Genomic DNA, 142100 nt, shown 5'->3' on the forward strand with positions numbered 1-142100 from the left:
ATAAATACAGCGAGTGCAAGTTCACTTGAAAATGCACATTTGTACACCTTATGTAAGTTAAAGACAGCTACACTAGTATTTGTTGATAGCAAAAGCGTGATCTGAAGCTCCAGGACTGGACCACTCCTGTTTGGTTTAATAAAAAAAATGTACCCAATCATTAAAAATGGCCATTTGGGGAACGGGCCAGTATATAAAACGTTTGTCAGGTAAAATGTAACCATTTAGCTTTTTTAAAAAATGATTTTCAAAGTTTAAACCTTTCTATTGAATTGTTACATGGATATACACTATTATAGCAAGAAACAAATTTGCTATGGGCTATATTTTCAGCAACTTGGCTAACTTTTTAAAAATCTGTGAAGTGATAACATTTTTTAAAAAATAAAATGGTAGCTAAATGAAATCTCTTCTTTCCACATTTAATGTGTTCGGTTGCTTCCAAGTCATATCCCCGACTGCCAACAACAACAGAAACCAGAGACCCACTCGAGTGTTTAATTCAAACCTGTATTTGCAGTTTCTAAAATGCTGATCCACAGACCACTCTCTCGTTACACATGTGCACCAACGGAAAAGCAAAGAGAACCCCGGTCATCCCTACGAGAGGAACAGCTCCTCTTCCAACAGTCTTCAGAAGGCTACATGTGCAGTCCCTGTGCCCATCCAGGTGGCGATGCAATAAATACACGGCTCGCCCTGCTCACCTCGGTCCAGCCAGGCCCGCCACTACCTGTTGTAGGCCCGCTCCTTTTTGGACTTCTCCAGGGCCTTGTCCATGGTCTTCTCGTTCTCTCCTCGACATTTGGGGCAGTACCACTTGCCCTTGGGTTTATGGTTCAGCCCCACGCAGGAGAAGTGGAACCACTCGATGGGACACTCGTCATTGTCACAGCCGATCATCTCTCCATAGGAGACCTGATTGCACAGACAGTACGTGGGCTCGTTCGGGTCAATGGGAAGGTCTGCAGGGGACGCTTCCCTCTCGGCTTTGGCCTTGGAGCGTTTCTTCTTCTTGGAGGCCTTTGCCTTCTTCTCCTTAGGCGTTCCGGAGGTGATGTCATCATGGTCGTGATTATTAGCTGCGTTTTCCCGATTCTCGTTGTTGCGCTGTCGCCGGGACCGCTTGCTGTTAGGCTTTTCTGCCTGCGCGACTGTCTCAGTTTTTGACTTATCCTGGCCTGCTTTGCTGTGCCCAGTGGTGTCACTGACCTCTTGATGTGCCTCAAAGAGTTCCACGTGACTGTCCACCTGCCTGGCCCGGTTCTCCACCAGCTCCACCATCTGACTCACGATCTGGATCTTCTCGTCGCCCAGCTCCTGGCTCCGAATCAGGGCCCTCTGAATGCAGTGCAGCACTCTCCTCCTCTGGGTGCCGTCCGTCTCCCGCTTGAACTTCTCGTAATACTCATCCAGTTCCTTCAGGATTTCTGCACAGGAAAAAATAAGCGTTACACCCTCGCTGTAAACCCTACCAAGGCTTTCGGTTCTCTAATCTACAAAAAAAGTAACTGTTAAGGAACAAAAAGGATCAATACAAGGCTTCCTAGCATGAAACCTTGTAACCTGTAGGCCTCTCTGGCAGGCTTTTTTTTTTTTTTCCTAGTGAAAAAACCTCTAGCACTAAATACAAACATCAACACGGTTCCTATTTATCCAAGTGCCCCTCGAAGCTCCCCAAGGGACTCCGTGCATTCAGAGACTGGGTAATGAAAACTCCTTGGACAGGCAGCTACGGGGAAAGTTCAAGTGTAGGTGAAGTGCTGAGGTCCAAACCTTTATTTTCTGTAAAATTAATGATTATGTCCTATATTTCCACTGTTTTTATTTAAATATTTTTGTAATAATTTAAAGGCTGTTATTTTAATGTACCGATGTCTAGAATACCGGATTAATTTAGAGAACGTACATAAATACTACATAGTGACCCAGGGCCTCAGTTTATTGGTCACATCATTCCATCTCAGCAGGTACAGGAATTATCTCTGTATTACCCTGTATTACTGAAAACAAGAATGGTTTGTCACAATAAGCCAGGCAACCCAGCCTTGCTTTAAAACAAACGTTGCAGATTTTACGTTTCCATTTACGGCTTAAAACAGTAACATCTATATCTATAAAAGGCAACAGATTTTAGATAATCTGACTGAAATAAGGAAAGTAAATATTCTTCCCAAGAATTTACTTAAATACACAGATATAAATTACCAGTTATTTTCCCTAAACAGTAACCATTAAATTAAATAGTATCAGATTTTGTATTCTCTTAAAATAAGGCAATTCAACTCTCCAACTCAGAAGCTGTGGGAGGATACGGGTGGGGCGAGTATAAAATGTGACATAACCCCTTCCAGATCTTATATCCAATTAGTTATAGGGCATAAACCTCACACTGGAGTAAACATATGAACTTAGGCGAACACTACTTAAGCACATATTATTTTCCAGGCTACATTCTTCAACTGATGATAGAGCTGAAGATATTTCTTAGAGGAACAATGCAGACTGTCTGCCACCAGAAAGGAGGAATGCCATAGTCTCACGGGCTCTTGGAGTAATTATTCCTGAAAATAAATAGCTCTATTCAACTTATCCAAGTTCTATTTCACAGGTGCTAAAATATGAGTTTCTGCCATTTATTAAGTGGATTACACATTACAAAACTGTATCACTTGGTTTAATTAGTAACCAAATTTCTAAAGACAATGTTATCATTTCATAGAAAAGAGAACAATTCCATCATATTGCTAATTTAAAATTTAATAGCATACAGCTTCTTTTACATCACAAGCAAGCTTACAGCCACGTGAAGCCCCGCTGTGGGAAAGAAACAAACACCCCATTACAAAATTACCAAGAAATTCTTTTACCTACACAACAGCATACATTTCTCCGATGCCCCAAGCGAAGTACTCTTATCAACAAAGCCCCTGAAGTACAAACATCTGCAAACAGGAACCCCTGTGCTAACTAGGGTGGCATCCTGTCAGCACACCTGGCTTCTTCAGCTTCATCAGCTCCAACCGCTGCTGACCCTTTTTTCTAAAAATGCTCCATACCGACACTACAGGAAAGCAATGGTACCATGGAAAGAATCTAAGGATTAAGTGAGACTGCAGCCAGATTTAAACTGATCTGTCCAATTATTAGAAATGTCTTTTTTGTTTTACGCAGGGATTGCGCTGAAGTGCTTTATGAAGCCTTCTTCCTTGGTGCGTGGGCATTTAAAAAATAATACTTTAAAAATAGCTGAAAAATATTTTAAATTCAAAATAACCTCAAATATCATTGGTAAACTAATTATGATCCATCCTTATGAATTAATGTCCAGTTGATGTTTACTATGCAAACACTGTTAACCAAAGTTTGACTTGCAACCTAGGAGTTCTTTTAAAAATAAAGCCTTAATTCTTAGATTAGACTGTGCTGCATATCTCAACACTCAGTACTAAGTCCCAACCAAATGAGTTACGACTATTACCATGACGGATGTTAAGGCTCTGCAGCTCACTCAGGGCACTGGCTTCCACGTGAGCCGGGTAGGGTGCGGGTGGGACTGATTTTCTCCGAAGGAGCCAAGTACGCACTGAGCGTGTATTAACTCGACGGAAGACACTCCGGCTCTGAAGCAGTAAAACAGGCTGCCAGACAGTAAGGAAAGCTGTAAGAAAGCAACCTCAACGGTATACTGACGTGGACGCTCGAAAATTTTCAGGATGAACTTCTTGGTCTCCTTGAGATTTCCTAAAAATGCTAAGGAACAGTGCCGGTGACGACGAATTCCTCAAAGACTGGGAAACCCGTTAACTCTCCGCTTTAGTCATTCCACCACCCGAGCCGCCTCCGAGCTCAGAGCACACGGGAACCCCTCGGGGGCCGCCCGGCTCTCCCTGTCCTGGGCCACCGACCCACCAGGCCTGGGTCACTCACGCTTCCCCCGCTCCACGCGGCCGCATCCACGGGTCCTCGGGGCACGGGCGGGAGGCCCGACTGCGCCCTCGACAGCCCCGGCAGCAAGAATTGCCGGCCTCGCCCTGTCCCCCGGGCGCCGCCATTGCTCCGCGACTGAAGTGACCAGGCTCACGTCCATGTGGGCGGGGCCAAGCCGGTCCCCGCCAATGGGGAGGTGACCAGCCGGCGGCGCGCCCCGCCCCTGGAACCACTGCCTATGGGGGTCGCCGGGCCGGAGGGCGGAGGCCAGGTGGGGCACCAATCACAATGCAGGACCAGAGAACACAGCCCGCCCTAGCTACACCAATGGCCAATGCGACGGCGGAGGCCGAGAGACCCGAAGACATTCAAATCAACTCGACCTCCTCCCTCCTCCCCGCCCCTCTACCAAAGAGAAAAAAGAAAGCAGCGGAAACAGAGACCCTTGCCAGTCACTGCGCAAGGCCCGCCCTCATCCGGCCCAGCAACCAATGGTTCAGCAGCGGACTGATAAGGACATTCCATGGGAGATGCCACGGCCAATTACAGGAGGCCGAGGCGGAACATTCGCAATATGCTAATAAGGCTCCTATAAAAGTCGCTGCGAAGCCGAGCCTCCGGTAGAGCGCGCAGGGGCGCCTTCCCCCCAGGAGTTGTCGGTTTTCTGTGGGGTGCTTTCTGGCTTTCCACCTCCCCCCACTCTTCCGTTTGCCTGCTGCGCAGTCCTGTAAACATGGGTAAACTCCGAGTGACTATCCGCGTTCCAAATACAGACCCCAATGCCGTGCCTGACCAGGCAGGAAAGTTTCCCCAACAGCCAGCAATTCCCAGCGGACCCGAACCCTCCGTCTCTCTCCGGCAGTCTGGGCAGCCGGGGCTGCAGAGAACGACCCACAGGTCCTCTCCCCTGCCATGTTCCTCTCCAAGCCGACGATACTTGCCTGCGCCCCCCAAGCGCAGCACAGATGGGCGACTTCTTCGCCACATCCTCCCTTCCCTGCCCTCCCCTTCCCCACTGCACACACGGAATAAAGCCCTGGCCCTCCGCAAACTACACCCGGCCGCGTCGCCTCTCGCAAGTCGGCCCTCACTCCGTGTCCAGGGCCGTGGGCTGGGCGGGGGCGACTGAGGCTACACCACGCGGAGTACGGACCCCGGACTTTATGTAACACTCAGATTCGGGACTGGGTGAAGGTGGTTCCGGGGACAGCGAGCAGGGCCGGGGGACCCCTCGTCCGCAGCGCCCTCCCAGCAGCCCTGCGCGCAGCCCCGTCCCTGCGCCCCTCAGCCTAGCGACCGCGGCACATCCCTCCCTCGGCGCTGTAGCCTGCGCCCCCTGCGCCCCCTCCCCCGCAGCACCCCGCCTCGTCACTTCACTACAAAGAGCGCTTTGCTCGCGCAGCCTGGCGTTGAGACCTCTCGTTCCTCCTTCCTCCTCCGTGTCCGGGCTTCGCGCACAAGGACCTTGGCAAATCAAAGACGCTCCAGACCTTTTGTTTCTGCCGGCAAGGGCCCCGCCGCGGGCTCGCGGCTCTCCAGGAGGGGAGCAGGACGGCCCGCAGCCCCGCGGCGCGCCGCGACCGGTGGGGATGGAGCAGCCGCCCCCGCCCATCCATCCCGCCGTACCTTGGTATTTCGCGTCGATCTCCCGCATCAGAGAGACGTTTCTCTGCAGATCGAAAGGCAGAGACTCGATGGAGTCCAGGTAGTCCTCCACATAGTTCACCAGGTGGATCTGCTCCCCGTTGGCAGGGCTCAACATGGTTCACCGAGGTCCCCGGCGACTCCGCGCGGCTTTCCGCTTCCTCCGGCCCCCGCCCCCTCGGAGCCCAGCGCTGCAAAATGCAAGGCTCCCGCCCGCCGTCGCCCCCCCTCCGGCCGGCCCCGCGCCGCTACATCTGCGAGCCGCGCTGCCTGGGCCCGGGGACCGGCGCCTGGCGGGCCGGACCGGCGCTCGGCGGCCTCAGGCGCGGGGCGGGCGCAGGCGGGCGTGCGGGCGCGCACCCCGGCGCAGGGGCCGGGGCCGGGGCCGAGCGAGCGCGGGAAGGGGCGCGCGCCGCCCGCCGCGCCGCACTTGTCCAACGTGGAAAACCCAAATACCAGTTTCAAACACTTGGGAAACATTCGGCCCCCAGCACCGCGCATGCGCCCCGGCCCCTCCGCCCCCCCTTCTCCCGTGGGCCCCGCCCCCACCGCGTTCATGCCCCTCACCAGCCCCGCCGCCCGGGGGTGTGGGTTTGTCTGTCACTTTTGCCCGGGCGGGGGTCGCGGGGGCAAGGGGCGGCGGGTGAGGCGCAAACTTTACTAAGAGTTTCGCACTTGCAGGCGGAGCGCGTCGGGCGGCACTGCACGCCCACAGGGGGACGCGGGGCAGCAGATAGCCCCGCCCAAGACCTGGCCAGAACCGACCCGGCAGTGGCACCATCGCGAACCCAGGTCGCCACCTCCCTCCCCATGCTCAGCCCCTCACTCTCCGAAGCCCGCCTTGCAGTGGAAAATAAGTACGGCTCGGAACAGACTGGCAACCTCAACAGCCAATCGAGTTGCCGCTCTCACATCAGTAGTCCAATCAGGACGAAGAGAAGGCGGGGTGAGCACGGATACCTCCTCCCGGGCTCTTACTACTAGAAACCCGCGTCCTCCAGGGGGCGGAGGGACAGGGCTGGCCGAGCAGGCCGGAAGCGATGGCGCATGCGCACTGGTGCGGCCCAGGCAGCAGCCTGCCCGCGCGGGAGACCTACCATTCGGCAGTCGGACCACCACTCCCAGCAGCCTTGGCGGCTCTCGCGCTTGCGCAGTCCTCACCGCCCTCCCTTTGTGTTGTCGGCCGGAGCCCAGTGTTGAGCGGCTTGGGAACAAAGGGGTTCGAGAGGGGAGCAGTTCCCCACGCCGGGCCCCCGCAGAGGGCGGGCCACCCCGACTCCTTCCCGCCTGTGTCCTGGAATCCGTTCTTTAAGTCCGCGCCCCCATTTCGAAAGACCACCCAAAGCGGGGCGGGGCAGGCTTCCACTTGCCGGGGTCCTGGGGGTCTCTCCCTGTGCTGTCTCGGCCCCTCCCCTCCCCCCATGGCTCCTCTCCCCGCCCTAAACTCCTCGATTAGGACTTTCGGAAGAGCCCCGTTGCCTAGACGACGGGCCAGCGCTCAGACCCGCCCCTTCCGGCCGAGGACCCGCCCACGGGCGTGGCCACGCTCTGGCTTTTGTCCTCTGGGCCGAGGCCTGCATCACGGCTGGTGTTCCCGGATTGGCGCGCTCGGCTGTTTCGGCTGTGCTTTGCTGTTTGGCCGTCTCGTCTTCCGAGGGGCGGGTGTCCTGTCGCGGTCTCTAACCCTGTCAGGTAGCTCGGCCGCAGCCTCCGGACGCCCCTACCAGCTCCGCGCCTGGGCGGCGCCGCGTCCTTCGGCTCGTGGATGGGGCGTTTCGGCCTCGCTCCCGGGTGTCCTGCTGCCCCGCGGACGCTCCACTTGGTCGGGGAAGGATGCTCTGAGGTTCGGCACGTTCTCGTTGGAGCTCCGAGTCTCCGGAGAAGCAGTGTTGTGACAACCACGACCGCCGGGAAGTTTTAAGTTACTCTTTGTAACCCAATAGCATTGCACACCAATCCAGTGTTTATAAAATAGGTAATTATCTGCAGCGGTGCTCATTCCAGCGATCTGCGGGGCGCAGACGACACTAAATGGAGCTGTTTGTCTTTCGAAATGAGTTGTTCACATTGGATCGTTGATGCGGTGATAAATGACGAATAATACTTACACTTTCAAGTAAACGGGTTTGATCTTTACTCTCAGCCCCCTTAACCCACCCTCACATCAGGAGAACGTTCACTTCGATATTCAGGATAATGGTGGTTATTTTACTTAGCGATTCGCATTTTTCCAGTTTTGGCCCAGCTTAAAGCAAATGATGAGTTAAGTTTCATTTACTGGCCACTAGCCTGCACAAAAGACTTTAATACTATGACGTTATGTGGAAACGGAGACATTATACGGGATAGAGAGTAAACGTTGAATAAGAAAAAAGCAGATAAGTAATTTTAAAGTACAGTTGCAAGAAAGAGATAGGTTCTTTTAATCCTTGCCTTCATCGGCTCTAAAATGAGTAGTGTTTATCTTGATTTAAGAATAAAGGTGGGCTTCCCTGGTGGCGCAGTGGTTGGGAGTCCGCCTGCCGATGCAGGGGATGCGGGTTCGTGCCCCGGTCCGGGAAGATCCCACATGCCGCGGAGCGGCTGGGCCCGTGAGCCATGGCCGCTGAGCCTGCGTGTCCGGAGCCTGTGCTCTGCAACGGGAGAGGCCACAGCAGTGAGAGGCTCGCGTACTGCAAAAACAAAACAAAACAAAACAAAACAACAACAACAAAAAAAGAATAAAGGTGAGAAACAATTTACCCCTTCCAATGATAAGCAAGCTGGAGGTTTTTTTGTTTGTTTGTTTTTTAATCACGATGTCATCCCAATAATGATTATTCATGTTTTCATGGACTTCACAGACACGTGAAACAAAAAAAAACTTATTCATTCAACAAGAAATATTTAATGAACACCTAGCATGTGCTAGCTGCTGTTCTATGCAGTAGGGATGCAGTGGTGAAAAATGTCTGTATGACATTTAATTTACCCCTTGGGCTAAAAAGTCAGAAAATATTTGATTAGCTTTACAAAGTTCTTAAAGTGTATGCCAAAGATTTTACCGTTTTCTGGACAAGGTTAGAAGACCAATAGCTAAGGCATAACTGTGACCACGCATTTTAGATATGCCACTAAAGAAAAGTGTTTAATTTTGAGGATAGATTGAAGAATTTTGGTTGTTTCAATTTTGTTCTTTGGAGTGTGTTTCAAAAATAGTTATTAAATTCTCTTTTCTAAGGTTATATTTCTAGTTTAACTGGAGATGCTGAAACCTATGGGAGTAAAAGAGATGAACATACAATTCTTTATGTTTTGAGGTGCTTAAAGTATAAATCCTAACACATTCATCTCAAACTTGAATTGCCCTAAACAATATGTGCTATCTTATCTACTCTAGTTTCGATTTACAAATTTTGCTTTGAAAGAAAATGTAATGCTGAGAACTACATTTTTTTTGCTGTTGTCATGAAGGACTAAGAAATGGCATTCGTGATATTTTGGAATCGTTAATTTTAATATACTTTGTTCTGACCTAGACTGGGAGGGGTCACCTCAACGCTCACGCACTCTTTTGGTGTATGTGCTAATATATCTTCCCAGTCACTTTAATATTGAACCTGCAAGAGGAGTCATGCTTTTAAGCATCATTAAATAATGGGTATGTTTATCACTGTTTGAAGATTCCCAGAAGACTTAAGGTAGCATTGCTGCCTGCCAAGGGCTAAGCACCTTATGGGACCAATTTTCAGAGGACAAGATACCACTGTTAGTTTAAAAATCATGATGTCCTATGGCCAATTAAAACATGCCAGCTATCCAGATTCATGTGCGGGGTTTGGTGTTGTCTTACTAAATCTGTTTTCAAAACTTCTAGCTTTTTCCTTGGATTCCGCATATTCTCACAGATTGCAGTCAAGCCTTTTGTTCATTTTCTTATTTTACTGGCATATCTAATATCTGGGTCAGAGCTTTCTCTATCAGATGTTTTACTGCTCAAATGTTCTCCCACCTGCACAACAGGTGGATTTCATCAGAGATTGATTCTGCAGTCCTTTTCTGAATTTGTTTTTGAGTACAGTGAGAGTGTTCAAAAGAACTTGCAATCTAAAGTACTCAGGGATCGGGTAATGCACCAGCAGAACTGTGAGTATTTGGGGAGTGTGTGCTTAGCACTGATGTGGAGGTCTCCTAATTCTGAACGACAGATTCTAACATTTTAGCGTCATGCCTTAGAACACAATTCACGTTAGGCTACCGTTTAGCTGCAGAGCTGGACTCCAGGGATCTTGGGGAAAAGTTTAAGTGCTCTAGGAAGATAATTGTTTGTCTCTAGCTAAGCACTTGCCTTTCTATAGAACACCCAAAACAAGCCCAAGAAAGAACTGGGGAACTTATGTGCTGTTCTGAGGACTGCAAAAGCAAAGGGGATTTTTTTCTTTTTTCCTTTCCTTTCTTTTTCTCTTTCTTTTTCTTTCCTTTCCTTTCCTTCTTTCTTTTTCTTCCTTCCTTTCTCTCTCATTCTTTCATCCTTTCGTTCTTTTTCTTTTTTTGACACGGTTTTGAAAGATATCAATAGGGACACATTTGTCGAGATAATTTGAAAGTAACTTCGAGAGAATCCACCTTTAAAAAGTCCCGTTGAAACCGCAATTCAGAATGTTTTTGTTCTCAAGAGACGAGATGACATAACTTTTAATAGTAAAATGAATCCCAGGCAGACATTTCCTACTACGCGTACTTGATGAATGGGTGGTGTCCTAGCTTCGTTCTTTCATGCGCAGAGTGTGTGCGCTGGGGTGCAGACGTGCTCTGTGTGTGCTGAGTTGGGGTGCAGACGTGCTCTGTGTGTGCTGAGTTGGGGTGCAGACGTGCTTCGCCAGTAGGCGAGGAGCCGGCAGCTGGTGCCCGCCCTGTGAACCGGACCCGGCCGCGCGTGGGCCCGTCCCCAGGCCCGGGTCGCATCGGTTCTGCTCAGTCCCGCGCCGAGAAGGGCGGAGCGCCTCGGCCCGCGCGCGGCCCGGGGCTGGGACACTACCCGAGCCTGCCGCTCCCCTCCCCCACCCCGAGGCACTGCCCCTCCCGCCGCAGCGGGCTCCGGATAGCCCGAGGGAGGCGGGGCGGCCTCTTCCCGACCGCCTCTTCCGGGGTAGGCGGGGCGTGACAGGGCCTCTTCCGTGTGGGCGGGGCCTGGTGGCCCCTCCCGGAGTGGGTATGGCTGGCGAGTCTCTGCGCGCGGCTCGCGGAGCGGCCATGCTGCGGACGCGCAGGGTCCCCGTGGGTTCCTCACTTTTCCGGGCCCCGCTGGGCCTGGGGCCGGGGCCGCGGCCGGGGCGGGCGGCGTCGGGGGCGCGCGGGCAGGGCTGGCTGCAGCCTGCGGGCTACGACACGGGCGTCAAGGTGTACAACAGCCTCACTGGGAGGAAAGACCCCTTGATCGTGAGCGGCGCGGACACCGCCTCCTGGTAGCCCCCGGGGATTGGGGGGGCGGGGTGCTGCGGGAGATGGGGCGGGAAGGGCTGTGGACCCAGCGTATTCGGAGGCGGGGCCTCTGCATGGAAAGCGGGATTGGGATCTCAGGTGGAAGCATTTAATTAGTGATAAAAGCATGTTTAAAGTCAGTGATTCACAGGTTCGGCTGTGCATTTAGCGATTCAAGTGTAATACAGCCCCGGCTATGCATTCCCCCAAAGTGGTTACTTTTCAAAAAAGGCATGATTATATGATGATCATAACTGAGAGTGGGGTGCCGTTTCTTGCAAATATGTTTCACCTGGTGGATTTTAACTCTGTTCCTAGGTATAGCTGTGGACCAACTGTCTACGATCATGCACACCTGGGTCATGCTTGGTGAGTGTCCTGAGGTTGAATTTTCACACCTTAAGGGACCATTTATTTTGGAAAGAAAAAGCCTTTGCATGTTTTTGCCATCCCTCAAGTGGCAACTTGAGAATGCTGAATAATTACTGTATTGCAGGCATCGTGGGAAGCATACATGTCACAGTCTCGCTTGGTCCCATTTCACAGGTGAGGAAGGTCAGGGAGGCAGTGAGGAGCAGTGAAGAAGGAGGACCTGTTTTGGAATCGTTGGGTAGTGAGATGAAGCCTTTCCAAGGGGCCTTGAATCAGCTGGTCAGGAGTTATTTCTGACCCCCATCGCTTATTTCCCAGCTTTGGACAGGCCACTTTATTACTTTTTTTTTTTTTAATAGTTATTTATTTATTTATTATTTATTTATTTTGGCTGCGGCGGATCTTAGTTGTGGCATGTGAGATCTTTTTTAGTTGCAACATGCCGACTTCTTCGTTGCGGCATGCATGTGGGATCCAGTTCCCGGACCAGGGATCGAACCTGGGCCCCCTGCATTGAGAGTGCAGAGTCTTACCCACTGGACCACCAGGGAAGTCCCCCACTTTATTACTTTGAGTCCTGGTTTCTTCATCTTTGAGGTGGGGATAATAGTATCCATCTTTTTGAATCTTCACAATTTTATGAAATAACTCCCATAAAGTGCTGCTTAACCCAGTCCCTGAGGTGGGAAGTGTGGTGAAGGCTCACCAGTTCTTTTTTTTTTTTTTTTGCGGTACGCGGCCTCTCACTGCTGTGGCCTCTCCTGTTGCGGAGCACAGGCTCCGGACGTGCAGGCTCAGCGGCCACGGCTCACGGGCCCAGCCGCTCCGCGGCATGTGGGATCTTCCCGGACCAGAGGCATGCACCCGTGTCCCCTGCATCGGCAGGCGGACTCTGAACCACTGCGCCACCAGGGAAACCCTGATCTCTTTATTGGAGTATTGAATATGTTGGGGGAAATATTGAAAACAGTAGAGGTTATTGTATCTCCCACCCTGGAAAACCTCTCCACAAAGGCAAAAGAGAAAGAAAACCGTTTTACTATCGAATAAGAATTAAACCTTCGAATGGGACGCACAGGCAGCTCGCTGAAAGGATTGCAGAGACGAAGGGACTTGCAGTCTTGTGTAAGCTGAGTGGGCCCAGCTCTCTGGTTCAGGCAGGTCTGCAGTGTGGATTCGGGCACCGGTTAGGCCCCTCCCATGGGGTGGCGAACATTCTTGGTAACTTCATTTCAAAGTGAAGGCTCCCAGGTCCTTGAAACCGTCCTGAGTTATGAGACTGACGGAGGCTTGTTTAGCCATTAGAAGCATTTAGGTGCATTTTAAAAGGGCCGAGGAAGAGATTCTGAAAGAAAGGGGGACTGGGGCAGAGCCTCTCCCTTATCTCCAACCATAGCAGAACCAGGCCTTTCAGTTGTAACTTGGGTCTGTCCTTACAAATACGGAAAAGAGTACGGATCCTCAGTGTACGGCCAAGACAGTGTCCGTGGTTCTTCGGCTGAGAAACAGAACGCCATCAACACCCCAGAAGCCTCCTGTCCGACTCCCTCGCCCAGGCCCCCCTTGAGGATAACCACTCTGGGCATCTCGGCGGTGCGTCATCAGGGAGAGTCCTCAATTAGGCGTGTCCCTGCGAGGTAGAACCCTAAGTGCTACGAGATTTCTGAAGAGGTTGTTATCTTGGGGGCAGGGATGGTCAGGCACGGGCAGGCACGGGCCACTGCTCTTAAGTAAAGTTTAAAATCCCAAAGCCTGGGACCGTGTCCTTCCGCGGGTCTGTCCCCGCTCACTCTCCAGGTTCCTGTCTCCACACTGTCCTCCCGGCTCGCCCCGCCAGCCTCTGTGCTAAAGAGACAGACACTTAACAGACTCAGCTCTTGCTACGTGCCATTCTAAATGCTGCGCAAACCCCAGCCAGTGATATCCTCCGACCACACCAGGTGGTGGTGCTCTCATCCCCAGAGTGTAAATGGGGACAGGTCCCCTGGCTGGGAAGTGCTGAGCTGAGGGGGAGGCGGGTGTCTGCCGAGTTCGGGTTCCCCGCTAGGGGTGTGGCCTCAGCCAGGAGAGCTGGTCCTGCACCTGGGCTTTCAAGGTACCCACGGTGCTTGTGGAGGCCCCGGGGAGCAGCCCCATGCAGGTATCAGGGACCCGCAGCCCCCGAGCTCCTCTGGGCTGCGCGTGTGATTTGACTCTTTTCACTCTGTTTTAGGTTCCTGTTAGCTTTTTCTCTTAAATCTCATTTCTTGTAGAGTTTTCCTGACTTGACAAAGAGGGGTACACTGATGATAATTATAGTAAGAATTAGTTGGAATTCCTCCTGCACAGGCACCAAGATTATGTACAGCAACCCTATGACATAGTGGAATTTTGCCCAGTTCATAAATTAGCAGTCTGAGGCTTCAAAAGGATATTTAACCTTTTAGCTCCTTGAGAAGGAGTTTTGGAGATGCTTGTCCCTAGAATTTGGCCTCAGCTCTGTTTGGGGCGGGTGGGTGTTGGGAGTTCAAGGGGTACAATAATAAGGCTCATTTTCAAGGGAAAATGATTTTATGAGCTCAAATTTAGGCCGTGTGGATAGCAGAGATGAGCATGAGATTAGCTGACCCTGAGTTTTAAGGTGGTTTTTATGGGAAACTGTTTTCTTGAGATTTTAAATGGATCTTAGATTTTAAACCCTTTTGCTTTCACAAGTCTGAATTACCCCTGTGCAGTCTGTCCATAAGCTGGTGTTTCTATATTCCACAGTTGTGTGCATGTTTCTTAGGAATGATCTTATCCAGCTTTGATGGGATTGTCCCTGTCTTGATTTGTCATTATTTGCTTCTATCTCTTGTCACGGTGAAACATTAGTTATTCTAGAACACGAACAAGGATGGTAAAAGCTCTCAGTATCTTGACCACCTCCTGAACTTGCATCACGAGTGAATTTTTTATACAGTTGAATAGATGTAAACTCAACGTCTGTAAAGTTAAAAATGCTAATGCGGTGTCCTGAAATTGAGGCAGCACCTTTGTCAGTTTCTCGTGCAGACCCACATGGGCCAGTCAGTAAAAGGCTTTTCCTTTTCTCAGCTGTCCTTGGAGCTGTCCTTGATATCACACGCTCACAGTCAACGTGCGGCATCACGTTAAATGTACTGCACGCTTTTGAAGATCACAGTGATGACTTTCGGTTTTAAAGATGCCCTAACGTTTTTTTTCTTTCAGCTCATATGTTAGATTTGATATAATTCGAAGGATCCTTACCAGGGTTTTTGGGTGCAACATCATCATGGTGATGGGAATTACAGACGTGGATGATAAAATAATCAAAAGAGCCAATGAGGTAAGTGTGGATTATATTGATTAGTGCTTTGATTGATTAGTATTCTAACCCCTATTCGACACTTCTTATTTGCACTTCACAAGACTTTTCAGGCCTTACTGTCCACACGTGGCCCCCACGAGGATACTCTGACAGGTTATCTTCCTGAATCGTCTCATTCCTTGGAGGCTTCCTGGCCTGAATGCAGGCCCTTCCCTGCCCCCTCAGCCTCCAGGGTAAATACCTTACTCCCTGTTTACAGAGGAAAGTCAAAAGGCCATTTTGGGGCTCGGGAAATTTAGCTCATAGGAGGTTTAATTTTCTCATTTGTTAAGTGAACAGGGTGCTTCCCTTATATCTCATTCAGCATTTAGAGGAAGTCTTGGGGGGAAATCCTAACATAGGGATTAACTAAAATAGTTATATTTTTATTTTTTATTTTTAAAAATTTTATTTATTTTTTTGGCCGTGGCACGTGGCTTCTGGGATCTTAGTTCCCCGACCAGGGATTGAGCCTGGACCCTCGGCGGTGAGAACAAAGAGTCCTAACCACTGGACCACCAGGGAAGTCCCTGTAGTTCTATTGTTATTATTTATTTATTTATTTATTTTGGCTGCACTGGGTCTCAGTTGCGGCATGCATGCGGGATCTAGTTCCCTGACCAGGGATCGAACCTGGGCCCCCGGCATTGGGAGCGCGGAGTCCTAACCATGGGACTGCCAGGGAATTCCCTATAGTCTTATATATGTGTATATATATATATATATATGTATATATATATTTTTAAATAAATTTATTTCTTGTTTTCTTTTTTTTTTTTTTTTTTTTTGCGGTACGCGGGCCTCTCACTGTTGTGGTCTCTCCCATTGCGGAGCACAGGCTCCGGACACGCAGGCTCAGCGGCCATGGCTCACGGGCCCAGCCGCTCCGCGGCATGTGGGATCTTCCCGGACCGGGGCACGAACCCGTGTCCCCTGCATCGGCAGGCGGACTCTCAACCACTGTGCCACCAGGGAAGCCCTATTTTTTTATTTTATTTTATTTATTCTTGGCTGTGTTGGGTCTTCGTTGCTGCACGCGAGCTTTCTTTAGTTGCGGCGAGTGGGGGCTACTCTTCGTTGCGGTGCGTGGGTTTCCCATCGCGGTGGATTCTCTTGTTGCGGAGCAAGGGGTCTAGACATGCGGGCTCAGTAGTTGTGGCTCACGGGCTTAGTTGCTCCGTGGCATGTGGGATCTTCCTGGACCAGGGCTTGAACCCGTGTCCCCTGCATTAGCAGGTGGATTCTTAACCACTGTGCCACCAGGGAAACCCCCTATAGTTATATTTTTAAAAGTCTACTTTCAAAGGTTCACCTCTTCTGCTTTTTATGATTAGCAACTCTCTATAACAATTATGTATATCTATAACAGTTATCTCTAACGATCTGTAAAAAATTGTTAAATTATCTAATTTACAGAAAAACCTACATGGAGTGCCTTACATCCTGTAATTTTAAAAATGTATGAATATATGTATATATATAGTGTTTTTTTTAGAAAACGAGTTTATACTTTATATTGTTTCGTAACCTGCTTTTTCCACTTATTGCATTTTGAGTGTGTTTTCATGTTAAGTATTCTTAAACATTTTAAAATTGTCTTACAACCTTCCGTCACACAGACATTGTACTTACTACCATCCTTATATTTGGACTCTTGCATTCCTCATATTCTGTTATTTTCTCTCAGATTTATTTCCTAGAAACCCCATCTCCCTATTTCCTACCGATTTGCCTTTTTAATAACTAGACAGCATTCCGCCGTTGGGGGCTACTCAAGAGATTCCTCTGGACCTCCCCATCTTTGACTGTTTTTATTGTTTCTAGATGTTAAAAATAGTGCTGCAGTGAATTTCTTTTTCTCCCCCCGTTTTGTTTGCTTAAATATTTTTCCCAAGGTGGAATTACTAGGTCAAATGATGAGCAGTTTATCTGATACTATTTGTCACCCTTCTTGGAGCTGGATCATTTCAGAGAGAGGTTACCAGCAGTGCCGAAAATGGGTTCCAACTTTAAACGTATTGCCTCACGTCCTCAGCACGGCAGGGTTTCCCATTTTTACTTAGTCTGGATAGTTCAGTCAGTGTGTCGTGTCCCCTGACAGTGGACTCGACTTCCGTTTCCAGGACTGTCCCTGAACTTCATTGACCATCCGGGTCCTGGCTCAGGCCTGGGACAGAGGCTTTACGTGGACAGAGGTGAGACCGACAGTTCCTGGCCTCCGGACCTTGTGTCCGGTGAGGCAGACGGACCCTCAGACGGATGCTCTGTGTGTGACTTAGTTTATTTTGTAAGCCCAGATTGGGGGTGGGGTGCAAAGAGGGTCACTGCGCCTTTCTGGAATTCAGAGATGACTTACTGGAGGAGTTTCGCCCACGCGGGATGTTAGGAAGGGACTGGCACGTGAAGAGCGAGACATTCTGGGTGGAGGGGAGAGCGTGTCCCGCGTGGAAGCCAATCCTGCAGTATCCGTGGCACATGGGGCGGGCGGTGCCAGCTGGCGAAGCTGGAGAGGGAGGGGCATCCCGGCCTGGACGATGACCTGGGAGTTGGGCTTTGTTCCGTAGACCGTGGGACCTTCCAGCACGGGACCAGCTCAGTGCAGTGGGAATGGCCCGCTCTGGGGCGGAGGGATGCGACCAGGGACGAGGGCCTCAGGGAAGGCTCGGTGGGCGCCCTGCACTGGGGGAGGGTGCGCGCTTCGTGAGTGGAGAGAGAGGGAGTTTGAGGTATCGGAGGAAACCCAAACCAGTAGGAAGCTCAGCTCAGGGCTGTGTTGAAATAAAAATACGCATGTGGTCTTTGTCGTGGTTCCTGGTCCACAGCTGGAGTGATAGTGTCTTCTCTGAGCTAATGGGATGACCAGTGGCTGGGCCCCTAGATGGTGTTGGGATGGGGGCTGGTGCCAGAAAGAGCAGCCATGAGTCGAGCTGGAACTTTCACTGCCACCTGCGTCCCTCCTGGGCAGTGGGGGAGAGGGGCTGGAGGTTGAGCCGATCGCCGATGGCCAGGGATTTCATCAGCCTTCCCAAGGATGGAGCCTCCGTAAGACCCCCGACCACGGGGCTCTGGAGCTTCCCGGTTGCTGGACGTGGAGGTGCTGGGAGGTGGTGCCCAACGGCCCTCCGAGGGCATGCACGCCCCCGCTCCCCAACCTCGTCCCGCGTGTCTTGTCCACGGGGCGGCTGCTGAGTTGTGTCCTTTATATAAACTGGTAATGGGAAGTGGAGTGCTCTCCTGAGTTCCGTGACTCATTTCATCAAACCCCCAAATTTCTAGTTGGTGGACAAAAGTGCTGGTGGCCTGAGGACCCCACTGCTGCAGGTGTCTGAAGTGGGGCAGTCCCGTGGGACTGAGCCCTTAACTTGCGGGGTCTATGCTGACCCCGGGAGCTGGTGTCAGAATAGAATTGACGGGGCTTCCCTGGTGGCGCGGTGGTTAAGAATCCGCCTGCCAATGCAGGGGACAGGGGTTTAAGCCCTGGTCCGGGAAGATCCCACAAGCCGCGGAGCAGCTAAGCCCGTGCGCCACAACTACTGAGTCTGCGCTCTAGAGCACGTGAGCCACAACTACTGAAGCCTACGTGCCACAACTACTGAAGCCCGTGCGCCAGAGCCTGCGCTCCGCAACAAGAGAAGCCACCGTGATGAGAAGCCCGCGCACCGCAACGAAGAGTAGCCTCCGCTCGCCGCAACTAGAGAAAGCCTGTGCGCAGCAAAAAAGACCCAATGCAGCCAAAAATCAATAACAATAAAATAAATAAATTTATTAAAAAAAACAAATAGGATTGACTTCCAGCTGGAGTCAGAGGGTCGGAGAAGTGGTTGGCATTGGAAAAGACACACCACGTTTGGTACCAGAAAGGAGCCACTGCAGGGCTGGAGGTGAAGGTCAGGCGGTGCCAGCGCTGGCGGTTCCTCATCCCATCCCTGGTTCTCTCTGACGGTTTAGTTCGAGCCCTGGCCTGATTCTGTCTCTGCCTGGTCTCCAAATCCCCCACCTGTGTCCGGTGTCCCTGCGGTCAGGTGTCCACCCTGGTCCACCACCGGAGCCTAGAGGCGAGGTCACGAGGAGCTGCCCCTTCGTGGGGACCTGTGAGGGAGGGGGAGACGGGGGCGGGAAGGGGGCGGGCGGCTTGGGGCCGCAGGGGCGGGGCCCCTGCCCCCGACTGCCAGGGCCCGTGCGCTGCTGTCGCTGTCCCTCTGCCCTGGCACCGGAGCCGTTTGCCCAGGGCCGTCTGACTTCAGTTTGTGCTCAGCCACTTGCTGGGGTGGTTTTGAGCAAACACGATGCAGGAAGGAGTGTCCTGTCGTCCACGGTGAGGACAGACCAAGGGGAAGGCGGGGGGCAGGCATGCGACGTCCCTCTGGAATCTGCTGGGATCCAGGCGGGAGCGAACAGGGTCCGGGATGCGTGGTGGGAAGGTCCGTCCCGCGGCGCGGAGCAGGGTGGACGCTGGAGCGCCGCCTCGCTGGCCGGGGGTGGGACGGAAAGGACAGAAGCCTGTGACCTGGCGTGGCAGCTGGGTGAGTAGCCCGCAGGAAGCCCGCGGCAGGGCCGGCGTCTGGAAGTGCAAGGCTGCTCAGGAAGGAAGGCGCCCCGGTCGGCGTTTCACCTGTCCTCACGCCCAGCCGGGACGAGAGGCCGCGCAGCAGTGTCCCCGCTCTGGGCGCTTTGGGGTTGGCTGTGAGTCTTCGGAGTCGGAGGTGGAGCTGCCCAGCCGTGGCGGGGGCTTGGCGGGGTGGGCGCCGGAGGGGAAAGACGGGGTGCGTGGGGGGGTTAGGGGAGTGTCAGTCGCGGGGTGAAGGCCGGGAGCCTGGGGAGGGAGGGGCTGGGCATCCGCAAGCGCAGGAGGAGTGGGGCTTCAGAGGGGCCCCGCGGGAGGCGTCGCTTGCTACTTTATAAAGGACTGGCACGACTTAGGACGTGAGAGTCGGTAGGATTGGTTAAAGATCCTCAGCGTAGAGAGTGTTTTAATTTTTGACACCTGAGCGTTTCAGTACTTATTACAGAGCAGGATGCTAACCTGGCATCAAAGGGTCTCTTCTGTCCTCAAAATAGAGTCTTACTTCAAGATGATAAACCATTCATCTGAAACACAGAGTTACAAAGATACCTGTTTGTTTCTTGGGATCCAGCAGAGAGGCTGTTCCTTTGACTGAAGGCACGCGTCTTTGACGGTGGCCATACCCTTCATGTCATCGCTCCAGCACTTGCTCTTAAAATATTTTAACTTATAATATTTCACTTTTCTGAATCACTTCCTTGACTTTAATTTTTGGCACAGTTTTATAGTTCATCAGGGATAAAAACCGCAGGAGGACTTCTGGGGTAAGGATGAAAAGAAACGAGGTATATTCGCATGGTCGCATTTTGTGTTAAGAAAAACGATGACAGGGCTTCCCTGGTGGCGCAGTGGTTGAGAGTCCGCCTGCCGATTGAGGGAACGTGGGTTCGTGCCCCGGTCCGGGAAGATCCCACATGCAGCGGAGCGGCTGGGCCCGTGAGCCATGGCCGCTGAGCCTGCGCGTCCGGAGCCTGTGCTCCGCAACGGGAGAGGCCACAGCAGTGAGAGGCCCGTGTACCGCAAAAAAAAAAAAAAAAAAAAAAAAAAACGATGATAAATGTCTCAGCGACTCCAGCCGAGTTACCCTCTCTGTGCTTTGGAACCCTGGCCCGCGGGCTCTTCCCTCCGGGAGGAAGGCTGGACGCGCAGCTGAGGGCCAGGGCTCAACCGGCCGCGGGGTCCCCTGCCGGGGAGAGCTCAGCTGAGGTGAGCCGGCCGGGGTCTGAGATAACAGGGACCAGGACCCGGTGTCAGCAGCGCCTCCTGCAGGTTGTTCTGTGGAGAGAGCAGCGCGAGCCCCTTGTGGGTGGGTCCAGCTGCCTAGAGCGAAAATGTTAGTTCTGGAATAGGATTCCCTCTCCCCCAAGCCAGCAACGGCTCGTGCCCCCTTCCAGTTCACTGTCACCTGTGAGCGCTCGCAGCCGTCCTCACCACACGTGCCTGTTTGCGCAGAGGTGTCCCCGACGCGCCGTGTGTCCGTATTATCGGAGCCGGACACGCTGATCCTAGAGCTCCCACGAAAGGGCAGGAAGCAAGAGTAGCCAGGACGAGGGAGGGAGGAGCCCTACGAGATGCTAAAAGTTAAAAACCTATAGAAAGTGGTTGTTGTGTTTGTTTTTAATATAGTCTTTCCCCTTTTTTAGCACAGCTTTACTGAGGTGGAACAGACCTGGGGGAAGCTGCACGAAGTGCACACAGCGTGTGCAGCCCGATAAACCCCCCACACCTGTGACCATCACCGGTGTCGAGATGGTGACCGTCACCACCCTTCCCCCCAGAAACCCCGTCCTCCAGCCTCCCTGCGCCCTACCCCGAAGCAGCCCCGTCCACATTCTGCGTCTCTGGAGGCTGTAGAGATTAAACATTAATTTACAGTTGCACGAAGAGACAGACGATGGAACACACTAGAAAGTCTAGAAATAGACACAGTAAATCATGGAAATTTATTTTATGATAAAGATGGCATTTCAGATCATTGGGGAACAGATGAAATTACTCAGTAAAAAGTGTTGACAGTTGGGTAACCATCTGGGGAAGAAAATAAACCAAAGTTGGATATATGCCTCACAACCAAATCTGAAGCAGATCAGATTTCACAGAAGTGGAACCACAAATTACTGGAATAAACCTTGGGACACTTTTTATAGCCTCGTGTTGGGGAAGGCTTTCCTAAGTTTGTTTCCAAACCCAGAAAAGATGGAGAAATGTAAAAGATTGCTAAATATAAAAATGAAATTTTCTACCTGCCATAAAATAGCCATAAGGTTGAAAGACTGTGAAAAAAATGGAAATTCACACTGGGGATAAGAGGGTGATTTCTTTAAAAAATACTTCCTACATATCAATAAGAAAAGACCTACAACTCTGTAGAAAAAAGGTTAATTTCAGATGGTTTAGTGCAGATGGTCCCTAACCACGTGAGATGTTCAAGCTCCCTCAAAATATGAGAAATGCAGCTTAAAGATGCAACGAGATCGTGCTTTTCAGTATCGCGTTGACGCGGTCTAGCCGCCCCCCAGCACTGTGCCCGAGCCTGCCGGGTCACGTTCAAGCTCCTCCGGAGGCGCTGCCAGCAGCCTGCCAAGGGTGTGCGTGTGTCCTCGGCCAGGGCGTCACGTGCGGGTCTGTAGCTTAGGCTGCGCACTCGCGTGGGTGTCACGGCCGGAGACGGCGAGAACGCGGACCGGGTGGTGCGAGGTTCACGCCCGGCTGGGAGACGGACGCGGACGCAGGCCTGCGTGGGAAGGTGGCGCTCGGCGCACCGCGTGCCCGGGTCCTGGATACCGTGGGGCGTCGGCCGAGGAGACCAGGCGCAGGCGCGCGTGGGGCTCTTGAGAGGAGGTAAAAGCATGCAGCTGACCACGCTTGTGCTCCGGGGATGACTCTGACGGCGTTTGCCTTGTGGGAGGGGCGCCGGGCTTGGGCACATTGACCTTGCTCGCGTTCTCCGAGAGAGAATTGCCGCGCAGGAGACTGAAACCAGGTGAATACTGATCAGATAGATGCTGATCTTTGGGTCCCACATTGCGTTTTATTTGAAACAAACGGCACAATGACACCGAGTCTTTAGGCGTTGTTGTTCGGTTGGCCTTTTGTCCTCTGGGGAGATGTGCGGTGGCAGATTGCTTGTTTAGGAGGTCTGCTGTGCCACAAGGCCACGCTCAGGAGCAGGCCCAGTGGGTCTGGGGGCCCTGTCTGCGCGGGAGTGATGTGAACAAGGGTCCTGTGTCCGCAGAGCTGTCTCACCCGCGTGCACGGGAATCCCCGGAGCCGTCTACGGGGTGACTCAGTGGGGCTCTCCACCTTGCAGAGAAAGCTGAGGCAGAGAGGTCTGTTGTCTTGCCCCAGACCACGCAGCGAAAAAGACACTTCGTGCACCAGGTTTATTTCTTCAGTAAACGTTCCTGGCCTCGGTTTCCAGGACGATTCCCTTTTCGGGCCCTGGGCTGGGACGAAGGTGGCCTCAGGGTGACGGGGCTCGGGGTGGCCTTCCACTTGAGGAGGTTTCCTCGTCCTCCGGAGCGGGAGTGTCTTCCCCCTGACGCAGCTTCACGGGGTGGGGTTAGGGGAGCGGACGCAGGTGCCCGCGGAGTTGAGAGCTCACGGTCGTGGACCCACGTAGGCTTTCAGGACGTCAGGGTCGTGCCCTGTGCTGGGAGTGTTCCGCTGCTGGAAAGCAAGAAGCGCTCTAGGAAGGACTGTCGTGTGTGCCGCGCCCCCTCCCCGCCGAATCCAGAGCCCCTGCGTTCAGAACTCAGCGTCCTTCTCTGGGGGTCCTGCTTGCCCCCAGACGTCCAGCCCTGGCCCCTCCAGACTGAACGCCCGTCACAGTCCCCATTGACCGGGGCTGTTTCTGAGACATTTCCTCACACATGTACTTGTGACTTGTTTTCTCTTGCCCCCTGAGAGATAAAGGGATAAAAGTCGGGAACTCAAGTGGTTGTGTGTCGGACGGGGTGGCCCGGCTTGCCCTGGTCCTAGAAGAGCAGGGGCTACTTTGGAGGTCTTTGGGTTTTGTGTTGAATTATATCACGGAAATCATGGCACTGTTTATTCCCTTTTCTCTGACCAGAAAACAGGTCAGTAAACCTTTTTGACCAGCTAAGGGGCTAGGATGATCAAATGCCCCTTTGTGAGCAGGACCGCGTGGAGGCCGCGCCGTGCGGCCCGGGAGGGGTGGCCGTGCCTCTGGGGTTCCGTCGTGAGCCCCCCAGACTCGCATGCTCTCTTCATCTTCTTACAGATGAACGTGTCGCCCGCTTCCCTGGCCAATCTTTATGAAGAAGACTTTAAACAAGACATGGCAGCCTTGAAGGTAGGTGGGTGATGAGTAGCTTGGACGGTGGAGTCAGTGGGGCTGCCCCCCCTCCGCGTGGAGCTGGGGAAACCGCGTCTCTCCTCTGCTTTCTTACAGGTTCTCCCACCCACCGTGTACCTGAGGGTAACTGAAAACATTCCTCAGATAATTGCTTTTATCGAGAGAATAATTGCTAACGGGCACGCTTACTCCACCCCGAAAGGTAGCGGTTATGTTACTAACCTGCTCGCTGGGTGAGACCCCGTGGGATTCTGACGGGCGGGCTGCATGTTTGGGTGGCTCGGATGGGCTGAACGTCTTACTGTCTTTCTTGGTAGGATTCTTACGGCAAAAATGTGAGATTTTCTATGTTTGTGTCTCTTTGTGAAACTGCTGAATCAGTTCTCTTTCAAAATACCTCGCACCGTCAGAGGCGAGATGAGCATCGTAGAGTCCATCTTGACGAGGCAGACGTGGCCGGGTGCTAACGGCCCCGGGGTCCGGGTGGGAGTACAGTCTTCACTGGAACCTTTTTTCAACTTGGTTTATAACTTTTCATAACACAGCGGGGGACAGTGGCGGTCGCTCTGAAGACCCACTCCCTTGTTAAGGGCTCTCCTCCCTCTCTGCGTAGGGGAGGGTTGTTTTCGCTGGGCCAATGGCAGAAACGGCACATCTCCCGACACTGCCACTCGCATCTGTGAATAAAGGGCCTCGCCCTACGTAACCCCAGCGTCATCACCAGCCCCAGGCGCTGCACCGAGCCCTCCCGCATCCCGTGGCCTCTGCACGGGACTGTGTCCCCTCTTCCGTCTAAGACACACCCATAGTGTTCCCTCCACGAAGCTGAAGACACTGGCTGGGTCCCTTGTACAGAACACCCCGTCTTCGGGTGCTTTGCCTGATCCTCTTGGAGACAAAACCTGAATATAGCAAATACGTGAAGGAAAAACCGCAAGTCCTTGTGTGCACAGGCTGCACGCGGTTCCAGGCAGGGTCCCCGCGCCTCTCAAGCTCTCGGGCAGGACCACGAAGGAAAGGTGCTCCCTGTCCGGTCATCCCCTTAAACCGCATCTAGGGTCACACTTCTTCATTTGTCTTTTACTTGCTATGAGCATGGCAGCATCTGCAGAGCCCCAACCCGGGCTGGGCACTCTGGGCATTATTCACAGGGTCAGAGGCTTTTCTGGTCCAAGAACCGACAAGTTGTGCAAATAAGGCAGCATGGGATGGGCTGCCCAGTGGGACGCTGCAGATGTCAGAGCTGAGGAAGTTCACCGTCAGCCCCGGGGGTGGAGGAAGCTTGCTGGGAGGGAGGAGGCTTTGGCCAGGGCTTTGGGGATGGGCAGGATTCGGAAGGCACGGCTGGGGAGAAGCTGGTGCAGCTGCAGAAAGGCAGGATCCCAGAGGCAGCAAAACGCCAGGGCGCAGCCTTGTCCTGGGGCCCCAGACAAGAGCAGCAGCTCCTAAACCACAAAGCACCCTAAGACGGGCATTCTGTACGACAGGGGACCCGGTCAGTGTCTTTAGCTGTGGAGGGAACACAGTGGGTGTGTCTTAGAAGAGGGGACACAGCCCCGTGCAGAGGCCACGGGATGCGGGAGGGCTCGGTGCAGCGCCTGGGGCCGGTGATGACGCTGGGGTTGCGTAGGGTGAGGCTCTTTATGCACAGCTGCACGTCTGCTCCAGAAGATACAGGAGGCGTCTCCCCGCGGTCCTGGAACCAGAGGGGGAGGAGTGACCAGACCTGAGACCTGTGTCCTGAGGCACCAGGGGTTCACCCAGGCGCGGCACAGGATAAATGCTGCGTGTCGTCCTGTTTTGTTTTGGTTTTTTAATTTATTTATTTTTATTTTTGGCCGCATTGGGTCTTCGTTGCAGTGCATGGGCTTCTCATCGCGGTGGCTTCTCTTGTTGCAGAGCACGGGCTCTAGGCGCACGGGCTTCAGTAGTTGTGGCTCACGGGCTCAGTAGTTGTGGCTCACGGGCTCAGTAGTTGTGGCACACGGGTTCAGTAGTTGTGGCTTGAGGGCTCTAGAGCGCAGGCTCAGTAGTTGTGGTGCATGGGCTTAGTTGCTCTGCGGCATGTGGGATCTTCCCAGACCAGGGCTCGAACCCGTGTTCCCTGCGTTGGCAGGCGGACTCTTAACCACTGCGCCACCAGGGAAGCCCTGGTTGTACATTTTTAATAATGCTGACACAAACATAATTCATGTAAAATAAATGTATTAATTTGAACTCCAGTAATTTGGACTTTGTGGCAGTTCCACAAAAGCTTGACTCTAATTTGAGCTTTGAACTATTTGTGAAGAAAAAATTTGTTCAGCAAATGGGTGAAGTAAGCCCAGGTTTGGGAAAACATGTCCTCTATCAAGGGAGCAGTTTCTCCCTCTGTCAAAGCATTTTCAAAGTGCTGTCCGCATTCTGACTTAGTAGAAAGCAGTTCCACAGTATTTGTTTCGCTGCTGTACCCTGGCGCGTAGGTCGGGCTCAGTAATAAACTGCGTGTGGAGGAGGGACCCCGTGGGGGACTGGCAGAGCCCAGTCACCGGGGGCCGTTTCCCCACTGTTCTGCCGATTGCCCCCCTGCGGCGCTGGCGCCTGCCCTGTCCCCGCCAGCTGGGCTGGAGAGTGACCGGGGACATGGGTCTCTGACAGTCAAAGCTCCCTGGATCTTGTGTTTGTTTTGGCCGCTCCGTGAGGCAGGCGGGATCTTAGTTCCCCGACCAGGGATCGAACCTGGGCCCCCTGCAGTGCAAGTGCAGAGTCTTAACCACTGGACCGCCAGGGAAGTCCCATAAAAGCTTCCTGGATCTTAAAGCAACCTGTCTTCAAGGCCACTGTCCTTAAGAAGGATAGTGCAGATACAGATTAGTAACTGTGTCAGTACAAAGAATGCGAAGATTAAAAACCAGAAGTTTGCAAAGGTTAAAAATCGCACCCGACCTTGGGCCCTTGCGCCGATCGCGGCGCGCAGGTGGCCGGTCAGGAGTGCGACCCAGTGGCCGCGGCGTCAGCCTTCCTGAGCGCCGGCTCCTTCGGGGCAGGACTCTCCCGGCCAGGGCTGCGGCTCGGGCCCCCGCCCTCCCTGCTCCGCCTCTTCCTGAGTGGGGGCCAGCCGGGCTCCCGGGCTCTGCAGGGTCCCCGTGGGAGGGTCGCCTGGCACCCCCAGCACGTGTGCACCTCGGTGAAAGGACCCCACGCGGGGGGGATGCTTTCGTGTGAGGTGCCTGTTTGAGTGGCAGGCTGGTCTTAGGGTATCCGGGTTAAAAACGGCTTGCTTTATTGATGGGTCTGTAACCCAGGGCCCAGAGCTGAAGGCAGGCCAGTGATACTTCCCTTTTTTCTTGTTAAAAAGAACTGGCTCAACATTTTACAGAGAACTTACATTTGTGTTTTCCCTTCCACAACCGGACGTTCATGATATGTGCAAACACATGTTTTTACAATACAGTGTTGTTGTTAATTCTGGTTTAAACATACGGTGAAAGGTGCCACCTGAAGGTTGATGCCGTATCCTGGGTTCAGGTTCTGATTGTCATTAGCTGTGGGGTGTGTGTAGATGCGGGTGCTGACGACAGAAACGAGCTTCACGGTCACCTTTATGCAACAGGCAATGTCTACTTCGACCTGCAGTCAAGAGGAGACAGATACGGCAAGCTGGTCGGCGTGGCCCCTGCCCCTGTGGGAGAGACAGGTGGGTCCAGCCTCTCCCTCCCGTGGGGTTCTGGGGACAAAGCCCAGACCCTCCCCTGCTCTCTCAGACGTGATGTTGCCGGACATCGATCACGCCCGAGTTTTCAATTTAGTTGGGGTTTTTGGAACAGAGAGACCACGCGGAGTGGGAAGTTCCCGCAGCACGTGACACGCGGCCTCCCGTTCCTCCCTGGGGCGCTCTGCACGTGCACACGCCGTCTGTGGTGTCACGTCTTAACGCTCTTGTCCAACTGGCTGCTGTCACGTGTTAAATCCCTGTAGGTATTTTATCGTACATAAATTCCCACGTAAACTTCCCCGTGTAGTTAAGTTCCCATACGTATTTTAGCGTGTATGACATTCCCGCCGTATTTGAATCTATTCTGTACCCTCTTCTGCAAAGTCATTTTTGTGGAGAAGAAATAATAAGTATATAGAACTACATGAAAAGTAATTGGGAGATTGGGATTGATGTAAACATAATTTTAAAGAATACTATTGAGGTTTAACAAAACCAAACAAAAAATGAGCAAAAACCCAGAAGACAAGTTGTCTGAGTCGTCTCTGTTTTTAGGCGTAATCCTCCTGCCCTATGAACCGTGTCGTTTCAGTCTAATTACAACGGGTGTGTTGAGTTGACTCCCCAGAACAGTTCTTCTTCCTTGTGCTCAGTCGCTGTTGTGCTGCTCCCGTCCTGGACCATCCACGCCTGCGAGGTGTGGCCCCGGCCTTAGGGAAGCCGAGGAGGAACTTCTGATACCTACACATTCTAGCATCAGCAACACTTTAAAAAAAAATTGACTTTACTTTTTCGAGCAGTTTTAGGTTCACAGCAGAATTGCGTGGCAGGTCCAGAGAGTTCCGTACGCCCGCTGCCCTGCTGTACACGGCCCCTTCGTATCAGCATCCCCACCAGAGGGGGACGTGTTAGAACTGGTGGACCTGCACTGACACGCCAGCCTCACCGCGAGTCCATAGTCTGCATCAGGGTTACTCTCGGTGTCTCTCTGGGTTTAGACGGATGCGTAATGACAGGTATCCGTCATTATAGTACCACGCAGAGAGTTTCTCAGCCCTGAAGATCCTCCGTGCTCTGCCTGTTCACCCCCTCCCGCCCCAGCCTCTGTCAGCCACTGATCTCTTTACTGTCCCCATTGTTTTGCCTTTTCCAGAATGTCACAGAGTGGGAATCCTACAGTCTAGCCTTTTCAGACTGGCTTCTTTCACTTAGTAATACGCATGTAAGATTCCTCCTTTTTTTTTGTTTTTTTTAAAGATTTTTTTTTTGATGTGGACCACTTTTAACGTCTTTAATGAATTTCTTACAATATTGCTTCTGTTTTATGTTTTGGTTTTTTGGCTGCGAGGCAGGTGGGATCTTAGCTCCCCAACCAGGGATCGAACCTGCACCCCCTGCACTGGAAGGCGAAGTCTTAACCACTGGACCGCCAGGGAAGTCCCCCTCCATGTTTTCTCATTGCTCGAAAGCTCACTTCTTATCAGCATTGAATAACACTCCATTGTCTGGATGGACCACAGTTTGTTTATCCATCACCCACTGCAGGGCATCTTGGTGGCCTCCCAGTTCTGGAACATAAAGAGCGCCACGTACCGGCTTGTCCTGTGACCCTGAGCCCTCCTCTTCTGAGTTTTCTTGCTTTCTGAATGTGATTGATACAATACTCCGGTATTTTCCTTTTTGCTCTGTGTGATTATCATCTGTCTTTGAAAACAGTTACTCTGAAACTCAGCCACTGACAGAGACGGAATGAGGCAGAACGAGAGCCCGTGTGCAGCAGGCCCCTCAGAGCAGCTTCACTGCACGTACTTGAAGCCCCGCACGCAGTGCTCACATTACTGAGACGGGCCGCACCGCTGGGGGACCGCGTGCTTCTGTCACGTTCTAGATAAAAGTATCTGGTAGCTGTCTAGCTTTCACGTGGCAAAGAGAAAAACACACGCACGAGAAATGGGAGGTTACTCCTCAGAGGAACGGAATCGGGGACGTGCGTCCTGCCTGTGTGGCGGTGACTGTGTTGCTTCGTTCTGGATTCCCTCCCGCTGATTAACCGCCTGTCACTGGCAGGTCACTCTGACAAGCGGCATGCCAGCGACTTTGCACTGTGGAAGGCAGCGAAGCCCCAGGAGCCGTCCTGGGCCTCGCCCTGGGGAGACGGGAGGCCTGGCTGGCATATCGAGTGTTCCACCATCGCCAGGTAAGGTTTTCCCGGAGTCGTCTTCGCTGTGATGTGCACGCTCGGCCAGCAGAGGGTGCAGGTGGGGCGGGCTTGGTCCTAATGCCGGCATCGCAGGTGGTTTGGAAAGGAAGCTTAGCACCCGGGTGGGACCGGCCGTGGGAAGGGAATGAGCAAAGCCAGAGCACGTTTATCTCCCCAGCATCAGCGCTTGTTCTCTTTCGTAGAAGAGCCCGCTTTGCAGTTAGTTCTTGACTGCCCGTCACACGCAGGCCAGCTCCGGGGGTGCCTGCATCTCTTCCGCGGCAGGTTCAGGAAGGCGGCCGGGGACGTGGCCGAGGGGCTGGACCCCCATCCTCGGCCCCAGAGCTGGTCCTGGACCAGGCGCCTCGAGCGTGACCCCAGCGTCCCCTTCCGTCTGCCCTTTCTGCTGGCTCGGTCTCGGGCGGCACCATGCCCAGGACGTCTCTGTCTTGGGAACCCCTGTAAACACAGCGCTTCTCTGGTCCCCATTCTCCTCCAGGGACCCTCTTAAAATTTTGTCTCTTCTCTCACTGTCCACGCATCCCCGCTGTTGTCCGACGGGCGTCCCCACCCACTCTGGTCTCCGGAGGTCACGGTGACCATCAGCCCGGTCTGTGATGGGCCGCTGACACCCCTGCTCGCTCCCTGGCTTCTGTGGAACAACGTTCTTCTGGTTTTGGTGTCTCTGCTGGGGCCTCATCCACCTTCTTTTTGTGGACCTGCCCTGTGGACCGTCCCTCTGGCATCTGCGCTCCCTTGGCTCTGCCCGTGTGTGTTTGTGTGTGTGTGTGTGTGTGCAGGTGTGTGTGCAGGTGTGTGTGCGTGTGTGCTCGCGGGTACTGAAGGCCGCATCCCGGCTGGGCTCTCCACTTCCAGCCTGTCCCGAGGGTTCCCACCATGGTTCCCTGAGCCCTGCACGTTAACTCATGGATTTTGATACATTTGATGTGTTGCAGATATTTATTATAATCAGTTTTTTTAAAATTAATTATTTTTGGCTGCATTGGGCCTTTCTTGCTGCATGTGGGCTTTCTCTAGTTGCAGTGAGCGGGGGCTACTCATTGTGGTGGCTTCTCGTTGCGGAGCACGGGGTCTAGACGTGCGGGCTCAGTAGTTGTGGCGCACGGGCTTAGTTGCTCCGCGGCATGTGGGATCCTCCTGACCAGAGCTCAAACCCATGTCCCCTGCATTGGCAGGCGGACTCTTAACCACTGCGCCACCAGGGAAGCCCCTGTAATCAGTTTTTAAAATTAGAAACAAAGTATGATTAAGGTGAACATTTCAAGCTACAGGCCACACCCCAGATTTTAAGACCAGCAAACCCAGTCGTCCTCCTCCCAGCTGCTGTACGCGGCAGCTTTCTGGCTGGGCGTGAACGCCATCTAAGAGCAGGCTGCCCCGGGCCTCGACCTCACGCTGGTTTCGTCTCTGGCGAAGGCTCACCCCACCCTACGGGGGGAAGCCTCACCCTCCGCCACCTGCCTGTGCCAGCACGTTTATCGCAGCGAAGACCTAGAAGGGGTCCTACCTCCCCCGCCCCTCACCGCGTGCTCCTCCCGTGCTGCCCTCGCCTGTGGTGGTGTCTGTGTGCCTTACCGGGAAGCACATCTGAAACTCCTGAGATGTCACACCCTGTTGTTAGCATGAAACAGGGTCCAACTTTTCGTGAAAAAACAATCAACTAGGGACTTCCCTGGTGACGCAGTGGTTGAGAGTCCCCCTGCCGACGCAGGGGACACGGGTTCGTGCCCCGGTCCGGGAAGATCCCACGTGCCGCGGAGCGGCTGGGCCCGTGAGCCATGGCCGCTGAGCCTGCGCGTCCGGAGCCTGTGCTCCGCAACGGGAGAGGCCACAGCAGTGAGAGGCCCGCGTACCGCAAAAAAACCCCCCAAAAAACAAAAAAAAACCCCAATCAACTAGGGACTTCCCTGGTGGTCCAGCGGGTAAGACTTCGCGCTCCCAATGCAGGGGGCACGGGTTCCATCCCTGGTCGGGGAGCTAGATCCCGCATGCATGCTGCAACTAAGAAGTTGGCATGCCACAACCAAGAGTTCATGTGCTGCGACTAAGAGTTCACATGTCACAACTAAGAGTCAGAATGCTGTAACTAAGAAGTCGGTACGCCGCAACGAAGATCCCGCGTGCTGCAACTAAGATCCAGCATAGCCAAAGTAAATAAATAAATATTAAAACCAAACAAACAGACGTGTCCAGCTCTCAGCCCTACTGTAAACACTTAAAAGTATTTACAAATACTTGTTGATTTAACAGTGGTGTGGGATATACGTTGTGTTGTAAAGAGATCTTTATCGTTTAGATTCAAATAATTTCTCTAAAGCAGGAAACATTTAGTAAACTTCAAATGTAAAGTTACCATTATATGTTTTATTTTTGTTGAAATCTAAATAATGAAAATGGACGTCTGTTCCTTTTCAGCGTTCTCTTATTTTAAAATAGGTGTGAGGTACAGACAAGACTAGAGACTAATATAACGAACACTGCAGACCCTCAGTTTAGCTGTGAAGTCTTAACCTCGTCATATTTGCTTCAGATCTTTGTAAACATGGGTCACTCGTTACAGACCCAAGTGTGGCCCCTCTCCAGCCCTGGTCCCTCCCATCTCACGCTCGCCCTCGTAGTGTTTGAATTTCGAGGACTCTTATTAGAGATTCTCTAGAAACCACTGCCCAGGATGTACGGTCCTGGACGACCTGCTCGCCCACTCAGCTCAGGTGTGACCAGTGCATGCGTGGTGTTTCCAGGGCTGGGCCAGTGGGAGGAGAGTCGGCCTTCAGCAGGAAGGACCTCAGTGAGGCTGTGGCATCTTTGAAAACATCTACTTTTAACCATGTTTAGAAAAGCTCACTGGTGTCTGCACCCCCGGGGGGCCCACGGCCCCCAGAGCTCCACAGCCGCCTGCCTTGCGCCCCCTTCCCGTTGTGCGAGCTCGTGCAGCTTTCGTTGATCTCTGAATTCTTTACGTCCTCTGAAGCAGCTGCTGGTCAGCCTGGACCACTGGTGCTGGTACCGGTTGTTTTGCAGGTGTTCTGGTGAGAGAGCTGCACACACTGAGTGTCCCTGGCAGGCCTGAGAGGTGCAGCGTGCAGTTCTGTGGACTGAGATTTTTCGGGACCGAGCGGCCTTATAGCTGAAATGCCGCCAGCTGAAATGTGTCACTTTGAATTCTGTTACTTTGTTATTCATGTATGGCTGCTGAATGGCTCATTTTTCAAAGGCCAAATTAAAAATCTCTTGATTTTATAGTTCTTAATAGTTCTTATAGAACAGCCGCTAAGGTCTGCCTACTGAAAGTAAGAAAAAGTAATTTTGAAGTTTTTAAAAACCACATATTGTATCCAGAGCAAAGAAAATGAAGTCTCTTTCCCAGGAGGAAAAGCTATGAATTAGAGATTTTATGAAGTAAAAACAAATGTCAGGTTCCGTTTGCATCAGCTGAATTATCATGCATTTGGAATTGGGCTCCATTCGGTGTGTGCGTGGCCCAGGGCTGGAAGGAGAAAATACGGGATGTGGTTTGGAGACTGTGTCATTGGATTGAGTTAACTCCCTGCTCTGCCCTTTGTCTTGCAGTTTGGTGTTTGGAAGTCGGCTGGACATCCACTCGGGTGGCATAGATTTAGCGTTTCCTCACCACGAGAACGAAATCGCACAGTGCGAGGTCTTTCACCAGTGCCAGCAGTGGGGGAATTATTTCCTACATTCTGGTGAGCGATGACTTCAGATTAATTTGTTCCATTTCAGTTCTCTCGACTCTGTCCGTGAAATAGCTACATTTGGAAACACCTGAATCAGCTAATAGGTGGAAAAACAGAGTTGTCCCTTAAATTGTCTTTGACTTGTTGTTGGTTGGACGTGAACTTCCTTGGACTGGAATACTGAATATGCCTTTTGGAACTGAAATGCGAGCTGACGAGAGTTCGGAAAATGTTATGCAGTGCTGGTCTGTAGAAGTCTGTTTGAAGGAAACTATGGAGAGGGAAGTTCAAATAGTATGACGTCGTGATGATTAGGAATACGCCATTCTTGACCTGTGACACTGTCACCGTCAATATCTGTCATTCTTTGAAAGCACTGCCTTCCGTTTCACTGTTCAAAACACCTCGTGATTCACACGAGCCGTCTGCTCGCAGAAGTGTACATGAAGTTGTGAGACCAGCGGCGTCTTGAGCGAAGCAATTTTGGAATTTCCTGTGATGCATGGGGAGATTCACGTGTCCAAGATTGTGACAAAGGTCGTGGAGCCACCGTGAGCTGGTTTTGTTACCTTTCTGGAGTGGGCAGTGAAGGTATTTGAGGGGAAGAAAGAGAATAAGGCTTTGGTAGTGATGGGGTTGGGAGACGCAAACGGTCAACATCTAAAGCTCAGGAAACCAACAAGAACCATTTCTTTAAGTCCTTAGATTAAGGAAACCAGGTTTTGCCAGCGAGGTGGTATTAAACGCAGACACACTCCAGTTTTGTAATATGCAGTAGCTGCTTCAAGTCTGCGGCGAGGGTCCACGTGGGTGACAGCGACCAGCGGGGCAGCCTTCCGCGCAGGCCCGCCCTGCAGCGCCTCTGCCACCCCGTGTGCCCCGCCCGGAGCCCGGGGGCCGGCCTCGCGGCTCTCTGTGTGACCTCGCATCTCGGTGCTGCCCTGAGGTCGTCTGAAAGGGACGGGCTGGATCGCCGTTCCCAGCGCGGAGGCCGAGGTCCGGTTTCCACCTCGTGTCCCTGCTCGGGGCCCGACAGGAGCCGGAACCCGCCTCCTTGGTTCCGGGCCAGGAGCCCGATGGCCCCGGCTCCGTTCCTCCGGCGCTTCGGCAGGGACCCCCGGACCCGTTTCCGGTCGGGGCTCACTCCTCTTCTCAGACACCGCGTGGAGCCAGGTCTCCCCCTTCAGCGGGAGGGCTTGTGACAGCAGAGTGCTCCGAGCCCGTCCGGGGAGGGAATCACAGGCCCCAGGGGTGGAGGTGTTCCCGTGCCCGGTCGCAGGCTCGGGGACAGGTGATCCCGTGTTAGCCGTCGGGACGCGAGGGCTGGTCCCCACAGGCCCTTCATCGGTGGCACTCATGAGGAGTTGGGGTTTGCCGTCAGCACCGGCGCCCCTCGGTGACTGCGTCTGCCATCAGACGGGACCCGTGGCAGTGCCAGTGCTCACGGGGCTCTGTGTCCGCACACGGCAGGTCCTGCTGCTTTGGATGCGGCGTGGGGAAGGGTTTTGCCGTTAAGACCCACGATCTGTTAGGACGTTGGAATCTTCTTTGTCCCACTTACACCCGGTCCTGGAGGAACAGCTGTGTCTCCTGACACCCTGGAGAATCGATGCCTTTTCCTGAAGTAAATGGATGGAAGTAGAGTTAGCAGTCAGATGTTTTGTTTTCCACACGTTGTCAGTTTTTTAAAACTTCACTTGTACTTGGCGTATATGGCAGGCTGCATAGGTTGACATATTCAAGGTTATGTAGCTTTTTGGAAGCCACATTGTAACCAGTTCTTGGAAAAGTTGGCTTGAAAAAAGGTGGTGCTTGAAGTTGTGTCAGAAAAAGTGGAAGAATCTTCTGTTGGGAAATCACAGCTCCCTTGGAAGTGAACCTCGTACAGATGTGGTCCAGGAGGAGGTCCAGGTCCCCCCCGTCTTTCACACACGGGGGTGAAACGGTGCTGAGGCTGGGATATGTCTGAAAACGAGCTACAGAAACGCTCGCAGTGTTGCTTGGAGACCCACACGCTTTGTGGAAGCAGAGATGTGTCCTCTCCTCGGGTGCTGAGTCAGGTCCCCTGTGTTGTTGAGTCACAGGAGAGGGAGGGGCCGTCCCCGCAGTGTGATGCCCTGGCCCGGGGTGGACGTGGGCCCCCCTTGCTGGCGGGCTGAGCGCAGGGCTGATCTGGGGGGCCTGTGTGGGCATCCACGCAGGGCTGTCTGACGGGTCAGGGCTCCCGGAGTCCAGGCGCCTTTGGAGACGCGCCCTCCTTCACCCTCCCTCTGGGGGTACAGAATAAGTGACTTTGCTTTTGTTTCAGGGCATTTGCACGTGAAGGGCAAAGAAGAGAAGATGTCCAAATCGCTGAAGAACTACATCACGATTAAGGTAACGCACTTGTCGTGTTTCTGTGTGCCCACCAGTTTGCCGACGTGTCACGGAGGCTGATGTGCATCCGGAGACCCCCATCTCCGGTTCCCTGTGTCCCCGGGGCCCCGACGGGCTTCTCCTGCTTCTGGCTTAAACGGCTGTCTCTCGTCTAACAGTGCGAGGCGGTGTTTCCCGTCCTGTCGCCTCCTGTGTCGGCTCCTGGGGGCCTCGGCCTCTTCCCGCTCCCTGTTCCAGGACTCTGATTTTATTGATTTGGGCCCTTTCTCTCTCTCTCTCTCTCTCTCTCTTTTTTTGTTTTTGATGAGTCCAGCTAAAGGTTTATTGATTTTATCTTTTCAAAGAACCAGCTCTTAGTTTCATTGATCTCTTGTATTTTTTTTCAGTCTTTATTTCATTTATTTCTGTTCTTACCTTTATGATTTCTTTCCTTCTATTAACTTTGGGTTTTGTTCTTCTTCTAGTGCCTTAAGGTGTAAAGTTAGGTTGTTTATTTGAGATTTTTCTTCAGTTTTTCTGAGGTTTTTCTTATATTACTAAATACTTCCCTTTTAGGACTGCTTTTGCTGCATCCCACGTATATATGAGGTTATTTTAGTGCATGATCTCAGTTTGAACACATGCTAACAAGCTTGCATTTGTACCCACCTCCCATGTTTAATGTTTTTTACATCATGTTTTACATCTTTTTGTTTTGTGTATCACTTAACTACTTATTGTGGATATAGATGATTTATAGTATTTTTGTCTTTTAACCTTCCTACTAGCTTTATAAGTGGTTACTCTATCTTTACTGAATGTTTGCCTTTACCAATGAGATTTTTCCTTTCATAATATTCATATTTCTAGTTGTGGACTTTTCTTTTCCTCTTAGAGAAATCCCTTTAACATGTCGTGTAATGCTGGTTTAGGGGTTCTGTTGCTTGTCTGAGCAGAAAGTCACGAGTGCAGGAAAGGTACCGACTCGGAAAGAGAAGCACGTGGGGCTGGGGGCGGCGTGTCATGTGTCTGTCAGCGGTCAGGGCCCTGGGGCTGCGGGGAGGGCTTGCTGACGGTGGCCACGCTGCGGAGACGCACAGCTTTGCTTCTACCTAAACAGCTCCACAGCCGTACATACCAAGCGTCTGGCAGCGATTTATAAAAAGCTAAACAGACAACAACTTACAAAAACAAATCCTCACCTAAGGCAAGCGTGTCCACTGGGAACAGGCCTCCTGCTACACTGTCAGAGACAGGAGAGGACTTGTAACAAGTTATGAAGCAGTTGAGTCCATGCTTTGGTGGGGAAGGAAACCTAAAGAAATAATTCAAAAAGGAGAGGGAAAAGTCAGAGGGTGGCTAAAGGCCCTCCAAGTACCCGGCGTTCACTCTCTGTCCCTGGTGTAACCCCACGCCAGCTGAGCTGCGTGTTTACTGGGGTCCCACCGAGCACAGCCCGTTATCACGAGTCCCTGGCAGGTCAGGGAAGCGCCATCAGAGTGGCTGGAGTGACGGCCGACGGGACACAGAAGGACTTGCAGAGAAGGCACAGGATGCGGGGCTGCAGGGCAGCCGTGGCCTCGGGTGTCTGGCGTTTGGTTCAGTAAGCCTCGTCTTTCTGTCACCATTATAGACACACTGCAGTTATGACACACCCGCATCTTAGCATTCTGTAAGTGATGCTCCGTATGCGACAGCGCTAGTTATTTATCTGCCTGTGCTGTTCGTGGTGTAGTAACTACATCACAGTGCAGGGGCTCGGTCTCCATGCTGCTGCTTGCAGATTTAAAGGGGAAGTGACGGGTGAGAACACGAGGGCACGTGACTGCGCAAATGCGAGAATTAACACGCACACTGTGCGCTGTCCACCAGACGGGGTCTCAAGTTAGTTGGCTAGTTTGGGGAATTAAGGGGATGAAGAAATACTCCTTTTTCACACTCTGGGAAGGAGCACCGGGGGACGGACGCGGACGTTGAAATACCGGCTCTCTTACTGATGAAGGTTGGGTTGGACGGGCCTCTTCACCTTTTTCCCTGTCGATCCTGTTGTTGGCCTGGCGAATCTGTGGCCACTTCCTTAGAACTTAATGTTTTTAAACACACAGAATGAAATCTGTAGGAGTTTGACAGGTGTTTATATCGAGGTACAGGAATCCATGCCCTCCCTCACCTGAGTGAACGCTCTAACAGAATCCAGCCGTGGGTCTGAGCCCCGCAGGTCATGTCAGATGAGCGACAGCACAGGCTGCGTGGAGATGACACGGCCGCAGGCTCGTGGGGCGAACCCCCCGCGACTGCTCGGGGGGCGGTCCAGGTGTCTACACTGGTGGTCGGAGGAGCGCTGCGTGTGCCTGGGGGTTAGTGGCTCCCGTCTTTCCTGCCCCCTGCAGGACTTCCTCAGCACGGCCTCCCCAGACATCTTCCGCCTCTTCTGCCTGCGGAGCAGCTACAGGTCAGGTGAGCTGGCAGGGAGGCCTGGGTGCTTCTCACGTGTGGCCTCGGGGAGCCTCTGGGGACCCCGAAATCTGGGTGGGGTGCGCCCCGTCCCGTTGGGGTGTTGCCCTCGTGCCCTGAGGTTGGGTTCTGAACGGAAGCCCGAGGATGCTCCAGGGAGCACGGTCCCAGCACTCGGCCAGGGGATCCCGGAGCCTGTCCCGAGGCCGCGGCTTTGCAGTGGGACTCGGGTGCCCAGTGCTCCGCGGGGCCCAGAGAGCCTGAGGCCGCGGCACCTGCCCCCCCCGGCTTCATGAGCCGTCCTGGCACAGGGCCTGAGCCAGGAGCCCTCAGCACGGCACTGCCCCTCCCCCGGGCCAGAGGGCGCGTCCCCTTCCAGCCCCGAAGGCGAGTCTGGGGACCCCGGCACTCTCCGCTGGCTGGACCCCTGTCCAGAGACCTGGGGCCGCCCGGGCGCGGCGAGTGTCCCTAATCTGTCCCCACACACTCGCGGGCGGGGTGATGGCCGGGTCTCCCTGCCCCTCCTGGAATACGGAGCCCGAGTCCTCATGGCACCGGTCGGCTGGCCTCCCCAGAGGCGCTTCAGGCACCCGGTGGGGCCCCCGCTTTCCAGAGCCGTCTGTCTGTACATCTGTCAGCGGGAATGAGCCCTCGGCCACGCACGTGGGGAGGGGTGTCCACGTTTCCTGCCCGGGGTCAGGACAGAGCCTGGCGGTCTGCGGGTGCTCGCGGCTCCCAGGTGACCGGGGTCCCTCCCCGCAGCTGTGGACTACAGCGACGGCGCCATGCTCGAGGCCAGGCGTCTGCTCCATGCCGTGGCCGCCTTCGTGGAGGACGCTCGGGCCTACATGAGGGGGCAGCTGGCGGGCGGCCCCGTCCAGGAGGACGTGCTGTGGGAGAGGTGGGTGCTGCTTGGGGCCACCCAAGGGAGCGCTGTGGACACGGGGGCGGGGCTGGTGGGAGCCCCGGGCCTGCCAGGGGAGGGGCAGGGACCCTGCCGTCGGGGAGGCCTGGACGGCCCACGGTTGCGTGGGAGCATCAGGAACCTCGTGGATGGCGTGGTCGACGGGAAGCGGGGCAGGTGGGCGAACGAGCGAGCTGTTGCAGGAAGCGGGGGGACCCGGGTCACGGTGACGGGTTGACGGGCGCGTCCGGAGGCCCAGCGTGTGCCCTCCGCCCCCTGGGGGTCGTGACCACAGGACGGCCGTGCCTGCAGAGGTGGGAGCGCAGCAGGGGGCCCCGGGAAGTGAAGTGAGGGGTGGCGCGGGCGGGAGGACGGAGCCCACCCCGGACGTGGAGACGGTGTTTCCGGTTCTGTTGCTCGGTAAATGGCTCGACGTGGTCATCTGTGTTTCACTGCATCCAAAAAAAGGCGAGGAAGGTTTGAGATTGGCTTCAGAGACGGTGAGAAAGTGGGAAGATGGACAGAGCCTCGGGGGATACCAGAGGGAGATGAGGAGGGCAGGGTCATCGGGGGTCGCCGGAGGCTGATGGTGGGCGGGGTCTGTGTGCCCGGCCACCCAGGGAGCCCCTGGAGGAGAAGGGGGCCCGGGGCTCCTTCGGGCCGGCCGGGACGAGGGCGTCCACAGGAGAGAGGCAGGAGCTGCCTGCTGGTCACAGCAGTGGCGCCCAGGACGAAGCCCAAGCCCTGGGGCCGGGCAACCGGGCCTTGTGGGGCTGTCAGTCACTCGGCCACCCTCCCGACGGCGGGTGCCAGGGAAGGGCCGGCAGTGCCGCTCACCGGCAGGCGTGCAGGGGAGAGTCCGCGCCTCAGTCAGGAGAGGTCAGGTTCCGCCGGGTGACAGCGCTGGGTCGCAGGAGCCCAGGCAGCAAAGGTCTGTCTTTCCCTGTGGTCACTCGGGCCCAGGCTCGGGGGCTTGGCCCAACCCTTCCCTGTGCCTGGGAAGCAGGGCACCCGGAGGAGGTGGGGACAGTCTGGGACGGGCAGCGGGGAATCAGTACGGCGGCAGAGTCTCGGAGGGGCCGGTGACTGACCGGCAGGCGTGCAGGACAGCGTGCGAGCGAGGGGTGACCCGAAGGGGACCTGACGGTGCTGCTGGGGACGGGTAAGGGGGCAGGCGAGGAGGAGGTGACGGTGACCTCAGTTTCCTTGCCGGGGGCTGAGGGGCTCGAGCGTCACGGCAGCCGGCTCTTGAGGGGGTCTGACAGCAGAGGGAAGGAGCTGGAAGGGCTGCCCCGGGGGCGGGAGCCGAGCGGGGAGCCCGAGGGTGGATCCCCTGGGGGGCGTCCGTCCTGGGGGCCTGGCCAGCGCTGCGGCTTCTGCCATCCAGCCAGGTCCCTGGAGCGGCCCCGTCTGCTCACCTCCCCAAAGGCTGCACCGCACCAAGGGGGCCGTGCAGGCGGCGCTGGCGGACGACTTCAACACGCCGGGGGCAGTGAATGCCGTCACGGACCTGGCTCACCACGGGAACAGACAGCTGAAGGCGGCCACCGAGGTAACTCCTGGGACGTGGCGACAGTTCTGAGGACAGAGCAGACGCCACCTCGCCAGCCCCTGCGGCCACCCAGCTCCCAGAGCTGGTGGCCTCCAGGCCACCCGTGCGTGGCCCTGTCCTGAGCCGGGGTCAGTAGAGCTGGGGGCCGTGGGGAGGCCTGGCACGTGGACACAGGAGCTCAGGGGAGTCCGAGTTTGTCACACAGATGTGAGACGGGAAGGAAGCCGGGTGGGGACCCCGACTGCCCCCCAGCCCTGCCTGACCCTGGGCCCTGGTGCCAGGCTCCTCTCAGACGCCCGGGACCCTGGGATGCCCCGAAGGCCACCTGCTGCCGCCACCGCCCGGGGGCTCAGTGCCAGCACAGGCGCTCAGAGCACAGGCCCAGCCGCGGGCGGGAGCGCTGGCTTCGCAGGGCTGCGTCCGCGCCCGCCGGGGGCTCACCGGCCCGGGGTTGGTGGTCTTGCCTTTCAAGAACCTTCTCTGGGTGACTTGTCGCAGGCGGCCGGTGGTCCCAGGAGCCCTGCTGTGTTCGGTGCCATCGTGTCCTACGTGGAGCAGTTCTTTGAGACGGTGGGGATTTCTCTGGCTGAGCGACAGGTACGCCTTTCTCTCTTCAGTCCTTGATCCTGGGACTTAATCTACACGCTAACACGGTAACAGCCGCAGAAACGCGGATTTTAACGGTAATTAAAGGCCAGACTTACCACGTGCTTAAGATGTGTTATGTTCCTTAAGAGGGGAACACACGCAGAGCTGGGATTTACTAACCGAAACCAGGCTCTGAGCAGCACGAGCGTGCACCTCAGCTGCACAGTGAGTGGCGAGCCACGGATTCCCTGTGCACTTGTGTCCGGGAAAGAACCTCAAAGTGTACACGGCAGTCAGGCTGCAGGGAACACGCTTCTCCGGTGCCGCCTGAGCCGCCGGCCGGGCCCCAGCCGTCAGGGATCCTCGGGCCTGGCTCCCCTGGCCGCCCACGTCCCCGTCACACGCTCCTCAGCAGAAGCCCAGTCCAGGCCCGTGGGCCGTTCGGCCGCCGGGTCTCCGGTCCCGTGTGTGGAACGTCCCTTGGCCTTCCGTGGCCTTCCCGCCCTGACACCCTGGCCCCTCAGGGAGTCAGCACACGTGACGCCATCCTCTAGGCCATGATCCCCGTCTGTCCCGGGCCCAGGATGTGCGCCGTGACCACGCCGCAGAGACCCTTCCTGGCGCCAGTGTGGACTCGGGTCCTCCCCCGGCTAGCGGCTGGGGGTGCGGAGCGTGGAGCTGGCCGCGGTGCCACACACGGCCCCATCCCGTTGGCACATCCTCGCTTCCTGCACTGACGTTCCCAGCCCATCCGGTACCTTGTGTCGCAGGCAGGAGTCGGCCTTTCTCCCGGGAGCCTGGCTGCTCTCGGCGGGGAGGGTCTGGGCACTGGGTGCTTGCTGCGCTTGGCCACAGCTGCTCTGGCCCGAGGCGGGCAGAGCCAGCCCCCGGGATCCTGGGTCCCCTCTCCGTGTCGACTGTTACCCCGACACCTCGACTCTGGCTCCCCGCAGTCCCGGGCTCCCACCTCCCAGCAGCTCTCCCCCGCCGCCCTCCGCACGGCCGCCGCCTCTCCCCTCAGCCCCAGCAGGCTGTCCTCTGCACAGAAGCGCCCTTGCCCGACGCCCCAGGCCAGGGTCCCTCCTCCTCCAGGGGTCCTGCTTCGCTCCGCCTCACCTAACAACAAACAGCCTTCGGACTGTTGTTCACGACCGGAAAGGAAAGGGCCGTAGCTGCCACTTGCTAAAAAACAGTGTGAACAGGCTGTTAACAGGGGAGCCTGGACTGCACACGGGGGGACGCCGCACCGGATCTCCCTGCGGGCCCTGCTGGGCCACCTACTGCCGTGAGGCCTGGCACAGCCCACGGCCGGGCCGGGGACCTGCTAGCTGAGGCCTGGCGCCGGCTGCCCTGGCCATGAGCGGGGACATTTCCTGGGACTGTTAGGCTGTGAGCTTCTCTGGCCTCAACGCTAAGACTCGCGTATCTCTGCGATGATTTGTTTGGTTTATCGAGAGACACTGATTCCCTAGTGGACTGCGGCCCTCCCCGGGCGGTCCAGGGCCTGTTGGCGGCTCACACTAGGCTGAGGGGGCCAGGTCTCCGCTGGGTCACCAGAAGCCCACCTCCTCCCCGAGCTGGGGCGCCCCCGGAGCCCGCTGGGGGCTCACGCCTCTGTAACGAGCCGTCTTCTCCTGTGGGAGCAGTGGCTGGGGACCCCGTGAGGTTGAAGGAATTGGACCGCAGGCCCCTCCTCCGTGGGGCGGGGGGGCAGGGGGAGGACGCCCGGCAACTTGGCAGGGCTCCGGGCCCACGCCAGCCCTGGAGCTCCCCCGGCCGGCACCCACACTGCTGGTCCCCGGCCCCGGGGGAGAGCCCCGTGCGCGCGCCCACCTGGGCGCAGGACGTCCAGGGCCTTGAACGGCGGCTGGAGCAAGTTTGGTTTCCTTGGTCGACGAGGCCCAGGCCTGCCGGCTCTGCCCAATGACCCTCCGATACTGCCCGTCTGCAGTGGCAGCCCCCGCTCACCGGCCTGGGCGACGGGACCTTCGGTGGAGGCGCGGGGAGGGGAGACGGAGCTGCGCCCCCTGCCGCTCCCCGGCCCGGGACCCCGTCCACTCACCCGGCGCCCGGGCAGTGTGTTTCAGGGGCCGGCGGCCCGGCCGCCCTGCACAGCGTGGTCGAGGAGCTGGTCCGCTTCCGGCGGAAGGTCCGGCAGTTCGCTCTGGCCGCCGGGGAGGCCCCTGGGGAGGCGCGGCGGCAGCAGCTCCTGGAGAGGCGGCCCCTGCTGGAGGCGTGCGACGCGCTGCGCAGGGACCTGGCCGCCCACGGCATCAGCATCAAGGTGAGCGCCGCCCCGCCCCCGGCTCTGCCCCCGCCCCCGCGCCCTCTCACCCGGCCCGTCTCCCTCTCCAGGACAGGGGCGGCGTGTCCACGTGGGAGCTGCTGGACCCGAGGACAGCAGACCCCAAACCAGGGGGAGCTGAGGACACGGGATGCGGAGGCCACGGCTCCCGGCGCGGTTCTGTGCTGCCTCAAGGCACGATAAAAGCTTGATGTTAAAGTTTGTTGTGGCTGCTCAGTTAACCTTAAACCAAGCTGTCACCGCCCCACGGGTGCTAGTAGATGTGCTGGAGAATGGGTTTCGACGGCCACAGACGCAGTAGTTCAGTAAAGTCACATCAGCCCACACGGTGGTCTCTGGCCCCTGAGCCCGGGGCCTGACATCGTGGGACGGCCCTGAAACCGTGAGATCAGGACGTCAGTCCTACACGGGGTCCCGGAAGACGTCATGGGAAGGGCAGGCGGGACCCCTTCCCCGGGGTGACCTGGTCTCCAGCAGGAGAAGCGGCCTGTACCCCACGTGCTGGGCAGTGCTGGACTGGGCGTGGGCATAGGGTTTTACATTTATTTTCCTGGTTATAAAGTAACGTTAACCACAGAAAGCGCCAACAGAGGAAACCCCTGCAAGCGTCCAGCCCGTTTCCTCTGATTGATAGGCCTTGTTTCACCTCTATGCTGTCTGACCTCTTTCTTATTAAACAGCTGGTTCTTGGGGTACCACCCTCTTCTGCCTCTGAGCAGACACCACGGGGCCAAGGCTGTGCTTGAGAGGAGTCTGGGTGACACGGGTGAGGGCACAGGTGTGACAGGCGGGCACGAGGCGGGCGACCTGGGACGGAGCTTGCCGGCGGCCTCGCGTTCCATCTTTCTGTCGCAGGCGGGGAGCTACACAGCTGTTCAGCCAGCCAGCGGGAAGCGGGGTGACCCTCTCGCCGCTTCCCCCCGCTCTCAGCCAGGCCACCCCGCGTCCACCGCTGTGGGGCTGGCACCGACTGATCCTGCGGGCGCGGCCCCGGGCAGCAGGTCAGCACCCGTCAGGCGCCGCGCGGACGGCCTGGCTGTCCCGGCAGCCGCCTTAACTTTGTCACTGATCTTCCTGACCCTGAAAGGCAGGGGGTTCCTGTTATACAGATGAGGAAGCCCGTTCAGAAGCTGACCTGCTACAAGGGGCCCAACCCGTGAGCAGTGGAGTCAGGAGCCCAGAGGGCGGGCGGGCCCCTGACACGGGACAGGCAAGCGGGGCCGCTCAGTACTCGGGGCAGCTGTCCGGCCGGAGCCCGACCCGGCCACCAGATGTGCTTCGGAGCTGGTCTCCTGGCAGTGTCCTCAGCTGGAGCTAGAGAGTGCCCGGGTTTGCAAAGGACAACGGGCCCTTAACTGCTTTCTCAAGCAAAGGGACTCAGGGCAGAAACACAACAGTTCCCGTGTCAGCTACTTGCGGGCTTAGTACTTCATTTTAACGGTACTGGTGGGCAGTGGTGAAAACCATACCATTAGACAGACGGGCTTACGTGTTCTTATCTCCCTAGTATCTGAGACTGTCCTCACTCAGGAGTAAGTTGAAAGGTGGATTCTGGCTGTTTAAGAAAAAAATACGAAAGTCTCCCTTGAAGTAAACCAGATCTGCTTTTTAATAGAGACCGTGATCTCGGCGTAATTTCCCAAAGGAGAAAATGTCCATGACACTTAAACTCTTCTACAGTTAGATATGAAATAACAATGGTAAACATTTTAAAGGAAATCTTGAAAGTCCACGACTATTTAGAGGAAGTGGGACCTTTCTGTGGGGAGGTTTCTGACCACAGAGCAGGAGTCACTGGGGAAGGACAGACGGCCAGGCCAGGCCCCGCCCCACAGAAGGCGGCACCGACGCCCGAGAGTGCACTCAAGCGCACGTGCTGTAACCAGCCCCGCAGAGAGGTGACGGGAGACGGCCAGCTCTCGGGCCACGAAGAGAACTGCCCACACAGACGGCCGCGCCCAAACTGACCTGATGCGGATGGGACAACTCACTACAGTTTCAGAGAGAAAGACTTCAGAACGTTCCTGAAGCCACACCCACTCTCGAAGCAGAGGGACCCGCCGTCCTGTTCCGTGAGCAGGCGTGAGGGCAGTGTTGGTGCCCCCCACCTGGGTGCCGCCTCCCGCCCGACCCTGGGACCCCAGGCGTCCCTCCCACTCCCGTGTGCCGCGCTGGGGCCTGTCAGCCAGCACCCGACTGGTGCACAGGCCAGGGGAAGTGGGAGCTTGAGGGACCCCAGAGGCCCTACCTACGCACTCAGGGGTCAGGGTCCCATTCGCTTCCCTTCTGTCATCTTCCCAGCTGCCTCCAAAAGGGTTTCCAAGTTCGAAAAGATTTCTCATTATTCTGAAGTATTTCAACCAATTGACCAAAAGAAGCAACGCTTAGTATTTCTGCCCAGATGTGTCCAACCGAATCACAGTTCAAAAAGAAACAAAAATGAGCTGAAGAATGAATGCCACATCCCTTCGAGGACCTCAGTTTAAAAAAGAAAACATCATTCGTGTAGACATTTGAAAATGAGCGATGGGATCCCCCCCGAGAGGACTACAGGAGGGGAACTTCCCGCAAACAGAAGAATCGCACAGCAGAAGCCCACGACCTCAGCTGAGCTGGTGACGGACGGTCTCGTTGTCTTGTGATTCTCTTCATTCTTTTCTGACGGACGGTCTCGTTGTCTTGTGATTCTCTTCATTCTTTTCTGATATTGTCCAGAAGCTGAGAAAAGTTCAGGAATACTCTGTTTCCTACACCTCCAAGCACACAGCAGTTGAGCCACAAAGTGCTACGTTCCAAGCTCTGACACTGTCTACGTCAACCCGCACGGCGCAGACTCACACACCTCCCAGCAGACTCGGATGGACCGGAGGTGGGTCCCGTCACAAACGCAGCTCCCCCGTCGGGGCCACCCCTCCGTCTGCACTGGCTGAGGTTTCGAAGAGTCTGCTGAACGCGGGCCCGAGCTCCCTGATCATGTCCGTGGTAGTGGTGGCGCGGCCGTGCTTCTGGAAGGCTTGGTGTGCGCACTGCCTGGTCAGCGCACAGGCACCAAAGGCAGCCACGAGGAGCGGGCCGAACCTGCGGGGGAGCGGCGTTAGCGGGGCGTCGTGGCCACCGAAGGCCCTCCCCGTCCCTCCTGTGGTCGCCCTGGGACCCACTCTGGGAAGTTCAGTCTAACGTGCCGCTGGGCCTATCAGAAATGCCCGTCCGCCTGGAGAAAGGTTAGGACGCAGCCACGTCCCGGCTGCAAGCCAGACGGGTGCTCGGTGCCTGTGCTCGGCCCTGGAAGACACTGGAGCCTGGGGACGAGCTGCTTGCTACATTCCTGGACCCATCACAGCCCCGCCTGCGCGCACACGCCCCGCAGGCCCCCTGGGCCACGTGTGCCGGGACCCTGCAGCCTGGCACCATCAGAGCCGCCAGGATGGGCACAGTGAGGAGGCCGAGGGCCCCGGGGGGTGCTGCCCGGGCTCACCCTCCGCCAGCGCCGGCGGACCCACTGCTCCGGGCGCTGCGCCCCGTGGACAGTCATCTCCCAGCACAGGCTCTGTCCCCGCCTGCGTGTCCCGAGGCACCGGTCTCGCAGAGCATGCGCTGCAGACCCCCCGAGCAGCACCCCCGACACCAGCAGGGACACCAGAGCCCCCGGGCGAGCGTCCTGGGACCAACTCCTGCCCTGGGGGCTCTTCTTCCACGAGACACCAGCACCTCGGCGGAATGTTCCAAGCAGCCACTTGTTTAACGTGCAACTGCTGAAACAGCACGGGAGGAACAAAGATGTGACTCACCCGTTGGTCTTCTCGGGGCCGGCCAGGAGGGCCCAGTGCGCCAGGACGCCCAGGGAGCCCGACAGGAGGTCCCCCTGCCCGCCACACCTGCGGCCGCTGCCCTCCTGGCTGCACGTGAGCGCTGCGGGGCGAGAGGACCGTGTGAGGGGCCGTGCTCCGTCACCTCGCCCCTCCCCGCCCGTCCTGACACGGCAGGCGGAGGCCCAGCTCCCCCGACCAGCACCGAGGGGTCTGCGGGGACAGGGTGGGCATGGCGCCCCCGGCCCAGGGCGCCCGCTTCACACGCCAGGAGACGCCCACGGCGCCAGCAGCGGCCCTGCCGGGACTTTTTCTGTGCCGTGCCGAGAAGTTTCTGTCTCTTGGGAAAACGTCTTAACCAGCTGCTACGCTCTCTCTGTTAGAGTCTAGAGCACCTTCCAGCGTCTGACCCACGGGCTTCAGGGCCACGCAGAGGAGACTCTGCGTCTCCTGTCCAGCACGTGACAGCGAGCGTGTGTGTGTGTGTGCGCACACTCCTTTCCGGGCACCGGTTCCGTGTGTACAGCTCCCTCATCAACGCGTGGCGGGCTCTTGCCTCCGGGGCAGACTTCGGTGACAGGAGGACTCGTCTGCAGGGAGCAGGGGCGTCACGCACCGAGCCCCGGTGCAGACGTGGGCGGGCCTGCTGGGCTCTGCAGCCACGCTCGGGGCCCGGGGGCTCCCGCCCCACCGGCGGCTCCTCGGGTGTCTCCGTTTTCCGGGCGTTTTTATAAAACAACAGGAAGCAGTAAAAGACTCAAGCAACTGCATCGGTGCCTCAGGTGAGGCGGCAACGGGCCTGCAGGGTCTCCCGCTGCCCGGAGCCTCCGCTCGGGGCTCTCCTTGCACAGCACAGACAGAAGTGCACCCTGTACCCGGTGTCGACCAGGACCAGCACGCGTCACTGCCGCCTCCCTTTGCAGAACAGCGAGAAACAAGACAAAAACGGCCTTTCCAGAAGCGGTGGTTGACACGCTCACCAGGGAGTCCCTCTCTGGGGGGTAAGTGTGCACGTGTGCCCGTGTGTGACCGACCGTGTGTGAACAGGAGGTCCTCCTGGGGCTGGTGCCCCGCGTGGCCGGCCGGCACGCGGTGTGAAGCCCTCGGCCACTCACCCTGCTCGCCGTCAGAGATCACGTCCCGCTCCCCTTTCTGGACCACGGTGATGTTGCCCAGGGCCCGGCTGAGTCTCAGCACAGCTCCGCAGCGGTCCCTGCCGTCCAGGGGGTCTCCCAGCTACGACGGAGGACAACACACAGACACAGTTGTCATCAGACACGGGAAGAGCCCATCCACCCTGATCCCGCCTCATCCGGGGAAGGGCCCTCCGGGCACCTGCCGACGGCCGAGCTCGGGCCCCACGTGCAGAGACGTCTCCGCCCACCAGCGGGAGGGAGGCCCAGAGTTAGGACTACTGGCCCACGGCTGGGATTGTAAAGGTTTGTGAGAGATGCGACTTGGAGTGATGACGAGCAGACATTCGCGGGCACGAATACGTGAGGACGCTGGGCTCACGTACACAGCTGACCCTCGAACAACGCTGGTGTGAACCGCGAGGTCCCACTTACCTGTGGGTTGTTTCCCACGGTACACACCGCAGCCCTACACAATCCGAGGTCGGCTAAATCCACGGATGCGGGACCAAGGACACGGGGAACCGCGCACCCGGAGGGCCGACTGGGAATCACTCAGAACTTTGACAGCGTGCAGCCTTCAGCGCCCCTAACCCACGCTGTTCAAGGGTCAGCTGTATTATTTTATTTCGTCCTCACAAACCCTACGACGCAGATTCCATCATGCCCCACATTTTACAGAGGCAGGGGCAGGGATGGAGTGATCCGCTCAGGGTGCACGGTGGCAGGAGGGCAGGCTGAGCCCAGAGGCCACCTTTCATCCACACAAAGACACGCTAACTGGAAGATGCCCCGTCGTTACACGCACCCGGAATGCACCTGTCCACCCTCCTCTGCACGTCTGTCCCCGCAGGTGCACCGCAGGACGAGCCAGGGCAGAGCCGCAGGGCGCACCCCTCACCCCTGCCCGGGACGTCAGCCGACTCACCACAGCCTCGGCGAGTCTGCTGAACTCCATGTGGTTGGGGGTGAGAACCGCCTTCTGGTAGCCTTGGATGAGGGCTGGCTGCTGAGCGACCAGCCACAGCCCATCCTGCAGACGAGGACTCACGTCACTGCGAGGCCGCGGGGGCCCCTGGGAGGAGGGGACAGGAGAGGAGGCCACACTCACCGCGTCGAGGACGATGGGGATGCCCCTGGTCTTGGACGCTTCTAAAATGCCCTGCAAGGAAAGGAAGCCAGGCTGAGCAAGAAGCCCGTCACCTCTCAGAGAGGGTAAAAGAAACCGAGCAGTTCCTGACGGACTTCATCAGGCCATCAACCAACAGACAGGAAATAAGAAAGCAAATGCATAAAATAATCAGAAAAGAGACTTTGTAAGGCAGGGCCCTGGGAACTCTGAAAACAAGATCCCATGGGACCGTCACGCAGTGCTGGGTCCCAGGCCAGCCCACGAAGGACAACCCTGAGCCGGCACCTCCAAATTTCCAATAGATACTAGCCCTCGGGATTTGGAGCTGAGAGACCTGAAGTCTCGGGAATTCCCCAACTCCTCAGTTTTTATCTATTTCTCATAAGTAACACTTCACGTGTTTTCAAATGAGTGACCGTAGTAATGAACAGTGAATCACTTCGCTCTGAGAATGCTACACTAAAAGTTTGAGGTTGATATGTGTGTCTGATCAACATGACTGCTGATTATTATGCACCAGTACTTCATGACAAGGGCATTTACGGCAACAGCATGAGAGGAGGACTTCTACCCGACAGACACTGGGTAACAGAAAACGTCAGAAGAGAACGCTGAACGAGATACGTGACGAGCAGGGATGATTTAAAACACTGGGAGCTAAGCCCACGTCCGTAATGTAGTAGCGAGGAGTCAACCTCACCCAGCACGGCTGCCCTGCCCGGCGGCCTCGGTCGCACCCGCCGACGCCGGTCCGAGTGCTGCGAGTGTGCCCAAAAGCCCCTTCGGTGGAGGGTCAGGGTACGGGGCCCGCGGAAGGCTCTCTCCTTCGTAAACAGTGGAAATGCTCTGTCTGCTCGCCCCGAGTCGGGCGTTACCGTGAGAACCAATTCAGGTTTTCTGAGTCTCTGTACTTTCCTACTAGAGTTTTACGAAGACAGTGGCCCAGTGAATGTTCAGACCCGGGAAACGTGAGCCGACACCACGGGGAGCACATAAGTAACATCACACAGCGTGACACTCGGCCTCCTGACGCAGAGAACGGAGGGCTGGTCTTGCTTCCACGGCTCAGAGGGCCTGTGCACTTGACGCTGTCACGGTCACGGCATCTGGAGGGTCAGCGCCACCAGCACACGCCGTGACGAGGCAGCAAGCCCTGCACACACACACACACACACACATCCGGACAGCAATCTGACCTGATGGAAGAACGGGCAAAGGAAGGAGCCGGCCACACACAGGTCAGGAGGGGCTGAAGTGGAACAAGGAGCTTTCTACACACGAGGAGGGGGCGTGAGGGGTGGCAGCCCCCCAGAGCACATCCTGGCAAGGGCAGCCCTCGCTGGAGAGCAAACCGCTACAAGCCTCTGGAGACACCCGGGAGCATCTCTCAGAAACGCTTCCGTTTCGCGCCGTGCGGCTGGACCCCGCTGACCCCACTCTGGCAGCTCCATCTCAGGCCCTGCCCTTTCCCCTCCCCGCGTGAGTGACTGAGCTCTAGCCCACTGGCCAGGAATGCGCCCAAGCCGGACAAGTTCCCTATCGACTTGACCATCTTTCTCTGATATGAAAACTGGAGGAGTGCCTCTGCAGAGACCCCCCCTGGGCGGGGGGATAAAGTCCAGTTCCCATCAGTGCAGACATGCGTCTCACTTGGGGGTCAGATTCGTTTTTCAGAAATCCCCTTGGACCCTTTCCATGCAGCCAGGGACACCTGGGTCATCTTCCACCCGATCCTGCCTGTATGTCAGTCCCCACGTAAACTTCAGAACTGCACTTCACTCAGTTGCCTGCTTTGTTTTTTGGTCTCAAAAGTTCCTTCTCAGTTCAGAGGATGTTATTCAGTACCTCCACCTTCCACAGATACTCTTTGATTCAGCAATGGAACTTGTATAAATTTATCCTAAAGAAAACACCCAAGAGAAACAAATAGATATACAGAAATGTTCAAGGCATCACTAATAGAAAAAAAATGCTGTCAACAGCCGAAATGAACTAGTTAAATACATTACAGCATATTATGATGAGGCTATTAAAAATAATGAACATCTGCATACTCTGCCAGGAAAAGTCTCCAAGACACATGCATCAAGGAAAACAACAAGCTGCAAAAGAGCACAGATACCAGGCGGGTCGGTCAAGATGCTACGTCCTACCTCCACAAACTCTGGTTCAAAACCAGCTTATGAACTGGAAGACTCAACACTGTTAAGACGGCAGCGACCCCCAAACTGACCTAGAGATTCAAGGTGACCCCTACCCAAATCCCAGCTGTCCATTCTGCAACTGACAAGCTGATCCTAAAACTCATGGAAACTCACGGGACCCAGAATAGCCAAAACAATGCTGGAAAGAAGAAAGTTGGAGGACCCCCACTTTGCGATTTCAGAACTTACTGCACAGACACAATGATCAAGACAGTGTGGTCACTGGCACGAGGACAGCTGTACAATCGATGGCACAGAAAGGAGAGCCCAGAAGTCAACCCTCACATTGATGGCAACTGACTTCCAACAAGGATGCCCAGAGATTCACTGGCCCGAAGAAGTGCTGGGACAACTGGATATAAAACTGGACTGGACCCCTTCCTTAACACCACATACAAAACTTAACTCAAAAGGGACCACAGAGCTAAAAGAATAAAGCTCTTAAGAGAAAACATAGGAGTATATCTTGCATCAAGCAAAACCCTTAGACAAGACACCAAACGGAGTTGTCGTATGATCCAGCTTCTCCAGTCTAGGTATATACCCCATAGAAATAAAAACATAAATCCACAAAAAACCTTGTAAATGAGTGCTCACAGCAGCACTATTTGTAATAGCCAGGAAGTGTAAACAACCCAAATGTCCATCAGTTGACAAGTGGATTTTAAAAACGCGGTCCCTCCATACAACGGCCTATCACACAGCAACAGAAGGCATGAAGCGCTGACAACCTGCCACAACAGGGTGAGCCTTGACATTACAAGACACCACACACCGCATGATGCTGCTCCTACGAAGGTCCAGGATTCCAGAAGAGGCCAATCCACCGAGACACAAAGTAGATTAGTGGTCGCCAGGGGTGGGGAGGCTGGGAGCAAGTGCTAACAGGTACGGGGCTTCTTTCTGGGGTGATGAAAATGTCCTAAAACGGACTGTGGTGATGGCTGCAAACTCCATAAACATACTAGAAGCCACTGAATTGTACACTTTAATGAATGCGGCAGAGGTTACTGCAGCCTCGTTTCAAGAACTGCCACAGCCACCCCAGCCTTCAGCAGACGGCAGCGTGGAGGCCAGACCCTCCACCAGCAAAACAGCGATGTCTCACTGAAGGCTCAGATGGCGGTCAGCACTTTTCAGTCACAAAGTACTTTTAAATTGAAGTACCTACACTGTTTTTTAGACATAATGCTATTGCACACATAATAGACTACAGTATAACACAAACGTAACTTCATCTCCACTGGGAAACCAAAAAATTCACGTGACTGGCTTTATGACGAGAATTCGCTTTATTGCAGTGGTCCGGAACCGAACTCCGTATCTCCAAGGTGAGCCCGTGCAGAAGTACAGTGAAATAATCACCAGTCAAGCTAACCCACACAGCCACCACCTCCCCCGGGGGAGGACGTAACCTCTCCCCACCCCCGACCCCCGCGCCCGCCCGGCAGCCGCCCTCTTCCTCTCTGCTTCTACGAGCTCTCACGTGTTCTGACTCCACCCAGAAGTGAGACCGCGCAGTGTTTGTGCTGCCGCACCTGGCCTCCTTCACTTAGCATCACGTCCTACGGAGGGTACATGTTTTAACCAAACCGTTCGAAACAGGCAGTAGTAAACGGACCAGCTCTCGACACTAAAGTTGGAAACACGTTTCCTGGTCCATTCCATCCCCAGTCACCTGTCACGGCTACTGTTTCTCCTCAGTGATAATTCATGGGCTTGAAGAAAGTGAAGTTTCCAGCCCCAGCTTTCACCCTAAAGGCTGGAAAGATTTTCTGTGGAAGGGACCCTTAAGATTCACGTTCTCACTGACTTCTGGTAAAGCAAACACACGTCTGCCTTTTAAAACGTTCTTTACCCACAGACGGCTAGGAAAGTCCAACCAACACTCACAGCACCCTACACCTTTTTTCCCTTGAGCTTTTGTTCAGTTTAACTCAAAAAGCAGAAGCTGAGCCTAGAGCCCCTCCAGCTGCTGAAACGAGGGTGGCAAATCAGGTTCACTGTGACCGCGAGGCCCCTCGAGGCACGTGGCCGACACCTGCCAGGGCTGGAGCTGGGGCAGGCGGTCTGGGGGCACTGAGAAGGGCCCCAAAGAGGGCAGGGAGAGCTCAGCAGGTCCCCGAGATGTGTCCCCTCGGAGAGTGACACCAAGGCAGCGTCGGAGGACCTGGGCAGCGGGCGCACACAGAATGCGGGGTTGGTGTGCCATCCGAGCTATTTTCCCTGATCCAGGAGAGTATTTATTTCTATTTCAACTTTTTGAGGCCAAAAAGTTAGTTTCATCTTTTTAGATTAAAGCAGGCATAAAGTTTCGGTAATGAGGAAGAGCAGAAATGATCAACGAAAAAGTAAACGAATGCACGTGTACACACGAGGGTGAACTAGGGTCTCCTGCCCACTCCCCCCCCAACCCAGCGCCGGCTACGCTGGCTTTAGCTAAAAAGGACGGCAGGGGACAGAAGAGAGTGCAAAGGCAGCAGAACAACTGGCCCGTGGGGTCCAAGGCCCAGGGATTTCTAGACCAGTGAGGACCTCAGGTGGTCAGAGAAGCACCAGGTTAAGAAATTAAACTAACAAGGGCTTTCAAGAGGACCCGCTGACGACACAAAGCTAGAACCACCGGAACACCTTTCATGTCTCTCTAAGCGCACAACTTATAGCAACGGTGAAGTCGCCAGAACAACCCAGAAGCACCCTCTCCCACTGGCTCACTGTGACAGACTCCCACTGGGCCTGCTGTTCCGTGCGCCCAACCGGGCACCATGCAGAGCGCTTCACAAAGCGTGGCCCTCGGCCAGCCCCGGGGGGGCCCTGTGCCCTTACAGCGGGCACCAGGAGCAGGCTGCCAGGGGTCCCCAGCAGAAAGGGGTCGCGGGGAGGCGACTGCGAGCCTGAGCGCACGCCTGGCCACTGCTAACCCCGCTCAGCCCGGATGCTGGGACTTTCGTCACGTCGGGCCCCATGGAGACTTCCTCGGCCACAGCCTGAGACCAGAGCCCCAGGAGCGAGAGAGGGCGCCGTTCAGCGGGGCCCTGCTCTGGTTTAAGCGCATCCCTACCTTTACGCCCAGTGGCTCCTCTATCCCCCAGACCACGTTCTATCCGTCTCAACTCCTCCTCCAAGACGCACACAGAGCAATAACGGAAAATGCAGTTCCGTCAGACTCCCCCGATCTAAGGGCCGAGCCTGTGGGAACAGGCGTGGTTAATAATTCTACACGTTACCTTGACGTTTTCGAGAAGAACGTCGTCTCTGCCTAAGCCAGGCCCTACGACCAGGGCGTGCAGTCGGGGCAACCACTTTTCCACATCTTGGACGGCACTGGGGCTGTCACTAAAAAAGCAAAAGAAGGGCAAAGCGGCTTGAAATGTTCATCTTTTGTTTATTAATGAAAGTACAGATTTTTCCAGCTTTTCCCCCAGTGTCCTTTTCTTGTTCCAGGACCCCAGCCAGGACCCCACCATAGTTGTCTAGCTTTCAACATTCAGATGCCCGAGAGCATTCTGCTAAGTGAAATGAGCCCAAGAAACACAAATAGCGTATGCTCTTATACGGGGGACCTTTAAAGCAAACAAACAAAACAAAAAAACCGCAAAAACACAACACCAAACTCACCCATAGAGAAGAGACTGCCGGTTGCCAGCAGCTGGCGGGGTTGGGGGGGACTTCTGGGTTTTGTTTTTGTTTGTTAAAGAGCCACAGAGCACCGACACGGGCTGCAATGTGGACAACGCTCGAGAACAGGATGCTAAGTAAAGAAGGCAGACACAAAAGACCTCACAAATGTCTGATTCCATGCATAAGAAATGTTCAGAAACCAAGCAGAGGAGAGGTCGCCTCAGGCTGGGGTGGCGATGGGGAGGGGCTTCCGTCTGGGAGTGGTGGGAGTGTTCTAAGATGATCTGTGACGTAACAACCTGGTGAGCACACCACAAACCACCGTACAATTAAAGTCAGTGGATTTTATAGTGAATCATATCCCAGTAAAGCAGTTCCCTACACACACACTAGCAACAGTCCCGGGAGCAATGGTGGAGAGAGACATTAACATCCAAGGACTGATGGGGGGTCTGAGACGGCTGCAGGGAGGAGGGCTACTGGGTCAGTGGGTGTGAGTTTCAAAGGAGCTGGAGGTTTTGGAACGAGAGGTGATGGTCTGGGAGGACGCACATCCCACCTCCAGACCCAGTGGCTGGGGGAACGAAGGAAAAGCCACCTCCACTTAGGAGGCTCGCAGGGGAAGCCATCCCCTCCGGGGACAAGCAGACAAGAGAAGGAGGGAGCGGCAGAGGCAGGAAAGTGCTGTTTTACGGGAAATGACGACGAGCAGCCTGGCTGAACAGAGACCAGGAGCCAGTGTGGCGGGATGTGGGGGCAGCAGAGGCATATACTCCTGGGGATGAAACTCAAGCACGGGACCTCTCACTTGCTGGGCCCCTTCCCAGGCCCCGGGAGGGACCCCAGCAGTTTACTCGAGTGGTCCGCGTGTCTCTGAGTCAAATGGAACTTCCTTCCCATCAGAAATAGAGTCAATAATGCGGGGTATATAGTCATGATCATACTACACTTTTTCTTTTTTTTAAATAAGACTCACGGGGGGAAAATACGTGAAACACGCTAAAATAAGACACGATGACTCATTTCAAAATGACCTGTGCCAGTCTGGTTCCATCACACAGGTGCACAGATGCAGTGCGGGCTGCACTCCTGCATACGGTGCAGACGTCCCCACCTCAGGCCTGTGGGGAGGCGTGTGCCCGGCGGCGCCCTGACCCCCCGCGACATCAGGAGCCCTCCTTAGGACCAGACCTGACGGCTGTGCGCGACTCTGAGGCCCGGCCGCCACTCTCAGGGCCCACAGGCTACCAGATGGCCCGCCCCGGCCCCCAGCAGCCCTGCTCGGGCTGCCGGCGACCCCGCACTGGGAGCCAGCCGTCTCCAGCTCCAAGCAAGGGCTCTTCCAGGACCGTCCGCAAAGCTCTCCACTAGGCCCCAGGACACCCTTTGGGCCCCTCCCGTCTGCTCCCAGCCACCAGCGCGCCGGGCCCTCCCGACCCACACACAGCTTCACCTCCTGGTTTAAACGCAGCCCACGTGCTGACAACTCCCAGATCTAGGCTCCCCTGCCCACCCCACGGCGACCAGCCACGTCCGCCGGCACATCAGCAGGCCATGGAGATGACAACCTGCTCAGCCCACACCCTGGTGGCTTCCCCACACGCCTCTCCTGCCCGGTCTCACATCCCGCCCGCCGGGGCCCCACTCACAGAACTGGGTGAACGATCAGCTCCGGGCTGTACGACTTGATCACAGGCGCGGCATCCTGGGTGGTGAACACGTGGGACAAGTCCGCGCCCTGAGGAGGAGCACAGGAGGCCGGCTTAATGCAGGACTCGCCCGACAGACACTTAAGAGCACTGGTGGCTCTGGTACAACCGTGCGAATCCCGCAGCACTGTCCACAAAAGAAAAGCACCCACTGCCGCAGGTAACCCACAGCCAGGAGGTGGCTGAGAGGCCTCCGGCCAGCGGCAGAGCCTAAGAAAGGCCTGGAAAGAGAGGCGGACTTCTGCTGCCGCCAAAGAGGCAGGTGGCCCCGCCGGCTCAGGTGGCATCACTATGAGGTCCGCAGGGAGTCCCTGTGCCACTGGGCCTTCAGGACTTGATCAAAACGCTGCCGTGACAACTGCCAAGGTTAAAAGAGGTCCACTGCTTATGCTAGGACGGAAAAGGCAGCCTGGATCACTGCGGTGAAGTACAATTCTAAAAAAAGTTTAGTTTAAAAGAAAATGAGTCCCAATCCAAGTTACTTTGTGGCTGCACAAGAAGTTAGGGTAGATTGAAAGGTACGTCTCTTACCATGATTACCCAAAATGTTATGCAGATTTCTCTGAATATTGAGAGAATATTCAGAAAACATTTGCTTCAGTCATATTTAAATAATCCAACTCTTTACTAGAAAAATCCTGAAAAAGAAGCTATGAACAAACATACCACTTTGAGAGCTGAGATTGCTGCAAAATAGGGGGCTCCAGTGTACCTAAAAAGAAGACATTTACAGTCAAAAACTTCTGAGAATGAGGCAAGCACACCAGGCTTATCAGTCAATTACACAGACACGCAGCACCCAGGCACGGCCCAACCCTCAGTAGGAGCTCGGGAAACACGGATCAGCTCCAGGAAAGTCAATCTTTCCTATGAGGCCTCTGAACCGTGTCAGGAGAGACAGATCCTGGCCAGGTGCCCCAAGGTCTCTCCGAAATGCGTATGTGCAAACTGCAGCACTGACGGATGGCTTCAGGGGGCCACACAGAGGTCAGACTTATCAAATTGTACATTTATAACATTTGCAGCTTGCCATATACCAACCAGACCTCAATAAAGCTGTTAAAAAATGGGTCTCCTAGTGTACAGTGGCTCGGCAAGATTTATATCAACAGAAAAAAAATGGTTTTTTTCTATACCAGGAATAACTGATTAGAATATATGATAGCATCTACCATATCAGCAAAAATCATAAAGCATCTAGGAATTAACCTTATAAAACACATGATAACTCTGTGGGGACATTTTAAAAACCTATTAAAGAATAGATGTACACTTGATGAGAGGACTTAATATTATAAAGACGACACCTCTCTCTAGACTAATATAGACACAGAAAGCACTTGACTTATCAGAAATGCACACAGACACAAGTAAGAGAAAATGCAACACCAACTGAACAAGACTGGGGCTCTGCTAGCAAGGAGGAGGGTAGGGATGTGTGTTAGGGGAAAAAACAAAGCAAAACAAAACAAAACCTGGAGGTCTGAGAAGACAGGGAGAGTCTCCCAAAGGCATCTGCAGAGAGAGACAGTGTGCTCGAGGTGACCACAGGCCGGAGCCCCTGGACTGGCTGGTGCCCCAAGGAGCAGGACCCACCCCCGAGAGCGACGGTGAGCAGAGGCAGCGGTCACCTCGGACATGGGGACAAACGAGAAGAGACTCGCACGCCTCCCTCCTGCTTCCACCCGCTTGCTCGGAAACGCCTGTACCTATGTTTAAGGGCACTTCAAGCACAGCAAGGGAAATCCGTGAACCTGACGTCAGATGAGTGACTGTAACTGTTACGTCAATCCCAGGGGTGAAGAAGAGCTTTGCTAACCCGAACAGGGAAACATGCTCAGGGCACGCTGCACGTGTGACAGTCTCCCCAGGGCAGAGCCACGAACTCGCCCGAAATGCCAAAGGACAGGACAGCGGACATACACACTCACCCCACAGTGTGAGTACAAGCCTCGCTAACAAAAGAAATACATCCCCCTCACTTAGAGCAGTCACTGTCACGGTGGGTAAAGAAACACAATCTAGCTACATGTTATTTTAATAAATACAGCCAACTACATGCTAAACTGTTGGAAATACAAGGCTAGGCAAAGAGCATATCAGTGCAAACAGAAAGGAAGCAGAAACTGAATGGTAACCAAGGTCGAATTTAAGTCAAAGGCAGCGGGTATCACAAGCAAGGACAAATTACAAATCTTTATGTGTCGACACAGCAGCATAATATATAAAACCAGAAGAGAAAAGAGGCCCCGGAAAAAAGCTAGGATCTGTCAAATTTCATAAGGAACTTCCAGGAATGTCTTTAAATTAAGAAAGGAAAGCGAGCAGATGCTGAGTGTCTTTACCTCGATTACAGAAGTAACACGGGCCCACAGTAACGACCGCCGTCAGTACAGAGCGCACAAAGTAAGAAGAAACAGCCTCACCCAACGGCGCCCCATGCTTTCTCTGCTACTCAATCAAACGTTCATCACTGAAAAATACTGCCAGAATATCAGAGGACACTTGGAAATGACCCCTGGGGTCCAACTGGACGGACAGAGGGACGACAGGTAGGCGAGCAGCCAGAGAGGGACGCTGAGTCCGCGCAACTTACTCTGGGCAGCCTCCCACCACGCCTATCCTCCCAGCTTGGCCTTTGTGCTTCCAGGCAGCCAGAGGCGGCACCACATTCCTCACCAGCTGCAAAGCAGCCTCCATGTCCGTTACTGAGCGTGCTGTATGCAGCGGAAATGCTCGATTTAAAACTGAAAAACAGGAAAATGTTCAGAAGGGTAAGTGTCTACCAGCATACATCAAAAACAGACTTGAACAAAATACCCCATTAATCAAAACACTTCCCAAAGCTGGCTTAATATGAATGCTGTAGATTTTTATCCAATGGTTTCGTCATTTCATTTCTATAAGCAAATGCTGTTCAGAAGTAACAACACAACATTACTAATACTGTTGCATGGACCAGATTTACTTCGAATGTATCAGACGTCTTGGAAGTCTACTTAAGCTTTCAGAAAGTTGGTTTTTTTGTTTTTTTTTTTTGGTAGTACGCGGGCCTCTCACTGTTGTGGCCTCTCCCGTTGCGGAGCACAGGCTCCGGACGCACAGGCTCAGCGGCCATGGCTCACGGGCCCAGCCGCTCCGCGGCATGTGGGATCTTCCCGGACCGGGGCACGAACCCGTGTCCCCTGCATCAGCAGGCGGACTCTCAACCACTGTGCCACCAGGGAAGCCCCAGAAAGTTTTTTTAACGCACTGTTACTTAATGAACTACACATATTTCATCGTAATCGTCCTTCAAGTTTATTAGGTCTCTTCTCCCCTTTGCTACTTTCCACGGGCTCTTCAAGCCAGACAGGTGGTCACGTTATTCCCAATTCATTTCCAGTCACGGTTCCAGCACTCAATCAGATACTAATCAACTAACCTGGAAATGGCGTTCTAAATAAGGAACACACCTTACACTGGGTTCAAAGTGGCATTTTAAAATAGTTTGATCATTGAATTGTCTATAAATAGCTAATTTTAATTGGCCTTTCTTGAAAAACTTCCTGTGTTGTATGTTTTGCCATATTATTAAAAATAGCTCAGCTGTGAGAGAAATCCTGGGTTCTGTAGAGCCCAATGTATGAACAGATAACAAAGCGCACATCTTCTCTAGAATTAAAGGATCTTTGCTGATACGAACAGCATTTTCACAAAAGAGGCATCCAATATTTTTATCTTCCCATTATCTCATCAGCAGAGGAAAACCAGACGTGGGTCACAAGTCCAAGTGAAGAACAGAGACTGACTCAGCTCCGTACATATGGTAAAACAGCTTTATCTTCTATCACTGTTACAATTTTACTTTTCACTCAGCGACGTTATTCAAGTAATTTTCTTTAACGAGTAGGTGTAAACGCCTCCTTAGCCGATATATCAGATGGATGCTTAGACCCCAAGATGTAAAAAGGATATTAATTACCATCCATCCAAACACCTTCCTACCTTCTTCCAAATCAACGCAAGATTAAAACTCCGAGCAGAATCGCCATAGCCCTTTGGCCGTGAAACAGCCCAAGTCTTGCTCAACCGTCAGTCCAGCCCCCGACGCCTCTGCTGCGGCCCAAGCTGACGCACAGCCGGGCCACAGAGGCGCTGACCTAACAGCGCAATCAGCTCTCACTCCCCGCCCCCGGCCCCAACCTCCCGCAGGCCCGCCTGCACCCCAGACTCGCAGCCACGCACTCTCTTCGCCACCGTGCACAGCGGCTGTGAGACACTCTTGCCTGGGCTCCCCGGCCGGCTGCAGGACAGGAACCGCAGCTGTCACAGGCGGATTTCAGGACGGCCCTGCTGACCGCTGACGAGCCGTCTGTGCGCTTACCGAGGTGCTTTGCCATGCATCTGTGTCAAACTTGAACACCCCTAGCATAACGTGACTGGTCAATGCGAGGATATCGGAGAATGGTCTCTCCTCCAAATGCCCCAGAACAATAAATACAGGTGCTTTTTAAAGTCTGGAAATTGTGAAGACAGAATCCAAGCTTACCAGCCACTCCCGGATCGTTCTGAGTCCCTTACAATGTTCTGGGTTTATTAGCTGCCATCACTTTAAGCAGCTAGCCACACACAGAGCATCCCAAGACCACCCCTGCACCTTCTGCCTCCACAGAATGAGGTACAGCCCCCACCTGTGACTTAAGGGCTGGACTCCCACCCTCAACCACCTGAAGCAGAGTCTGGCACAGAATAAGCCGCTCGATAAATGCCTGACGAAGTAACGGCATCTTGGCTCACTCTCCTCATTGGCAGCCAGTTTATCCTTCTTTTACAGACAAGGAAACTGACGCTCAGAGACAGACCTGTGAAGACGCTATGGTTAGGAACGGATAAGCCAGGGCAGAAGACACCATTTTACCAAAATGCTGCCATTTTCAGGCAGAAGAATTTTTTTTTAATCAAATAATCACGCCACCAACCAAAAGTCAAGTCAAATCCTTCTCAAATGCCTTCTGAAACCAGTTTGGGATGGGTAAAAAACATCGCTGTTGAGAAGTACAGCGTTTTCACCTTTTAACTGCAATTGTATGACTGCACAGCACAATCCACCCTGCTCATTAGCGTTTTGTTAACACTCACCTGAGATCAACACCTGTTAGAGGGCCAAAGGAAGGTCAGTTCAACTTCCCTATACTCCACAGAGAATCAAGTTTCAGCTGGCTTACTGACATGCACCATTTGGACTTATCCACAGAAATATTGAAATATAAACATCAAAGTTCTTAAGGATAAAAAGGCCTTGGCAAGAGGCAACTTGAAATTTATCCTAGTAAGTAATTTGTCTTCATACAATTCTGAATCTAGAAGAACAGGTCATACCTGTCTGGTTTTTGTTTGCTTTAAAGAAGTGTGGCTGAGAAGACTTAAGTAGATTTCTTCATTCTGGGCTGTTTTCTAGAATTACCTGCCACTCACAACTTTGCAATACCAATGTTTCTTGCTTTAATTTAATGTGAACCGTAGCTAATTTGGAACATGTGACAGCAATCTTTAAATTAACTGAGATGCTCTAAAGCTGGGATGGGAAGCCAGTTTTTGGTAAAAGCTCCGCAGTCCGGTCTAATAATGAAATCTCAAGCCGACTCAAAGAGAAATCTTGCTAACCAATCACGGAGTGTACGAATTTAAGACCAACTGCGACCGATAAAGTATCTCCGAACAAACTGGTGGCCAGAAGCGCCTGGGCTGGTGTGACTGAGTGAAGTGCAGAAGCTGAGGGGCCCCTCAATGCTCCTCAAATCTCCTGGAACTACGGTGCCCAAAACCAAACAGCCAAACCCCCCCTAACAGTTACTCTCCGTCCTGCCTGCTGCTAAGGACTACAGCCAAAACGCGTTTTACCATTTCAGCTACTTTCTGGCTGGGAACCTTGGCTCAGGGCCTCCTTCTTTACAAAACAGCAGCCTCTCCACGTTGTTGGGAGAAGTGAGATAATACAACACACTATCCAGCGGTTTGAAAAGTCTTAGGTACAATAATATCCGCAGGGCAAGAGAGGAAAACCATACAGGAGGAGATGGTGCTCCAAGTCGGACGCACTTGTCCCGTTTACGCCTGATTCTACACAGTCCGCTCTATTCAGCAGCCAAGGCCTGGCCGGGGTCCTCGGGGTCCCTCGGTTGACCCCTCCCCAGGTGGACCCAGGACCCGCGGCTCCGCGCGACCCCGGCCCCACGGCGGCGCCTCCCGCCCGGACCAGTAGCCCGCGGCCGAGTACCTGCGTCCAGCGGCGGCCCGTAGAGCACGAGCGCGGCCGAGAGCACCACGACAACGGCGGCGCCGGCAACCGCAGCCCCGGCCCCCGCCCGGGTGGCCATGGCCGGGAAAGCCATTATCGCGCTTACCTCCCAGGCAGCTCCTGACCGCCCCGCAGCCGGAACCCACAGCCATCCGCGGACTTCCGGTCTCCCGTCCGCCCCCGCGCGGCCGCGAGACTCACCGCCCTCGGCGGACTTCCGGTCTCCCGTCCGCCCCCGCGCGGCCTCGGGACTCACCGCCCTCGACTGACTTCCGGTCTCCCGGCCGCCCCAGCGCCGCCGCCGGAAGCGGGCGGCCGACTCCCAGTGGTCCGAGGTTCGGACTCGCTCCGCCCCCGGACTGGCCTCTGCAGGTCAAAGACGGCGGGCGACGGTCGGTTTCATCTAATTTAGGTCTCGGCTTAACTGTCGTCTTATCCGTGCGAATCCCTTCCTGCCCATTCTGTATAAGAGGATTCACACGCCCTCTCCCGCCATCCTGCACCCTTGCCCTGCTTTATTTTAATTCATAGCACTTTTCACTACTTGACATGTGCATTCATTCATTCATTCATTTTCAAAGGTCTAACCCTGACTAGACAGTTAGCTCCAATGGAAAAGCTTTATTTGTTCTGTGCTGTGTGCTCAGCACCTGGAACTGGGCACACAGTAGGTGCTTTTTCTCTCCATTGAGGTATAATTTACATGACAATAAGATTCACTAATTTTAAGTGTACAGTTTTATGAGTTTTAACAAATGTATATAATCAGGTAATCACCACCGCATGATTTAGAACATTTCTATCAACACACCCAAATCATGCTTTTGATGCTATTATTGTTATTTTTTAATTTTCAATTTTCATTTGTTCATTGCTTATATGTGGAAATACAGTTGATTTTTATATGCTGTCATTGTATCCTTTGACCATGCTAAATTTTCCTATTAGTTCCAGCAGATAGTTCTGAGATTATTTGGGATCTTCTACACAAGCAATGTCAGTGTGCCCCATTTTGAGGTGACATTAACTTCGTTAATTTTGATCGCTTGGTTAAGGTGGTGTTCGCCAGATTATTTATTATCAGTATGAACTACTGAATTTTTATTTTATTTTATTCAGAATTTTTATTTTATTTTTTATTAACCAGTAGGTTATTTATTACCAGTGTGAATTCATGAATTTTTATTCATTTATTTTATTTATATTTTATTTTACGTAATAATTTTATTACATTACCCTTTTTTCTATTTCAAATGTAAACATATAAACATACATTTATCAATGTAAATGTACATTTCAATGGGTCACCTAGGAGCCACCTCTAACCTTGTGATGTAGCGATTCTTGCTTCTCACAGAACGTGAGTTCCTTCTCATGGGCACCTCCCCTTAGATTTGGGGGGAAAGATCTGTGTAAACTTAGGAAATGTGTACAAATCAGTCACACTGCATCTTCCTTGCTTCTCTAGGAGGTTATGAAGTCTGAGGGGTGGTGCTGCCCCCTGGTGGATTTGCGGGGATTAGAAATAAGAGGGTGGGTGGGGCTCGTCTCACCCGGTGTCCAGGTTCACCGATGCCCTCATGATTTGTCTTATAAAGCCTGAAGGACCGGGAGTGAAAGGTGACCAGCCCGCAACGTGGGCGCCCACCGCGTGTCGCTCACCCTTCCCAGCATCACCTCCGAATAACATACAGTCGTCCCCCCTCATTCGAGGTTTTGCATGCCTTGCTTTCAGTTACCCTCAGTCAACAAAGGTCCGAAAATATTAAAATGGAAAACTCCAGAAATGAACAATTCGTAGGTTTTTTTTTTGGCTTGCATCAGGTCTTCGTTGCTGCACGAGGGCTAGCGGGGGCTACTCCTTGTTGCGGTGCGCGGGCTTCTCATTGCGGTGGCTTCTCTTGTTGCAGAGCACGGGCTCTAGGCACGTGGGCTTCAGTAGTTGTGGATCACGGGCTCAGTAGTTGTGGCTCGCGCGCTCTAGAGCGCAGTCTCAGTAGTTGTGGCGCACGGGCTTAGTTGCTCTGCGGCATGTGGGATCTTCCTGAACCAGGACTCGAACCCGTGTCCCCTGCATTGGCAAGCGGATTCTTAACCACCGGGCCACCAGGGAAGCCCCCCCTGTATCTTTTGAGTCCATGAAATGTGGCCAGTGCAACAGAGGAACTGAATTTTACATTTTAATTAACTTACATTTAAATAGGCACATGTGGTCTCCCATGTGGGACAGTACAGCCCTAGGACATTAAGAGCTAAACAAATGGAAAATATTAGGTTGGCTTTGAGGGGGAGAAATTTCAGCGTGTGCTATATCGTGCACTACACCCAACACGCCAGGTCACATTTCCTCCTGGGATGTTTGCTTTGCAGTTACTTAATATTCACCTGGAGTGCCCTCTGCTGTCTCTAGGATGACTGTGTTTTGAAATGTGGTCAATGTGAGCAATTTCGGATGAACATCAGTTCTATAAACCCTGAAAACTAGCCCAGACCTAACCATCGTTATCAGACAGTTCTGTATTTATGTCTGATCCTTCAGAGGTTATTCAAGCAGAAATTCTGCTGGAGGTAAGTTAGAAATTAACTCAGGAGATAATTACAAAATTTTATCATGGTAGTGAAAGGAACACAGACCTTTCTGGACTCTTGATTCGCCATTGTTTCTGCTAAACCTTCTCTTCTTGGTAGAGATTATGCCTTTAGGCCTTGCTAAGAGCTGGTGTCTGACATTAACACTTATATTCTGTCTTAGAGGGAAAATAGCCGGGAAAACCAGGACTAGATTTGCACGGGTCTGAGGCAGATGTGGGCAAAAAGGCAGGTGGCCTTTAACATGGGTTCCAGGAATTCAAGTCCAATCCAGGAAGCATGGAAACCTAATGAAGAATCTTAAGAAGAGGATTAGAGCCTCTGTTTGGTTGGTGAGCATAACGATTTTATGGGTCAGAATCATTTCTCATAGTTGATTCAGGGGCAAGTTAACAAAAAGTGAGAGAGAGAAGCCAGGCTGTATTTATCATCCTTAGGGAATACGGTAGTATTAAATTTAAAAAACATTTGGCATAGTTAACAAATTTATTGGGTAGAAAAAAACAACGATGCAGTCCAACTTTGTGGAGGAAAATCATTTGCTTATTCTGTAGGCCACATGAGTCACTAAGTAAAAATCTGAGCATCAAAGTTTTATTACCCTCCATCTAAGAGACGTGGGGAACAATTAGAAAATGTGAATAGTAAGGATGGAGCAATTCATGTGGGCTTAGATCACCCATAAATACTTTAGAGAAAAGCACAGATCACACTGTTTGCCTTCAACTCAAAAGGCCAGAGGAATGAATTCAACGTAGGCATGCTTTATTAGAGCAAGAGAGATTTGCAGCTTTGCTTCTGTGGAAATTAAGAGACATTCCAGGTCACAGGCTTGGTGCCTGATCAAGTTTCTAACCTGGGCCATCATGATATGGTTATGGTGTTGTTTTAATTAGAGGTTTGTAAGGCAGAACAAATATGTCAAAGGCTACTTAATTCACTTCAACAAACAGGTACTAATTCTTTACATGCACAGGGCACCTGCAAGGTGCTGGGGCTAGTGTAGAGCAGGTGGACCCACAAAATACAAACAGGGTGCCCAGTGCCACGGCTGGGAGGCTGGGCACTGCTGGGAAATGAGGAAGAAGAGCCAGTGGTGGGGAACTGCCCAAGAGCCATCTCCTTCCTGCTTGGCATAGGTGTGATGCTGTCACTTTACTCGGAATGGCGGCTCTCTCCCCAGGTCTGGAGGTTGATCCGGACTGATCTAACCTGGCACTGTGACCCCACTTCCCTTGGTAGGGTTTATGCATGAGCAATGCCATCCTGGCTACTAGGCTGTGAGGCAGGTTTCGAGGAGCGGGTTCTATGCTCTTAAAGAGGCAAAGTGGGTAGTCCAGTCTGTACACGTACCTGGACCTGGGGAAGCCGTCTCGGGGCCCTGAGGTCATCTTGCCTGAACCTGAGCCAATATTCGGCAGAGGCGGGGAGAGTGATGGAGAGAGCCTGGGTCCCAGCGATGCTGGGTTGGGCAACACTGGGCTCCCTGACATCTGAGGTACTAGGGGTTTTATCTGGTTTTTTTTTTTGAGGGGGTAGGGAACATAACACCATGTTACTGCTGAAGAAAATGAGACCCAGACACTAAAAAGCAGCAGAGCTGGCATCTGGGTGTGATCTACCCTGCCCCACACTGGTTAATTTATACCTCTAGCCTTTCTGAGGCTCACCTTTCTCAGCCAAATAATAAAATATATATTAATTCATGAGAAAAAGTAGGTCTTAGATGCCGCACCAGTGGGTCAGTATTACAGGTGCATTTTTCTTTCTTTTGGTTGACTTCACTTTTGTACTGTGTCAAAGAGCCAACAGGCAAGATTCAAGGGAAAGTATTTTGTTTGATCTCTAAGCAGCCTGTTCTCCAGCGTTGGAGGGACACTGAGAAGAGGCCCGGAGATAATCAGGCTGTCAGAGGTGAGAGGCAAAGCGTTACCATCAACCACAGGCCTGCTGGTGTCCACGCAAATAACCAATAAACAATCTACAAGAAGAATAGAAGAGCTTTATTTGAGCCAAACTGAGAACTAGCCCAGACGCCCTCTTCCCAGAGAACTCTGAGAAACTGCTCCAGAGAAGCACGGTTTCCAGCACAGTTTTCTATCTTGTCAGAGCAAAGCACGTTTAACAAGTCCAGGATACATTTCAAGGAAAAACACACACAGATCAGCATGTACACAGCGAGTCAGCCTGGCCCTACACCTGGGAAGGGAGTCTTATCATCAGAAGAGGACCAGTGCTGGCATCTCAGGATGGGAGGCAGTTAAGCTTTATTTTTAACATGGACATTTTTTACTTCTGGTCAATGTGCCCTTTTCTTTAACAATTAAAGCAGATGTACAATGTGTGTTTGATAGGCCACAGTCAGGCTGGTTTAGTTAGCATAAAATTCAAGTTAACTCGTGCATAAGCCAGAATGACTTCCCTACATCTCAATATGTTAACTTTTTTTTTTTACCACTGGTCTTAAGGACAGTGTGATCAATGCTGCCCAACTACTAATAACGCTGGTATTTGCAAACGGGCTTCTGCTCCTACTCAACAGAGGGGGAGATGGGTCTGACACATCCATATAAAGACAGCTCTGCCCTGATACAATAAGTCCCCTACATACGAACCCTCAAGGTGCGAACTTTCAAAGATGCGACCGTGCGTTCCAGCAACCTCAGGTGTGAGTGAAACTGCCGCTTGCCCTCTGTCTCCTGTTGCTGACGACCCTTCAGCTGTACCATCTCCCACCTCTTTTTCCTCCTCCAGTCAGTGACTGTTCCTGCCTGTTCACTCGATGCCAGCCCCAGTATGCCAGCTGTTGTAATTTTCAAGGTACTGTAAGATTAAAAATGTTTTATTTTTTGTGTTTGTTTTTTAAGTATTATTTGTGTGAAAAGAATTAGAAACCTATTACAGTACAGTACTATATAGCAGATTGTGCTAGTTGGGTACCTAGGCTAACTGTGTTGGACTTAGGAAGAAATTGGACTTACGAACACGCTCTCAGAATAGAACTCGTTTGTATGTAGGGGACTTACTGTGCTTTTTCCCGGACATCAGGCCCCTGGGACAGCACACACTCCTCTGATTTTAGCTCAGTGTCCATCCTCAGGCTTCCAGAACACCACTGAGTACCTATTGTAGTTTCCCTTTGCTGCTCCTCCCGTTATGCGCTTGGATCTTTGAGAAGAACTCTGTCCAAGCCTGTTGGCTTCTTGTCCTGTTGCTGTCTTTCCTGTTCTGGCCAACCTGTCTTGGATTTTCTACAAAATACTGCTTTCTGCAGTCTGTGACTCATCTCCCTGCAGTTAAAAGCTCTATTAACAGGTTCAACTGGGACTCCTTGGAAAAATGCTCTCTTTTCCCAATGTTGAGATTTTCTTCCTTGAAATCTCATTTCTAGTAATATTCAGAAGCAACAATCTTTTTGGGTGAGAAGGCTGCACTTGTTGCTTAACTAAATGCAGAACCACACCCATTGGGTGTTTATAACTTAGTACACAGGTAAGGATGAGTCTAGCCTCCAAAAGAAGCGTTAGGAGCCAGATTCTCTGTCCAGGTGCTAGAAACTAAACAGTGATGTTTCCAGAGATGAATTGTTCTTCTCTGGGGCCTCGTGGGACTGATGTTAGAAGGAATACCCTGCCCAGTGAAAGCACAGGGTAGAGTCAGCGTGGGGCTTACAAGGGTGTGTTTGCCCTTGGGACCATTTTACCAACAGCCCAGGTGTGGCGGGCAGATTGACTTGGGCCCATGATCCCACCACTGGGGTCACCCCCTGTGGGATCCCGACCCCTTGAGTGTGGGCGGAACTGTGACTTGTTTCTAACCAGTAGAATGTGGCAGAGGGATGGGAGCCCTCTTCCGTGACCACGTAACATAGATGTGTCTTCATCCCCTAGCAGACCCCAATGTCCCTCTCCCTTACCAACTGATGAGAGAGCTGCATTATGGATAGTCCCACATGGCAAGGAGCTGACGATGGTCTCAGGTAACAGACAGAAAGACACTGAGGCCCTCGGTCTAATGGGCCACAAGGAACCAAATCCTGCAACAACCACCTGAGCTGGGACGTTGGTCCCTCCCTGTCCAGCTCAGATGAGACCCCAGTCCTGGCCTGATTACAGCCTGTGACAGACCCTGAAACATAATGTCCTTGGTTCATCCATGCTGTGGCATGGGGCAGAGTCTCCTTCCTTGGAAGGCTGAGCAGTATTCCCTTGTATGGTTATGCACTCTCTTTTTTCCTCTACTGATGGGCATTTGTGTGCTTAGCACCCGGGCAATAATGACACGTGGTCTCCATTGTGAACAATCTTAGCAGGGAGTAACCTATAATGTTTTCCGAATTTTAGAATGTTTCTGTTACTCCAAAAAGGAATCCGTGCCCATCAGCAGTCACTCCATGTTCCACTACCCCTCCCCGAGCCCCTGGCCACCACTAATGGACTGTCTGTCTCTATAGATTTGCCTGTTCTGGATATTGCATAAAAATGGAATGAATATGTGGCTTGATTTCTTTCATGCAGCTGAACGTTTTCAAGGTTCATCCAGGGTGTAGCATGTGTCGGTGCTTCATTCCTTTTTATGACTGAAAAGAACTCCATCTTGTGGATAGACCGTGTTTTATTTATCCATTCATCCATTGGTGGACATGTGGTTTGTTTCATTTTTTGGCTACTATGAATAATGCTGTGTGAATATTCATGTGCAAGATTTTGTGCTTGTACATTTGTCTTCAGTTCTCTCAGAGAAGTAACTTGGAGTAGAATTGCTGAGTCAAATGGTGGTTCTGTGCCCTTTTAGGTGAATTTTGGGTATGCTTGTCAACTTCCATAAAATATATGTTGCTATTTTGATTAGAATTGCATTGACTTTATAAATTAATTTGAGGAGACCAGAGGGCAGACAGCAGAAGCAAGAAGAACTACAATTCTTCAGCCTGTGGAAGGAAAACCACATTCACAAAAAGACAGAAAAAATGAAAAGGCAGAGGACTTTGCACCAGATGAAGGAACAAGATAAAACCCCAGAAAAACAACTGAATGAAGCAGAGATAGGCAACCTCCCAGAAAAAGAATTCAGAATAATGATAGTGAAGATGATCCAGGATCTTGGAAAAAGAATGGAGGCAAAGATCGAGAAGATGCAAGAAATGTTTAACAAAGACCTAGAAGAATTGAAGAACAAACACCTAGAAGAATTAAACAACAAACAAACAGAGATACAATAACTGAAAAGAAAACACACTAGAAGGAATCAATAGCAGAATAACTGAGGCCGAAGAACAGATAAGTGACCTGGAAGACAGAATGGTGGAGTTCACTGCCACAGAACAGAATAAAGAAAAAAGAATGAAGAGTAATGAAGACAGCCTAAGACACCTCTGGGACAACATTAAACACAGGAACATTCACATTATACGGGTGCCAGAAGGAGAAGAGAGAGAGAAAGGACCCAAGAAAATATTTGAAGAGATTATAGTTGAAAACTTACTTAACATGGGAAAGGAAATAGCCACCCAAGTCCAGGAAGTGCAGAGAGTCCCAGGCAGGATAAACCCAAGAAGAAACACACCGCAACACATAGTAATCAAATTGACAAAAATTAAAGATAAAGAAAAATTATTGAAAGCAACAAGGGAAAAATGACAAATAACAATCAAGGGAACTCCCATAAGGTTAACAGCTGATTTCTCAGCAGAAACTCTACAGCCAGAAGGGAGTGGCATGATATATTTAAGGTGATGAAAGGGAAGAACCTACAACCAAGATTACTCTACCCAGCAAGGATCTCATTCAGATTCAATAAAGAAATCAAAAGCTTTACAGACAAGCAAAAGTTAAGAGAATTCAGCACCACCAAAACAGATCTACAACAAATGCTAAAGGAGCTTCTCTAAGTGGGAAACACAAGGAAGAAAAGGACCTACAAAAACAAACCCATGACAATTAAGAAAATGGCAATAGGAACATACATATCGATAATTACCTTAAACGTGAATGGGTTAAATGCTCCAAACAAAAGACATAGACTGGCTGCATGGATACAAAAACAAGACCCATATATATGCTGTCTACAAGACACCCACTTCAGACCTAGGGACACATACAGACTGAAAGTCAGGGGATGGAAAAAGATTTTCCATGCAAATGGAAATCAAAAGAAAGCTGGAGTAGCAATACTCATATCAGATAAAATAGACTTTAAAATAAAGAATGTTACAAGAGACTAGGAAGGACACTACATAATGATCAAGGGATCAATCCAAGAAGAAGATATAACAATTATAAATATATATGCACCCAACGTAGGAGTACCTCAATACATAAGGCAAATGCTAACAGCTATAAAAGAGGAAATTGACAGTAACACAATAATAGTGAGGGACTTTAACACCTCATGTACACCAATGGACAGATCATCCAGACAGAAAATTAATAAGGAAACACAAGCTTTAAATGACACAATAGACCAGACAGATTTAATTGATATTTACAGGACATTCCATCCAAAAACAGCAGATTACATTTTCTTCTCAAGTGCACATGGAACATTCTCCAGGATAGATCACATCTTGGGTCACAAATCAAGCCTCGGTAAATTTAAGAAAATTGAAAAATCATATCAAGCATCCTTTCCAACCACAACGCTATGAGATTAGAAATCAATTACAGGGGAAAAAACGTAAAAACCACAAACACATGGAGGCTAAACAATACGTTACTAAATAACCAAGAGATCACTGAAGAAACCAAAGAGGAAATCAAAAAATATCTAGGGCTTCCCTGGTGGCGCAGTGGTTGAGAGTCCGCCTGCCGATGCAGGGGACTCTCACGGGTTTGTGCCCCAGTCCGGGAAGATCCCACATGCCACAGAGCGGCTGGGCCCGTGAGCCATGGCCGCTAAGCCTGTGTGTCTGGAGCCTGTGCTCTGAAACAGGAGAGGCCACAACAGTGAGAGGCCCATGTACCACACACACACACAAAAAATCTAGAGACAAATTACACGAAAACATGATGATCCAAAACCTATGGGATTCAGCAAAAGCACTTCTAAGAGGGAAGTTTATAGCAATACAAGCTTACCTAAAGAAACAAGAAAAATCTCAAATGAACAATCTAACCTTACACCTAAAGGAGCTAGAGAAGGAAAAACAAACAAAACCCAAAGTTAGTAGAAGGAAAGAAATCATAAAGATCAGATCAGAAATAAATGAAATGGAAACAAAGAAAACGATAGTAAAGATCGATAAAACTAAAAGCTGGTTCTTTGAGAAGATAAACAAAACTGATAAAACTTTAGCCGGACTCATCAAGAAAAAGACAGAGAGGACTCAAATCAATAGAATTAGAAATGAAAAAGAAGTTACAACGGACACCGCAGAAATACAAAGCATGCTAAGAGACTACTACAAGCAACTCTATGCCAATAAAATGGACAACCTGGAAGAAACAGACAAATTCTTAGAAAGGTATTACCTTCCAAGACTGAGCCAGGAAGAAATAGAAAATATGAACAGACCAATCACAAGTAATGAAATTGAAACTGTGATTAAAAATCTTCCAACAAACAAAAGTCCAGGACCAGAAGGCTTCACAGGTGAATTCTAGCAAACATTTAGAGAAGAGCTAACACCCATCCTTTTTAAACTCTTCCCAAAAATTCCAGAGGAATTAACACTCCCAACCTCATTCTATGAGGCCACCATCACCCTGATACCAAAACCAGACAAAGATACTACAAAAAAAGAAAATTACAGACCAATATCACTGATGAATATGATGCAAAAATCCTTAACAAAATACTAGCAAACAGAATCCAACAACACATTAAAAGGATCATACGCCATGATCAAGTGGGATTTATCCCAGGGATGTAAGGATTCTTCAATATATGCAAATAAATGTGATACACCATATTAACAAATTGAAGAAGAAAAACCATATGATCATCTCAAAAGAGGCAGAAAAAGCTTTTGACAAAATTCAACACCAATTTATGATAAAAACTCTCCAGAAAGTGGGCATAGAGTGAAACTACCTCAACATAATAAAGGCCATATATGACAAACCCACAGCAAACATCACTCTCAATGGGGAAAAACTGAAAGCATTTCCTCTAAGATCGGGAACAAGACAAGGATGTCCACTCTCGCCACTATTATTCAACATAGTTTTGGAAGTCGTAGCCACAGCAATAGAGAAGAAAAAGAAATAAAAGGAATACAAATTGGAAAAGAAGAAGTAAAACTGTCACTGTTTGCAGATGACATGATACTATACATAGAGAATCCTAAAGATGCCACCAGAAAACTACTAGAGCTAATCAATGAATTTGGTAAAGTTGCAGGATACAGAATTAATGCACAGAAATCTCTTGCATTCCTATACACTAACAATGAAAGATCAGAAAGAGAAATTAAGGGAACAATCCCATTCACCATTGCAACAAAAAGAATAAAATACTTAGGAATAAACCTACCTAAGGAGGTAAAAGACCTGTACTCAGAAAACTATAAGACACTGATGAAAGAAATCAAAGATGACACAAACAGATGGAGGGATATACCATCTTCTTGGATTGGAAGAATCAATATTGTGAAAATGACTATACTACCCAAAGCAATCTACAGATTCAATGCAATCCCTATAAAATTACCAGTGGCATTTTTTACAGAGCTAGAACAAAAAATCTTAAACAGTCTTGAGGGAAAAAAATGGAGCTGGAAGAATCAGACTCCCTGACTCAAGACTATACTACAAAGCTACAGTAATCAAGACAGTATGGTACTGGCACAAAAACAGAAATATAGATCAGTGGAACAGAATAGAAAGCTGAGAGATAAACCCATGCACCTATGGTCAACTGATCTATGACAGAGGAGGCAATGATATACAATGGAGAAAAAAGTCTGTTCAGTAAGTGTTGCTGGGACAACTGGACAGCTATGTGTAAAAGAATGAAATTAGAACACTCCCTAACACCATACACAAAAATAAATTCACAATGGATTAGAGACCTAAATGTAAGACCGGACACTATAAAACTCTTAGAGGAAAACATAGGAAGAACACTCTTTGACATAAATCACAGAAAGATCTTTTTTGATCCACCTCCTAGACTAATGGAAATAAAAACAAAAATAAACAAATGGGACCTAATGAAACTTAAAAGCTTTTGCAAATCAAAGGAAACTACAAACGATGAAAAGACAACCCTCAGAATGGGAGAAAATATTTGCAAACAAATCAATGGACAAAGGATTAATCTCCAAAATATAGAAACTGCTCATGCAGCTTAATATTAAAAAAACAAACAATGCAATCAAAAAATGGACAGAAGACCTAAATACACATTTCTACAAAGAAGACATGCAGATGGCCAAGAAACACATGAAAAGCCGCTCAACGTCACTAATTATTAGATAAATGCAAATCGAAACTACAATGAGGTATCACCTCACACCAGTTAGAATGGGCATCATCAGAAAATCTACAAACAGCAAACGCTGGAGAGGGGGTGGAGAAAAGGGTATCCTCTTGCACTGTTGGTGGGAATATAAATTGATACAGCCACTATGGAGAACAGTATGGAGGTTCCTTAAAAACCTAAAAATAGAATTACCATATGACCCCACAGTCCCACTACTGGGCATATACCCTGAGAAAACCATAATTCAAAAAGACACATGAACCCCAATATTCAATGCAACACTGTTTACAATAACCAGGTCATGGAAGCAACCTAAATGCCCATCGACAGACGAAAGGATAAAGAAGATGTGGTACATGTGTACAATGGAATATTACTCAGCCATAAAAGGAATGAAATTGGATTATTTGTAGAGACGTGGATGGATCTAGAGATTGTCATACAGAGTGAAGTAAGTCAGAAAGAGAAAAACAAATATTGTATATTAATTCATATATGTGGAACCTAGAAAAATGGTACAGATGAACCAGTGCAGGGCAGAAATAGAGACACAGATGGAGAGAACTAACGTATGGACACCAAGGGGCGAAAGTGGTGGTGGTGGGATGAATTGGGAGATTGGGATTGACATGTATACACTAATATGTATGAAATAGATAACTAATAAGAACCTGCTGCATAAAAAATAAAATTCAAAAATTCAAAAAGAAATTAATTTGAGGAGAGTAGACAGCTTCATAATTTTCAGCTTTATTTCATACATAAGTCATAACTTGACTCTCCATTTATTTGTATCTTTGAAAATGTCTTTCAACAATGATTATACTTTTCTCCATAAAAGTCTCATATATCCTGTATTATATTTATTTTTGGTAACTTTTGATGTATGAATAATGGCATCTTTTTCTATTCCATTTTATAATTATTTATGGTTGATGATAACATGCTATTGACTTTTTTGTAGCATAGGTATTACTTCCAACAAAACAATTATTTCTCTGTCAATTATCTCAGATTTTCTACATACGCAATTATATCATCTCCAGATAATAACAAGATATGCATCTTCCTTTCCAGTTTCTGTTAACTCTTAGTTTTCTTTTTTCTTTCTGTATTAGCCAGGATGCCCTTGAAGAATCATAGGGGTTATAACAAATGACCTTGCCTTTCTTTTGCTTGAATGGAAATGCTTTTAAAGTTAAAATAGGAAGTGTGATGTTTGCTTGTGAAAAATACCTTTTTCTTCAGGGTAAGGAAAATCCCTTTGATTCCATGTTTGTTAAGACTTAAAAAAAATCACAAATAATTATTGACTTTTATCAGACATTATTTCTGTAACTGTTAAAGTGATCATATGTTTTTTTGTCCTTTATTCTATTATTGCAGTGGTTTACAACAATACATCTTCTGACTCACAACATATTGTAATCCTGGGCTAAACTACCTTGTCATGGTGCATTAGTGTTTTTATACATTGCTGAATTTCCTTTGCTGATACTTTATTTATGAGTTTACATCTATAGTCACAAGTGATATTGGTCAATAGTTCACATTCCTTGTACTCTGTATTCAAGCCTACTTTTTCATATAGTCTATATGAAATAGGAGTTATCTGTCTTTCTGAGGCCAAGCCTGGTATCTTTTGATTGAGGGAGACTTTTGACTACTGGTTTAATTTTTTTAATTATTAGTTTATTTATAGTTTCCATTTTTTATTCAGTCAACTTTAGCAGTTTTTACAGAAAATCATTTATTCATCCAAGCTTTCAAAATATTAGTATAAAACATGTATAGTATTCTTATTATTTTAAATTTAGTCTGTAGCCATATCACCCTTTCATCCTATATCTAGTTTATTTGTGATTCTTTCTTCTTTTTCAGTCTTACTAGAGTTTGAAGTATTAATAATCTTTTTTTTAAACTGGGTTTCAATTTTATTCACCCTTTCTATTGCTTCTTTGATTATACTTTTATTAATTTTTGCTATTTTTAATTATCTTGTGATTAAAAAAATTACTTTCTGTTCCTTTTTCAACTTTTAAAAAGAAACTCTTTTTTTTTTTCTCCCCTCTTTGGCCATGCCATGAAGCATGTGGGAATCTTAGTTCCCCGGGATTGAACCTGCGCCCCCTGCATTAGAAGGCCAGAGTCTTAACCACTGGACCATCAGGGAAGTCCCAAAATAAACTCTTAAGTTAGTTCTTTTAAATGTTTCTTCTTTTTAATAAATGCATTGAAGGATATAAATTTGCCTCTAAGTATGGCCTTTGCTGCATCACACAATAAACTTTAATAAACTGCTCATTGACGTTCAGATCTAAATATTTTGTGATTCCCCACTATACTTTCCTCCATAATTCATAAGTGTTTCATTCTAAGCTACAAACATTTAGGTTTTCAAACTCTCTTTTTTTTTTTTTTTTTTTTTTTTTTGCGGTATGTGGGCCTCTCACTGTTGTGGCCTCTCCCGTTGCGGAGCACAGGCTCCGGATGCACAGGCCCAGCGGCCATGGCTCACGGGCCCAGCCGCTCCGTGGCATGTGGGATCTTCCCAGACCGGGGCACGAACCCGTGTCCCCTGCATCGGCAGGCGGACTCTCAACCACTGCGCCACCAGGGAAGCCCTCAAACTCTCTTTTTATTGTTTGTTTTCAACTTAATTGTGTTTTATTTGAAGGCTGTGGTAAGAATAATTTAAATTCTTTGACAATTGTTGATATTTCCATCATGACTTAGTACAGATACATTTTTGTAAATGATCCATTTCACACACGTCATTTAATTGTCATAAAACCCCATGAGAAAAGGAGAGTAGGCAATAACTTCATTTCCAGATGAGGAAATTATGCATTAAGTATACCCAGAGCTTTCCCCATGGTCACATATTAATTGAAAGAGAGAACAAAGATGCGAGTCCATACTTCATTAAAATTTCTCTCAACTGATTTTCTTTTAATTAAAAAAAAAATTTCCCTCAACTGTTTACAGCAATCCCCCTTCTGGATGAGCATGGACAGGGCAAGTATCAAGATACTGTTACATTTACACTTTGCATTTGATGTAAAAAACAAAACAAAACAAAACACAACACTACATCTAGGGACTTCCCTGATGGTCCAGTGGTTAAGACTCCAAGCTTCAGCTGCAGGGGGCACGGGTTCGCATCCCTGGTGGGGGAACTAAGATCCCACATGCCACAGGGTGTGGCCAAAACCCCAAACCAACCAAACAAAAAACTACATGTATCACTTTTGTAACTTTATCGTGTGAGACAACAAAAATTGAATGAGTAATTTAAAAGATCAAACTGGCTTTATTGAACGATTCATGAATCCAGCAGCAGCCCATCTAGCAAATAGAAAGTAGCTTCATTGAGCTGCAGGAAAGGAAAGAGTTTTAAAGGTGGCAGGGAGTGGGGGAGGGAGGATAATTGACAAAGAATGCATTGTTGGAGGTGAGGTCACCCTTCTGGGGCGGTGGGTGTGTGGATTGGAGTGGGTCTATCAGTCAGATTACCCCCTAGTGCTGACCAGGAAATGTCAGGTTGGTCGGTTAAATATCACATTCCAGGAAAAGCTGAAACTGTATTTGGGTTAGGTATTAAGTCTTGATCTGCTGCCTTGGGGCCTAACACGATTGATTCCTTTTTAGGCCTATAGTTTCCTTCTAACAGTAGGAAAAACAACGACCAAGGGGCCGAGGTGAAGCAATCCCACTTCTGGGAATTTTCCTTAAGGACTTATTCCCACAGATTCAAAAAGAAATATGCACGGTTGATGTTCATCCAACAACGTCGGCAAGCGTGGAGATTCAGAAACAAGCTGAATGCGAAGTGGGAGGGTCCCGTTCTGCCTGGTTCACACCGCTGCTGCCCCAGAACCTCCTGTCAGTACAGGCGTGCGTAGCCGGGCCACATGTGGAGAGAGCTTTCCAACATCTTCTCCTACTTCAGCTAATGTTGGTTATTTCTGGATAATGCAATCTAAAAGTATTTTTTTTCTTTTTTCTTTGTAGTGTTTTAAATAATGGTTCGTGTTTTAAACCATAACCATCTACTAAGGAGTTTTAAAAACAATGAAACTATATTATAAACAGACGAGGAATGAACGAGTCACACCCGAAAAGAGCCTCTTTGCCCCAAGCCCGCGGTGGCCGCGCGCTCCGGGGCCGTCCCTCCCCCGCGTGGACCAGGGAGGCTCTCTAACGGGAAGCCTGGGCCCAGCCTGGAGGAGACGGTCATCGGGTGAGGGCCGAGTCTGTGTGTCCTCCTTCTGGTTTCCTGGGGCTGCTGTAACAAAGTATCACAAACCAGAGACTTGAAACAACAGAAATCTATTCTCTCCCTTCCCGGAGGCGGGACATCTGACGCAGGGGTCTGCAGGGCCCGTTCCCTCTGCAATCTGTGGAGAGGGTCCTCCCCGAGCCTCTGGCTTTGGGTGTCGCCAGCACCCCTGACCTGAGACTGTGCCTCTGTCATCACGTGGCCTTCTCCTCTCTGTGTGTCTCGGCGGGCAGATTCTCCCCTTTTATAATATGAGGACACCGGTCATCCTGGATCAGGGCCACCCCCGCCCCACCTTCTCCAGTATGACCTCATCTTAACTAGTTACATCTAGTTACATCCTGTTTCCAAGTAGGGTCACAGTCTGAGGTCCGGGGGGCTAGGACTTCCGTGTATCTTTCTGAGGGACCCAATTCAACCGAAAACAGGCCGCTTAGCTACATGCCCGGGTCCTCGCTTCGGGTGGGACAGGGACGGGAGGCTGACCCTGCAATCCCTCCTCCCTCCCGCCCACTGACCCTCCAGCGTACTCTGAATGAACACCCAGTGCCTATTACCGTGGCAGGTCCACGGGTCGTCGTGAACTCGAGCCCAGAGGTGGCCCCAGGACACACCCTCCAAGCACCCATCTCGGGGAAAGGGGTTGTGGAGTTGGGATCCTCACCCCTGAGTTGCCTGAAAGAATCTTGGTGGCATCACCTCGGTAAACTTCAGAATCTCCACTGACTCCCAGGTAGCAGAAAACCGATGGGGGCATGTGTGAGGAAGAGAGGAGGCGGCCATCCCTCTCCACTTCTACATCTCCTAAAAGATTCGTGCTGAGGTTGGCTCCAGAAGGGTCCTCGGGGCCCTGGAAGGATTCACCCTCTCCTTGAACCTGGATAAGGGAGGGTACTACCCTCCATCGCCAGTAGGGGGCGCAAGAAGCTGCCACGGGGATTAGTGTTTGTGGAGCTTGGGCTGGTCTCGGTGACTCTCGACCATCGCCCCACGTTACAATCATCTGCGGGGCTTTTAAAAAATAGTACTACCTGTGCAAAGATCTGAATAGTCATTTCTTTCTTTTTTAAAAAATGCATTTATTTATTTATTTTTGGCTGCACTGGGTCTTCATTGCTGTGCGTGTGGGCTTTCTCTAGTTGTGGCGAGCAGGGGCTACTCTTCGTTGCGATGCGCGGGCTTCTCACTGAAGTGGCTTCTCTTGTTGCGGAGCACGGGCTCTAGGCACACAGGCTTTAGTAGTTGTGGCACGCAGGCTCAGTAGTTGTGGCTCACGGGCTGAGTTGCTCCGCGGCATGTGGGATCTTCCCGGGCCAGGTATCGAACCCATGTCCCCTGCATTGGCAGACGAACTCTCAACCACTGAGCCACCAGGGAAGTCCTGAATAGTCATTTCATCAAGGAAGATCTACAGATAGCAATAACACCCACGAACAGATGCTCAACATCAGCAGGGAAATACGAACCAAAACCAGAGTGCAGTTCCCCTGTGTACCCACGGAATGAGCGCAATTTAAAAGACGGACACACCAAATGTTAGAAGGACGTGGAGAAATTAGAGCTATCAACCACTGCCAGTGGGAACATAAATTGCAAGAAGCACTTGGGAAAGCAGTTTGGCATTTTTTTAGAAAGTTAAACATGTACCTACGATATGATCCATTCAATTTCCAGGCTTCTTTTACCCAAGAGAAATGAAAGCACATGTCCACACCAAGACTTGTATGGACGGTCACGGCAGCTCTATTGTAGTAGCAGAGTGGAAACTACCCAAATACCTGACAGGTGAATGGAGAACAAATGGTGGGCTATCTATGCAGTGGAGGGCGGGGCAGGAGGGTGACAAGGACACAAGGAGGGTTTGGGGTGACAGACATGTTCATTATCTGGATTGTGGTGATGGCCCCACCACTGAACACATTTGTCAAACTTCTCCAATTGTGCACTCAAGAAATGTACAGTGAATTTACCAAAGTAGCTCACAAAAGCTCAAACACCAGCAATTTCATACGCTTCAACCTACATTTTTAATATTTTCACTCTCATCAAGCAGTAGTTGTTAAGAATTGTCGTATAAGTGCTGAGCAAAGTCCTAAGAACAGTGACACTTCAGAATATTAGCACCGTAATATGGCAGTTTAAACACACTTCAGTAACCATACTTTTCCTCCACCCCCGCTCCCAAAGCCAGTAAATACTCTGAATGGTGCAAGGAAATATAACTGCAATTAAAAGTAAACAATGAATTTTAAGTTGTTCGTTTGGTCCTTCCCATAAACATCCATCCCATTTTCCCAGGTTCAAATTTAAGTTCAAGTTTAGATCTGCTTTTTCTCTTCTCAAAAGTAATGTGTATTCATTATCGAAAACGTGAAAAATACAGGAAAACACAAACAAGACAATAAAAATTAAGTAGAACCCCACTATGTTTGCCCACTTCTCAAAACCTAAGACTCAGTCCAGTGGTAAGTAATTTTTAAAAATTAGCTTCAGGTTATAAATAGTTCTTTACAGTTCCCCTAAATTATTTGAGACCCATGTTAATATTTATTCAAGTAGCTTGAAGTTAGAATTAGTTCCTTAATCATTATAACTGGATCTCTTTCGGAAATGTTTGTCCAGTGGTGCAATAAAAAGAACTTGCTCATGGAAAGAATAAAAAGCAATTGGAATGCAGATCTGAGCAGCTCTCCTCGCTGACTCTCAGATATGGTTCTAAAAGATTAGTGCCTGGAAAAAGATTTTCTTGTTCTGTCTTCTAATATACAGTTACCAATGGTCAGTTAGAGCCAGACAAATAGAGAATTAAATCAGATAAGGGAGGTAGAAGACAAGGTAAATACGGCAGCCCGGGGATGGACCGAAAATCTGATAAGCTAACATCTGAAAATACTTGAGAGCCACACTGTGGATGAATTACTGAATATAAATGATGAGAGTCTCAAACCAGAGTTTTAGTGGCACGGTGCCTTTCTTTAAAGATGGGTGACAGCCAGTGGGGTAGGGGCAGCCCTCCTACCTCTGGTGGGTTCGCAGGAAGAGCGCACTGTTTTCAGATTCCCATCTGTTCCAATTACAGTCCAAAACTCTAGTAAGCCTTTGGGAAATGAAAACACATTTATTTCCCATGGGTAGTCTAAAAAACGTATTATCTTAGTCCGTTCAGGGAGCTGTAACAGAATGCTACAGGCTGGATGGCTTATAAACAACAGAAATGTATGTCTCACAGTTCTGGAGGCTGGGGTCCAAGTTCAAGGTGCTGGCAGATTCAGTGTCTGGTGAGGCCCACTTCTTCATTTGCCAGACTGTGTCCTCACATGGGGAAGAGGGACAGGAGTTCTCTGGGGTCCCTTTTATAAGGGCACTAATCTCATTCATGAGGGCCCCACACTCACAACCCAATCTTCCCCCCAATGTCCCAGCTCCTAACAGCAACACCGTGCATGGGGTTAGGATTTCACCTTATGAATTTGGGGGTGGGGACACAAATATTCAGTCCACAGCAAGTACGTATCGTTAAGCCTTGGAAACGAAAAGTAAATTACTAGAAGAGAGCACAGGAATCTTTGCCTGTTTCTGCAGGGAAACGCTGAAACTCTGGCCTTCTGGAGGCATCGAGATCTTATTTAGACAACTCATTGAGCCTGGAGCAGACGCCCCTGAGGAGTGGTCCTTCTGGTCAAACCCTAAGCAAGGTCTCTGTTGGTCCTGGAGGGACCCACTCAGCCCCACGGAGTGGGTATGAAGAGTATTTTAACCTGCGACAGCCGATGCAGAAAGAAGCCTTTTTGGAGCTTCCTTTATCTGGCTAAAGGCAGCACTTTATTCCCTCTTGGGGGAAGGAGACTGACCCTTCACACAGGGATGAGAAATTGCACAAAGAAGCATTATCACAGTTGCCACAGCTCCCAGGTGTCCCCCTAAAAGCTCATTTGTCTCCCCATAGCAGCCCTTTCTGCCCTTCCCTTTCCCCTATTAAGTTGGTATATAAACCCCCATAGCCAGCTGCCCAGGGAGCCCCTTCATCTGAACACGCTCACATGCGTGTGAATAAAACTTGCTTTCTTTCCTCCTGTTACTCTGCCTTTTGGTAACTTTTCAGGCCCCCGCCGCTGACTCAGCAGTCCAGATTTCAAGGGGGTGTCCCGGGGTTGGCAACATGCCCCACGTTGGACCCTGAGGACGGCTGTGTGCTGCGCCATCTCTGCCCACGTGTGGGACTGTCTGATTGTCTCTTCCCTGTCAGGCCTCCAAATCTCATGGTGATGCAATCTAAGAAATTTACGGGAACTATGAAATCTTGAGATTAGACTGAATGGTTGCTTAAGGGTTCCAGCTACAGCAGTGGCTTAAAATCCTGAGATGGGCGTTGCCATCTTCTTGTAGCCCCAATTCAGTCATTGTTTCTTCTTTACTTTTCAGACCATCAGAAATTCTAGAGTCTTTAAGAAGGTCTGTTTTTACATGCCTACTCTTATCAGGATTTAGGTTTGATTCCAGTGGCCCAAGTTCTATTCCAAGGAAAGCTAAGTAACTTTATATGCAACAGAAGTTTCAGGGCACGAAGACTTACAGGATACCTAAACGTATGGCCAATTTATTTAAAAAGCAAACCCCCGTACAATGGCATATTACTCAGCCATAAAAAGGAACAAAATAGTGCCATTTGCAGAGGTGTAGATAGACCTAGACAGTCATACAGAGTGAAGTAAGTCAGAAAGAGAAAAACAAATATTGTATAATATCACTTATATGTGGAATCTATAAAAATGGTACAGATGAACTTATTTGCAAAGCAGAAATAGAGACACAGAGGTAAAGAACAAACTTATGGACACCAAGTGGGGAAAGTGGTGTGTGGGATGATTGCGAGATTGGGATGGACACATATACACTATTGACACTATGTATAAAATATAACTAATGAGAACCGACTGTACAGCACAGGGAGCTGTGCTCAGTGCTCTGTGGTGACCTAAATGGGAAGGAAACCTACAAAAGAGTGGATATATGTACCCGTATAACTGAGTCACTTTGCTGTACGGCAGAAACTAACACAACATTGTAAAGCAACTATACTCCAATCGAAAATTAAAAAAAAAAGCAAACCCCCATGATCAAGGGTAGGTCCTGGGGAGGCCGTGTAGGCAGGAAGGTGGGAAGGCCACGGGATGGATTTCCACAAAGAAGGAAGCAGGAAACAGGGTCAAAGGCCAAAGATGCGTTGGAAGACTGTGTGACGGTTAGATGGGTCACTCACTGGTGATGAGGCGCAGGGGGAGCCGGCTCCTTGAAGGAGGCAGCACGACGCAGACTCAGCGCTAAGGAGCTCTGCGGCCGTGGGGAGGACGGAGCGGGAGGGAAACAGCCCGCACGGCACCCCTCGAAGATGGAGCTGAGCGTCCAGCCGGGATGAGAAAATGAGTCACGTCCACGGTGGGAAGTGAAATATCCCCAGGTGGGCGTATCCACATGAGACCAGGAAAAGCGATGCTTTCCCAGAGGATGAAAAGCCCTCTCCTCCGAGATGCCGACAGACGGTGAGCTTGAACAGGTGACAGTGGACGGATGAGCACAATTTGGAAGACTTTCACGTACAAAGTTTAAAAAAGTTCAAAAGGCCGAGCAGTTACTGAAAAATCGAAAGCAACCAATTTCAGTTCCTGTTCTGTCTGGTTGGGGAAATTCACGTTGTTTCACAAGAGGAAGTTGAGCTGTTAAACCCAAATATTAGATGACAGGGAAGGACCGAGGAATGTCTGAACGCAGATGATCGCCAGGCCTGGGGCAACGTCAGAGGGGATGTTGACCTGCTGAGCAAACGCTGCCCTGCCTGTGAACAGAGCAGGAGTGGCCTGTCTGCTGATGAGAGACCAAGACCGGAGTCGCTGGGGAGATCAGCCCAGGTGTTAGCAGGAGTGTCAGGCTTGAGCTGCCCAGATGCACCTGGGGGGCTTGAGAAAACCCCACACCTGGGCCCACCCAGAGTTTCTGAGTCAGTGGGTGTGCAGTGGGGTCAGAGAGTTCCTGTGTCTAGATGCCTGGTGCTTTGAGACCTGGGGACGGGCCCAAGGGATGCCCTCCCTGTGACCAGGTTCTAAGACCCAGCTAGGACCTCAGGGAACAGCCAGACACTAAGGACCCCAGGCTTAGAGGAAAGCAGAAGAGGCGTCCTATGTCCAGGAGCGCCCAGGTGAAACCATCCATTCGGAGGGAAAAGGGGCTTCTCCGCCTGTGAGCAAAGATGGAGGTGTGGTGGAAACCAGAGGGGTTGCTCAGCTCACACCCGCACCCACACCTGCACCACACCTGCACCACACCTGCAGCTGCACCCACACCTGCACCCCTGCACTCACATCTGCAACCACACCTGCAGCTACACCCACACCTGCATGCACACCTGCACCCACACCTGCACCCAGACCCACACCTACACCCACACCCACAGCTGAATTCACACTAATACACCCACATCCACACCTGCACCCCACCTGCACTTACACCCGCACTCATACCCACATCTGCAGCCAGGCCCATGGCCCCAGGGAAGCAGAGGCTGAGGCCTGACGGAGGAAGACGGAGCCCGGCAGCAGTGCTGCCCTCCCACCCTTCTTTCTTTGTCCTGAGTCCCTTCAAAGTCCTTCTGGGGGCACACGTCCTCTATGACCAGGTCCCGACTTGAAGGTCAGTCAGGAGACAAGCACAGACCAAGCCGATCCGTTACAGAAATGAGGGAGGAAGACGCACAGCCCTGTGTCCAGACTTCGGCCCACAAGGAACGCTGTGGCAGTGACAGGGCAGTGGGCACAGGGCTTCTGCCAGCAGCACCAGGATGCCCCACAGAGCCAGGCCGACCTTGATCTCCCACGTCCAGCGTCCAGAATCGCGAGAGGAACGTCTGCCGTTTAAGCCACCCAGCCTGTGGTACTTGTTACAGCAGCCCGGGCAAACCTATACACCAGGGAAAAGAAGTCAGCCACTTGTCCCCAAGGAAATTGCGGTCTGTTTGGGAAAAGAAACATAAAGACCAGCATCCCAGACTGAGAGATCCTGCAATCAGTGTTGGGACAGAACAGATGAGCCACAGTTTGGGGGTCTACCTATGGCATCACCCAGATTTGGATCAAGCAGACTAGAGGTAGAAAGAATGGAATGACTTGGAAGAAACCATGAAGGAAGATGCTGTAGTGCTGATCCTGGACCAGTCATGTGATTTGTGGGCAGGAATAATCCTGACATTTCCCTGAAGTGTGTGTGATTGAAGGCAGGGATAGCAGTGTCTATGCAGAGGGCGGAAGACGGGCAGATGGTGCAGAAGACAGAATCTGTGATCTCCCCTCTGTACTGACGGCCCCCACGTTTTATATTTTAGAAGATTCTCTTTTTGTCAGAAATCTACCATTTGGGGAGTTTGTCTTGATTTTACTCCCATTTCTATAAAATTCCATTCAATTTGCTTTGGAGTTTTAGGATAATCTTTACGATAAGTAGAAAATGAGCTGTTAGAAGGCAACAGTGTTGAATTAGATGAAAATATTTCCTGAAATCTAAGAAGTGGTCTCGGCAGATTGTTGATATAAACTCCCAGCCGGTATAGCAGTTATTCGATCATGACAGCTTCGGATATTTTGTTTTACTCTTTTCAAGCATTTGAAGGAATTTTTCAATGTTCTCAATTAGGTATCCCTCTCCTCCCAATCTGTGTGTAGACGTTTCAGCCTGACAGTCTTTCTGTAAGTTTGGTTCCCCCAGCAGCCCTGCCAAGGGTCCAGAGGCACTGATTCCGAAGCCTGGAATGTTGGGGTGTGAGCCTTCCAGCAGGTGCAGCCCTGGGAGCACAGCTGCGGATCCGGCCCTCAGGTCATCAACTTGACTTCTGGGAAGGGAAGAGGATGAAGGGAATTCTAAGAGGAAGAAGAGCAGGAACTCTGGAGTGGGGCGGGTGTTGGGAAATGAAAAGTGAAACAGACTGGACAAATACCCACTATTTCCCGCCCAAGCTGGGGTAAGGTTGGAGTCCCCAAGGGCCTGATTCATCCTGTTGACTGTGGGTGGTGCTGCCCAAGGGGGTGCTGGTTGAATTGAGGGGGTTCCCACAGAGGAAGGGTTGAGGGACCTGACATTTACTGTGCACCCTGTGTAGAGGATCACATGTCACAACAACACTGAGAGGGACAGTAGTGTCCACATTTGATAGACGAGGAAACCAAAGTGCATGACGATTAGGAATATTTGCCCAGAGTCGCTTACTTAAAAAGTGGCCATTCTGGATTTCAGATCGAGTTCTTCTCATGCTCTTTCCTTTCACTCAGCTGACACCAGGCCTTTAGCAGGAAATCTAGTGGATCAGATGGTTATTGAAATGGCCAGACACTATGCAAGAGAAGTTGGTAGATTTGGTTACTTACAAATAAAAAATACTTGCACATTAAAAAAAAATCACCATAAGCCAGGTTGACATAGTTATGTAAACAAATATATACATATAAGCTTTGTATATGTATATATCATAGAAATTTATTTACATGTTTATAATTTAGGTATGTTTTGTATTTATATATATTTGAAATTTATTTACATATAATACACATATGACCCCCAATTTTTAATTTTGAAGACTGTCTAAACTATAGTAGTACCGTAACTGAAAAATGTGCACGAGTTATAAATAGGCAACTAACCGAAGAAAAACCACTAATGACCAGTTGATTTTTTTTGCCTAATTTCTCTCTCTTTTTTTTAATTAAAGTATATAGTTGATTTACAATGTTGTGTTAGATTCAGGTGTACAGCAAAGTGTTTCAGTTATACATATAAACAAAATATAAGTTTTTAAATTTATTGAAGCACAGGGAACTATATTCAATATCTTCATTTTTTTTTCTGGCCTCGCCTCTAGGCTTGCGGGATCTTAGTTCCCCAACTAGAGATTGAACCCGGGCCACCGCAGTGAAAGCACCAAGTCCTAACCACTGGACTGCCAGGGAATTCCTTTTTTATCTTGAAATAACCTATAATGGAAAAAAAGCTGAAAAAGAGTGTATATCTATATGTATATTGGGATACATACTGTTAGGACATAACAGCCCAACCTGCTCTATCCACCCTGAGGGGGGCATCTTCAGCCGCTGTGGACCATTTTGAGGACAACAGCTTCTATATGAATCACTTTTGTTCTTAAGTAGACGTGGGTTCTGTAGATGTGAATTAAAGGGAGGGGAATCAGTATTTTATGGACGTAAATGTTGGGGACATGGCCCAGATGGCACGGCACAGGGTAAGACCTCAAGATTAGACACATGCCCTTTGCCACGAGCCAGCTGCGTGACTCTGAGAAAGTTCCTAACACTCTGAGAGATTTATAGGTAATGAACCCAATACATACTCGGTGACTAATAAATAGTAGTCACTATTTTATGTGGGACAAATAGGAGATTTCCATAATATTTATAAATATCTCAATAGATATGTTTCAAAATAATTAATGAGTGATGCTCACTTCTAAGACATCTATTTTATTTATTTATTTATTTTTTAAAAATAAATTTATTTATTTAATTAATTTATTACTTTTGGCTGTATTGGGTCTTCGTTGCTGCGCGCAGGTTTTCTCTAGCTGCGGCGAGCGGGGGCTACTCTTCGTTGCGGTGTGCGGGCTTCTCACTGCAGTGGCTTCTCTTGTGGAGCACGGGCTCTAGGCGCATGGGCTTCAGTAGTTGTGGCACGCAGGCTTCAGTAGCTGTGGCTCACGGGCTCTAGAGTGCAGCCTCAGTGGTTGCGGTGCACGGGCTTAGCTGCTCCGCGGCACGTGGGATCTTTCAGGGCCAGGGCTCGAACCCGTGTCCTCTACATTGGCAGGCGGATTCTTAACCACGGCGCCACCAGGGAAGCCCTCTAAGACATTTAATGATGAATCCTAAAGTGCATCGGTATTATTCTAGAGCAGCAGTTCTAAATTGAAGGCAATTTTGGCCCAGGGAACACTCGGCAATGCCTGGAGACATTGACTGGTTGTCACAATGGGGGACATGATGGTGTCACTCCTCCTGTCTAGTAGGTAGAGGCCAAGGGGCAATGCTGAACATCCATAGGACACTTGCCACAACTGAATTATCAGGTCCAACACGTCAGTGTGCTGAGGTCGGGAAGCCTTGCTCTAGTGATGGCCGGCTGCTCCTCTAGACCTGAGCAAGATGTATGTGGTACCCACCTGTCCAGATGCTAGCTCCTGGCTCCTCTCTCTTTCCCTCCCTCCCTCTCCTCCTTCTTTTCCCTCTCCCTTCCCACCCCCTCCTGCCCTTTGTATTCCACGTCTAATCCACACCAAATACTGTACGTTCCACCTGCAAAATACATCCAGAATGTAAGCAACGCTGATCACTCCTCTGCCACCACGCTGATCCCAGCCACCATTGTCTCTCCCTGATGTCCCTGCACCTGCCATGGCCACCTCAACACAGCAGGAAGGTGTTAGGACACATCATGTCTCTTCTCTGCTCAGAGGCCTCGGGCACCCTTCCACCTGGTTCAGAGTACAAGCCACAGCCCTCATCATGACCACAGGTCCTAATGACCTTCTCTGGCCACTCGCCCCCCTTCCTCATGGGCCTGGTGTCCAGCTCACCTGCTCTGTTTCCTGCTCTGTACTCCCATGGAGCCCACCTCAGGGCCTTTGCACTCACTGCTGCCTCAGGGCCTTTGCACTCACTGCTCTCTGTACCCGAACCCTTCCTTTTCCAGATAACTGCATGTTTAACTCCTAACCTCATTCTAATGCTCCAGAAACTTCATCTTTGCAGACATCCTGTTCAAAACTGAACCCCTGCATCCATCCCCAGGCCTCTATCCACCTTCTCTGCTCAGTTTTTCTCCATCAAACATTTAAGAACTGTCTAGGACACTATATATTTTGCTTGTTTATTTTGTTGGCTGTCTTTCTTACTGCTCTAGCCCTAGGTCAGGGCTTAGAGCTTAGCTTCTCAACTCCTATCTGCTGAACAAAGACATGTACACAGCCAGGGTTTGTTTGTTTGTTTAAGAGGAAAGTACTTTAAAAGACAGAATTGTTCCACAACAAAGTACCTATAAACTTCCAAGCCACTTTGCAAAATCCAACAGAAGCAACCACATTTGCTTATTTCCTTTATTGTAACTGTGGACAGTCCCAGTATTGTTCAGTTTGCATCTATTTAAAAAGGAACTACAGAGACTTCCCTGGTGGTGCAGTGGTTAAGAATCTGCCTGCCAATTCAGGGGGCATGGGTTCGAGCCCTGGTCCGGGAAAATCCCGTATACTGCGGAGTAACTAAGCCCGCGTGGCACAACTACTGAGCCCACGAGCCACAACTACTGAAGCCCACGTGCCTTAGAGCCCGTGTTCCGCAACATGAGAAGCCACTGCAATGAGAAGCCTGCGCACCGCACCGCCACGAAGAGTAGGCCCTGCTTGCCACAGCTAGAGATATGAAGCAATGAAGACCCAAAGCAACCAAAAATAAATAAATAAATAAATAAATAAATAAATTAAAAAAAAAAGGAACTACATAATTTTCTTGGCCTTGGGCACCTTTCATCTAAGCAGTCGGTAAAAGGATTACGCTGTTAGGTCAGTGGTTTAAATGCAGGCAGAAAAAAACACTGCACTCGGGATGAGAATGGCTAGTTTAAACAGACTTTTAACCTTTTAACTTCTTCCTCAGTCCTGCTTCTTGAAAAGGAATCGGTCTTCAAGACATTTTTTAGGAGTGGTTGAAATATGATAGGGAGACATTCTCCTGGTTAAATTTAGTTTTTCAAAGTGCTGGACAATTAAAAAAAATTTTTTTTTTAAACAAACTTGCTGAGTGAATTCTGTCATGTGCCAGGCAGCGGCCTAGGTGCTGGGATCAGCACTGCCTGTCAAATCCTGCTCAGAAAACATCAGTGTTTCAAGTGGGGACAGCTTTCAGCAAACCAACACGTGTATTCAAACACACACGGATGGAGCGGGGACTGCGCTCCAGTTCTAGGCACTTGGGAGACACCAGAGAAAAGAACAAAAAGCCCCGCCCTCGTGGGCTTACGTCCCCAGGTTTACTGAACGAGGGAGCCGCCCAGAAAGGTCTAGTGAGCTGGGGGATACAGAATTAGCTTAAAAGACGCTCCCTCTCCCTAGGGAAATTTAAACCACCAGAGGAGCGAGGTGTGGAGCAGGTCTGGTGGTGACGTTTGCCCGAAATCCCTTCTGGCCTCACCAGGATGGTGAGTTCACCCACTGCGTCCTGACTCAAAGCTTTCTTGAGCAACTATTATGTGCTGGAGACTCTTCACCAGGCCGAGTGAGGAGCAAAACAGAAACAGTCCCTTCCCCATGCAGCTTACTTTCCAGAGAGGGATACTGCACGGAGAATAAGCAGCGCAACTCTATTACAGAGTGGTGAGAAAATAAAGCAGGGTAAGGACTTGGAGGGAAAGGCGGTGGGAGGGGTCCTGTAAAAAGGTTGGGAGCGGGTGGGCAGAGCTCCGATTTGCGGGGCAGGAAACGAGTTGCGCAAGGGCGGTCCTCCCCGGCTGAGACGCCCTCACCCCACCCGCGCGCGTCTGAGTCTCAGCGCGCCGCCCCCGACTTCTGCAGGGAACCCGAGGACTCGGCGCCCCCCGGTGTTCACACTAGAGCATCACCATTGTCTCAAATAAGTACCGAGTCCCACAGGCCGAGTGTGTTAGAAGCATTTCGAGGTTCACTCCATGAAAGAAGATGGAAAGATTTCGTTAGTCGTCATCGCAACTGCCAAAGTCAAATTCTCACTCCAAAGTTTTAAGTGGCGTTGGCTGTCCACTTCTCAATAGAAAACAGCATAATCGTCTTCTTGCCAAAGTGAACCAAACCAAACAAAAACGACACTAGCAAGCGCCCCTCCGTCCTAATCACTAACAGTCGGAGGACGGGTCCTCGCAGACGCTCACTCCAGAAAAACTCCGTGCGCCCGGCCCCGGGGCCACACTTGAAACCACGGAAGAGGAGAGCCTGGGGGGCCGGGCTAGAGCGTAACCCCCGCGGGGCTCTGAGGTCAGCAGGCCCGGGCCGTGTCCCTGCGCTGCGCCCACCCCGGACCCGCCTCCTGGGACGCCGCTCTCCATCCGCCAGCCGCCCCGACCTGGTGCCCGACCTGGCGCACCCACCTGCCCGAGTCTTCCAATCGCTTCGCGGCGGAAAGCACCGCCCGCCCCGGGGAAAGGTCGCGGGTGCGCCCAGGAGCCAGGTCCATGGGTGCGGGCGGGGTCCAGGTGCGGCGCGCGGCGCGGGCGGGACGTGGGGGGGCGGGGCCCGAGGCGAGGCCCGGGGCGCCGGGCGTCTGGGGGCGGGGCTGGGGGCGGGGCCGGGGCGCCTTGGACCTGGTGCCGACCGCCGCGGTCTGGACGCCCGAGGTGGCCGTCGGGCTGGGTCCCAGGCTCCAGCCCATCGCGGAGACGCGCTTCCTCTTCCGCATTCCCAGGCGTCCGGAGGAGAGGGTGCCCGCAAGTTCGGGGTCCCCGCGAGTCCGAGTCTCCGCGAGTCCCGGGTCTGAGCAGCCTCGGGGCGTCCGGCTGCTCCAGCCGCACCCTGGTCGCACGGGCCAGAAGGGCGCGGGAAAAAGGGAGGGGTGCCTCCTGCCAGAAGATGAGGAAGCCCGACGGGAAGATCGTACTTTTGGGGGACATGAACGTGGGCAAGACGTCGCTGCTGCAGAGGTACATGGAGCGGCGCTTCCCGGACACGGTCAGCACGGTGGGCGGCGCCTTCTACCTGAAGCAGTGGCGCTCCTTCAACATCTCCATCTGGGACACTGCAGGTGAGGGGTGAGGGGCTTCCAGCTGGAGAGAAGCGTCCCCCAGGGCAGGGGTCCCTCAGGGTCGGGGTCTCCCAGGGCAGGGTCCCCCAGGGCAGGCGTGTCCTGCCCCACACAGGATCCGGCCCTTGCTCCGCAGGTGTCTGCATCTCCGGGATCAGGCCCCTAGTCACAGTGTGGGACCACCCTTGGCCCCTCTTACTGGACTCCTTTGCTGGGTGGGAAACCGTTCATACACTAGGTGCATCTTAGCGACAATCCAGGAGAACACCCTGGGCTCCAGGGAGTGCTGGTGACTTGTGTGCCAGAGTACCCAGCCCAGCCAGCTAGCTAGTGGCAACCAGAGGCATTTAAGTGCTCCCACCGACAGGATCTCAGCTGCTATCCACAACAGCCTTGCTGAGGGCTGAGCAGAGCTAGTGTAAATTACCTGTCCTTACAAAAGAGAAAACAGAGGCTCTGAACTCCCTGAGGTTTAGGCAGGAAAGTAGGAAGCAGACCTCAGGTCTCCTCCCTCAATGCCAGGCATGTCTGCATTTTCCACTTATCAGCCGCGTGATCTAGGCTCATGTGTGTTATGGGGTTTTGAAGTGATTGTCTGTAGAAGCATTTTTAAGATAGGTAATAATTATTTTTAGTGCGTGTAGTATATTTGTGTTTTTTCAAAAGTACAGTATATCAGAGGATCTTGATTCAAGCTTTCAGTTTGTTAACTCAATAATTACACTGACGTTAGCACGTTACAATAGAATATATTTCCTTCCCCATGAAAAAGAATAAGGTACCACAAGTAAATAAACTGTAAATAGCATGGCCCGTTTGCAATGAGCATGACTTTTTGAAAGCCTGAAACTTTAAGGTCTCACTTTTTAAATGTCTGCACTTAAGTTTTTTATTTCTTTTGTTTTGTTTTATTTTTGCTCGTGCCATGCGGCTTGCAGGATCTTAGTTCCCTGACCAGGGATTGAACCCGGGCCCATGGTAGTGAAAGCACGGAGTCCTAACCACTGGACCACCAGGGAATTCCCTAAATGTCTGCACTTTAAAAAGCGATATGTATACTGGAAGGTCTGGTCCAGAATTTTAAAATTGCCAACTTGGGTGCCCCAGTCAGCTGAATAAACAGGATTATAACTCACCTTGTTTTTAAAACTGAATCAATGAAGGCCGCTCTCGATGTTTACCTCTCCTCTCTCCCTCCTGCTTTCTCTGCTGCTGTCCTTTTTGTTGTTATGGCTGTTAACATCTTGACTAATTTATTTGAAAACATGCTGTGAAAACAGCGTCTCCCAGGTACAAGTGTACCTTCCCTGCTCTGTTCTCCAACTCCAGGCTTCAGAGTGAGTGAAGTTCCTCTAAGATCCTTTACCTAAGCTGACTCTCCAGCACTAAGCATTTGGTAGCGGTGGAACGAGGGCTGTGGAAATCAGACCACGTTAACACGACGCGTCTGCCTGTTTGGTACAAGGCTGGTCCTGAGGCTCCTTTGGTTGACTGGCTGGACCTCACTGCTGTCCTTGGTTTATAAGAGGGTAATGCGGGGTTGGAGCTGGGAGACCCAAACCCAGAGCCCTGTGGTGGCTGATGTTAGAAGCTGACCTTTACCACGTGGCGTGGTGTTTCTGGAACAGGAGCTGACCGTTGGTGTCAGAGCAGGCGTCTTGGCATCCAAGGTATGAAGGAGCAGTGTAATTCGATCAACCACTTTCTTCTTCGGTGCCAAGGACGTGGTGCAGCTGCATTCTTGACTGCCAGAGGATTTTGTAATAAGGCTGATGAGATGTCCTCGGTATCTTGTTGGGCTCCCGGGGGCAGCGACTCACTTCCTGGCTGCCCGGGTTTCCGCCTTCTTCCCAGAACCCTGAGTGTGGGCACTGGGGGCCCCAGGCCCCTTCTCACATTGCTCACCTCCTGTGTACACACATTCAGGGTGACCGAGGCTCAGAGTCAACAGTGACACAGGCCACCTCTGTGCCTGGCTCCCCAAGGACGGTGGGGTTATGTGCAGCTTGGAGGGAAAAGGCAGGTATGAATCTTTGCCTCTTAGGTAATCCTTGTTGGAAATGCACAAGTTTAACTTTTAGGCGATTCTCTCTTTTTTCCTCCTTTTGCCGTGCCTTTAAACTTTCTTTATGTTCCACGTTGTCTTCTAAGTTGCGTTCGTTTTAATTTTTGTAACCAAGGCAGAAGGATGGGGACCAGCCAGGGGATGAACGGTTTTGATCTCCGCTCTTGGTCACATGGCATGGGTGGGGTGGGAGGGTGTTGAATAAGAAAAATGACAGCGAGGCGTCAGAGCTGCCGTTTGGCTTTTGGCATGTCCTTCCGGACAGCAGTGCTGCTGCCCGAAGCCTGCCGGCCAGAGCGTGGAGAGGAGATTTGCTGGGCTCTTGGGTAGTTATCTTAGTCGGCTGGCACAGGACTGCTTCCAAGGGAGTGTGACAGTAGATGGGGCTGGAGCTGGTTCCACCAAGTTTCTCGAATTCTCCCCGGCTCTGCGCATTGCCCAGTTCCAAAGCCACTTCTACATTCGTTTCAGCAGCATCCCACTTCCAGTATCAGTTTTGGTTTCATACTGCTGTTGTAACCAATGACCACAAACTTAGTGGCTCCAAGAGAGATGAGATTCAGAGCACTTGGTTTAAGATCTTTCCCTTGTCTTTCCCTTGAATAACTTTAGTGCAACTCAGGGGAGGATGCTGCAGTTCCGGGTCGTGAAATCGTGGTTCCCGGGGGAGGGGAATGTAATTGCTCATGCCGTGAAGTTAGCTAAGGGGTCTGTGCAGGACCGAGAGCCTCCATCCTGTGAACGGCTGTGCTGTCCTGGGGGAGCATCTGTGGGGTGTGGGGTGGTGCATGAGTGAAGATGCCAGATGACATGGACTGTCCATCTGAGGACCACGAGCCCTGGTCATCCTCCTTCTGCTCTGCGTGGAAGCCGCAGCCCCTGGCCCTGCTTCTAGGCACCTGCTCCTGGATCTGGGGGATGGTGGGGATGCTGTGTCAGAAGTGGGGTTCGTTCAGGTTGGAAGAGGCAGCAGCGTTGTGGACCCGCCTGGAGAAGAGCCGTCTTTGCCAGGGGCCGCAGAGTTGCCGATCCTTGACGCTTTGGACCGGCCTGCGAGGGCTGCGTGTGTAGCCTTGCGAGACTGGTGCAGAAGTGGGTGGACAGCCCATGCGACATGTGCACGGAGCCAGCGGTGGAGGACTCGGACTTTAGCTCTCTTAATTTATTAGTGCAGCTGCTGAGTGGGTTTTGCGGTCCTAATCCTGACAAGCAGGATTGGTGTGACACGGGTCATCTAGTGTATGACCTCCCCTTTCTGCAGATCTGGGGGCTGACCTGGGCCTCACCGTTGCCCTACGTAGTGTTATTGGCACCCCGCCTGCCCAGTGTTTTACAGCATCAGAGCTGAGTGGCTGCAGCAGAGACCATAGAGCACAGAAAGACAAAAACATTCACCTTGGCCCTTTGCAGAAATAGTTTGCTGACTCCTGGTTTAGGTCACGTAAAAAGGAAAGTACTTTTCTAAAAGTCTTTCTGTAGTTTTAGAAACTCCCCGAAGAGATTAGCATTTAGGGATTGAGGAGACCCCTGGTTCAGTTAAACTCGACATGCAGCTCTCAGATTTCTCCTGGGTGTCCACTCAGAGCTAGACTGGGGGAGGGTGGGGCTTGGATTTAAGATTAGCCTGGGCTCCTACTGAAAAACTGTTCTTGGAAATAAATCTTAGATTAGGTTTGGGATCTGGAAGCTAAGCCTGCAAAGCCTGTGTTGTAGGTGGTCCATGTCTTTGTGGGTGGTCCATGTCTTGGTAGGTGGGTCAGTATCTTTGTGGGTGGTCCACATCTTTGTGGGTGGTCCATGTCTTGGTAGATGGGTCAGTGTCTCTGTGGGTGGTCCACATCTTTGTGGGTGGTCCATGTCTTGGTAGATGGGTCAGTGTCTCTATGGGTGGTCCACATCTTTGTAGGTGGTCCATGTCTTGGTAGGTGGGTCAGTGTCTCTGTGGGTGGTCCACATCTTTGTGGGTGGTCCATGTCTTGGTAGATGGGTCAGTGTCTCTATGGGTGGTCCACATCTTTGTAGGTGGTCCACATCTTTGTGGGTGGTCCATGTCTTGGTAGATGGGTCAGTGTCTCTGTGGGTGATCCACATCTTTGTAGGTGGTCCACATCTTTGTGGGTAGTCCGTCTTGAGAGGTTGGTCAGTATCTTTGTGGGTAGTCTACATCTTTGTGTGTGGTCCACATCTTTTTGGGTAGTCCATGTCTTGGTAGGTGGGTCAGTATCTTTATGGGTGGTCCACATCTTTGTGGGTGGTCCATGTCTTGGTAGGTGGGTCAGTGTCTCTGTGGGTGGTCCACATCTTTGTGGGTGGTCCACATCTTTGTGGGTGGTCCATGTCTTTGTGGGAGGCCCACCTCTTTGTGGGTGGGTCACATCTTTAGCACTACTGAAGATTTTGAATGGGCGCCCTCTGGGGTCAAGGCGTCGTTTGTAGAATTCCTTTGCTTTCTTGAGCAAAAACAGTGACATGAATATGAATGTGGGTATTAGGGTAGGTGGAAGAAAATCTACTGTCTGGGCTCAGCAGGGTGGACAGAGAGCCATTGTACTGAGAGATCTCAGAGGCCAAAGGCTGCCAGGGCACAGCTGCACGTGCTGGGAGGTCCGCCTGGAGTCTCCCTGGAGGAGGTGCTGGGAATTCTGGGGGTGGGTGGGGGTAGGTATTTAAGGCTCACTAGTGTGGTGCGATTCAGGAGACTTTAACTAATTGAGGTCCACCACACTTGTGAACTAATACCAGGATCATGTTAATTCCATATGCTTTGTTATCTTTAAGTTCGCAGGAGAAATAGAAACATTATGATTCCTAACTGAACCCCTCTCACTTTGCTAAGACTTCTCAGAACTTCCCTCTTTGTGAAAAAGAAATTTTACATACATGTACACATGTGTACATATATGAGTTTAAAGAGATTTTATTCTTAGAATGAGGGCTTCGTCACTGTGATGACAGAGTCTCACGGCCCCTTTCCTCTTGTCCTCCTGTTATGGAGTCAGGTGCCTCAGGGCTGAGCCAAAGGTGCTATTTGGAATTTGTCACATGTGCCCTGTCCTCCTCTGTTTTCATCTTTGCTTGTGGCATCTCTCTCTCTGGGACGTCCCCTCTCCTGGCGATCCCCAACTTGAATTTTGTCCCATCCTCCAATGTCACATACTTTGTGAAGCAGTCATGGTAGGGCCAGATTTCTGCTTGCTCCAGACTGTACTACCACATGACCTGGTGTGCCTTACTGTGTTCTGCCTTTTATCTGTTTTGTTACCCGTTTGTCTTTCCTCTGACTTACAAGCTCTTGGAGGGAAGTTTGGGTTGTATTCATTTTTATGTTCTCTACAGACTAGCATTTTACTCTGCAGTATTTTCTTTTTAAGCTAAGTTTTGCTGGATGAAATCGTTGAAAGCAATGGGAACAATTTGGAGCGGCTGAAGTTTGCAGTTTTATTGTCTTAATGATGTATTGATTCTGAATGATAAAATCAGTGTAAAAATGTCATTGTCATGGGCCCTGTAATGCAGCCAAAAATAGGCCAGTGTATGCCTGGTGAGGAAATACTGGTTCCTGATGTTAATTATATGTGCCCTTGAAACAACTCTTTAGAGACTCTTACCTCTTTTGACTTTGATACAAGTCTATTTAGAGATGAAGAATAACACACTGGGACTTCTGCTTCTGGGAAGCTGGAGCAGAAGTACTTTCCCCTCCTCTTCCCACTAATTACAGCTAAAAACTTTGGGGTATTATATATAAAACAAACATAAGAAGACTCTGAAAGATGGAGAGAAGAGGGCAGACTGCCCAGGGACCTCAGGATCTAAAGAGTGACCCAGCGGTGAGCTCCCTGGGTTTTCTTTTTGCCTCATGTATCCCAGACTTGGAGCTCAAGAAGCCAGAAATTTAGAAATGCCAAAGGCTACAGACAAAACAAGACAAAAAAGGCTACTCTCTTACCAGAGGACCAGGAAAGAGGTACACAGTAAGACAGAAACCTTTTAGACACTAACTGCTGTAGTCTAGCCAACACCCAGGAAAAACTGGACCCACACCCACCCAGAAGGCCTTGCAGGAACCAGGGCTTCCCCCCTGCCTGGTGATAATGAGGCACCCCAACTCCCCCACTAGGGGGTGTTGGAGAAGGCCTGCTAGGGAGGTGGGCTCTCATGTCCGGCAGGTGGTAACAAGCCCCCCTCCGCCCCACTTCATGGTGCCACGGGACACTATGTGGGAAACTTGGACGTTTGCCAGAAAGAGACAGTGCCTGCCTGGCCCCTCAGCTCATGCCGAGTTGATGTCAGAGGGAACCAGCTAAAATGCAAGGTTTAAGTAAGACCCAGAGTCTCATAACCCCGTATGAAAATGTCCAGGTTTCAACCAGAAATCACTCATCATACGAGAACCAGGAAGATCTCAAACTGAATCCAAAAAGACAATGCATAGATGCCAGCACCAAGATGGCAGAGATGTCAGAGTTATCCGACCAAGGCTTCAAAGCCGCCATCGCAAGAATGCTTCAGTGAGCAATTATGGTCGCACTAAAGAAATGAGAAAAGATAGAGAGGCTCAGAAAAATAGATCAAAAGAAGACCTCATGGAAATTTCTGAGCTGAAAAAATACAACCAAAATAAAAGACTTGGTGGATGGACTCAGTGAGGGAATGGAGGAGAGAGAGGAAGGAAACCAGGAACTGGAAGATAGAACCATCAGTTCACCCGATCTGAAATACGGAGAGAAAATAGAATGAAAATGAACAGAGCCGCAGGGACCTGTGGATAAAAGATCTAACATTGTGTCATTGGGGTCTTGGAAGGAGAGGAGAGAGGGTGGGGCTGAAAAGGAATAGCAGAAATAATGCCTAAAAACTTTCCAAATCTGGCAACCTACATAAACCTGAAGATTCCAGAAGCGGAGAGAATCACAAACAGGATAAACCCAAAGAAACCCAAACTCCAAAAACTAAAGACAAGGAAAACATCTTGAAAGCAGTCAAAGGAGGAAAAAAGATTATAATGACAGCAGGTAACTCATCAGAAACCATGGCGGCCAGAAGGAAGTGGCACAGTACTTTCCAAGTGCTGAAAACAAAGATGAAGACTATTGATTTATTTTAAAAAATTTTTATAGAAGTATAGTTGATTTACAATGTTGTGTTAAATTCTTCTGTATAGCAAAGTGACTCAGTTACACACACATATATATATTTCATATTCTTTTCCATTATGCTTTGTCACAGAATACTGAATATAGTTCCATATAGTGCTATAGGGACCTTGTTGCTTATCCATCCTATTTATAACAGTTTGCCTCTGCTAATCCCAAACTCCCAATCCTTCCCTCCCCACCCCTCCTCCTCCTTGGCAACCACAAGTCTGTTCTCTACGTCTGTGAGTCTGTTTCTGTTTTGTAGATATGTTGATTTGTATCATATTTTAGATTTCACATATAAGTGATATCATATGGTATTTGTCTTTCTCTTTCTGACTTACTTTGCTTAGTATGATAATCTCTAGATCCATCCATACTGCTGCAAATGGCATTATTTCATTCTTTTTGATGGTTGAGTAGTATTCCATTGTATATATGTACCACATCTTCTTTATCCACTCATCTGTTGATGGACATTTAGGTTGTTTACATGTCTTGGCTATTGTGAATAGTGCTGCTATGAACATAGGGTGTGCATGTATGTTTTGAATTATAGTTATGTCTGTGTATAAGGACTATTGATTTATAATTCTTGTTCATCTTCAGTTCCAAAAAATTATTCTGGAAAGACATGCTTCTGTTATATATGCCACAACCTTGACTCAGAACTTTTCACCTGTTCAGTTCTTTAAATGACAGTATAATGCTATTTAACGTGCAATTTCATGTTTAATGTGCTATCTAGGTAAACCCTGGAGTTTTTCTTCCCACATGAATTTTAAAAGCTTTTGGCTTTGTAGCTTAAAAATTCACAAGTTTTGCCTATATGATAGTTTTTGGGTGTTGGTAGATTGTCTTGGTTTGTTTTAAGTAAGGTTTATTGAATGTTTGCACATAAGCAGTAAAATTCACCCTAATTTTTTAGTTATAGGAGTTTTGACAAACACAAACAGTTGTGTAACACAAGCACAACCAAAATACAAACTATTTCCATCATTTAAAACAAATCCCTGGTCTCTCTGAGTCACCTCCTCTACTTACCCCAGCCCCTGATAACATTGATCTGCTTTCTGTCCCTATAGTTGTCTTTTCTTTTCTTTTTTAAATATTTATTTATTTATTATTTATTTTATTTATTTTGGCTGTTCCGGGTCTTAGTTGCAGCATGCATGTGGGATCCTGTTCCCTGACCAGGGATCGAACCCAGGCCCCCTGCATTGGGAGCACCGAGTCTTACCCGCTGGACCACCAGGGAAATCCCTGTAGTTGTCTTTTCTAGGATCATACAGGATGGAGCATCTTGAGTCTGACTTCTTTTGCTTAATGCATTTGAGATCCGTGTGTGTTGTTCAGTCCTGTTAATTGTTGAGTAATGTTCCACTGTATGGATGTACCATTGCCAGTTATCCATCCACCAGTTGAAGGATATTTGCATTTTTTCAGTTTTGGGTGATTATGAATAAAGTCACTATAAGCATTCACATAGAGGTTTTTGTATGAACATAAATTTTCACCTCTTGGGTAAACCACCTAGGAGTAGGATGTTTGGGTTTTATAGTCAGTGTATGTTGAGCATCAAGCTGACCCGACACCATTGGTTAAAAAGCCAGTTTTTGTTTTAGCTTACATTTGTTGACATACTTACATTTCCATGTACAGACTTGGGAGATATTCTGTGTAGTGAACTAGTTGGTTAGCTCTTAAACACTTATGAAGACAACGGTCTGTTTCTTGTTTTCCTTAGCTGATTTTATGCACACACATGTGGATAATTTGGCAATGAAAATTTCGTTGATTTCTCTGCCAGTGTCACAGAAGTGTTGCTGGAAAGGCAGGGCGCATGGAGAGAGGCACTGGGAAGAAAAGACCCAGATTATAAGCTTTTAGCCTTGGCCATAAAACAGACAAATTTAATGGCTCACTCTGTCTCATCAGCAGAGTCCTTTGGAAGGAAGCTCATGCGTGACTCCTGGTGACAGCTGCCTCGGCCACTTACCCCCTTGTTTTCACCCAGGCTTCAAAACCAGCTCTTCTCTGAGATCTGCCTTCCTGCTCAGCCCAAGCGAACCCAACCCCACACTAGTATTTCTATTCCAAGAGAAGGCCAAGCTGAGCATGTATCTCCTGCAAAGCGTTTCATAAACACTGGTTGATCTGTTCTTTGGACCAGGAGGAAGTGGGTGTGAACTGGTGGCTTCCCTCATGCTGGCCTGGCCTCTGTGGGCTGGTCTCAGGTCTCTGAAATAGCTTAGCTGCCCACTGCTCAGTTTCCCATTCTTTTGGCTCAAATAACCTTGGACCTATGAACAAAGTGGAGCTTAGTTTTGACGTCTCTGGGTTTGCTTGCAGCAAAAATGAGACCAGTCGGACCATTGTAGGAGCATCCTTCAACTCTGGAGATTCTTCATTTCCGAGCACAGCTGGTGTCAGTAAATTTGGCGTATCCATTGCAGGTACCCACGTCGCAGGGGCACACCGAGTCTGGTGTAATCCTGTAAAACTAGAACAGGATTTAAAGATCCCTCTTTTCAGCCTCTTCCTCTTTCAGATGAAGAGACAAGTCACAGGAAGTTACTTGTCCAATGTCCGAGGACCAGTTGGTGCAGAAAAGGGGCTGGAGCTAGGGACCTGCGATTCCTTCACCAAAGTCTTTACACTGTTTACACCTTATTTCATGCCGCCTTTCCCTCTATCAGGGACGCTTCTTTTAATTTGAGGGGCCCCTGTGCTTTAAAATCCTCCCCTGCTACGGTCTTCTCAGAAATCAGGGTGGTGTCCTAAGGAAAGCTGGCTTGCAGAGTGTTTTCTGAGGGCGTCCAGGTTGCTGACTCACGGCCCCTTCCTTCCTGGGGCTCCTGCCTGTGTGCATAGCAGGGATTACCTTGGCTTCAGCGGTGCCAGACACCATGCTGAGGGCTTTGGGGGCCTTGTCTCTTGTTTCCTACAACTACTTTGTGGGGTTGGTATTTTTATCACCTCCCTTTTGCAAGCCAGGAAGCTAAGGCCCAGGTCATGCTGGATGCTGGGAAGCCTGGATTTGAGGTCGGCTTCTCGTCGCATGTAGTGGGTTCCTTTCCACTCTTCCCACCACTGCGTGGGCGCCCAGGCACTTAACTTCAGGGCCCTACACGCTGCCCTGGAACGCCATACACGGAGACCAGGGTGAGATGCAGACTGGCTCCCTCAGGCCTGGGTAGCACCCAGACAGCAGAACAGGTGAAACAGCACAGCGGGCACTGACAAGAAGAGAATGAGGCCTACTACCCTCGTCCCCCATGCCCTCGTGAGCATGGGCTGGGCCCGTGACGGAATGGTGGACATTATTACATGGCCACTGACTGGGGTTTACATTTACAACTCTTGATTTCAGTGGCCTACGGTAGAAGTTTTGATTTCCGGCTTGTCTATGATTTCTCATCTGCTTTTTGAAAGAGGGTGTGGGGCTGGGACCTCGCTTTTTTCCTGGGTTCATGATATTTATTTGGTTCCCCATTGTTGAAGGGCCACTTGTATTTCCACAGATGCCTGAACTCAGGCATCAGAAGCATTTCTGGGGGCTTCCCTGGTGGCACAGTTGGTTAAGAATCCACCTGCCTGCCGATGCAGGGGACACGGGTTCGAGCCCTGGTCCGGGAAGATCCCACATGCCGCGGAGCAACTAAGCCCGTGCGCCACAACTACTGAGCCCACGCATCACAACTACTGAAGCCCGCACGCCTAAAACCCGTGCTCCACAGCAAGAGAAGCCACCTCAATGAGAAGCCCGCGCACCGCAATGAAGAGTAGCCCCCGCTCGCTGCAGCTAAAGAAAGCCTGCGCGCAGCAACGAAGACCTAACGCAGCCAAAACCAATAAATTAAATTAAAAAAAAAAAAAGCCCTTCTATCTTGGAGAACAGGCCTGGCGGAGGAAAGCGGCCCCAGGCCTGTGGTGTGTAGGTGCCTCCGCTGTGTCTGGGGCCAGGCCACTCATGGGGTGGACTGAGAGCCCTCGGTTTTGCCATTGTTGGTTGGGAAGAGAATGTTTTGTTTTTTCTGTCTCAGATGCTCCCGTGTTTATCTGTAAAGCTAGTGCTTCAGGAGGGCGTGTCTGTCAGGAGGGAGGGGTGAAGGCTGGGGGCTGCAGGCAGGGGCAGGGAGGGTGGTGAGCCTCCGGGGCCCAGGCCTCCCCGGTCCACCCCAGCCTGCCGTCCTGGGACATTTCTGCTGTCCCCGTGATTCAGCTGCAGTTGTGTTTGTCCTTTGGTAGGAGCTGTAGTGGCTGCTTGTCACCCGTGTTGTGAGAACTCAGGGGAGGTGTTGGAAGTTCTTGCCTGTTTCGGGGCTGCTTTCAGGAGCTTCCCCAGGAGCGGCTGTGTTGGGTGCGTCCGACAGACAGACGCTCCGAGAACTGTCCTCTTAGCCCCCTTTGTGGTCTTGTTCTGTCTCCTAGAACAAGCAGAGTAGATATATTACTGGGAACGTGCAAAACATGGGGAAGTGGCTGTAAGTTTGCGTTTTCCTTTATTTCTGAAAATTAGAGAAGCACTTATTATTATTATTTTTTAAAGTAGTTCAGAACCGTTTTCTTCTTTTTAAAATAGATTTTATTTATTTATTTTTGGCTGCGTTGGGTCTTCGTTGTGGTGCGCGGGCTTCTCATTGCGGTGGCTTCTCTTGTTGTGGAGCACGGGCTCTAGGCGTGCGGGCTTCAGTAGTTGTGACACGTGGGCTCAGGAGTTGTGGCTCGTGGGCTCTAGAGCGCAGGCTCAGTAGTTGTGGCGCACGGGCTTAGTTGCTCCGCGGCATGTGGGATCTTCCCGGACCAAGGCTCGAACCCGTGTCCCTTGCCTTGGCAGGCGGATTCATAACCATGGCACCACCAGGGAAGCCCTAGAGGCGCGCTTATTATACATTGTGGTCAAATGATCAATGAATGAATGTTAAATTGTTAGAATCTTATCAAAAATCCTCAGCCATGAAACTTTACAAATAGGACATTTTCTTGAAAGACTCCTGGCCTAAGTAGAATTAAATAAATAATGAAATATAGCTCTTGAAGGTCGTTTTATGTGATGCTAGTACCAGTACATCAAATAATACTCAAATATTAGAATTATGGTAGTATCTCTTATTCTGCCTTGAATTAAAAACCTTTAAAAAACATTTGTTGGCTCAAATAACACAAAGTTCAAAACACTAATTTGAAAAGATACATGAACCTCCATGTTCATTGCAGCTCTATTTATAATAGCAAAGACATGGAAGCAACCTAAATGTCCATCTACGGATGAATGGATAAAGTAGATGTGGTATAAATACACAATGGAATACCACTCCGCCATAAAAAATGAATGAAATTTTGCTATTTGCAGCAACATGGGTGGATTTGGAAGGTATTATGCTAAGTGAAATAAGTCAGACAGAGAAAGGCAAATCCTGTATGATATCACTTATATGTGGAATGTAAAAGATACAACTAACTAGTGAATATAACAAAAAAGAAGCATACTTGGATAGAGAGAACAAACTAGAGGTTACCAGTGGGAAGAGGGAACGGGGAGGGGCAAGATAGGAGTGGATGATTAAGAGGTACAAACGGTCATGCATAAAAGAGGCTACAAGGATATACTGTACAGCACAGGGACTATAGCCAGTATTTTAAAATAACTATAAATGGAGTCTAATCTTTAAAAATTGGGAATCATTACATTGTACACCTATAACTTATATAACATTGTATATAAACTATACTTCAATTAAAAAAATAAAATAAAATAGCAAAAGGAAAAAAAAGAACACACTGCTCTAACTACAGTTGCCCAGCTCATGGGCTCCTGTTTATTTTTGTATCCCGCTGATCTATTTCCCTGTTTATTTTTGAAAGTTCTGAATTTTATTATTAACAGCCTTATAGGCATCAAGAGTTCTTGTAGTAGCTGAACATTTACACCTCACAGAAGAAGCTCTTGTTCTCCAGGTTACACCTGAAATGCTGACCTATATTTGAAAGTAAATGTTCAGATGGGGAGAAATAAATTGCATGGCATGTTGGTAATACTGTTGATGGAGGCTGATAAGCACACAGTCCTTCCGGGATCCTGCACAAAATCAGCCATCGTCTCTACAACTTCCCCAAGACGAGCCTCCAGCACAGATTTTGACCAAATAATAGCTGCTGCTTGGTAGCACTGAATGCCAGGGCTGATCTCAACTCTGTGTGTATTTTAACTCCTGTAACCTTCACAGGACACAGGAGGCAACCTGGCAGGGTTACACAAAGCCCAGAAGTGGCTGAGCTGGGATCTGAGCTGGGCGAAGTGCCCAGGGTTTATGCACTTGATCAGCAAGCCAGCCCTTCACGGAAGTGATGTCTGCCCAAGAACGAGCGAGCCCCGGAGGGACGCTGTGTGCACGATGCACAGTCTCGTATGCACACACCCGACGAGACAAGAATGGATCACGGTACACTCTGCCTACTGCCCTTGAGCCGCAGAAACACTGAAGCACCTGAAGGTGGTGGGTCCCAAAGAGGTCCGCCTTGGGCTGGCTGTGTCGTAGCAACAAGATTAATGTACAAAATGCCCGTCCATGTAGACGTTGTCTGCGGTGTGTCTTCGTGTCGGAGATGACCTCACATAGCTGGAGCAGCTAAGTCAAGGTACCCGCCCTTCCCCGAGCTCATGTGCCGTCCCTGAAGACCTGGACGGAGGGGTGCCCAGGATGCTCTGGCGGCCAGGTGGGCCTGCAGCCTCGTTTGGTGGCAGTACTGGTTTCTGAGGAGCCTGAGTCCTGGAGAAGGAAGGATGCCTTCTGTGCCTTGGGGTCTGAGGGCTCGCCCTGCCCCGTTGGTGGCTGCGAGTCACTGTGTCCTCAGTATGAGCGGGGGTTTCTGCTCAGAAACAGAAGCCTGGCGTGTGACTTGCGTCCTTTGGAAAGCTGTCGTCTCATGGTATTTCTCGAAATGACAGTGTCACCTAAACAGATTCTGAGAAGCCACCTGAGCCTCGCACTGCATCTGGAATCGGCAGGTTTTTATTTTTAGTGCAATCCATTGGGGCACTTTTTCATGAACATATCATCCTTTTTGTCTTGAAGTGTACGTTACTTCGTCTTAAGATTGTAGTAAGAAGCCTTATTTACAGGGTTAATGATGAGGCTTAAACAAGACGGTAGACGTGAACGGGCCTTGCATGGCCCCTAGACTCTCAGTAATAGGTGTTTTCTTTTTTCCTGGCACATAACAGGTGTCCTCAACTTTTGTAAAGGGGGACAAGGACTAAACAGCAGGACCCTTCCTGGGCCCGTCCCATGGATCTTCTGTGACTTGCTAAGACTGTTAGATTTATTGACAGTGTGATTTGGGTTGGACAGTGGATTTTCACGTATTTTGCAGTTTGCTTAGTTCCACCTCCCAGCTGAAGATTCAGTGACCCACTGTGTTTCTGTGGAGTCCAGCTGTCAAATAGGAACGTGGAACGCAGAGGTAAATGGGTAACATTGTTGCCAAAGTGGAGTACTGTCACCATTACCTGCGTAAAGCTGAAGAACGCTAGATGTGAAAAGGCTTTTCTTCAGTACTAAAGGGCATATTTTGCAGTCCCTCATGGGGCCCTTTCCTCACCTTGCTTTGCACTTTGCTTTGGGGGGGTGGGGATTTCATTTTCCCCCTTGGTTGACCCTGGTTTTCTGTGCTCGACCAGCTCTGAGGAGCCCTGGGTGGCACCTCGGTCACCGTCTCAGCCAAGTGGCCTCAGGGTCCCTTCCGGTGTCAGGTCTGACGTGTATGGAGTGAGCGCAGTTTGGACCCATCCACTCATCCCTTCTGTCCCCACTTTGAGCACCTCCTGAGAATTGGGCAGTTGGGGGAACAGCAGCGAACAAGGCAGCTGGCCTTTCGTCCTGGGGTTATGTCTGTTGAGAGGTTGGCATTGGACAACCAGCCTGTGTGATTAGTGCTGTGAAGGAAGGGTGTGGGTGACTGGAGGGCATGGTTAGGGGCTGGGTTGGATCTGAGGGTGTGTGGTGGTCACTTTTCTTCGCAGAAAAAGCAGTTCGCCTCCATTTGCACAAGACTTGATCGTTCCTGTGCTGCCCTCTACGTGTCCCTGTTCTCCTCCGTGAACCCAGGGTTCCTGCGTCTGTGCCCCGTGGACACCTGTGCCCTCTTGACGTCTTTGAGCTGCTTGTGACATCGGTCGGGCTCCCTCACTAAATGAGATCACCAGGATCTTTAACATGTATTTATTTTTTGCATCTGTGGGAGAGTCATGATTTTGCCCTTTCTTGAAAATCGTCTTTTAACACGTGTCAGGGTGGAATTGCTTAAAAAATGCTTGCCCAGATCTCATTCTTGTCCTAACAGAATTCGGAGGCCCTCCACCGCCGTTAAAACTCATCGTCTGGCATTTCCTTACCCAGGTATTCCTGCCGCTGTCAGGGTTAGGAGCTGCTTACGTCCTGTGGGTCCTTGAGCAGCGGTGTGGCTGCTCTGGGACTCTGCTTCAAGATCCGTACAGTTGTGTCACTAATGGTGGGGAGGACGAGGTGCATTAGGTGTGCATGTGCGTGTGTGCATGTGTTGTGCATGTGTGTATGTGTGTGTTATACATGTGTGTGCATGTAGGTATACATGTGCTTGTGTGCATGTGTGTACTGTAGGTATATGTGTACGTAGGTATACATATGCGTGTGTGTGCATGTGTTATACATGTGCATGTGCATGCATGTAGGTATACATGTGCACATGTGTGTTGTACATGTCTGTGCATGCATGTGTGTGCACGTAGGTATGTGTTGTGCATGTGTGTGCATGTAGGTATACGCATGCATGTGTGTGTGTGCATGTGTTGTACATGTGCATGCGGGTGCATGTAGGTATACACATGCACGTGTGCATGTGTGTATGTATGTGTTGTACATGTCTGTGTGTGCGTGTGTGTGCACACCCGTCTAGCTTGACACTCTGCCTGGCGCTCGGAGTGACACTGCAGCCAGCGTGGGCTCTGTGCCCACCTGAAGGGAGCACAAGCTGACTCGGTTAGAGGAGCGGGATTCAGCTGATTCAAGGAAAGTGGTGAGGGTGCCGTCCCAGGGAGCCGGGAGCCGAGGGAGAGCAGTGCTTCCTCTCTGCCTGGCCGCTTGTCCTGGAAAAGGACAAGTCCACGTGAATGGAGGCTGTTTTTAACACTTTCTGAGTTTCTGTCGTGACGGGAGCCCTCCTGTGAGGCTCTTGCTTCCAGGGTGGCCGTGAGTGGCGTGGCCTCACATCACGGTGCCGTGTGTGGCTTGTTTTAAACAATCCCTGGGCTGCGTGAGGATACATTGCTCCCACTTTTCAAAGCCTGTTGACCTACCGTTTACTTAGCCCGGCCCCTTTTCTATAGCAATTGCAAAAGCACATTCCGAACCTAAGTGATTTCCAGTCTGATTAACTCTGGTTAGTTACTGTGTGACCGCAGGTCCTGGCAGTGTCGCCCTTCAGCTTCCCCGGTTGAGCAGCTGCTCCGTCTGTAGCTGTGCCCGGGCTCCAAGGACCAGGGAGGGGGCAGCAGAGGGGGACGTGCAGACGTGGCACACGCAGGGCTGGGCTGCAGGGTTGGCCGTGTTAATGCTGCACGCGTCTTGGGGTGATGAGAGCCTCCCGGGACTGCTCCATGGTCACCGTCCCGCTGCCGCTGCTCCTTGTGGGAGCCCCAGGGCGGCAGCCACAGAATCCAGGCCCCGCCCAGACCTTCCCAATGAGAACCTGCGTTTTAACCACATCTCTAGGTGATTCGAGGTCCAGGTCATGAGCCTGGGCTTGCTGTAGCCGCGGGCAGATGAGCTGTGAGTATCCAGAAGGGTAAGGGTCAGGCCACTGGCGCTTGCTGGCGCCGTCTTTACATGCAGTTCTACCGTCTGTCCGTCATCTTTCTACCTGTCACTCATCTGTCCATCATCTTCTTCTACCTCTCTATCATCTGTCTCCTATCTGTTTTTAACCATAGGGATTTTTTTTGTGGTAAAATACCCATAACACAGCGTTTTACTCATTTTTAAGTGTACAGCTTGCTAGTATTAAGCATGTTCAACTATCACCACCATCATCTCCAGAACTTTTTCATCTTCCAACTGAAGCTCCAACCCCATTAAACACAAAACCCATCCCCCTCCCTCCAGCCCCTGGTAACCCCTTTTTTGCTTTCTATCTCTGTGAATTTGTCTATTCTAGGGAATTATTTAAAATGTTTACTTTTATGTATAGCATAATATCATTATATTTAAATATGGTAAACTAAATTCAAACAAAGTACTTTGATATGATTGATTTGAAAGGGTTTTTGAACTGTTAAATTGATACAGTTATATCTAGGTACCCAATCATCCCCAGAAGGTGTTTCTGATTTTACAATGTGTGTCTATGGAAAATGTACTTTCTAGGGAATTTTATTAGAACACACCCAATCTGTTAAGCAAGAGGTAACTAGACATTGTAAACATATGTAAAATCCTTTGTTTCCTTAGGACTGTTCAGAAAAGGTTTAATATACTTCCCTTGGGTTAGAATTACAGTACTCCCTGCTTATCCTTGGGGGATGCGTTCCAAGACCCCCAGTGGATGCCTGAAACTGCGGATGGTACCAAGCCCTATACATGTTATATTTTTCTTATATGTACATATGTATGATAAAGTTTAATTTATAAATTAGGCACAGTAAGAGATGAACAACAATAACTAAAAATAAAGTAGAACAATGATAACAATACCCTGTAATGAAACAGCACACAATTCAAAACATGAATTGCTTATTTCTGAAATGTTCCATTCAATATTTTTGGACTGTGGTTAACCAAGTGTCATCTGAAACCTTGGAAAGTGAAACCTCGGATAAGGGAGGTGATTGTAACAGGAAGACATTTGTTCTCTGCTGTGTATTTCTCAGAAGACTTTATATTATGGAGAAGAAGACAAAAATATTCTGTTAGAAATAACTGGGGTATTTACTGAGTGGGGTACTCCAGATAAGAAGCCATTCTAGGTACTTAATATTTTGAGAAAACCCTTTATAGAGTTAAAGAGTTTTCTTAACATGGTATTTGCAGTTCAGTCTTGTCTTGGAAACAAGTTAAAACTTGCTTCAAAAGATCTGAAATGATTTTAGTTTCCTGCTTTAATAAGTAGAGAATTTTGCAAATAATTGACTTTTTCTTTGATAATCTCTTTTTTTTTAACCCCACATTTGTTTATTTATTTATTTATTTTTGGCTGTGTTGGGTCTTCATTTCTGTGCGAGGGCTTTCTCTAGTTGTGGCAAGCGGGGGCCACTCTTCATCGCGGTGCGCGGGCCTCTCACTGTTGCGGCCTCTTGTTGCGGAGCACAGGCTCCAGACGCACAGGCTCAGTACTTGTGGCTCACGGGCCCAGTTGCTCCGCGGCACGTGGGATACTCCCAGATCAGGGCTCGAACCCGTGTCCTCTGCATTAGCAGGCAGATTCTCAACCACTGCGCCACCAGGGAAGCCCCTGATAATCTCATTTTAAAAAGTAATTCTCACAGGACAACAGAGTATCTGTTGAAGGTAAAGGATATTGGATTTAATATCCTGGTATGTGAGAGTTTTTGTTTTTTAAAGTTGAATCTGTTACATAAGTGTATTTTCTTTGGATTTGCCTTTTTTCTTAATACTAGAGTGTTAAAGAAGGTCCCTTTATTTGAATTATTTGGTCTTGTTATCGAATTATTTTTAGTAAATCCATGTCTGAAAAGAGTGAAGCAATTTGAGAATTAAATTCCAGTTATAATTATATGACCTTGAGCATTATTTCATAAAGCCCCATCAGTGAGTCACAGGCAAGGGATTAACTTACGTGCAGGTAATTATTTGGGTGGTTCGTATGACATATGATGTATTCTTGGTTTTTGTTCAGCCTTCAAATTGCCAAACAGAAGCAACAGAGGTGACACATATGCTGATTTGGGTAAATGTCATTGTATATGTATTGAAATGTGAAAATAAATCCGTTTTTCTGAAACACTTTTCCTCTTCCCCATATGTTGCCATTTCTTTAGTTGGAAATCATTTGGGGTTTGGGTTCCTTTACTTATAGAAGGAAAAAAGTCTCATTTTACAGGCGTGGGTCAGGATGACCGTCGTTAAATAGTTGCCGACTGATCTGGTAGTCAAGTCCCACGAAGCTGCTTTTCATTTCGTTACTAGAGTGAGCCCGTGGGCTTCCTAGGCTCAAAGAGTAATCACTGTCCTTTCTGTCGTGAAGCACGGCTGGGTTTAGGATGCCTTTTAATGGTCACAGACGATTAAGAACAAAATTAAAGGATCTATAAATGCAAGCAACTAAGTTGGATTATTGGATTTAAAATAATAGTTTATCTTTAAAGTGTAATCTAATCACTGCCTTTGACCGTGTCATTCATTAATCTGTGTTGAGGTTTTAGGTCTTCCTTCTGGCAGAAAAGATACCCCAGTAATATCGTGGGGTAGGATTTTTTTCCTTTTCAACTTCTCGACTTTCATCTCCAGCTGGTGGCTGTTGGATCAGTCTCTGCCTGCATGGAATTTTCGTGAGGTTCCTGTAGGTGACCCTCAGGCAGGGCAGTGGGAAGGGTCTGCTCCCTGGGTGATTCCGGTCACTGAGGCCAAGCTTTAAGCCCGTGTAGATGGGAAAGTGCCTGGCAGCCTCTAGCCCTGTCTCTGAGTTACTATCACCATCTGAGAAGAATCCCTTCAGGGCGTCCACACCCTGTGGGGCGTGCTTCTGCTGGAGGACTCCTGCTTTTCGCTGTTGGTGCTTATCTTGCCTTGTGGGGTTTGCTCAATCTCTGATGAGAGAAGTATTGCAGAAAGCATCCCATTGTTGTTTCTTGTAGACTTGGAAATACTGCCATTCTTTTTCGAGCCCAGTTTTGTCCCGCTAACCCTTCTCGGAGTAGGACTTGATCTGACAGTGCAGCCTTGCACTCAGGACCTGGACCCTGGACCCTGGACCCGGTGGCCGGGGTTCAGGACCCGCCTCTGCCGTTCGCTGCCTGTGTGCCCCTGGCCTTTGTGCTCCTCTGTCAGCGTTTGCATCAGGCCTGGGGGAGGAAATGAGGCCACAGTCCCCGCCAGGGGATGGGAGGGAGTAAACGGCCATGCATGTAAAGGGCTTGGAGGGCTTGGATGTAGTGGGTGCTTGTAGATGGGTTGGCTCTTGGGAGAGTTAAGCACATGCAGGGCACTCGCTGTAAGAGCCAGAATAGCTCCTGGTTCTGTTCTGTCTGCTTGACGAGGTCCCTCCGTGTGGACATTGTTCTTGTTCGATTCATGACTTTCGGTGTCTGTGAATGGGGAGGCCATCGGCCCGATTCACACCTTCCTGGGGTAAGAGTTTCCTGGGACTGTCATAACAAAGCTCCACAGGCTGGGTGGCTTAAAGCAACAGAAATGCATCGTCCCGTAGGTCTGGAGGCTGGAAGTCTGAAATCACGGTGTGGGCAGGGCCGTGTTCTGTCGGAAAGCTTATCCCCACCCCCCTAGCTTCTGGTGGTTTCTGGGGTTCCTGGCCGGTAGATGCATAGTCTTCACATCATTATGCCTCTTCACGTGTTTGTGTGTCTCTCCTCTTCTTATCGGGACACTGTTTGTACTGGATTAGCTTCCAACCTAATGACCTCGTCTTAACCTGATTACACCTGTAATGACTATTCCCAGATAAGGCTCCACTCACAGGCTCTGGGGATGAGGGTCCGGATGTATCTTTTGGGACCACCACTCAGCCCACTGCAGATGGATAGGAGACTTTAGAAATTACCTCTTTTAGGGACACATAGTTTTTTGAGGCAGGAGCCTGCTGTGTCCCCCTTTGCTGGCAAAGCAATAAAGCTATCCTTAAAAAAAAAAGAAGAAGAAAAAGAAATTACCTCTTTTATAGGAGAAAAAGCAAGAATAAAAGATAGAGAAAGAGGGAAGAGATCATTTTAAACCCAAGAAAACATCGATGTGAAATTCCTCGTTCTATTCTCCACCTCCCCGTGCTGTGCCGGCCCCACACCCAATAAAACGTGTCCCTCGGTGTCTGTTTTGGAAATCATGTTTCCTCTGTTTACTGTTTAGCCGTTGAGAACCTGGCAGGAGAGGGTTTGGGCTGTTTTGTGAGTTCACGCTCCATTCGGAAGCCAGCTGGGACGTCCCAGGACGGGTGCAGTGGGAGATTTCTCCGTTTTTATGGTCTGACTTAGGAAGAGAACCCGCCAGGCTAGTGAGGAGGGCAGACAAGGGAGCCGTAATGAAGAAGCGACCAGTTCGGGTCACAGTGATACTTGCAGTTGCTGGGGAGCCCTTTCAGGCCACTTCCCCCTTCCCGTGGACGCAGCGGCCGGGTCGGCTGAGAGGCGTGGCCTCTGGCTGACCGTGGTGCCGGGTGCCCGAGGGGTGCACGAGGCGGGGTTGCGGAGCGGACCCCGCTGGGAGGCCCTGGGGAATGCCCGCTGCCTGCAGGGGACAGTGGGGTGGTCTCTGTTTACGGAGGGAATCGGGCCTCCGTGGAGACACCTGGAGACGGAGAGGAGACGGGCTGCTGAGACAGTCCCACCTGCGGGAGGGTCTGGCTATTGCCAGCAGGCACATTCCCAGGAGGACACCTTTCAGAGAAACAAGTGTGTTAGTGAGGCTTCTCCAGAGACACAGAACCGAGAGGATGTGGATATATATCTATATATATATCTCCATTTATATACACTATATATATATACTATATAGATATACACTAGATACATATACTACATACATATATAATATATATAGACTAGATACATATACTATATATATACACTAGATACACATACAATGTATATACACTGTATACGTATACTATATATATACTATATACATATATAATATGTATAGACTAGATACATATACTATATATATACACTAGATACACATACAATGTATATACACTGTATAAGTATACTATATATATATATACTATATACATATATAATATATATAGACTAGATACATATGCTATAGATATACACTAGATACATATACAATATATATACACTATATACATATATAATATATATAGACTAGATACGTATACTATATATATACACTAGATACACATACAATGTATATACACTGTATACGTATACTATATATATACTATATACATATATAATATGTATAGACTAGATACATATACTATATATATACACTAGATACACATACAATGTATATACACTGTATAAGTATACTATATATATATATACTATATACATATATAATATATATAGACTAGATACATATGCTATAGATATACACTAGATACATATACAATATATATACACTATATACATATACTATATATATACTATATACATATATAATATATACAGACTAGATACATATGCTATAGATATACACTAGATACATATACAATATATATACACTATATACATACACTATATATATACACTATATGTATCCATATATATGTATATGTGTATATATATAGAAAGAGAGACGGACAGACAGACTGACATGGAGAGACAGGGAGATTGATTTAGACTGGGGGAAAGAGAGAGGAACTGGCTCCAGGAGTGTGGGGCTGGCAGGTCTGAAATCTGCAGGGTGGGCTGGCAGGCAGGAGACCCCAGGAGGAGTTGCTGTTGCATCTTGAGTCCAAAACCTGTAGGGCAGCAAGGTTGGGAACTCAGGCACAGTATTTCATAACTCAGGTTGTAGTCTGGGGGTAGAATTCCTTCTTCTCCAGGAAGTCTCAGTCTTTGCTCTTAAAGCCCTTCAACTGATTGGACGAGACCCACCGACATTATGGCAGGTGATCTGCTTTGCTAAGTCAGTGATTGCCGATGTTAATCACACTTAAAAAAATACCTTCCTGGCAACATCTAGACTTGCGTCGGACCACAGAGCTGGGCACCACGGCCTGGCCACGCTGACACATAAAATTAAGCATCACGCACGGCACGACGGTCGGTGGTGGATCACCCCCTCATTTCCTGGAGCCTCTGCGTGGAGGGTGTGTTCTCAGATGAAGTGTCCGCGCCCTGTTGCCCACTCAGTTTTCACACACAGGTGGAGGCAGCTGTGCCCAGCGGTGGCTCCACACAGCCGACCCCTTTTATCACCCTGGGAAGACACGTGGACCCATCTTCTGACTGCGTGAAAAGAGCTCCAAGCATCTGTTCTTTGCAAACGTTCCTGGGGGGCAGCTGTTTCCACGGCTGTTCTCTCACCAGGTTCACTATCGGTGTAGAGACACATACACGCAGAGGGAATGTTCCAGATCTTCCCTGTGACTGTAACCTGTAGTCAAATCGCGTCACACTGAACACAATAGAACTAAAGTCATCCTTCAGGTAGTATTATTTATAATGCCGCGGGTGGAACTTGGAAGCTTTAGAAAAGGATTTTATTTCATGTTTTAAGCATCTCTCAGAAGGGAAGGGTGTCACTGCTCATTCTGGGCTGAGCTTCTCCGGGCTGTGCTGGGGCCCATCTCTGAGGTCGCCCTGGAGTTTCTATTTGTTCCCCTCTCTGGTTCTGTGGATCTGGGTTTTTTTTATCTTCATGTTGCCATGTCGATATTTCTGTGGGCATTTTTAAAGTTCCTCTTTCTTTCACTGTCTGCACTTAAATTTCCTGGTAGACCTCACTCTTCAACTGGCCTGGAATAAGGATCATTCTGATTCTCACCCTGAGTGACCGCCTCTTACCTCCCACTTCTGCTCAGCATCTGCACATCACATTCTCCGGGGGTCTTTTAAAGGGATTGGATACCCACACCCCTGCCCTGCCAGATCGTAGTTCCTGTGCTCTGGGGTAGGGGGTCCGAGCGTCACTATTTATTAAAAGCCGCCCCCTCCCCTGTTTAAAATGTGCAGCCAGTGTTGTAACATGGTTTCTGGTGGCTATACCACCCATTGGGTTATTTAAAACTATTTAAGCCAAAAGGACGTGACGCTCGGGGTGAAATGCTGGTCGTCCTCTGGCCAGAGGACGCTGGAGCATCAAAGAGAATGCAATCAGGCATTTGATCTTCATTGTCCAGCAGCAGGTTGGGGCGATTGTGTCCACTGACCTCTGTCCTCCTGCCCTGGGCTGGTTTTCAGTTCCAGTTACACAGTGGGTGGCAGCCACATGACAGAGTGTCCCCATGAAATGGGGAGAAGGTCGTCCTCGGAAAGCAAGCCTCATACAAATACGGAAGGTGTAGGAGATTGGTCAACAGCAAAGGTGACCGGCGGGCCCCAGGGGACAGTCAATGTGCTGATGAAGAGCTCAGACGGGGGCGGTCCCGGGATGGTGGAGCCGACCCTGAAGTTTGGGAGGAAAATCTGAGTCACGGTTTAATTAACCAGCACTCACCCGGGGGCTTCACACGAGCCAGGCACAGTTCCAGCCCAGTGAGTAAATTAATTCCATTTTCACAAGCCCCTTTGGGTGGGCACTGTCACATTTTGGTGATGGGAAACAGAGGCCCAGGGAGTTAAGGACCTGCCCCCAGGGCACACGGTGAGGGTTAGTGCAGCAGTCCGTCTGGGAGTCGGGCTCTTTGTAGGCGGTTAGATCTCAGACGGCCTGGTCTCCGGGACCATGTCCTGGCTCTGGGCTCCACCATCCTGCTTCTGTGGGCCACATCCTGTGCTTTCTGTGCCTTGGTTTCTCCCTCTGTGAAATGTGGGCACGGGAAGGCCCACTTAGTGTGGTTGCTGGGGAGACCGCGTGAGTTTGCTGAACGCCGAGGACTTGTTAACTGTTACCACGCCGAGCCAGCTTTCTTCCGGTCATGAGTCCAGTTTTTCCTGTACCTGGGCCGGGAAGGGATGATGGAGATTAATCTCTCATCCCCTGTAGTAGACCACCCCATCGGTATCCTGGGTTCCCACTCCACATGTAGAGAATGGAATCAGCTCTCTGGGGGAATGGACAGTGCACTTCTTGATCTGTGATTCTGAAGACCTGACTTGGGGCTCCAGCAAACCTGTTAGGTCCTCCCCTGGGACCCTGTCCCCTGTGGCCAGGTGGCCTCCATCTCCAGCTGCTCTGGACTCACCCGTCCACGTCCAGCCAGTTTTGCTGCATATCAGGAGTTCGTTCTAGGATATGTCTGATCGGATGCTGGTGGCATTGTTAACAGATTCCGTGTTTCTCCTTAACCACCAGGATAACTCACGTCCACCTCTGAACTGTGTTGGCGATACCAAGCTTAACATGTCATTTCTTGTTTGTTAATTTTATTTTATTGTGGTAAGAACACTTAAGCTGCCCTCTTACATGTTGTTAAGTGCACGTTACACTGTGGCTGACCTCAGCTACCAGGTTGCATTTGCACAGCTCATCTCTAGAAGTTTTGCATCGTGCTGGTGAAACTTTTTGCCCGTGGATAAGTGACTCCCCATTTCCCCTCCCCACAGACCCTGGCAACCACCATTCTGCTGTTCAGTTCTATGAATCTGACTATTTTAAATGCTTCCTAGAAGTGGAGTCGTGCAGTATTTGTCCTGTGACTTACCTGTTAGCACCTCCAAGTTCCTTGCAGCTTTATTCACAGTAGCCACGAAGGGAAGCAACTTACATGTCCTTTGACAGATGAATTGGTAAGAAAATGTGGTATATGCGTACGATGGAATATTATTCAGCTTGAAAAACAGAAGGAAATTCTGTAATGTGCAACAACGAGGACACACCTAAGTGAGACTGTCAGTCACTCCTTGATTTGCGTCACAGACAGGCCAGAGCTCCCGGGCAGTCCCGCGTCCACCGGTCCTGCAGCCCTGCGGTCCGCCCACGGCCAGGGAGCCCAGGCCGCTTCCTGGAGGTGAAGGAGGCTGGGCCCCTCTTTCTGACCCCTGTCTCCAACGCCATGGCAGGCTGTACGGCAGGGGCCACGTACGCCAAGCCTGGCAGCCTGACCCTCAGCTGTGCTGGTTAAACTTGAAACAACTTGTGATTTTTCTTATTGGCCCCTCAGGGCTGGTGCAGGGTTAGCCCGGTGCCCTGGCATCCCCAGAATTGGACCACAAAGTAAAGGAAACTGCCAGAATTCCTAGAGCTTCAGCTTTGGAACTGGTGCTTAGGGACCTGGGTTGGGGAAAGAAGGGGGGAGAGAGAGGGAGAGAGAGGGAGGGAGAGAGAGAAAGGGAGGGAGAGAGAGGGAGAGAGAGAGAGAGAGGGAGAGGGAGAGGGAGACGGAGAGGGAGGGAGGGAGGGAGAGGGAGAAATACCCGATTTGGGTCCGTGGGAACCTGTGAGCATCCCAGTTCAAGCCCATCACCGATGAGGAAGTCATCGCTCTGAGGGGTCCAGGAGCTGACATTACAGTGGGCTAGCAGCAGGGGCCTGACTTCCGGCTCAGCGCACATTCACAGACTACTGGAAAACTTACTCAACAGCCTTGGGTTCAAATACGCCCAGAGCCAACCGCAAGCGGCCTTGTCTCACCACCTCCCCACTTAGTCTTCACCGCCTCTGTGATGCCAGAAATACCAGCTCCCACTTAAACGCAGTTAGGACTAAATTCAGAACCTTTGTTCCCTGTCGGACTAGCCTGTCTTATTATGGGGACTACACTCCTTTGAAAGCAGCCTAAAAGCTCCAGATTACATCCAAAATGATATTTAAGAATTTCAAGCACGGGGGGCTTCCCTGGTGGCGCAGTGGTTAAGAATCCGCTTGCCAATGCAGGGCACACGGGTTCGAGCCCTGGTCTGGGAAGATCCCACGTGCTGCGGAGCAACTAAGCCCGTGCACCACAACTACTGAGTCTGCGCTCTAGAGCCCGCGAGCCACAACTGTTGAGCCCGTGTGCCACAACTACTGACGCCCGCATGCCTAGAGCCCGTGCTCCGCAACAAGAGAAGCCACTGCAATGAGAAGCCTGCGCATCACAACGAAGAGTAGCCCCCGCTCACTGTAACTAGAGAAAGCCCACGCGCAGCAGCGAAGACCCAGCGCAGCCAAGAATAAAATAATGAAATAAGTAAATGTGGTGTGTATATATATATATATATATATATATATATATATATATATAAAGAATTTCAAGCATGAAAACTGCATAATTGTAAATTCTTTAGCTGGGGTAATGGCATTTGATTTGTTTGCGCCGGTTGATGGGCAGATGACGGACCGTGGGATATGACCAGCAGCTCTTGTCCACCTCTTTTCAGGCTGGCTTTTGGAATGCTTTAGCTCCTACTTCCTTTAGTTATTCTGCTTTCTCTTTGGTATTATTATTATTTACTTTTTTGGTGTTTTAAAGGCAAACCAGACATTTTTATCTGGAAAGGAAAACTATTTTAGGCCTAGGTATTAATAATTGCCTGTTGTCCTCAGAGAACTATGTAACGGACCTGGAAGCAGTTCTCCCGGGATGGCTGGCATGCCACTTTGTCACCCTCCTGTGAAATCTGGCGAGTGGGAGCTGACGGCATTTTTAGCTGTTGGAAAAACCTCTTGCTGCCGGGCTCGCTGTCTATGAGATGAGCCTGTGTGAAAGGAAGAGTCCCAGCTCAGTGGTAATGATGGGGAAGCATTTCTTTTTTTTTCTTTGCTTCTTGACTAAAGTTTCCTATTGCCAGTTTTGGAAGACGCCTTGATCTCATCTCCCATGGGGGTCCACGAAGGGACGGGAGAATGCTGTTTAGTTTCTGTCCGTAAGCGCACACTGTAATGTGACATGAAACTTTAATAATTAAATTATTAGTCAGAGGGCTGACCTGCTCTTGGTACGCAGAAGGAGGGAATGTGGCTCTCCGGGTGCCGAATTCCGGAGCACCCCGAGGGTAGGCAGGCTGCCCTTACCAGCAGACCGGGGCAGGAGCCCGGCAGCTGTAAACTTGCTTTCCAGGAAGTGGCTCTAATCCTCGGGATCACTGCGGGGTCACAGGACGCGTACCTCCAACTCCTGCCGGTCCTGGCTGGGGCGTCACCCTCTCCAGCTTGCCTCCCCGTCCGATCCCTTGGGGGACACTTGGGGCCTCGCTGGAGAAGCAGGTCCCTGGCTTGGGGTCCTGCTCCGAGCGAGGGAGATGACAACTGTCAGATGTAGCCCGTGCGGCCCTTCTCCTGGATGCGGTGTCCTTCTCTGCAGGCCGCTCTCTCCAGGGCTGGCACATCGGCAGCAGCCTGCCCCCAGCTGAGGCCAGAATGTCGCCGTTTCAGAAGGACTGGGGTGGAACTCCTCTGTATTTCTTGGCCATTTGGCTGAAACCTGGTTTAATGGTGAAGATCACTATATTTTATATAAGTAGCTGTGTGGAGGTGTCATGCCTTTAATCCGAGCTCCAAAGACCCCTGGTCCAGGGGTTCTTGATTTCTTTTGTGCCATGGATCCCCTTGTATCCGAGTGGCACCAGCCTGTGACCCTTTCTCTGAATACTGTATTTAAACGCATGCAATAAAACACCAAGTTTTCCCAGGAAACCAGGTTTTCTTTACTGGCAGGTCTAATAGCCGTTGAGATTTTGAGCTGATGATAAACGTACACAACTGCAGTGTGGATTGAAAGCCTGTGTTATTTCTGTCGGCGACACAGCCCAGGGGTTGCGTCCTATAGTCATTTCTGGTTTGTTGCAATGTGTCTGTGGAAGGCAATGCTAACTTTCAGTTAGAGGAGGGTGAGAGTAGAGATCACACCTTTCCCCGTTCAAGGTCATGGACTCCTGGGCTTTGTCCGCACTGTAGTCAACGGGGGGCTCTGTAGCCCAAACTAGAGACCACAGCAGAGGAACAGCCTTCCATCAGAGGCAGTCTGGGGGGAATCTTGAGGCAGCTTGGCTGGGGGCTGCTGCTGGGATGGGCTGGGGGTTTGGTGCTTTGCCTGATGGAGAAGGAGCCCTGGGCAGGGGGTCAGGTGCAGGGTGTCAGGGATGAAGTGTTGGTGTTACCTGGGGGGTGTGGACTCAGATGGTCGCACTGTGCAAGCACGTAAGGACTAGGCACCTTTCAGTCCACTGCCGTTATTGACATGGGGGTCTTCGCATCTGCATCCAGGACAGGGGCAGACGATCCCACCCTGACCCTGTCCTCCCTGGTGCTTTGCCTGCCCACCCACCGGCCCCACCCGCCTCGTCCTTCAGGGAGGAAATGTGGTCCCACGGGCACCGAGAGGCTGGGGTGCTTTGGAGGGTGGGTGGCATGGAGCACAGAGGCTCAAGGCACAATGACTGTCTGGGGGCTGCTGCCCCACACGCACCCAACAAAGGAATGAAAGCAAACTCCGGGCCCGGTTCTTCGGGAGTCCGGATTCCGGTTAGGGAGAGGCATGTCAAGGGTGATTGATTAGGTCTGCGAGGACCCGTGAGTGTGGGCAGGTGCGCTTCCGGTGACGTCCATCCTGGGCTCCTCCCTGGAGGAGGGGGGCCCTCCCAGAGAGGCCTACCTGTTATGGAGTCCAGCCTCGTACTGCTCACTGCACAACCTGCCAGTAAATTGAGAGACAAGTTTTTGGGGCAAAGAATAGCCACTTTATTTGCAATTCCAGCGGACCGAGAAGACGGTGGGCTGGCGGTCCCAGAGACCCATCTTTCCCAATTATCAGCAGAATCCAGGCTTCTTTTCTCCTGAAACGGCAGCGGGTGTGGCTGGTTGTTGCACACCCTTGGTGCCTGTATCCCTGGTTCTCGCAGCTGTCCACAGGTCAGGGCACAACGTTCCTATAAATCTCCAACAAGACAGTTGTTATTTTTCTGTTCTGCAAGTTTTTATCTCTATATGAATGGAGAAGAGTTATACCTTTAAAGGTCAGAGCCTGGAGAATGGGCTCTCCTGCATATTTCAGGCTCTAGGCTACATTCTTTTACAAAGGGGCGGAGCCAGCATGATTCAGCACAGGCAGCAGAGCCCAGGGTTAGCGCCAAAGCAATACATCCAGTATGGAGTCAGGTTTGCTCTTCTCTGCGACACAGCCAGGCCCAGGGGCTTTTCCCTCCGCCCATGGAGGGTGTGAGCTCAGACGGCAGCCGTAGGAGGTGTGATGGATCCCAGGGCCTGGGGCGGCTTCACAGGGGCCCCGTTTTGCCTTTATGAACTTCCCTTCATGGAGTCAGTGAACCGTCTCCCCATCGTGAACGAGGACGAAGGGAAACCAAGGGGGCCATTGGGGAAAACCTGGGAGCAAACGTGATCACACGTGGCCTCCGGAGACCCCAAGGTGAGGGGCACTGGCCTGGCCGCTTACTGCGATCTGGGCCTTTCACATACGGGGCTCCTGAGGATTTGATATGAAGGAATAAAGGTGTTCCAGTGTGACGAACTTTCACTTCTGTGGGGTTTAGCCCATCAAGGTTCTCCCTCCCTCCCTCCCTCTGTCCCCCTCCCTCCCCCTCTCTTCCCCTCCCCCTCCCCCTCTTTCCCTCCTCTCTTCCCCTCCTCCCTCCCCCTCCTCTCCCCCCTCCTCCCTCCCCCTCCCCCTCCTCCCTCCTCTCCCCCTCCTCCCCTCCCCTCCCCCTCCTCCCTCCCCCTCTCTTCCCCTCCTCCCCCCCTCCTCCCTCCTCTCCCCCTCCTCCCCTCCCCTCCCCCTCCTCCCTCCCCCTCTCTTCCCCTCCTCCCCCCCTCCTCCCTCCTCTCCCCCTCCTCCCCTCCCCTCCCCCTCCTCCCTCCCCCTCTCTTCCCCTCCTCTCCCCCCTCCTCCCTCCCCCTCCCCTCTCTTCCCCTCCTCCCCCCCCTCCTCCCTCCTCTCCCCCTCTTCCCCTCCCCTCCCCCTCCTCCCTCCCCCTCTCTTCCCCTCCTCTCCCCCCTCCTCCCTCCCCCTCCCCTCTCTTCCCCTCCTCTCCCCCCTCCTCTCCCCCCTCCTCCCTCCCCCTCCCCCTCTCTTCCCCTCCTCTCCCCCCTCCTCTCCCCCCTCCCTCTGTCCCCCTCCCCCTCCCCTCCCCCTCTTCCCCTCCCCTCCCCCTCCCCCTCCCCTCTCTTCCCCTCCCCTCCCCCCTCCTCCCTCCCCCTCCCCCTCTCCCCTCCTCTCCCCCCTCCTCCCTCCCCCTCCCCCTCTCTCCCCTCCCTCCCCCTCCTCCCTCCCCCTCCCCCCTCTTCCCCTCCCCTCCTCCCTCCCCCTCCCCTCTCTTCCCCTCCTCTCCCCCCTCCTCTCCCCCCTCCTCCCTCCCCCTCCCCCTCTCTTCCCCTCCTCTCCCCCCCTCCTCTCCCCCCTCCCTCTGTCCCCCTCCCCCTCTCCTCCCCCTCTTCCCCCCCCCCAGTGTCTTCCCCTGGGTCTGCAGTTCACAGTAAAGGTGGGAGTGGAGATGGGTGCAGGCTGTCAATCCAGCCTCTGACATGATTGAGGCTCCTACCACCTAGCAAGTGAGACCAAATGGTTACGAAACAAACCAAGAAATCTTACATGAGGGAAAAACTGTGTTGTCTTTAAAACAAAACAAAAACAACAAATGGAGGGGATGATTTGTGGCGTCACTTACTCAGCGCATTTAGTGGCACCGAGCGCGGGCCCGGGGGGTGGGGGGCGAGTAAAGCCACAGGTCCTGTCCTCCCTGGTGGAGACAGGGGTCTATTAGCTGCGTGACCGAGACCTCCACTTGGGGTTGTCCTGAGCGTCTGCGTCGGGGCTCAGAGGGACGAGGGACAGGCCAGGACAGGAGGGGGACCTGGAAGGGGGCCAGCGACCCCCTGGGAAGTCACAGTCAGCAGAAGCCCTGGGAAGTGCCCACCCTCTCCCCAAAGGACCAGAGAGAAGGAGGCCGGCCCAAGGGAGATGTATGCTGTGTTCTCGCTGTGACTTGTCCAACGTAGAAAACACCCATTTCCCCTTAAAACTGAAAAGGCAAGGAAGGCCTCAGCCCCGCTGTGTGAAGTGTCCACTCCCAACCGCCCTGCCCAGGCTCTGAGGCGGGGAGCGGCCCTGGGCTGGGCTGAGGACTGCGTCCAGCTGTCCGGATCCTTCTTGAACCTTCTCCAGGGGTTTGCTCTCTGTCCCCATCTGGGCTGTCACCTGGGGCCTGTGCAGCCCTGATTGGTGCCCACGGGCAGGGGAGGGAGGGAGGAAGAGGGGGAGGAGGTCTGAGGGGCCCAGGGCCGTCTGCATCTGCTGTCACTTCCGCACTCTGGGCAGGGAGGGGCCCAGGCTTCAGGGGTGGGGCCAGCCCTCGGGGGCGCGGTGTCCACACCTGCTTTGCCGTGTGGCGTGCACAGCGGCACCCAGCTTGGCTTGACAGTGCAGTTGCTCTGTCTTCCCTCAAAGAGAGGGCATTTCCTTAGTGTGCGCGTCCTCTGTTCCGACGCACTCACTTCCGAGTCCTTCTCCAGGAGGTCCGCAGCCCGCGGGTGGGGAGGTGGCCTTGGAGGTGGGCAGGGCCTTGGGCTCGGGGACTCTGCTCTCCCCGGGAGCGCAGACGTGCCTGGTGCCACGTCGGCACGACTGCCACGCTGGGAGGTGGCACAGAGCGTGTCATGGGGAGCAAGACCCTTGGCGGGAGCGTCGCGGGTAAACGTCCCCGTGGGAGACGCAGAGATAGGAGCAAGCCACACCACCGCCCATGAGGGGGAAAGCAGGGCCCGGCTGCCTTCCTCGGTCTCGTGGGCTCACTGCGGTGGGCGGACGGGGCTGTGCAGGACCTGCTGGCCCTGGGGACTGGCCATCGCCCCGTCTTTCTGCACAGCAGGGTCTCCATCCCGTTCAGCTCCAGCCACACCTACGTCTGGGGTCACGATTCCATGGTCCCTCGCGGGGGTCCCTGGCGGCACGGTCGGGGGGCCCTGCCAGAGAGGAGAGGTAACTGTATCTTTCTTCCCCTCGCCCCCAGGGCGCGAGCAGTTCCATGGCCTGGGCTCCTTGTACTGCCGGGGGGCGGCCGCCGTCATCCTCACCTACGACGTGAACCACGCCCAGAGCCTCCTGGAGCTGGAGGACAGGTTCCTGGGCCTGACGGACACGGCCAGCGCCGACTGCCTCTTCGCCGTCGTGGGAAACAAGGTGGACCTGAGTGAGGAGGGGCCCGGGGAGGGCGGCCAGGAGGGAGGGCAGGGCCCTGGGCCAGCTGGCGGCGGCGACGGCTGTGCAGCCCCCAGGCTGCCGAAGCAGGTGCAGCCAGAGGACGCGGTGGCCTTTTACAAAAAGATCCTCAAGTACAAGATGCTGGACGAGAAGGACATGCCGGCTGCCGAGCAGATGTGCTTCGAGACGAGTGCCAAGACCGGGCACAACGTGGATCTGCTGTTTGAAACCCTGTTCGACATGGTGGTGCCTGTGATCCTGCAGCAGAGGGCCCAGGGGCCGCCGCAGACCGTGGACATCGCCAGCTCCAGGCCGCCCGCACGGACCAGATCTGGGTGCTGCACCTGAAGTGCCCCGGCCCGGCCCCCGGCGTGCGCAGATGGTCAGAGGAGCCGATCGGGGGTCACTTTGTAGAACTGCACTCGGAGGAGGAGACCGGGTGGAAATGCCAGCCAGTAGCGAAGGTCCTCGTGACTGGTCCCCCACGTACATCGCTGCCCTGGGAGGTGGGGAGTGGACGGACCGTTCAGAGGAGCCTCCTGCAGAGCCGGGCTCCCGGAGACCGCCGTCCCCTGGCTGCCCCGTCCTCACACCTGGCCTCTGACGGAAGGTGTTCGGCTGTCTCGGCACCTGTGTGACTTTCAAACGTTTCTGCTCACTGTGATTTATCTTTGGTCCTACCATTCAGTACTTGTACCCTGATGCATCGTAATGATTCTCGATAAATGTTAATTTATACAAAATCAGGAATCAATGTTTTTATATTGGTTGCAGCATTGTGAGCCACATGTATTATTAAAAAGGATTTTGAGAAGAACTTTGATTTAGACTTTATTTGTGCTCCCATGGGCTCCTTGCTGGGGGCGCTCGAGTGATGGCTGTGAGCTTAAGGCACGTCTCTCTGTCTTTAAAAGCTGCATCGAATCCTACAAATTCCAGGTATTTAGATTGGCCCATCTGCCTAGTTGTCTTGAAGACACGAGTTCCAATAATAGAAGCAAAACTAAAAGCTCTGTCTCTGCTGACCTCTGTGTGGGTCGCCCAGGCAGTTGAGGAATAGGAAACCTCTTTTCCGGGGGTGGGGTGTGGCTTTGTTCTTAGGAGATGCCAAGACAGGGAAGCCGTGAGACAACAGTTTTGTTTTCTTAGAAATTTAATGGAAAACAAGTAGGTCAGGCTTGGTGCTCTCTGTTGGGAAAGGGGTGTCTCAGCCAGCTTGGCAGCTGTAATGAAACACCGCAGACCTTTATTTCTCAGTCCTGGGGGCTGGAAGCTACATTGAGGCGCCAGCCGACTCAGTTTCTGGTGAGGGCACTCTCCTGGCTTGTAGATGGCCACCTTTCTGCATGTGTCCTCACGTACTGGAGGGAGAGAGAGCTCTGGTGACTCTTTCGTTACAAGGGCACTAATCCCGTCATGGGGGCCCCACCCTCAAGGCTTCATCCAAACCTGATTACCTCCCAAAGGCCCCACCTCCAGACACCATCCCATCTGGGGGTTAGGACTTCAACATTTGGATGTTGGGAGACACAAGCATTCAGTCCTTGACAGGAAGCAAAGTGGGGCAGAGGCTGGTGAACAATGTTTCATGAGCAGTAGTTTTTGGGGGGAGGTGTCCAGTGTTTCTCCGGAGAGCCCATGATCTCTGATGCTGCGGCCTCTAGCCCTGCCTCTGCTCCCGGGTGGTGCACATCCTCCGGGTAAGCAAACGAGCCCCATCTGTGTGATGGAAACACCAGCAGAGCCCCCTGTGTGTGACTGGGGAGGCTTCAATTGAGATGCCCTGTTACTGAAGCAGATCTCGAGGTCTAAAACTTCCATTTTGCAACTGTAGCCCGTTCAAAAGTGAAAACGAGTCTGATTACTTTTCATTGACGTGGCTTAGTTTCCCATTTAGTGGGTGGAAGTTGTATTTATTTTTCCACAAAGTGTGTCTTTGCTAGTGAGACGTCTGGGAGACCCAGGAACTTGTCTTTGAAGACTGTGGAGGGGAAAAAGCATCCTAGGAAATTATTTCTGTCTTTGTACTTGAAGGCAGGGGTGGCTGCGTTCCCACAGCCCTTCCCTCCTGAAGAGTCTGATTCTCTTGCCCCTCTGCTCTGAGCACCCCCAGCCCGTGCCCTCAAATGACCCCGTGTTCTGGAGGATGGCCCAGGACGGCACCTTCTCCATCAGCAACACGTAAGCATTGCACCCTCATCGCTGCCCTAAAAAGTAGGCTTCACTCTGGACTCTGTCCCAAGTGGACTTTGGGTGCCAGCCTGGGCTCTCGCCAGGGAGACTGAGCCTGCTCACGGGTTTCCAGCCGTGGTCGCTCGTGGGCCCAGTTCCCGACCAGGGAACCAGGTCAGTTCTGGGGAAGCTTCAGCTGCTTTAGTGAGCTGGTCAGTGGAGAGGGAGGGGATCCTGTGCTGGATGCGGGTTCGAGCTGGGACCTCAAACGTTCCTTCTTTCCCTTTGTTTAAACGCAGCTGCTCTGTGGCTGGGAAGCCACGGACAGCCGTGGGTTAACCTGCTGAGCCTGGCCCAGGAGCCATCGCTGCAGACTTTCACCCAAGTGTCCTCAGAAACCTTCTTCTCAACAGCAGCTCCTGGCCGGGCGTTTCCTGGTGGCCTCGAGGAGTCCTGTGTGGGAAGTTTTGAGGGGGGTTATGTTGTAATCTGGGCGCTGGAAACCATGGTTCCCCCTTTTCACAGGCCGCTAGGCTGGTGTCTTAAGAGAACTGCTTTGTCATTTCTGAACCCGACCTCCTGGTTGAATCAGCACTGCCTGCTGTGCCAGCAACCCTCTCCTGCAGACGTCCAGCAGCTTCATCTCCAGCGAGGTCTCCCTCTGGCCGAGGTGAGCCGGGGCTCAGAGCCCGGTTGCTGTGGGCAGTGGATTGGAGATGGTTTTGTGCTCCCGAGAGAAGGGGGCTGGAGCTGACTCGTGTTCCACCTCCGAGCTCTGTGCCGGCCCTGCACACGCGGAGCACCTGCGCCGATGACCGCAGTCCACCTGAGGGGCGCGAGCCCTGGGCACTTGCTCTTGTGTCCAAGAGCAAGAGGTGGGGTCTCTGCAGGAGTCTGGGATGTTTTGAGGCAGAATCTGCTCCCGCTGTGGCTGATGGAACCGGGGGTTGTTCTTGCCTTTGTGTAACGAGGCGGGGCCAGCCCCCCTCCGCACCCCACCCCGCCTGCCCTCATTATGTCACACCCCCTCCCCGTTCCCTTAGCACTTGGCCCGATCTTCTCCACTTCTCGAAGCGGGACGCTTTGCCCTGCACTGTCAGAACGGGGCAGAGTTGCTGGGTCTGCAGTGTAGACCCTGCACACGGTGTGCCTGCTCGGGATGCTGTTGGGCCCCGTCCTTCCTCTCTGGGTCCTGGACAAAGGTCGACCTTCCCTCCCGTCCTGTGCATTGACCTTGAGCTCACTGCCCCTCCCCAGCAGGAGGGTCTGGAAGGCAGCTGGTTTGGGGGTGTGAGGACCCAGAGCCCGGGCAAGGAAAGGTGCATCTAGAGTCCCCGGTGGCTGGAGAGGCAGACCCGCCGAGGTCTTGTCCCCGCCTTCCAGGGCCGGGCAGCCCGGAGCCTCCGTCCTTCCTGCGTTCGGCTTGGCTGTCCCGGCTTCTATCAGGCAGACGCTCACTGCCCAAGACAAGAGCAGCGCCCCTCACTTTACTCCATCTGGTCCTTTCCGCTGGAAGAGTCCTGAGGCCCAGAGGGAGTCTTCTGGCTGCTCATCTCACGGGCCCAGGGCTGCTGGCGTCGGTCGCAGGGAAGAGAGCCGGGCGGGTCCCCAGGCCCCCGCCCACCCCCCTCCCTCGGCTTCACCCACCCGTTCCTCCAGGAGGTGCGGGGACCCCCAACAGAATCCTCCTAATCCACGTGCAAGAATTCCTTCCCAGGAGCCCTGCAGGTAAAACCGGCTCTTTCTAAGTGTGGAATAAGGGCTAAGGCAGCTCCAGGCGAGAGTGTGGATCTCCCTGTCAGAGAAGCTGCACCCTGACCTCCAGATCATCAAACGGCCTCTGTGGAAATGGCTGCAGTTTTTTTTCCTTTGCGGTACGCGGGCCTCTCACTGTTGCGGCCTCTCCCGTTGCGGAGCACAGGCTCCAGACGCGCAGGCTCAGCGGCCATGGCTCACGGGCCCAGCCGCTCCGCAGCATGTGGGATCTTCCCGGAGCGGGGCACGAACCCGTGTCCCCTGCATCGGCAGGTGGACTCTCAACCACTGCGCCACCAGGGAAGCCCCGGATGGCTTACTTCTTGATCACGTTATCCCAGCTTTCGTGAACGGGAAGCTGTGTCTGTTGGCTGCTGTGTCCCTTTGACCTGTTCCCATCGCTGGGGTTTATTTATTTTTTAAAATTTATTTATTTATTTACTATTTATTTTTGGTTGCGTTGGGTCTTCGTTGCTGCACGCGGGCTTTCTCTAGTTGCCGCGAGCGGGGGCTACTCTCCTTTGCGGTGCGTAGGCTTCTCCTTGCGGTGGCTTCTCTTGTTGTGGAGCACGGGCTCTAGGCGTGCGGGTTTCAGTAGCTGTGGCTCGTGGACTCTAGGTCGCAGGCTCAGTAGTTGTGGCGCACGGGCTTAGTTGCTCCGTGGCATGTGGGATCTTCCCGGACCAGGGCTCGAACCCATTTCCCCTGCATTGGCAGATGGGTTCTTAACCACTGCGCCACCAGGGAAGCCCCTGGGGTTTATTTCTGAGTACTTTCTTACTTTCTGGCGCCACCTCTGTTCCAGGCTCATCTTGTGTGTTTCCTACACTCGTCCTAGAATCAGCCATTGCTCCAAGGAGCCCTGGGACCTTTCACTGGGGAAAGTGTCTGAAGCCCAGATCTGGGCTGGGTGTGCTTGTTGCCAGCGGGGCTGGGGGTGTTTCTTTAGAGCCCTCCAGCTGAGAGCAAGGAAGTACACATGTAGATACTGACGCCCATGTCCAGGGGTCTGTGCTTAGCCAAACCTGGTCCGGCCGACCTCTCTCACCCTGATGCGTCATCTCCCCGCTTCTCAGCTGTAAACCCCATCTCAGGCGGTGGGAAACGCACTCCCCGCGCCCCCATCCATTCCCTAATTGTTCAGTTGCAGCAGACAATGTGGGTTGAGGCTGCATCAGGGGGAGCACAGCCATGGGCGGGGGCGGGGCGGGCCCTTGGCCTTTGGCTTCAGGCCTCCCTCGTTCCCAAGTTACCCGTGTCAGCATTCTCCCCTCCCCCTCCACACCTGCTGTTTCTCTTTTTAAAAAAATAAATGACGTATGATACCGCTTGTTTGTGGAATCGAAAAAGAAATGACACAAATGAACCTATTTACAAAACAGAAACATACAGAGTTAGAGAACGAACTTAAGGGTGGGGGCAGGGATAGGGAGTCTGGGACTGACATGTCCACACTGCTCTATATAAAATAGATAACCAGCAAGGACCCACTGTATCACGCAGGGAGCTCTGCTCAATATTCTCTCACAACCTAAATGGGAAAAGAACTTGAAAAAGAATAGATACATGTATATGTAGAACTGAATCACTTTGCTGTACACCTGAAACTATCACAACAGGGTTAATCAACTATACTCCAATATAAAACAAACAGTTAAAAAAAATCACTTCCTCCAAGAGGAATTCTTTGGTTCAGATACCTCCGCTCTGTATTCCTCCTATACCGCTAAATGTCTCCTTTTATAGCATTCATGGTGCCTTATTTTAATTACTTTTTTTATTGCCTGTATCCCCCAGTAAACTAAAATTTCTACGGGCAGGCGCTAAGTGTGTCTTGTTCAGTGTGGTATTCTTAACCACTCAGGACAACTGGTGCGTGCCTTCAACAAGTATGTTCTTGAAAAAAATACCTGTCAAAGGAATAAATAAATAAATATGCCGCATTTATAAATATATATAAAAAAAAGCGATGGCCTCTTTCTGGGAACGGCAGCCTGGAGGTAGGGCCATGTCCAGGTGTGATCTGAGCCCGGGTGTCCCTCAGGCAGATGGATGCCTCTGCGCTCACGTCACCCTCCCCAGTGGCTCACGGGCACCTGTGGCACTTGCTGAGTGTGCTGACCGGGCCACGTGCCACGTAGCTCTCGAGTGGCAGGGTTGCCATTTCCCGTATTTATACCCTGCAAACCGCTCACCTGAGTCTGTCCTGCTGCTTCACGGTCCTCCTGCAGCTCACTATGACCCCTTCTGTGCGTGTCAGGAATTTACCTTCAGAAGGGTTCGACCTCAGCCCTGCACAGCCTGTGTTGGACACCTCTTGTCCGTGGGAACATCTTTAAAACCCTCCAGTGGCAGGGAGTCTCCAACCCCTTCTCCTTGAGGCTGGGACACGACACCAAACTCACCCGATGGTGTGCACGCCAGCTCTCTCGGGGCCCTTCCACATGGAGGAACGCATTTAATTCTCAGGACGCCACCGTGGCGAGCAGGGTCTTCGGTTCAGCTCCCCTGGTGGCCCCCAGGTGCAGAGCTGCCCCAGGGTCCTCCCGACTCGCTCTTCTCGGGCAGCGGGAAGCTGGAGCGATACTCCAGGACTTTCTCCGTCTTTCCTGGTGCCCCTCCGACCAGCCAGGATGCTTCCAGAGGCACCTCCCCTGGTTTAACGTGGGTCCTGGCGTCGTCTGTGCGAGGGGTGAGGAAAGCCACCTTATGAAGCAGTCGCGAGAGTGATTCCAACCTCAGGGCACCCACTCTCTGGAAAATGGGGGGGCAGCATCAGCCACTCACGTACACTTAGCTTCCGGGGTGGCGGTTACCCTCAGCCCTGAGAAGCTAGACCAGAAAAATCTCACGCAACATGCAAGGGTCTGTGATGGGCAGGGTTTGAATTGTCAAGGTTCAGGAGGTTGTGGCCGTTTGGTCCAGACTAGGAATCCTCACCTGCTGTTCTTGCACGGGATCATGAGCTTCGTTGCACAAACAGATGTTGGGGCGATGGATTATTTGTGTTTGGTTTATATTTTATGGTCGACATTTTGGAATCCAATTATGTATCGAGATGTTGATCTTGGTCTTCTCGCCTTATGTATCTTAGGTGTGAGGTTCAGTGTTTAATGCTGGGCACCTGCCTCTGATGTGCGAACTTCACAGAGGCATCAAAGCTAAACCATATGAAATCGTGCATATGAAACTTTTGAAAATTACGAGACACTATACAATTTAAAGAATCTTTAAAACACCTGTCCCATCACCTCCCCGTGCTGGGCATCTTTCAGGCCCCGGCCTCAGCCTCTAGGCTCACCTTTTCCGCTACAGCTGTTGCTATGGAAATCAGATGTCCATAGGTGTAGCCTACAATGCCTTGCATCAGCTTCACCTGGTTCTCTGATACCTCCACTTTGGGTGCTAGGAGCCCACTCAGCCCCGGACATGTGAGGCAGCCTGACCCCCGGGGGTGAGAGCTGGAGGCTGAAAATGTGCCTTTCCCACGCCTGGGGGGGGACCATCTGGGTGTCCTCCTGTGGCCTCCCTCGGTGGGTCCCCGCAGGATTGAACCCTGAGCCCTGCACAGTGGCAGCCGCCTTAGTGAGGTGCCCTGCTTCCTGGGTCGCGCTGCCAGGCCCCATTCCACTGCCTGGAGTCACATCCCCACTTAACCCTCCAGAGCAGAGTCCTTGTCCTGGGTGGCCGCTAGGGGTGTGCAGGCCAGGCAGGTGCTGATCTCCTTCAAGTAACATTATCACATGGAATTATTATTATAACACTGTCACCTTGTTAACTGTAGAAATTGTACTTAGAAAAAGTTTAATATGAGATTGAATTTTAAAGGGTAAAAATAAATTCTGTGAGTTGGGTGCCTGAAGGTCAGCCAGGTTCCAGAGAAACTGAAGCCGGAAATGTGTTTTGGAGGCTGTTTCTTGGAAACACTGGGATTTTGCTGGGATGCTGTGCTGGGGCTGGTGACTGACTGGTGCCCATCCTGCTAATCCCCATGGGTGATGGTGCAGTGTCTTCTATAAACACTAACGCATTATAAACACAGACACAGCTCCCTGGGAAATGAATGACACGACAGGCTTGTGTTCAATCTGCTGAAACTTGGAAAAAACAGCTGCGCGGTGCCCAGCTGGGTGCAGGGCTTGCACTTGGGCCCGGATGCAGTGTTTTGGGGTTCACGGCAAAGTTTGTGCTCTACGGACTTGAGAAAATTAGGCAGGCAATGACTCGGGGTATAAAAATGTTCAGAACGAACTTTTATTTGGGGGTCGTTACAGAGGATGGAGTAGTCATAGGAATACAATGCTGCACAAAGTACGGAGGGTAAGTGTCCAGGGACGGCCTGGGGGCAGTGGAAGCATCACTTCCGACCCTACAAGTTTGCTGTCACGCAGCCTGGCTGACAACTGACGGTGAGAAGGTCTTCGCTTCTACGTGAGTTTTGCCGAACCCAACGGTCTGTAAGGGGTGCTGGGGAGAGTGAGCGCTGGTGTGCGGACATCAGTGGCTTTTAAAACAAAAGGCACAATTGGCTTTCCTGAGGGGACCAGCATCTTTCGCGTTGCCGGCGTTTGGGAGAAGAGGGCGCTGTCACCATGGGGGCTCGGAGAGCGGGGCTGAGTCCACCCCCAGGAGCCCCCCGAGTGGGAACAGCGGGAGTGAGCTCGGGAGCCCGCAGGCTGCGCGGCCTCATCTGTCTACACCTCCCCGTTGAGTTCAATAAGTGGGTTATCAGTGGCGGCTGAGACTGCAGTGACTACATAGATACACAGGAAGAAGTTAGCTACACTGAGCGTGGAACCGTTTAGTATGGATGGCCTGAGAGGGAGGGTTCGTGGTTTTCCATTTTGGGGGGGTCAGGGTGTCCTACAGATGTGGGGAGAGTGGGCAGCGCCTTGGATGCCACGGGGTTATTTGGTCGAAGTGCTGGTGCTGAATTCCTTTGGTAGCCCTTATTTTATTATTCTTTTGGTTTGTTTTTTAAAGAAAAAAAATGAAGTCAATTTTTGGGTCGGCATCTGAGGTAATAAGTTAAGAATAAGCACCAAAGTGGCCCCCCGGCTGCGTGTCCCCTGGAGAAGCGTGTCCGGCGGGGCGGCCCCGACATCACAGGTTCTTCATGCACACCTGGCAGCGGCTGATGTGTGTGCGAATAAGGCCGGCCTTGAGCGTGTCGGCCGAGGGTGTGCCCTGGAAGCTCTGCTCGGGGATGGTGGTGAGCCAGAAGCTGTACTTGTTGGCATAGTAGTGGCAGGTGCCTCGGGCGCCGTTGCACTCGATGAATGGCGTGGCTCGGAAGTCCTCCAGGCAGCTGCCCGGTGACACCAGCGACTGGCCGCCCCCTTCGTCGCCCGCGGCCGTGTGCTGTGCAGGGTAGAGGGACGGGGCGGAAGAGATGCCGACACGTTAATATTTTCTTTTAAAGGAAAAATAAAACAGCAAGGTCCTGCTGTAGAGCACAGGGAACTCTGTGCAATATCCTGGGATAAGCCATCAGGGGAAAGAATATGAAAAAGAATGTACACATGTGTATAACCGAGTCACTGTGCTGTACAGTGGAAATTAACACAACATTGTAAGTCAACTATGCGTCAATAAAGTAAATTAAAAAAAATAAAATCAACATGTGGGTCAGAACCAGAGGGTCTATTAAAATTAAGCACCAGGGAATTCCCTGGCCGTCCAGTGGTTAGGACTCCGAGCTCTCACTGCCGAGGGCCCAGGTTCGATTCCTGGTCAGGGAACTAAGATCCTGCAAGCCGTGTGGCGCAGCCAAAAAAAAAACAAAAGAAAAAACAAAAAAATTAAAAGCACCGAAGTGCCTCCTGTCCCCCTCCTTGGCTAACGTTTATGAAGAGGGAGTTACGGGTGCTTTGAATTTTATTATTTTTTTAAGAAAAGCTCTACTTGCTGATTTTTCTACAGTGAACACGTAATACTAGTGTAATTAGTTTTTTTCAATCAGAGGGTTGTTAAATTAGCAATTGGTTGCTTGAGATGATTCTGCTTGGGAGACCTGGCCAAGTGTTGGAGGGGATTTTCTTTGCCACTTTCAAGTTCTACTTTCTCTTGGTTTCAGAAACATGTTTAGCTTTTATGAAGGGGCATGGCGGGGCCCCGGATCGCAAAGCTTCTCTCTAAAACGTGTCATCTGGCTCGGTCCAGCAAGCCCAGTGGTAAGTGTGGTGTCAGAACCCGCGAATTTAGAACAGGAGCACCTCAACCACAGTGGGCAGGGCACAGAAGAGGCTGTCCTGTGAGATATTTGGGCAGAAGCCCAGTTTAACCTTTTCTTCAAATGAAGCAGCAAAGAACAAAATCCTCTGAATAGTTCTCTGCTCACAGAACGCGGAAGCGTTCCCAAACAGAGCTACTGTGTGTTGTCGACAGAGACAAGCAGGCGTGTCTTCATGGGGCATCTCAAGCCCCGCTTTGGCCTGAAAGAGCCGAGGCCCTGCTGGTCCCCCCATGCATGTCACACACACACACTCGCGTGCACACACACACACACGTGCAGACACACATGCACACACACACCCGTTTTCCAATGTGCTCGCCTCAGTGGACACGCCTCTGGCTTTGGGACTCAAGCAGCTGATGTCTCTTAAGAGAATCACTCATTGGACACTCGGCCTGTGAGGACCTCATTTGAATCGAAAGGAAAAAGTGAACTGATGGCTGGCTGGAGACTTACAGTCGCCGCCAGACCAGCTTCGAGAGGGGTCACTGAGGTAAGGGGGGGCCGACGTCTTTGCTGCTGTGGCAGCGATGGATCAAAGCGTGTCTTTTGTGCAGACAAGACAGGGACCGTCCCCCAGACAGGCAGGGGGACACTAAGCCATGTGCTGGCTCTCCGGCGTCTGTGCCAGCAGGTGCTTCCGCGTTCTTGGAAGGGAAGGTGTGAGCGGCCCATCAGCGCCGCCCTGGTTGTACAGCAGCGCGAGGGGACCACGGTCCTCTTGTCACCCGCCTTGGGGGTGTCAAGGGCCAGGCTGGCAGGAGGCGCTTACTGAGGATCATGTGTGCTTATCCCTTACCCCGTGACACAGCTCGAGATGTAACTGCTAATAAAAGAAGGGCTGTCTGACCTTTCTGGATACAGTGTAATCACTCCCTTCACAAGGAAGAGGCTCGTTTTTCATTTTTGAATTTCTCGACGGGACCAGAGCTCTGTCCATCCACCAAAGCCCCCTGACATGATTAGCTCCTGAAAAGCAGACAGTTGCCTGTCCCAGCACAGAACTTAGTATCCTGTTGCTTCAAATTATTGCAGCAGCAATACCTTAAAAAATGTTAAAAAATCAACACTTTTTTGTCTTCTCCTTCCTTTCCCAGAATCCAGGTTTTTTTTCTGTTGTTTTGATAAGATTAGCAAACTTGGTATAATTTATATATATATATTATGTTATTAATTTATGAAATGTTTAACACGTTGGACATCCGGTCAATGTAGTGGAATTATGACAGTCATAATAAATATAAATGCAATACAAGACCCACCCTCCCCACTGGACTTTCCTTTCTCCCTCTGATGGTAAACAGGAAAATTGTAAGGGATGCTATCATGATAGCCAAATTTATCCTAATTAAGGCTGTACAAAGGCCTAGTGGCAAATTAATGGGTCCCCTCTGGGTGGGGGCAGCTCCAGGCCTAACACGGCTCAATGAGCAAAGTGCAGAGGCTGTATTCCAGCTCTCACTCCTCCCCTGGGCCAGGTGCCCTTGTGCAGTGCACAACCTGAACAACCGCCCTGATTAGTCTTACAAAGGCCAGGATGTGGCTGGGGAGAGGAACTCAGTTTGCACCTGGGCCCGTGCGCTGAGAGAGAGCAGGCAAGCCCCACGTACCATGAGGAAGGAATATCCGATCCACAGGCTCCGCCATCCAGCCGGGCAGTGGGGGATGGAGACGTCCTGGCTGTGGACGGCGATTGCAACGGCCGGGGCCTCACACACGGAGCAGCGGCTGATGTAGGGCCTGATGTCCTCCTCGGCCACAGGCATCATGGGCAGCGGGGCGGTGGTGGAGAGCCAGTAGGACTTGTCGTTCCGGCTGGCGTAGTAGCAGATATCGCCAGGGTTGCAGTACAGGAAGGGCATGGTGCTGAACCGGGCCAGGCAGGAGCCCGCCAGGCCTGCAGTGCAGGGAGGGACTGTCACGGCTGAGCGTGCCGGGAAGGTGCCCCTCCAGGCCCCCGGCGGGGTTCAGCCACGCGCGGGGCGGGGTGGAGGGCGGGCTTGGGCTTTCCAACCCCTCAGGGGCTGACTCCACCAGCACTGTGCCCTTCGAGGTTCCCGCACACCTCGGGACCAGGCTGGGTCAGAGGGAGGGGCGACTTGGCGAATAGCACCCCGGTGAGGCCCGTGTCGGGGGGTCTTAAAGCACTAGCCCCCAGTACCCACCGATGGCATCCCAGTTGGGGGCCTGGCTCACGGCACCCAGGTGCCTCCCAGAGGGACTCTGGTTACTCTTCCCCCAAATGACTCCACCAACTTCATCTTAGGGCCACAGTGAGTTATTTCCCCTTTCATGCTCACTGCTTTCCAGCTGAGAGCCGGGTGTCTGCTCTGCCCTCTGCGGCCTGCTGGGCCCTGTGCCAGCCTTGCCCTGTCTCTGCTGTTTTAGGCCCTTACTCTAGTTTGCTATGTCTCACTTTAAAAAAAAAAAAAAAACTTATCTGGACGGGAAGGTGCACAGATCATCGGGTTCAGCCCAGCAGATCTCCCCACCACACACATGGCCACCCTCCCTCCAAGCCCCCGATTTTAGTATGTGTTGGCCACATTTTCTATGGGCTGTTAGGTCTTTTAAATTGCTTTTGGCAACCAGGCTTCCTTGGATAAATACCAGCACACACACACGCCCCCATATCCACTCTGCGGGGTTCTAAGTGCCTCCCAGACCCTTGCGGCCCCGGCCTGACTGCTTATACACTGTGGGGTGAGAAGCAAGAATGCCGGGGAACGGCTGGCAGCCTCCAGGGGACGGGGCAGCGAGAGGCTGGGCCGCGGGAGCCTGCGGAGGCCGCTGAGGGCTACGAGGCAGAGTGGGCTTCCTGACCCCAGGTTGGGGGCATCTTGGTGCCTTCTGAGGACTCAGCAACCTCACTGTGGCCAGCGGGGCTGGCTGAGCTCGCAGGCGGTACCTACCCAGATCCTGGTTGTGGGCCTTCTCCTGGCCCTCAAAGTACAGCAGGCTGTATCCGCTCCAGAGCTTGTTCATGCCCACGGGGCACATGGGGTCCTGCTCCGTCTGGCTGTGCTTCACCAGGAGGTGCCCGATGCTGACACTGCGGCCGGGCATGCCAGGCAGGCCAGGGCTCCCGGGGCGGCCTGGCTCCCCTGGGACCCGAGACAAAGAGGCCACCTTGCAGCTGCCGTGCGGACCGCAGCCCACGTGCTGGCTGCGTGCGTGGTGACATTCACAGCCCTGCTCTGCTTTTCCCCAAGGGCCGGGGTCTCGGTGGCTCTGCCCTTTGGGACCAGGAGCCTCCTGGGGAGGCCCGCACCCCATCCCCGTGCCCTAACGTGGGACCACAATGATGGGAGTGAACAAGGGGCAGGGACTCAGCCTCCCCTGCGAGCCGTCCCCCCAGGGCGCCCCATTCTGAGCAGGAATGACAGCATCAGGAAGTCAGAAGGGCCACGGAAGCACCGTGTGCAGCCCCGCCCACCTCCTCTACCCCAGGAGGCAGGTCCCCCTGCTGATGCTTCGGGGAGCAGCCATTCCCAAGGTTAGAAGCCCACCTCCCCAGATGTCCACCCGGGGGCCCGATTCTGGCCCTGACGCTGCAGAACGGCTGATCTGCCCCCAACAGGACAACCCTTCAGCCCTCTGAAATCAGCCGTCCTGGGGGATCCTGTCTTTCTCAGAGGACGTGCCCTCCACCCGGCACTGTCTTGGCCCCTTGCCTGGATGCGCCGCCCCCTGCCCCGCCATGCATGTCTCGGGTTGCATCCCCCCCGCATTTTACACTCTCCTGGCCGTGGGTTGCGATGTGCTTCCTGCGATCTGGGCGCTGACCGTGCAGCCCGCCTTTACTGTCAGCACAGTGCTCACACCACGGGCTCAAACCGAGCGCAGGTGGATTACACCAAATCTCGAGACTTTTTTTTTTTTTTTGCACGAATTGCTATTATTTCTGGCCTATCCTATCCCGCACACGTGCAAATAATTTTAAGAAGTCGATGATATAAGACTTCACAGCGGCTCCTGTAATGTAATCGGTGACTTTCAGCTCATAGTTTCCGGCCTTCAAGAGCTTTAGGAATCTTGTCTCTCGAAATATGTCAGCAGCTTCCTTCTGAGGCACCCGCAGATGTCTCAGAGGAAGGAAGGAGACCGGCCTGTCCTGGGGACTCTGTGCCAGGTGTTCTGCCAGGTGCAGGGGACACCGGGTGGGCGCAGATATATGGGCCTTGCCCAGGACCCAGGCTGCAGCGGGGGCCCCAGGCTCTGGGCTACGGGGTGCAGCCCCTCATCTCTGCTCATCGCGGGGCTCGTCTGACCCCTCCCCGTACACCACGGTCCATTTATCAGACTCACAGCGGGGCCTGGAGGAAGCTCCCTGCCCTCTGCCCCCCGACACCATCACTCACCTTCATAGCCAACGGGCCCCTGCAGCCCCACGGGCCCCTGGTCTCCTCGGAACCCGGGAACAGCTGACACGCCGCCTCTTCCCTGGGGCCCTGCCTTCCCTGGAGTCCCGCGGAAACCTGCACAGCCACCGAGATACGCGTGAGTGCCCCGGGAAGAATGCGACGCTCCATCACTGGTGCTCAGCCAGTGCTTTCCAGCAGGAGAACAAAAGTGAAAGCAAAGCAAACAGGAAACGAGGGGTGGCCCCGCAGCACTGCTCCTACCTGGTTCTCCCGGGCGGCCCTGGGGTCCCATCTCCCCCTGAGGCCCCGGAGGGCCTCTCCTTCCCTGCGGACCCACTGGCCCCCGCTGGATGGCAATCCTCTGGGGGATTCCTGCAATCCCCGGGGCGCCCACAGCACCCGGGGTGCCTGGAAAGGGAAAAGAAAGGCCAGATGATGCGTGAGGACCACTCCGCTCTCTTGCTCTGGTCTCTATTCCATTTTTGATCCATTGAACCAATTCTGGAGCTTCCTTTGAGCCACCGCGCTCTCCAGAGGTGTGGTGGGTGATAACCCACCTGGAAGTCGCTCAGAGCCCTTCCAACAACCCCTGTCACCACCACGTCCCTGTGACAGAATGACCTCAGAGTGTCCCCTCCGAGACTCACTTACCCGGGTGTCCTCGGTCTCCTTTGGGTCCCTTGGGGCCTCGGTCTCCCACACTCCCGGCGGCACCTGTGTTGCCCATGAATCCTTGCTCCCCTCTGGGCCCTTCCGGACAAGCAGGACGTTAGGACACATGGGGCTGGGCAGGGGCTCTGGCCATCTCTGACCAGCGCCGCCAGCCTCCCCGAGAGGAGCCCCCGACGGGCACCGACCCTTACCTTTTTCTCCCAGGAGCCCGAACACGCCAGGCCGGCCCTGGGGCCCCGAGTCCCCGACCCATCCTTTGGTGCCTGGGTTTCCGGGGGCTCCTGGACTCCCCTCATCTCCTTTGATTCCAGGAAGAGCCACAGGCCCAGGTGGCCCCGACGGACCTCGATAACCTGTTGGCATCAGTCCCAAGAA

At 51.5% G+C, this 142100-nt stretch overlaps 5 protein-coding genes across 6 annotated transcripts in view; 2 read left to right on the forward strand and 3 right to left on the reverse strand.

The window, feature by feature from the left end:
• Nucleotides 1-489: 489 nt before the first annotated feature.
• ING1 (inhibitor of growth family member 1) lies at nt 490-5692 on the reverse strand (the record flags this gene model as incomplete). 2 transcript variants are annotated; one of them, XM_079721924.1, is made up of 2 exons in its annotated part: nt 490-1430; nt 5557-5692. In XM_079721924.1, the coding sequence occupies 2 exons, from the start codon at nt 5690-5692 to the stop codon at nt 730-732; spliced, it is 837 nt and encodes a 278-aa protein (XP_079578050.1). In that variant the 3' UTR covers nt 490-729. The 2 variants fall into 2 exon arrangements, with proteins under 2 accessions (XP_079578050.1, XP_079578051.1); XM_079721925.1 differs by lacking the exon at nt 5557-5692 and adding an exon at nt 3482-3542.
• A 5114-nt stretch (nt 5693-10806) lies between these two features.
• Nucleotides 10807-43603, forward strand: CARS2 (cysteinyl-tRNA synthetase 2, mitochondrial; the record flags this gene model as incomplete). The annotated part of the gene is made up of 15 exons (XM_079722116.1): nt 10807-11018; nt 11353-11403; nt 14617-14734; nt 23563-23634; nt 23734-23839; nt 27230-27313; nt 29399-29528; nt 33123-33256; nt 35556-35623; nt 37993-38059; nt 38819-38957; nt 40389-40512; nt 41011-41109; nt 43178-43384; nt 43456-43603. The coding sequence occupies 15 exons, from the start codon at nt 10807-10809 to the stop codon at nt 43594-43596; spliced, it is 1752 nt and encodes a 583-aa protein (XP_079578242.1). The 3' UTR covers nt 43597-43603.
• A 1393-nt stretch (nt 43604-44996) lies between these two features.
• On the reverse strand, nt 44997-63384 carry NAXD (NAD(P)HX dehydratase; the record flags this gene model as incomplete). Its single annotated transcript, XM_079721961.1, has 10 exons — nt 44997-46483; nt 47194-47314; nt 48327-48447; nt 49273-49377; nt 49456-49506; nt 54908-55016; nt 56951-57039; nt 57677-57722; nt 59607-59757; nt 63270-63384. The coding sequence occupies 10 exons, from the start codon at nt 63382-63384 to the stop codon at nt 46285-46287; spliced, it is 1107 nt and encodes a 368-aa protein (XP_079578087.1). The 3' UTR covers nt 44997-46284.
• Nucleotides 63385-93223: 29839 nt separating this feature from the next.
• Nucleotides 93224-126875, forward strand: RAB20 (RAB20, member RAS oncogene family; the record flags this gene model as incomplete). Its single annotated transcript, XM_079721696.1, has 2 exons — nt 93224-93395; nt 126337-126875. 2 exons carry the CDS (start codon nt 93224-93226, stop codon nt 126873-126875), a joined length of 711 nt encoding a protein of 236 aa, XP_079577822.1.
• Nucleotides 126876-134683: 7808 nt separating this feature from the next.
• Nucleotides 134684-142100, reverse strand: part of COL4A2 (collagen type IV alpha 2 chain) — a gene marked incomplete at its 5' end in the record, with an annotated part of 177361 nt that continues 169944 nt past the window's right edge. The window contains 7 exons of the mRNA XM_079722117.1: nt 134684-135815; nt 138300-138586; nt 139602-139793; nt 141051-141167; nt 141315-141461; nt 141705-141803; nt 141917-142078. Of these exons, the coding sequence (XP_079578243.1) occupies nt 135558-135815; nt 138300-138586; nt 139602-139793; nt 141051-141167; nt 141315-141461; nt 141705-141803; nt 141917-142078 (1262 nt within the window). The 3' untranslated portion in view covers nt 134684-135557. The remainder of the gene's footprint in view (nt 135816-138299; nt 138587-139601; nt 139794-141050; nt 141168-141314; nt 141462-141704; nt 141804-141916; nt 142079-142100) is intronic.

The sequence above is a fragment of the Hyperoodon ampullatus genome, assembly GCF_949752795.1.
Source record: "Hyperoodon ampullatus genome assembly, chromosome: 16".
NCBI classification, from domain to species: Eukaryota; Metazoa; Chordata; class Mammalia; order Artiodactyla; family Ziphiidae; genus Hyperoodon; species Hyperoodon ampullatus.